This window comes from Platichthys flesus, chromosome 4 (genome assembly GCF_949316205.1).
Source record: "Platichthys flesus chromosome 4, fPlaFle2.1, whole genome shotgun sequence".
In the NCBI taxonomy this organism is placed as follows: Eukaryota; Metazoa; Chordata; class Actinopteri; order Pleuronectiformes; family Pleuronectidae; genus Platichthys; species Platichthys flesus.
Window position 1 is genome coordinate 6,120,736 of NC_084948.1, and position 137,931 is coordinate 6,258,666.

The 137,931-nt window shown below is 41.9% G+C and overlaps 7 protein-coding genes across 8 annotated transcripts; 2 read left to right on the top strand and 5 right to left on the bottom strand.

The window, feature by feature from the left end:
* Positions 1 to 2,206: 2,206 nt before the first annotated feature.
* On the bottom strand, positions 2,207 to 7,130 carry LOC133952223 (integral membrane protein 2C-like). Its single transcript, XM_062386575.1, has 6 exons — positions 6,946 to 7,130; positions 4,878 to 5,021; positions 4,564 to 4,752; positions 3,961 to 4,071; positions 3,420 to 3,570; positions 2,207 to 3,279 (listed from the first exon to the last, which is right to left on the bottom strand). The coding sequence occupies exons 1-6, from the start codon at positions 7,033 to 7,035 to the stop codon at positions 3,188 to 3,190; spliced, it is 777 nt and encodes a 258-aa protein (XP_062242559.1). The 5' UTR covers positions 7,036 to 7,130; the 3' UTR covers positions 2,207 to 3,187.
* Positions 7,131 to 8,995: 1,865 nt separating this feature from the next.
* Positions 8,996 to 20,659, bottom strand: cab39 (calcium binding protein 39). 2 transcript variants are annotated; one of them, XM_062386120.1, is made up of 9 exons: positions 20,468 to 20,659; positions 16,306 to 16,461; positions 16,018 to 16,182; positions 15,019 to 15,137; positions 13,541 to 13,709; positions 12,358 to 12,417; positions 11,961 to 12,026; positions 11,353 to 11,496; positions 8,996 to 11,120 (listed from the first exon to the last, which is right to left on the bottom strand). In XM_062386120.1, the coding sequence occupies exons 2-9, from the start codon at positions 16,417 to 16,419 to the stop codon at positions 10,932 to 10,934; spliced, it is 1,026 nt and encodes a 341-aa protein (XP_062242104.1). In that variant the 5' UTR covers positions 16,420 to 16,461; positions 20,468 to 20,659; the 3' UTR covers positions 8,996 to 10,931. The 2 variants fall into 2 exon arrangements, with proteins under 2 accessions (XP_062242104.1, XP_062242105.1); XM_062386121.1 differs by lacking the exon at positions 20,468 to 20,659 and adding an exon at positions 17,840 to 17,923.
* Positions 20,660 to 25,815: 5,156 nt separating this feature from the next.
* On the top strand, positions 25,816 to 27,601 carry her8.2 (hairy-related 8.2). The gene is made up of 4 exons (XM_062386392.1): positions 25,816 to 26,056; positions 26,170 to 26,265; positions 26,348 to 26,426; positions 26,888 to 27,601. The coding sequence occupies exons 1-4, from the start codon at positions 25,994 to 25,996 to the stop codon at positions 27,253 to 27,255; spliced, it is 606 nt and encodes a 201-aa protein (XP_062242376.1). The 5' UTR covers positions 25,816 to 25,993; the 3' UTR covers positions 27,256 to 27,601.
* Positions 27,602 to 31,182: 3,581 nt separating this feature from the next.
* her13 (hairy-related 13) lies at positions 31,183 to 34,235 on the top strand. The gene is made up of 4 exons (XM_062386411.1): positions 31,183 to 31,466; positions 31,765 to 31,851; positions 31,963 to 32,044; positions 32,955 to 34,235. Exons 1-4 carry the CDS (start codon positions 31,380 to 31,382, stop codon positions 33,419 to 33,421), a joined length of 723 nt encoding a protein of 240 aa, XP_062242395.1. The 5' UTR covers positions 31,183 to 31,379; the 3' UTR covers positions 33,422 to 34,235.
* Positions 34,236 to 38,044: 3,809 nt separating this feature from the next.
* LOC133952120 (period circadian protein homolog 2-like) lies at positions 38,045 to 51,289 on the bottom strand. Its single transcript, XM_062386410.1, has 21 exons — positions 50,835 to 51,289; positions 49,687 to 49,779; positions 49,375 to 49,529; positions 48,969 to 49,090; positions 48,611 to 48,812; positions 47,696 to 47,747; positions 47,193 to 47,335; positions 46,322 to 46,400; positions 46,088 to 46,194; positions 45,768 to 45,921; positions 45,545 to 45,653; positions 45,169 to 45,436; positions 44,729 to 44,888; positions 44,508 to 44,644; positions 44,206 to 44,412; positions 43,833 to 44,078; positions 42,471 to 43,582; positions 42,112 to 42,331; positions 41,721 to 41,958; positions 41,361 to 41,511; positions 38,045 to 40,121 (listed from the first exon to the last, which is right to left on the bottom strand). The coding sequence occupies exons 1-21, from the start codon at positions 51,287 to 51,289 to the stop codon at positions 39,966 to 39,968; spliced, it is 4,566 nt and encodes a 1,521-aa protein (XP_062242394.1). The 3' UTR covers positions 38,045 to 39,965.
* An 11,846-nt stretch (positions 51,290 to 63,135) lies between these two features.
* pik3cb (phosphatidylinositol-4,5-bisphosphate 3-kinase, catalytic subunit beta) lies at positions 63,136 to 115,534 on the bottom strand. The gene is made up of 24 exons (XM_062385411.1): positions 115,255 to 115,534; positions 105,494 to 105,573; positions 91,251 to 91,446; positions 89,251 to 89,479; positions 86,878 to 87,107; positions 84,057 to 84,236; positions 82,966 to 83,133; positions 79,312 to 79,401; positions 78,276 to 78,530; positions 78,058 to 78,154; positions 77,790 to 77,920; positions 77,357 to 77,407; positions 76,263 to 76,451; positions 75,792 to 75,913; positions 75,377 to 75,520; positions 75,126 to 75,225; positions 73,586 to 73,782; positions 73,027 to 73,136; positions 72,765 to 72,843; positions 71,039 to 71,206; positions 70,818 to 70,941; positions 70,585 to 70,730; positions 66,753 to 66,885; positions 63,136 to 64,820 (listed from the first exon to the last, which is right to left on the bottom strand). The coding sequence occupies exons 3-24, from the start codon at positions 91,407 to 91,409 to the stop codon at positions 64,683 to 64,685; spliced, it is 3,240 nt and encodes a 1,079-aa protein (XP_062241395.1). The 5' UTR covers positions 91,410 to 91,446; positions 105,494 to 105,573; positions 115,255 to 115,534; the 3' UTR covers positions 63,136 to 64,682.
* Positions 115,535 to 127,238: 11,704 nt separating this feature from the next.
* foxl2a (forkhead box L2a) lies at positions 127,239 to 129,193 on the bottom strand. The gene has a single exon (XM_062385208.1). It carries the CDS (start codon positions 128,980 to 128,982, stop codon positions 128,062 to 128,064), a length of 921 nt encoding a protein of 306 aa, XP_062241192.1. The 5' UTR covers positions 128,983 to 129,193; the 3' UTR covers positions 127,239 to 128,061.
* Positions 129,194 to 137,931: the final 8,738 nt, after the last annotated feature.

Here is a 137,931-nt window from a genome sequence, read left to right on the forward strand (position 1 = left end):
GTTTTGCTTTTGCCCTTATTACAGCAAAAACTAAAAAGCAAAAGACCCCGGTGGTGGCACTCTTGACTTTGTCAGGACAGGGTTCAATTCCCTGCGGTGTCTTGCTTTTAAGAATGCTGTGCAATGGGGTGCAAAAAAAATGGTGTGTTAGAGAAGAACCCAATTTATTTGGGGGCCGATTCAGATCCAGGAAATTTATTTTCACGTTCTTTATTTAGAGAATATTCCCCGGAAATACTTCATTGATCTTGATGAGTTCAGAGAACTGATATCTATGAGTGTGTGAAATTTGTTGCAGGTTGATTTAGTTACATTTGACCAGAAGCCCTTTAAAAGCAGCCCTGTGATGCTGCTGCTGTTTGACATAGATAGGGAAAATTCCATCTTATTAGAACTAATTATCATTCTTCAATCTGTTTCTACTTAAATGAGATCCAGACCAGTGATGCCGGTAATGCGTTACTCTAATCTGACCAGTTTTTTCAGTAACAAGTAATCTAACGCGTTACTTTTTCCAAACCATTAATCAGATTAAAGTTACTTGTCCAAGTCACTGTGCGTTACTATTTTGTCATTAATAGTAAACAAGGGTACGGCGGTCGGCAGTAGCGACTCTGGACCCTTCTCTCGGATCACCTCAGCTACGGCGCCCGCTGGGGGAACCCTTCGTTCGCGCGGGGCCCCCTCCGGCGGTTTCTAATAAGGTTAGTGTTGGCAAAACCGGTTGTCATTTTTATGTTGAGGCTGGCGGGGGTGTTGTCGGCAGCTGCTGAATGTAACTACTAAAGTAACTTGTAATCTAACTTAGTTACTTTTAAAATAAGTAATCTGTAAAGTAACTAAGTAACTTTTACAAAGTAACTGTGGCAACACTGGAAATGGGCTAATCATCCACTAAACTTTTAGTACCTGTTAGTTTAAATACCTAATAACAAATGTATTTGTTACTATCAAAAAGAGCCAATTTGTCCATTTCCCACAGCTAAGTCTTTATGTTAAGCTGTCTCTGGCTGTAGCATCATATTTAGAGCACAGACATATTTCAAACTTCATCACATCTGATTTTCCCCAAGAAAATGTATTTAACAGTTTTCCCCAGAACTTTATACTTTATACTCTGCTTGAAACTGCCAAGTACCTGAATGACTGAGTCTTGTGTTATTGTGGTGCAATATACCTCAGAACAGAGCTGGTTTTATAAAACAAAAAATACTGCCAAATGTTTTGGGTGGGAAAAAAAGGAGAATCCTTATTTTTGCATCATCCTTTTTTCTGTGTCTTTTATTCTCTCAGATGGCAGATCTCCAGCTCTGAATCCCACCAGATTGAAGAGCATCTGAAAGGATCTAAATGAATTCATCTGCAGATTTGAAATGATCAAAGAGTTATCACTGCTAATGTGATTAGGGACTGAGGATTGGCAAATAGCCTCTCTCTCTGTCTGGCTTTTTATTATCCTCATGTGAAGGAATAAAAACTTTATTCTATACAATCCAGGTGAACGTTATGTCCGAAAGGAGAATAGGAATGAAGTGTGAACTTATCGAGTCCTACCCTATCTCTATATTTTGTCTTCAAAATGTATTTTCATACCCCATCAAGCTTTCAGCATTCAGAGCAAAAACTGAATAAGAAAACCCAAATGAAAAAAACATGATAGTCAGAATGAGACATAATCCAGCAACAGGACAACCTACGCATCCTGTTTCATCACACATTCATCAGATGCTATTTTTAAACATTCTTTTGAACATATTCAATGTGAAATCTCTTATCAGTTCCTTTTTAAAGTTATTACATAGATTCACTACTCTGACTGTGATACTGTGATATTTTGTGTCGATTCTCACTTACTGTTTTTTTTCAATAACCTGTTTCCCCTCAGATCGTGTCGATTGTCTCTCAATTGAAGCGACTTTGGTGTAATATTTTATTTGTTGATTTGTACATAATTTGAAAGTCAACCATACCAGTTTATTTATTCATTTTTCTTTTAATGAAACTTATCTCGGAGTTTCCCACGACTATTATCTCTTTTTTTTTCAGTTGAATGCAGATTGTGGTTTCTCTATGATTTATTTATTTTATTTTCTTATCCTATGGCTCTTTTGGATGAAGATTGGTTTTGAGTTTGTTTTGTAAGTATTTCTACACAGTAGGTTATGTATAAAAGTTTGGTGTAAATAAAGCATTTATGGACACTACACTTTTTCACTACTTTATTGCCAGACATATTTCCTTAACAGACAAAACATACAGATCAGAGTTGGATTTGTTTAACTAAGATATATTATAAGCTCCCTTTCAGTAGCAATGACTTTAGTCCAGTCTCTGACTCTGGACTAAGGCTTTAAACGTTGGTTTACAAAACATTAAACGTTTTTTCTCTTATATATCAACACGTGCAAAGGAAAACAAAGACAATATTGTAAAAATAATTCACAAATGCAGTGATAAGGAGCTTTTGAATTGCAAAAAAAGCACAATAATAACTGAAAAGCTAATGATAAACAAGAGCAAAATATAAATAATGGTCTATATCAGTTTTAATTGTGATAGAATATCACAAGTTAATTCAGCCTAATGCCCAGTGCAACTCTACCAATACTGAAGCTTTGAAGGAAGAAGAGAAAAAAGAAAGAAAGGAAGTAACAGGCACGAGAATTAAGATGCAAGCAACTAGTCATCAGCAGTTACATGTTTACATTACTGAGAGCAGGAGAGAAAAGAAGATAATTGAAATGTATGGAAAATGTCTGCTCAGGAAAGCATGCTTTGTGTCGATGTTAGAGAAACGAAAGAGACACAAATTATCCTCTAGAGCTCGAGGAAAAAAACAAACAACAGTCCCCCCCCCCCCCCAGGACAGTAACCATCGTAGAAATCCCAGAAGAGCAACAGGAGAGATCGTGAAATCATGAGTCATTATTGGCTTACGGACTTTGCTACATGGAAAATCCTGTGAGAGAACCACCAGGTAAGTATTGCATTACAGATAAGGGTACATATTACCTATGGGAAATTGAAGGGGGAAAAAATGAGGCATCATAATCAAAAAGAAAGAATCTTTAAAAAAAGAAAAGTAAAGTGCAACTCAGACATGATCTGATCCTAGAGAGAGTGCTACAGTGGCTGCGGTAGCGACTGGAGATGTGCCTTTTGGGCGGGGGGGGCATGGATTAACCGTTTACGCTTCATCGCAGATAACAGTCTCCACCACAAACGTGTTCTCAAAGTGACGGATGTGGTGGCAGTCTTTCACCTCGCGCTTGTTGATGCCTGGGAGGGAAACAGGGTGAGACACAGGAAGCGGATCAGCAATGTCACTTGGGTGCGAGATGAGCGTCAGATTTAATCACAAAACATTTACACAACAGTGCTCCTTTTTTAAATACTAAATTCCGTTGACTGCGACTTACGTCTACGCTTGACTCGGCGGCTCAGGCGGTACGTCTCCTTCCCGTTGCACAGGCGGTAAATGAAAGGTCCCAGCTGACGCATGTTGTGCACTTTGCCAGTCACCACCATGTCTTCATGGATGATGTAGGTCTGAGGCAAGTAGGTTCCCTTCTGTAAGAGATGTGGAATCATCATAACAAGCTCGCTGAGTTATTATTTTCCAACGCTGAAGGGCTGGATGGTCCAACAATTAGACAACACTGGGTGTTTACGGTCTGATCCCACCAGCACTCACACCAGCATCATTCTGCAGTGGAGTGGAATCGTAGTGATCAGCGGACATTTTGAGTTAATAGAGGACCAGAGAGTCCAGAAAGGGAAAAGATGTTGTACAGTAAGTTATTGGTCCACATTTATTGATTCCACCACATCCGTCACTTATGTATTTTGAATAAGCCGTGTAAGCCGTCTAGGCTAGCCAGTTGACTAGCCTAGAGAGATGGGGGGGGGGGGGGGAGACAAACACTACAGATAAAATCAAGAAAACATTGCAGTCGTTACCTTGACGTTAATAAGAAGCTCCCAAAGGTTGCGTGGAGGCATCACGATGGTGGTGTTGAGCTCAATAACGTAGCACTTGTCCAGAGCAATGTCGTGGTAGGCAGTCAGTCCCTAGAAAAACAAGGCAATTCATTAAAGGCAAACTCTAAATAACAGTGCTCAGGTTCAGCTTTTTTCCACCAACGTCTCAAATCCTGTGTTATTTTCTGCATCTGTGGAATTTTAATAATCTCAGCCATGCTAGCTGTGTCCTTGAGGATACAGCGGTCAGCTGGATGGCCTGCAAACATTTAGGTTTGGACTAAAATATTGACTTGATTACCATTAAGATAAGAATGAATCCTAGTGACTTTAGAGATCTAATAACCTTTCCTCTAGAAATTCATGTAATGTTTGGATATTGACTTTGGCAATTGAACATAAGAATAAAACTCAAGGCAGAAGTATTGTCTCAAAGAGTCTTTAGCATGCCTGTAGACAAAGGTTGTTTTATATTCAATTGTTCTGTTCGGATTCCTTTTCTTTTGCACTCTACTCCTCCCAGTTCAAATTGTAAATACCAAATGTGTGTGTCTGTGTGTGTGTGTGTGTGTGTGTCCTCACTCTGTTGAAGTCGTGGATTATTCCAGCAGGGTCACCGCCTCCAAAGTGAGGCACGGGCACAGTGATTTTCTCATAGTTGTCCGCCAAGTAGATGCCAACGTTCTCCTCCAGCTCCTGACGCCCACGCAGTGGTGCGTACATGGAGTCTTCATACAGCACCCGGCAGTGGAACAGGTTCTCCTCAGGGATCTGGATCACACACACACACACACACACACACACACTCATAGTAAGATTCAACACACCAGCTGGAACATTTCGGTGGCAAGAACATACAAATTAAGAATTGCAGTATGAGACAAATAAAGTCTTACATGAGGTATGAAGTAGTAGCGGTAGACATAAATAGAGGCGAGGACCAGACCGGCCATGAACACAACCAGGCCAAATGTCAGGCAGCACAGGCCGTTGAGGAGAGACTTCCTGGGACGCAGCGGCAGCACCAGCTCATCTTCATCCTGGGAAAACACACACACACACACACAAACTTCAAAAAGGGCACAGAAGAGGATTTCCAGGCAGCTTCCATCACTAATCATCACCATGACCTGAATTAACCGACTGTTAAAATAGAAGCTCGCGTAATTAGCGATGCCTCATTTCTAGCAGGAGTGAGTAGCACTGAGCCCGGCCCACGGAGCGCTTGATAATGAAAACTTGACCGAGACGATGGTGAGTAATCTTTCCAGACGCCTCCAGTCTCGCAGCCCATCTGCTGGAGCCACGCGCCCAACTGGTGCTGGCAGGGTGGCACTACACACTGATAGTAGTTCCTCACTCAGTGTGCGCTGCCATTGCCAACTATAATGACCAAGAAGGAAGTAGCTCGTGGCAGGTAAGACGTTTTCTGGATAAAATGGGCTCTTGATGGGAAAAATAACAATAGGCCTATTTCACAGCAGATATCTTGATAGTAGAGAAGACTCAAGTGTGCCTGATAGTGCATTGAAAGTAATTAATTACGTTATTCACTCGTGCTGTCTGCTGTGAGACAATCCTAATGTGGATTGCCGTCAATGGAAATGACGGCAATCCAGTGTGTAGAAGGAAATGACAATCCCTGCGTTCCCTTTGTTTTCAGCGTTTGCAGCATGTTTGGGTATGTGCAGGTTTACATGCTTCAGCTCAGTGTGTCCTGGAAGCATTTGGAGAACAGAGGGCGCGTTAAGCACACGGCGACAACTGTGCAAACTCTGTTCTTTGTGTTCTCACTCCTCACTGAGACTGTTAAGGCTCTTTCACGCCAGCTGAGAGCGTGTCACACCAAGAGGCCTGTCCCTGTCCAGTGCAGTGCTTTTGGACTAACAGAAAACACACACACACACACGCACACACGCACACGCACACGCACGATGTCCTGTCTCATTATGGTGCAGCCTCTTTGGGACTCATGCATGTAGAGAAAAAAACATTGGGCTTGTATAATCTACTTTACAAATAACCAGTCTGCATAATGACAACTTGTTCTTTTTTATTACAAAAATATTTTTTCGGTGAAAATGCTCAAAATCCTGCCACCTGTGTTAAATGTATGATTCCCTTTATTTACATTGTGTTATTGCTACATACTGAGATACCAGTCCTACCATAACAAACCAGTCTATTCTCTTATCTTACCATTTGACAGATGTGGTATTTGGATTTTATTCCAAAGGGTTTTCTATTCTTTATTTCGATGGAAGGGCCCAGGCCTTTGACACTTCGGAAAGCACCCACAGACACTCTGATGACACTCCAGTCAAGTCAGCATTGTGCTGCTCAGTGCATTTAGATGAACAGATCTCAAAGTCGCACACACACACAAACACACACACTGTCACTGTAGCCATATACTTTTTCAGCAATCTCACTAGACACACGCGCACACGTTTCATTATGGTGCAGCAGCATCTCCAGGGCTGAGGTCATGCAGGGACAGCAAAGTTGAGGACCCAACTGCTCTGCTGGATTCAGAGCTGTGGAAAAAACAACAACCATGCATGTGCTCCAAGCCACAGAGACCCATCTGCCATTTTGTCAGCTGGAGCTTGTGCGTTTCCTGCAGCTACCTCACATCATTAGGGTTTTTCAGACTGGAGCTGGGAAGCTGTTAATCTAAAACCCGTTAGCGGTCATGTCGCCTATAAAACATGACCCAGCACGGAGCCTTTGTGTTGTTGCAGTGCTGCTGAACAAAGAGCGTGCACGTCGGGATCAACTTGCACGAGTGACGCAGTGGAGGAGAAGCGTCACAGCAAAGACATGTTGTGTTGTCGGGAGGGATGCAGTGAGAACACGGCCGCTCGGGTCCCATGTGTGCAGGTGCAGCCCCGCATCACATCACATTACATAACTATCACACATTTCACGAGCACGGTGCGTGAGAGCGATGCGTTCACTCACCATCTGATGAGGGAGGAGGATTTCGGTCTTGTCGCCATCTTCCTTCTCTTCTTTCTGTCCCGAGACGGACTGGAAGCTGATCTTCACCATGGCTGTCTGTGTCTGTGTGTGTCTGTGTGTGCAGGTGTCTCCCCCCCTCCTCTATGTTCACTGTATCCGGGCCACTTCTCTGAAACTCCTCCCCTCACCTCCTCGTCGGCAGTAAGGGCAAACTCAAATCGTGGCGGCGGTAGCTCGTAGAGTTACAACAGAGACTGCGCAGATATGTAAAGGCTGGATTTGATGCAGCTGCCTCTGTTGCCACATACGTGTACGCAGCGTCTCAAGCATCCATGCCCCGGGAACAAGTAAGTAAAGTTCACAAACCAGTCAAAATAACCCTGAACGACTCACAAACAGGGGCAGCTGGCTCCAAACAATGTGGCAACTTACAGCTGCCCCAAAACATTGTGGCAAGAGATGCAGTCGCCTCCAAACAAAGGTGGGAGCTGCTGCTGCTGCAGGTGCCCTACTGCAGCCTGGCAGCAGAGTGAGTTAAAGCTGACAGTACATTTCATTTAGCTGATTATTTTGCCCAAAGCGACTTACAATAAGTGCATTTAACCATGATGGTACAAACCAAGAACAAGAATCAAGAAAGTACAATTTTCTTCAAGAAAGCCAAACTACAAAGTGCCACATTAAAGTGTAGTTCAATGACACAAAACATAGGCAAAGCATTAACAGCGTTTAAGCAGAATTGGTCCAAATATGTCAAATAAATCCGCCATATAAACAAGCATGTTTCGAAATGCAAGTGGAGAAATGCAAATCCATTATTCTTGGTGCTCAGAGCAGCAACACGCTGGCAAACTGGTCAAATTCATAAACTATGTATAATCTAAGGGAATATGTCCCAAACAGCGGTAGTTGCCCTCAGACAGGGGCAGCATTGGCCACTGACAGCTGCCACAAATCGCAGCAACTGACTTTACATATCAGTGGCAGTTTCTGTTTCCACCGGAAGTGCTTCTACCAGCTGCCGCTGCCACGATTTGAGCTTGCTGTCTCTCCTCGTCGGGCCTCCCTCTGTCTCCTCCTCTAAAGTGGAGCTGCTCCTCTGTCTGTTTTTCTCTTTACCCAACGGAAGCGACTTTTTTTCCCCCCATCTACCCTTAAAGGACCAGTAAGGGGATGAAGTCCATTCAAAAAAAATATTCTAAAGATGATCAATAACAATAAATATTGTAGCCTTGTAAACAGGAATCTAAAGGACCTGGTTAGTGAAGGAAAACATCAAGCTTGTTTAGACTGATGGAATTGAAATGCGGCTATAATTGATTGATCAATTTAGTTTATTAGACTACACAAAAACTGTTCTTTTCACAAAGAATTCGTTATAAAAACAAAACGTTCACAAAAAATGTCTAAAAGAGAAAAACAAATGTGTGTACCTAAAAGGTGTAGGCTGAAGGATAAGCTTTTAACCAGCTTCAAACTGGGAAGACATCAACCGGCAAACCTATAAGGTCCCAAAATTACTTCTATCAAATGTTTCCACCTTTATAAATAATAAAGATTACTCCTCTCTTTTGTATTTGTTTATCTTGTTTAAACAAAAAATGTAAACATGAAAAGTGAGATACACATTTGTATCATAATGTTTACTCATGTTTACCCCTTTTACAGGAAAGCATCTGTTTTTAAATGTATATGTCTATACCCTTATTTTCTTCAACCTGCCTGTTCCCCAGCTTATATTGGCTCAATGGGGATTAGTCCCACCTCTGTACGACGTCATTTACACCATGTTTTTAGCCAAAATAGGTTTTGGATTTGGCTGCAACAGTTTACCTCCGAGACTCCCAAAGTGTTTTGTTGAGTCAATCACTTCACCCACCCCGCCATCGGTTTACTGGTGCATTTTCATTTTTGGGTGAACTATCCCTTTAACTTTATTCTTTTTGTTTTACCATCATCTGAATGGTACTATAATACTCCAAGCTGATACACATACCAGAATATTACCATTTGACCCATGTGTGATTTCTGCATACAGGAAGACAACAACCAAGTTTGCAGTTTTATTCGAAATGTTTTTTTTCTTTATTTTGATTGTAGGGCCCAGGCCTTTGACACCCAAACACTCTATGCTGAAACTCCAGTCAAAGTCAGCATACAGCCATGTAGCCGAGATTTCAATTTGACATTTCAATGTTGCTAAATATTTTGGGGGAAAAAACAATTCCAGTACAACGTCTTTAGTACAGCATCATGCACAGCCAGTGGAGGATCATGCATTTTCAATGTGCATCTGTGGTCTATCTGTGGTCGAGCTGTTGTCTGCACGCAGATGGTATGGATTCTCTTAATCGAATGTATAAATATGAAACGTTATATTGACCATGTTGTTCACTGCAAATGAACAAATCTATGGTTTCATCAGTTTTGCTCAGCACCATGAGAACAATCCAACATGCCCAATGGACTCTGCTACCCACAATGCTTTACATTCATTATTGTACTGGAATTATAAACCCTGTGAAGAGAAACAGCTCAAACATGAGGAGAAAGGGAAAAAAAGAATAATGAGCCAAGTTGTTAATTTCCAGATGATCTCACCCTTGAAGCGCACTCGCTGTGGGACCACAAGATGCTCCCAGGCCACCAGCCGAGTGATGAGAAAGAAGGGGAGGGGGAAAAGTTAATGAAATTGAGGCGGGGAAGCAGGGGGTACCCAGTCCTCAATTCCAGTTAGATGATGTTGATCGCTCAGCTCCTCACAAAGTGCACAAACACACAGGCTTTTATTTTTCAGTTAATACTTCCCCTCCCTCCCCTCTGCAGCAGTCGGGAGACACACTCAAAAGTGTAAAGTAAAACGAGGATTAACAGATCCAGAGCTAACACCATGACATTCCTCTGCTGTACAAATTGTTAATATCCTATAGGTTAGCTAAATGTTATGTACAAAGAAACCCACCAGCAACCATTTCAGCAGTAAGATGAAATGCAAAAACAATGTCACTCGTTTTTTGTTTCTATTAGGGTTTAGAAAGTAATTTGATTACAATTAACCAAAAACGTGACGCTTAAGGTAATATATATATATATAATATATATTCATATGACACGGTTAAACCAAATCTACAAAGCAAAAAAAAAAAAAGGCATATGTACATGTTCACCCTGTCCCACAAAACGATAGGGACCCAACTCTCGGGCTTTGCCAAACCTTTCATCCCTCCCTTCTTTCCTCATGTGCTTCAAGTGCTGTGTCGGGACAAAGCACACAGGAGGAGAACGGTTCTGGGTGATGGCATCTGAGAGCTCGTCCCCACACAAATACGGTAAAATTAACCACTGTCGCTTTATTGGATGAAGGCATAGATGCAAACTGTGGCGGTTGCTGTGGTGCGTGTGCATTTCCGAGTCTGTGGCACTGAACGTGGGAGTCAAACTGGGCAGGCCGTCACAGAGCCGACGCCGGGTACAGCCAGGGATCGGTCACATTTCAAGGCATGCAACAAAACACACCAGTCTTCAACTTGCTCGTACCATTTCCATCTCAAGGTTTCAGCCAATATTCTTGCAGTATATGCATTTGATGCATATATGTGCGTGTAAACTGTGTGTGTGTCTACCAGGAAGTCTGTTTTAATTCAAATGCACGGACATATTCTCTCACTAGGTTTGATGGACTGTTGTGGCGTTTTAATATACTTTATATGTCTCAATGTGCAAGAAAGCAGCAGCATCTATTATTTTCTCTAAATTCTTTTGAAGGAAAAAGACTGAAAAAAATACACTAATGTTCTCTGACGAGCAGAGGAGCTGATGAGTTGATATGGATATGTTTGCATTTTGTTGGGTTTTCACTTGTTTCCTCAGTTTTTGTTCAGAAACCAGTTGAGCAGCTGCTGAAGGTTCCGTTAAGCAGACGTTGTCTGGGTGTTTTTCCAGACGTAGTCCAGGTGGCTCCTCCCCCAGCCACCTCTGCGCTCTCCTCAGGCCTCCTGGGGAGCAGGCCTCTTGAGGTCCCTGATCTGTTTGACCAAGTATGTCTTTTCATCATTGAACTGTTCGTCCTCTGTTCTGTCGTTCTGGAACTTGCTGAGAAACTCGATGAGTTTGGTCTGGTTCTTCAGCAGGATGTCCAGGATGGGCTGCGTCTTGTTGGGGTTGGCCACAAACACCTGGTAGAGGAGGAAGCGGGTGAAGATATTAATATATGAAGATAATGATTGACTGATGTCAGTCCTTACTAATGTTTATTTATTTTATTTATCAGTTTGCAGAATGCTGAATGCACTACACGCGTCATGAGTCATGAGCCTGTTAGCTCGTCTGAGTGGTTTTTTGAGACCAGTTTTCCTCTGAGCCCTTGAAGATGACAGACATACACCTTAAACCATGCTTTGTTTTTACCTTAAAAACATGAAATGCCTCAAACTGGATGTTGCGGCTTTTGTACCGAAGCAGATTCATCATTAGTTTGAGATTCTCTGGCTTGCTGATGTATTTCGTCATTATGGTGAAATTGTGCCGGTCGAGAAGCAGCTCCCCGAGTAACTAGATCATTTCAGAGTAAGAAGAAATGTATTAATATTTATTCAACAAAACTTAAACATCACAAAATATAGATTTAAATAGAAAATGACTAGTAACTTGAGGGTAGATTTCAATTCGGTAATAACTGTTGGCTGTGGGGAATCTTGTTTCTCTACATCTAGAAATTGATTGTGGTTTCAGAGCTAAAAACCCTTGCTGAACTAATATTGAATAATATCCACACAAATCTGAAACTATGCAGTCAATGTACAGTCAAAATCACAAGTGAAGAAAACACTAGATAATTTAGGGGTTTAAAAAGACATGTAAAACATTGTTTAGGTCCACCACTAGATGGCGGTCATAACGAGAATAAGAAACTGTAGAGAAACACAACCCCTGACTAGACTTCATCTTTAATAAGCTCTGAGCAGAATTGCACTATGAAATGAGACCTGTTCAGTGGCATGAGTCACGGTCCTTACCTTGAGGGACTGCCTTTTAGTCACGTAGTTTTCTGAGTGGAGTAACTTCTCATATTCACTAAAGAACTACACACAGAGAGAGAAGATGAGTAAGAGGGAGATTGTCATCCACATGCACCAAATAGTGGTTTCACCTGCATCAGTGTTTGTATCAACTCAATGGCACAGAAATTAAATTAAATTTTACTTTAGAAATTCTTGGTTTATATACCTTTTTGGGAAACAATCATCTCAAACATAGTGATTTAAACAGCTAGTACATATTAAAGTGTTAAGACTGATTAATAATGTATGTTCACTGTGATAAACTGCATTTGTTGTGCAATTGATTTCCCAAAAAGACAGTTCACATTTGATCTCATAATAGATAGTGGCTTTCAGTTCAGTGCAGACTTACTCTGTCATAATGCTTCTCCAGAAACTCTGCACTCAGTAGCTTGTGTCTTGTGAGGAGGTCCTGGAAATAGACAGTGCAGACTGTTAGAGATAAATATGGACAAATGGTGATGACTCAGCTTGATCCCAAATCTCTTGCTTTTAGGAAAAAGCACTAACAACATACTCAAACACATGCAGACATCATCCTTAAGAATACATTGCTGTTTTATTAAAAAAATACACAACAGAAAACCCCTGAAAGCTTGTTTTTTTAAATTGAAGTTTTGTTTAATTCATAGAAACATGTGCTGCTGAGGTGGTGTCCGTGTTTCACACAGACCACCTGCTGTGGGCAGCCTCACTGTTGTGGTGCGCTTGAAATTGTGTCAGTGTCTCATGTTAAATATTAAATCTGTAGTGGCCTCAGTCTCTCACTTGTTTTGTTTTTTAACTATTGTTTCATGTCTTAAATAGCAGCTCTCTCTCTCTCTCTAGCATTGCAAGCTCATTCTTTCTCATAGACATGTTGACATGTCTGTGTCGAGTCTATATTAAATGCCTTATAAGATCCAGAACTCAGTCTTTGACGCTAAATCCTCTGTCCTGTTTTACTCTACCGCAAAAGGGAGCAAACATTTTCAGCTTCATACAGCTGCTGTATCAGATTCAACCAAATGGCATGAATATATTAGTTTTGTTACCAGCACTCTGCATTATCAGTTTCAAATCTTACATTTAATCAGAAATTAAAAGTCAAACAGATTTTCAAGGTTTTCACAGCTGAAGCTGTGACCTTTCATTTGGAAAATCAGAGGCAGATTGATGAGCGCTTAAATGATTTACTCAGGTCTGTAAATCATAACACAAAACTATGCATACACGCCCCTTTCATTGCATCAGCTGCAAATCCAAAGTCCCAAAGTGTATACATCAGTGTGTCTTTCTAATTACAATATCAGCATGAGCATCAGCAGCATCTATCTGCAACGCATTGCTTTCTGTTGGAGCTGTCAAGTTATACACAGTGTTTAAAAGTGTTTAGATGGGTGACACTTATAGATTTATAGACAGACAGACAAAGTATCAAGTCTAGGAAGTTGGGATTCTGAATATAGATGTCATATCTGCTGTGCACTGCCAGTATGAAAGTTACATTTGAAATGATGTTGTTGGTTTCTTTTGCAAAGGAGTAAGCAACTTACTTTAAAAGTGGCAAATGCGTCTGAGGCGATGTCGAACGTGGACATTTCCACGTATATGAAGAAGTCGTAGAACTGCTCTGACCCCAGTGTGATTTTAGCCAGCGGTTCATGTCTGATGCACTCCCTCAACATGATACCGCAGTTTAGGGCAATCTCTGGAGACTCATACCTGGATCAAACAGAAACATGGGACAAAGGTTTATCATCTGATAATAGCATAGGCTAGTGCACAGACACAATCGGTTAATGAGGTGTAAAATGGTCTAAAATAACAATTGTGCTAATGAGGTCAGAAATGAAAAACTAATAACTTTGTAAATAAGAGGCGTGAGTTTCCATTACACATGGTTTTGCACATGGTGTGTGACCCCTTTTGGAACACGGCATTGTTAGAAACGTTTAAATCGGGTCCATTTCATGTATTTAAACACAAAATTATATAATGAAATATACAAATCATGTAAAGTTGTGTGAACCCAAGAACATGTCTTCATGTGTTTTGGATCAATCCTCACTCTTCCCCATGCATGCCGAAGTGTCCTTGTGCGAGATACTGAACCCTTAAAAATGGCCCCTCATAGATGTTGAATGCACTAAATGTAAGTCGCTTTGGATAAAAGCATCTGCCAAATGTCATGTAATGTAATGTAATACAATGTAATGTAATGAGCTGCAGGTTCATCTTAAACAGGACTTAACAGAAAAGACAATGGCAGGGTTGTTAGTTGCAGATGTCACATATTAAAAACATCTGAAAAATGTCTTAACCAAAGTTATTGTACAAAAAAGACTTTCTGCATAGTGTGTTTCTCCATATAAAGTGGATTGGATTCATTTTTTAAACATTCAAATATAAATCTAGTTATAAAAGGGTCAAATCCTTGGTAGAGCGTTTGCTTGTGCACATTCCTGGGCAACTGCTATCATCTATCAGTTTTGTTTGCTTTCACTATTGCTTCATGGAGAAAGAGGATTCCTGGAGCACAGGAACTGATAAAAATGGTCAATAACATCAGAGGAAGCTGGACAGACACAGCTTCTACCAAAATATAATGATACTTGATTCATACATTTGAGCCATTTTTATTTGGCTTTTGAAAAGAGTTTCCTCTTTGTACAGGAAGTTGCTCTGACTTTTCAATAACATGGTTTGTGGTCCAGGTATTACTCATGATGTGCAGACATATATTTGTTAACACACTCACATTGTGGGTACTTATCTTCCGTATGGGGACATGAGGTAAATCATTGAATTGTAAGTTGAAGATATGCTTTAAGTTAATGTTAGGGTTAGGTTTAGTTTGAGGAAGTAGTAATATGGTTGAGGTTAGAGTCAGTCTCCAGGAATTCTATTTATCCGGAGGTTATGTCTGGAAGCGGCTTGTGGGTCCGTGTGTGCTTGTGTGCTTTTGTGTTTGTGCATGCATACGTATGTATGGTGTGTGTGAGTGTGTGTGTGTACATGCGTGGGTCCTTACCCTTTAAGCAACATAAACAGGATATTCTGCTGAGTGCAGAGATACTCGACCGTCGGCGTGCGAGTGCCAATCTGACGCCTCAGGATGTTGTTGAAGATCTGAGCCACATCTTTCTTACTCTGGAAGTGACAGATCAAATAGATATTATCAAATTCTTGAAACCGTTCTAAACTGTATGTATACAATATTTAACACAAAAGATTTTAACACACTTCCAAGCTGACAATGCAACCAGGTAGAGGGAAAAGTCCAGATTTTGCTCAAAGTGAAAGCCAAGGTGTTTGTGAAGTATCAGGTATATGAAACTAGCTGGTAAATGTTAATGTGGAATCTGTAGACCTGTTATTTCTTTGCTGTTGCAATGAAACCTTTTAGCTTTTATTCAAGTTATTTCCGAATTCAACATACATCAAATAAGTGCAGTTTTTAATATCCATTGAGTTATGCTTCTCTATTGCACTCATCATTTTTCTTTTAAACTGGGAGGGAGGATGAGATCACACAACAAAGTGAGTCATGCTGTGACAGGGTGAGTCAGGGAAGTCTGCTGCAGCAGTTACCACACAGCACCGCTCTGACATATTGCAGGGAGACATGAGTTTATATCAACATAGTTATGTCTGTCACGTACGTCCAAATGTCATCACATTACATTTTTGACACATCCTTTTCTCTCAAGTGCTTTAGATTAAATCAAACAACTTCACTGAACCCTCATTGTAATAAATCTGTGACACTGTGGCTCCACATTCAATCACTCGCAGTCATTCAAAATTATTCTCCTCCTTTTTCTTCTACTCCTACAAAGGACACCCCCCACCCCCAGGCAAAATCTCATGATAATGTCCGTATAAGTCCAACAGTGCCACAGTGGGGGTGTTGATGACGTTTGTGAAGTCTGTGTTGTTGTGAACGAGTCTGACTGCAGAACTTCTGCTGTGTTATTGATATATGAAGACATTCGCCGCACTTCATTTTGGAAAACGCGTCAAGTCTCACCTCAAAGTCAATGAGCCGCAGGTCTGCTACCAATGTGCTGAGTAAGCCACTGTTGTAGAGCTCCTGGGCGAGCTGGGCCACTGCTTCTGTCTGGGGCTCTTTCTCATTCGTCCCATAGAGGATCTCCTTCATGGCCACCAGACTCTTTGACACCTCCTCCGTGATCTGAATACATGAATATGTAAGTAGACATAAACATACTATAAAGCAGTTATCACATGATTTCAAGCTTAACAAAGCTCCCACAAAAATAATTAAGAACAAATAAAATTGTGAGTTCCATCGTACCTTCTCCGCCTTTTTGTCAGAGATGTCGGGCTTCTCGAGCACCGCCATGTTGTCCTTAAGGCTCTTGATGATGTCCGCCGGTGACTTGTGGGACTTGCCAAAGGGGAAAGGCATGGTGGAGAGTTACCTCGAGCAACAAGACAGCGGACTGTCCACCTGAGGAACAAAATGTAAAACTGGATCAAAGCCCTGTTGATATTACAGTACTGGATACTGACTTTCCAGATGCTATCTATCCAAAACTGCACCCAAGCCAGTTGCTATAACAAGTGGATGATCTAGTCAGATTCAGTGAAGAAGGTGATGACAAATAAACATGTATCGCCTGTGACTCAGGTGATTTAGGAGTCACATAACAACAAGTCCATGCAAGTCTGGACAAAAACTGACTGAATAGATCTTGAAAATAATACTTACAGATACGTGTGGAGCTTCAACCAAGAACGACTGCTTGTCACTCAATGCTCATGTGGTAAGACAAATAAGCAATAAAGCACTACAGAACTTCATCGTCTCCTGCAATATGTTATTTTTACTTTAGCACCAGTGCTGTCGTTCACTCTTCTGTGTTACTCAGACAAATGTATTTCTTTTGTCGTAGTTTGATATTAAAATTACTAGATGATTTCTGGCCTCAGTGCAGAATATCAATAACAGCATCAGGCGATAGAGAGAGAAGCAGGTGGTCTGCTAGAGTGGCCAAGTCCAGTTTCAACAATTCAAGTCCATCTTTTAGAGCAAATGCAACTGCTGCTCTGGTATGTTCACTTGGAGCAAATATAGGTATAGGTGATGAAAACCAAAACTAGCACCTGCTGTGAAACAAAGTAGAAAGCCCTGATGCCAAACTGTAAGTTAAGCATTAAAGACAAACCGAACTAATAACATTTCCCAACATAAAAATGTCTCAACAGTACAAACAAAGCTGAGAAAAGGAAGTATTTTTATTAATGTCATATCTAGATCGGACCTTTATGCTTCATTGGGCAGAGGTGCAATGTTTTGAATCTTCTGGTTATTGTTAGTAAATGATTAATCATGCTGAGTTTGCCATAACATAGACGTACTTTCACAACATATCCTCAGAACTGTGTTTGACCCACTCTCTGTACAGCAACGGACATATAAGTCAACACATTACAAAACACACTGTAAACCCTTCTCTAGAAAACTACCATAGAAATATCATGAGCGATACAAGACACACGTGACAACAGGGTTACTTAACAAGGACCCTTATCTACTCAAGTGACTGACCCACCCAACCACCCAGCACACACTGTGGGGCACCTGCACACACTGTGGGGCAAAAGCCAAGTATTCTTAACATATAAGTAGGAAAATGTGGGAACAAACATCAATAGAATTAAATCCCACTCTCATGATCATTTCTACTAAAAATTTATTTGCATTAACTATGCAACACTGTAGGACATTCATTGCCAGTGTGATTTTTAGGTTTGACAAAAAACATGAACACAAGTCACGTAGAGGAACACATTAAACGGCACTGGTTTAAAAGCATGAAACCAACCTGTTGTCCTGTCAGGCTCCTCTCTAAACACTCAACGTGCCAGCAATTGCAGCTCTCCTCTCCGGGCTTGGCAGAGAGTCCACATTTCAAAAGTAACACTGAGGCCAGGAATAAAAACCAAGCAGCACCAAAGTGGGAGGAGTACTTCACCATTCATGATGTGTCAGGAGTGACTGGCCTGAAATACTTCAACCCGGCCCGTGAAGGAAGAGTAAAGTCAAGCGCCTGAGTGGTGCTTGCTTACAAGTGTATTAATGCAGACACACCTCAACATTGCCAGGTGGCTAAATCCCTCTTTTGCACAGGCTAATTCTTGTTAATGTAGCCAGCAGGCAGCAGGAGAGCCTCTCTGCTCATGACCCTCTTCAGTATCGGTGACGCACAGAGGGAGGTCACACATATGGCAGGTTCACAATCAGCTGATCACTGTTCACTCACATTGACTCCTTTACTAGGAGGGCTGGAGTAATGTCAGGACAACTCATGTCGGAGGTGCTGGGGCCCTGACTTTGTCAAAAACTCTGAGCTAGCACAGCTCTGCAGACGAAAACAGAGTCCAAACCGTAATCCAAATCCAAATACTGTCTTCAGGGGGAAGAAATGCAGTCCTGTTAGAAAAACCAGACTTTACACATGCACGATTACATCAGAAGAGAGTACAGTTTCCTCGCAGGAAACCAGTAGAACAGTGTCAGGAGACAGCGTCACTTCCAGCCTTCAGTCCACACAGCAGCAGATGCTCTGCAATGATCTGACAGCTAGCTGACCACCACTAGGAGTAGCTAATGCTAGTCCACATATCTGGCTCACTTATTTACATGTGTCACTAAGCTATCTCTGAAACACTTATATCTGATATTTAAAAACAAAAATAATTACACAACTTAACGCAGACCTATAATACTGCCCTGTGAGCAGCTGGTCAACATGAAGCTGACAGGGAGCACCACCCATCTGTGTACTCTCCATGTTTGTGATGGTATACCTACGTGCCTGCCACCCTTCACCTGTAACCAAACATAATATGCACTACTGATCGGGAAGGGTTCACGTGTACTGGGAAGGTGGTAACATTTGTGGATAAACTTCCTTTAGCACTCAGGAAATGCACTTTTTACAGCACTGCAAGAGTGTCAGAAGTAGAGGGAAAATACGGCTGAGTAAAAGAAAAGAAATACAAATTGTATATTAACAATTGTACGGTATATGAGGAGGAATTGCAAAGGTCCGGAAATATAGCCATTTCATTCTATCTTTATGTATATTTAATACAGACAGATGGACAGTCTGAGAGAATGTGTGTCACAATATCAATTTGGTTAGGAAAGAGGAAACTTCCCCATAGTCACCACCATTAGGTATGATATGAAGTAATTGCAACAACAAAAAACACCTGAAGGGAGGAAAGAGACTGGGCATAATGGAACGGGTAACATGTTTTGGAAGACTGCATGTCCAGTCTCGTAGAAATAACCAAGTATTAAAGATGACTTGGATCTTGATCGTGTGTCATGACTCATGAGTAACTGTTGAATTACACATTCTAAAGGGTGGGGGCGACCTGTGGCACATTAGTCTCAAACATTGTCAAATTATTCTGAGAAACGTTCGCATTAAAAGGGAAATTATGCGATCGCTCTGAATGCCCAACTCGGAGCAATGAATCATTTCGGTAACACGTACAGAATAGTAAAAGGCATTCCTTTCCACTGATGAGACACTTTTCACTTTGCAAAATCTCGTAGAAAGATCTAACGATCCCGTAAACCATCCACATGTTGCGAGTTTCAGGTGGAATCTGAGGTCAGTTTTGTGGGTCGAGCTCCACGGGGGCACAGTTTGTGTTGGGGATAAGAACCTTGTCACGACACCTGCCACTTTAACCCTGGTGCCCTGGATGTGCGCGTCACGAAGCATCTCGCGTTGTGTGTGGCAGGTGAACTGCGTGCGAGCAAGATTACGTTTTTCCCCCGATTCTCTTTAAATGCGTGTGAATCACACAAACACAAAATAAAGTTCAATTCCCGTTCAGGTCCCAATGACTCTTGATTCGTGATGGGGGTAGAGAGTGAGCGCAGGTCAGAGGAGGGCTGAGGGCACGGTGCACGGATACCCGACATGTAAAGAGCAGCTGCCGCAATCCGCTGCAAAATGAACGTAGCGGTAAACACTGCTATCCACTTCACAACAGAGCTACTGGTTCTCCCCTCACACCGTGTGTGTGGAGGACAGACACAAGGCCTCAGCGGGCCTGGTGCTAACAGACCGTCTGCAGCTTCCTTTCGAGCAGCTAACACCGGAGGGAGGGAGCCTCTGACAGCCCGTTTGGTAACGTGCTGCAGCTAACGTTAGCTAGCTGTCTTAGCATAACGTTAGCTAGCTGTCTTAGCATAACGTTAGCCAGGCCTGACAGGGGCTGCTCGCTAGCCTGTACTATGAGCCCACGCTTGACTTTAGCAGATCATCAGCTAGTTCAGCTCCAACCTCTGTGTTCGCTGAGAGCTGTCCTGTCGGCTAACGCTAGCGAGGGCAGCTAACTGGCTAACTTCCACACAGCCGTTTTGGGGCTAATGAAACCTTACATGCGTGCAGATATTTATACGTAGCATCATGTATACAATAGAGTACCTTGTAAACGGCGTTCTCACTCGTTTCCCCCGATTTGTCAGGACAGCAGGAGGCAAGTCCGGGGCTCCTTGGAACAAGAAGCGCTTTGTTTTCCTCGCTCGTCGCCTCCCCTTGTTTGTACTATAGTTAATTGTGCGGCCCCCGTTTCCTAATTCTCTCTGTGAGTGCGACCGCTAACGCTAACAGCGCAGCGCTGTTCACTGACTGCAACTGCGTTTACCGCCCCCTGCGGCCGTCTGGCGTCATGGCAACAGCGCTGTTCCAATGCGCGGGGATGGCAGGTGGTCGAAGGAGGGCGCGTTCACGCCTCGGGCACGAATAACTGGATATACGATGTGAGCATGTATTCTATAATGTAATGTGTGTGTGGAGAGCACCGGGGGAAAATACCTTAAAAAATACACAACATAACTTATCAATTACATATATATCAGAATCAGGTTTAATTGGCCAAGTAAGTTGTACAAACAGGAATTTGACATGGTGAAGTGGCTGTCAATGTTCTTACCCTAATACACATAACAACACAAAACAAAACAAACGTGTGATGGTCTAAGAAAAAGAAAGAAATTATATATATATATATATACTTGCGCATTGTCATGGTTTTAATTTTAATATAAAAATAAATAATTGTTACAATGACTGAAGAGGCAGTTGTTTTTTAAAATATGCCCCCTTGAGTTCCTTAAATATTTCAAATCTTACTCAGCTTGTAAAATTGAAGAGGGACACTTTTTTACACCCAATAGCACTCTAACCTGTGTTTTTCGCCTGAGCTACTATAATATGTAATTTAACACTCACTGGGATTATAATCTGCACAGAGTACTTGTATTTTTAACATACTTTGACGTCTGTTAAGTCTTTGTGTATTCTTGCAGAAGTAGAGGGATGCTGGTTGCACAGCTGCCTTTTTGTTTCCAGGGGCTGCATGTGAGGCTGGGGCAGAGGCTGTTCCTGAGATGTCAGGTAAATGATCAAGCTGGAGCTGGCTGACAGAAACCACAGGTAATAGGTTAGAGTTCAATTTACAGACTGTGGCTGGAAGCAGAAGCTGTGGATTCCTGCCCCAGACGAGTAGAGCAGTGTTTGGGGATGCAGCTGCATGTGAGATGTTGCAAGTGATGGGTGGTTAAAACTGCTGAGGCTGGATGCTGACTGTTATGGATAAAGAACTGGGCTATTAATAGAAAGCAGGACAAAAAGTACAGCAAAAATCTCCACAAGACAAGACAACAACCAAACAAGCTAAATTGACCGTTGACTCTTTATCAAGATATTAGTAATGGAAATTAAAGCAAGAAGTAGGCTCAGTCCAAAACTCCTCTTTGGGAAGCAACCAATTCAGTTTCTTCCTGTCCTATCAGGGGCCTTTCAAAATAGGGTGTTATAGTGATCGGTTATACATTTCCAGGTCTTCTTTCATAACATAAAAAAACATTTAGGAGATTAAAAGGTCATGGAACATAAAATATTTTCAATTCAGTTCACCATATAATGAGGTGATGCATAGTCTTACAATCCTAGTGATGCTTTATAGATCAGATTGTTGGTAACTTTACAATATGTATCCATTCCCCCATTTTTCATTCTACTTTGTTTCAAAGACACTGAATGTAAATGTATGTTGTACTTGCACCTGGATGCTGAGCTGACGCTGCTTAAGCTGAAGCAGATGCAATGAGCATCACATGCTGACGGACATTTTGTACACAACGAAGCCCATATGTTGGTGTTCGCCAGACAAAGAAGCAGAACGACATCTTACGTTGTAAGAGATATGTCCACTTGGTAAAATGACTCATAGTTTTAATTAAAGTCTGTTCAATTGTCTATTGCCAGCAAGTTAATAAATTAAACAAAGTAACAGAATTTTTGCCTTGTACTGCATTGATACATCACTTATAATCTGATTCTGCTTGAAACATCCTTGTGAAAATACTTTCAATAGGGCTGTAATATATTTGATATCCCTGTGATGAATGTTTTGAAGAGACAACAGAATGACTTTTAAGTATGACATCCAGCAGGGATTGTACTGCTCTATAAACTTTGTTTGTTTTGTTGGTTTGATAATTCACTGTAATTAATATATCTGTAATTAATAAAGGTGAAGAGATTAATGGTGTGTAAGACTGAATTTTTTTTGAAAGAGGGGATGTGCTTTATCATCCACTCATTTCTGCCAGGCAATATCCTCCCCAGTCATGCTATTCTCCTACTGGCCACAAGAGGTCCCTAGACTGTCTGTCTCTATATCCATCAGCTGACTTGTTTTCTTTCTCCATCACCTAAGCTTCATTCCTTAACGCTGACCTGAACCCACTGCCTGCATCACCCAAATAACTATCTACGGAGGTAGTAGAGAGAGGACCTTCACTAACACCAGGAAAACAATCAGCGCAGGGGAGAGCTGTTAGCTGATTGATCCTCAGGTTTTAAAGGGAGCAGCAGAGCTGCCTCAAACGGGGCCAATCAGGACCAAGAACACAGGGGAAACACTAGTGCTGAGCTAGTCCCATTAAGTTGAAGTTTGTTCATGTGTGTGGTGTTTCAATTAAGAATGCTGAAAAGCAACCAAACCGTCTCTGGCTGTGTATGGGAGAGCCCTGTGGCATGGTCAACTGCCACACTATCCATGAGTCATTTCCACCAGATCACCTGTGTTTGAGCGTCTCGTCTTTACACACAGTTTAACTTCACAGGAATGAAAACTAAACAAGTTGAGGAAGAACTTCTATAAAGGAGACTGTTGATGACTTTTTGACCGTGCATCTTCACACATTGCTGTATATCCCACTATAGGTTATGTATATAGTGTATATCACATATACTATTTGCACAGGAGAATAGTACCTGTCTAAATTCCCTTTCCTCTCTAAGCAGTCACCAAGGTGAGGTTATAGATAAAGGACCAACCAACAGAACATTGTAGTGTCTATGCTTAGGGACTTTCATGTCTAACTCCGATGCCTCAGACAGAGAGACAACTTCAACTCTCACCGACTTTAACTCTTTTGAACATTTTACCAGTGTCAAGACGTGCATCAAGTCTACATTCAAATCTTCTGTATAAGACATCAGCCGCTGCCTGAGTCCTCCTTTTTGTTTTGACTACTTGTCTTGTCTGTCTGTGATATTTTGGCCAGATTTTCTCACTCTGATGATGTAGCAACTATTCAAGATACAGTCAGGAAACTTATTAACAGTTGTAGTTAAGATGAAAACATGTTGATAGTGATGTTGACAGCTGGTGTCTCTCGTTTTTATTATGAATTATTAAATACTGTGATATAAACACTACAGCAGTTACATCAGCACCACAGTGTGGGAGACCCTCCATGGAACAAGAAGGTGGAGTACAGGCCATGTTGGCAGCTCTGCAGTACAGCCCAGGTAGAGTGACAGCAGGTAAGATGTGTCTGCTTATATCTGTGTGTGAGTTCAGAGTCGTTCACTGTTTGCAAGCAAATATCCAGCATGATGACAGAGGGCTTTGATAGTGTCAGGTCTTTCGAGCCCTGACACAAGAGACCACTGTTATCATTTGCCAGCCTTGACCTTGTATCAGAATTGTTGTTGGATTTGAAAACCTATGAGCTGGAGTTCAGAGCCAACACAAAAATAACTTTATATTCACTGACTGTACCTCTTACTGTTTAGATAATAAATGTGTACCTACACTTACACAAGGATTACTGTATAAACATGCTTCATTTAAATTCAATGAACTGAATGTAATTACCTTCATTATCAACAGTCTAATCAAATCTGTTTAATAATAAACAATTACTAAGCTTTGGTTTGTATTTGCTTTAATATATCTTCTCTGGACAGTGGCGTTTATCAGTGCTGCTGTAAACAAGTTGTCAGCTCAACAAGCTTGTAAATCGAGCTTTGGTCCAGAGTGAAATATCTCATAACCCTCTGATGGATTGCAACAAAATTTAGTACATTCATTCATGGTTCCCTGCAGATGTATCCTTATGACTTTTGAGATGTACAAACTTTTCTTTCAGTGCCACCATGAAGTGTGATTTTAAGGGGAATGTCTGAACAACAATTGGATGGATTGACTTAAGATGTGGGACAGACATTCTTGTCCCCTGCAGGATGAACCGTGTCTGTGTATTGACTGCTCTTGTCATCACTCTGACTCCCTCTTGCTGCTTGAAACAAGTTCAAGTCACTGATAATCACCAGATTAGTTAGTTCATGTATATGTGAACTAACTCGTTTGTGTGAATGAGCCTTCTCATTGGCTGATGAAGGATTAAAACGTATCGATAACTACAAACCCTAAAGTGAAACAGGGAACAAATCCCATGGCAATATCAAAAAGAGGATGTTGACATTGAAACTTGAAAGGTAACACAGGGTTTCTCAACTCTCCAGATAACCCTGGTTATTCCAGCACCTGAAATGATCATTTGGCTGTGATCTGATTGGTTGCTGTGGTGGAGCTGGTCATCCACTGGTCACCTGCCAAGGCCTCAGCGTCCTCCTCCTCCTGTCCGTCCTCTCTGGAGGTTACTACTCTCTTCATGCTGATTAGGTTCGGATGAATGGGGGCCTTTGTTCGGACGCGGTTCCCACGACCCGGCATTCGCCTGGCAGTCGCGTGGCTCTTAAACGCCCCCCCCCCCACCTCCACCCCCACCCAAACTTTAAGGGAACTAAAATAAATAGGGATGGGGGGGATGGGGGCATCTGGTCAATCTGACATCTGCTCACCAACAGTTAACACAAACGAGTGTGATTAAATTGTGTGTGTGTGTATGTGTGTGTGTGTATGTGTGTGCGTGTGCTTGTGTGTGTGCATGTGCGTGTGTGTTTTTGTGTGCGTGTGTGTGTTTGTGTGTGCGTGTGTGTGTGTGCACCAGAGTGGCAAAAACAAGAGACATGTGTGTTGTGTCACCATCAGTTTGACTCTCCAGCTGCAGTAGCTGTTTTGCCACCATCTACATGCTATTGATGGAAATCAGTGTACCGTTAGAGATGACAGGCCACAGGTATAAGAGTGTTGTTATTATGGTCAGATTTGTCCTCGGGTGATTTGTCAGTCTATTGTGTCGTCCCCTGAGCTTTGAGGGGATGGGTCTGGGCTTTTTCGCAGGTCGTGTAAAGTTGCTGCTGAAAAGAATGAGCGACGGGCTCCCCGGTGTAAAGCCCGGTAACTGCACACTCTTGTTCATCCCTGGGAGTGGAGGAAGCTGCCGTCTTTTCCTCGGGTGGTGGGTGGAGAGGGGGTGGCGCATGGTTTCAGGCTGGACATCTGTCGCTTTAGAGCGGTTTTTTTTTCTAGGCCGGGTCTCTCGGTTATTGAATGGGGCCAGTGACCTGTCAGTCTTGACTGATGGGACCCCGTGTGTGGGAAAATCCCACAGCCAAAGAGTTGCGGCATTCACATGCTAATGTTGCCCTATAAATACGAGGGCCGTGGCGCGCCGAGGGCCCTAGAGACGCGCTCAGATTAACGGGAGAAGACACAGGAGCGGACAGACACCAGAGGGAAGCAAGAGCATGACTGCTTCATCCATGGCGCACAACATGGGGAAACATCCCGTCGCCAAGGCGGAGAGAAAGGTATTTTACGCACGGATGTACCATGGGCTGGTTTTACATAGGTCCACACACGCCTCATGCCTTCCAGCGTGGAGCCCCAACCCTTAACCGACTGCACCTCTTTACCTCCACAGCTCAGGAAGCCGCTCATTGAGAGGAAACGGCGGGAGAGGATCAACACTTGTTTGGACCAGCTGAAAGACACTGTGATCGGAGCGTTCAGACTTGATGTGAGTACTCCCTCACCTCCTCTCCATCTGTGCGTAAACACGCGACGCTGAATCGTGTTGACCGCTGCTTGTATCTCAACAGCAATCCAAGCTGGAGAAAGCCGACATCCTGGAGATGACAGTGAAACATCTGCAGGACATCCAGAGCATTAAACTCAGCGGTGAGGGACATCGTCTCATACAACCTGTGCACTTGACTTTATGCATCACAGTGGTTAAGTTGGTTCTAATGCATGAAAACTTCTAGCGGTCATGTTTGTTTTCCTGTCTGATGTCCTGTGATCCAATGGGGCGACATTCTGTGGATTCCTTTTTACGTCATCTTTGACCTAGTTGACATTGGCCAGAAGGGGGCAGCAGCAGCATACATAGGGCCAGATACCACAGCACCCCCTTCAAATGTGTATACAATAAACTGAGATGTGATTTTAAAGGAAAGTTATAATCTGGACAGATTGTTTTTAATAGTTGAACGACTTTGTGATGGTGACTGTGAAGAATTTTGTATTGCTGAGCAGCTTCCTTCGAGGAGATGACAGTAGTTCACCATGGTTACTTGATAAAGTTGTTCATCACCAGGGGGTGCTATTACTTCAACTCCAATTCCCTTCTTCCCCTGCAGATTCCTCATCAGGCCTGGCGGCCCAGCAGAAATACAGCACGGGCTACATCCAGTGCATGCATGAGGTCCACAACATGCTGCTCACGTGTGACTGGATGGACAAGACTCTGGGCTCCCGCCTGCTCAACCACCTCCTCAAGTCCCTGCCCAGGTCCTCCGACGAGCATCACCTCACCCAGTCCACGCGCAGACACAGCGTCCCCCCTCCAGCCACCCAAGTTATCCCCGGGACACCCCTCAGAGGGGAGTGCCTGTCTGGGAGGCAGCTCCAGAGAGAGGGGCCCAACTGCCATGTAGCTGGACATCAGGAAAGGGCCGCAATGCACAGCTCCCACCTGGGGATGCTGGAGATGTGGAGGCCCTGGTGAATGGGTGAATTAATGATCTTGGTTCTCCATTTTCTTAGACCATCCTCTGTTATGTATCTTATAGATATGGTGCTCAGAAGACAAACCTGTGGGACAGTTTGGTTCCAGTGATTATTATTGTAGGTGTGCTTTAATGATCCTTTTCTCAGTACTTCTCTTCAGAAGTCGACTTCTTGTAGCCTGCATTATAGAAGGCTCTTATTAATCTTTCATGTATTTATTGTATTAACAGCTTTATTTATTTGATGTTATAAGGCATGACTTTGCTTCTTAGACCACTTGCTTGCTGTTGCATAGATTTGTATGTCTTCCTCCACTACTGTAAAATTAACCTAAACATTATAATAATAAAACTTATTTGACATTTTATTCAGATTTGATAGTATGCCATATTTTATGTTTGACCTTTTTGTTATAGTGGCCATTGAGATAGCATAACAACAACATAGCTTGGTTTCACATTGAGACCCCCCCCCCCCCCCCCCCCGTTTGGCGTTCAGGTTAATTACTCATAGTTTCATTAAACTATAGATAATTGGCAAATGAGGCCTGTAAAATTATTCAGTAGAGATTAGAACAACAATCATACAAGTGAAATAATGAAACTAAACATTGTGAAAGGTGGTTAACATTTGAAAACTTTATTAGAGCTGAACTAATCAATATCTTTAGAAATGTCATGTGCTGGCTGTGAAACGGGACATTCTCTAGACAGAGTCAATTGCAATTCTAAAGCTCAATCCGTCTTTTAGCCTCTTTTAGCTCATTGTTTCAGTGTAAACAATGAGCTAAAAGAGGTCTGACCACATTTCCAGCAGCAGCAGTTTTCATTAGATAAAGTCAGACACTGATTATCTGCCCAGCGACAAGTGTCAAGTGAAGAGACATCTACAAAGAACAAGCTAGTTGCAAATAGGCCTCCTGCATTTTAGCTCTGTTGGAGTTTCGCTGTGGGACCATTGCTGCTATCAAACATGCACTGATGACCCTTCTAATGCGCAACAGACACAAAATGAGTAAAACAAAACGAAAACAAATATCTCTCGCTGAAAAGTGGTGACACATACACGTAGAAAACACATATAAAGATGTCAAGAGAGGTGGAGGTGATGACCTGTGTGTTTGGTAAAGAGAATCCTCAGGGCCAATTCTCAGGTCATGTCTGAAAAGGGCTTAAGACATGAAACAAAGCTTAAAGGATCCATGGGCCTTATTTCACAGAGTCATAAAAGCTATTACAAATAACATTATGGCTCGGTTCTACTGTAAACAATGATAGTGAGCCCTCGCCATTGCTTTCCCTGCTGTGATGTGTACAATTTCTATAATGAAAAAGGCTCACTGGATTTGTCAGGTGGCCAGAAACCCTGTTATTCCATGCTAGCGAGCAAGTTAGCTACAACCTCATCAGGTGATAACATTGGCAGCTTTGATCTAAAGGTCAATGCAACATCATCAATCAGTTTCTACTAACGTGTTTTATCTAGTAAGGAAATTACAGTTGTGTTTCTCAAAGCTATTTCCACGTTTTGAAATGCCACAGTAGGAACAGCACAGGTGTTTGATAAAATAACAATGGCTGATTTCCAGTTACAGCTCCTGGGACATTGGGACAAAGAAATCTTCATTGTTTGAGGTTGTTGAATGAAAAGGTGACTAAAACCTGGACAAAATGCCAAGTTGTCTGCATGGCTTGATGCCAGTGGAGATAATCTAAGTTTGAAATGGGATATGATGAACTCACCCTTCAACATTTATCAGGATGGTTTATTAATATTAAACAAATGAATTAGGCCTACAAATTGATGTTTTTAGGCTGCCCTAAAAATGAACAATGAGTGCAAGCAACTATATTGTACAATGTTTTTCTTTACGTGCAAGGTCGAAACACAAGAAACAAGGACTCCGGCCTATAATTGCATCATTTGACGTCTGGAATAGTATAGAAAAAGTAGAAGATTGAAAAAAGATCAACAATATAAGGACAGACAATAATCAAAACTAGCAACAATGACAGAAAGGAAAGTTATTAAAGCCATGGATCCCATGAGTTTTGACAGGGGGGCTTGGAGCATCAGTCATCTCCATCTGTGAGCAACACCACCAACTGTCTGGTCAGAGATATGGTGTTTATGCTTTTATACAGTTGTGATTCATCATTTAGCTTAAGTTAAGCAGAAAGGTAGAAACGTGCATCTGGTCAATCCTTCTGCTATTCGTGCCGTTATGATTGTTCGCCACATGGCGCCAGGCGGCGGGTCTGAAGTGGGGAGGGAGAGGGGGCGCCTGGTCCCTCGGCTCGCTCAGCAACAAAAGCGAGTCGAGACAGCTGCTCTCTCCGCGGTCCACATCATTAAAGCTCTGCTACACGGATACAGGGGGGCGAGGTGCCAAAGCCCCTCTACTTCAAAGGTCTGACACTCTTCCTTCATTTGGGCTGCTTTAGTTTAGATAGTGGGGCTCCTGCGGACACCGCGCGTAAAAAGAGCACCTGTTGATACACCATTATACCTGGAAGGTGGCACAGATGCCTGCGTGCTCCCTTTTCCGAGCAGACAGAGCTGCTCCATTGTGAAGCCTATTTGCATGATAATAGCCTGTACAGAGCGTGTTCAATAACGAGGGCAGAGGGCTGAGCTCCCCCATTACACATAAACAAGTAGACATTGTGCGCAAGCAGCACATCCAACCATACCAATGGTGATATCAGAGGTCAGCATCATTCCACTCTACAGAGTCAGAGTGTAATCAAATCATAACAGCCCAATACATGATGTCACATTACAATAAAGACCTCATGTGAGGCCTGTCCGGGTATTGTTATCAGCACGCAGAATAAACTCGCTGCAGAGCCGGCAACGTGTGAATGCAGTTGCGCACGAATCAGAAATCACACAAAAAAACACGGGGAGAACAAACGGGGCGCAGGCAGCCCAACACCTGTCGCTTTCTTTGGAGAAGGGCCCTTAATTCCCCCGGCTGATTCAGTTTGGAACCGAGGGGCCGCCAGGAGCAGCAGAGGCGGCAGCTGCCAACTGACGGCATCGCGTTACATCCGCCGGTCGAACAGACCAGTCTGCTGCTCAGGACCAGAGACAAAGGCAGGCAACGAAAAGTGTGGGTCGGTCAGGGAAGAGTTAGGACCGGCTCTTAGTATAGGTGTATATTCATATTCGTATATACGAGCGTAAAAACTCAGAAAGGAGTTCAAGCTAAATGTTAAACACTTCTTCGGATAATAACACCACAGTTCTACCAAAGCCAAAGAGTGTTGCCTTTATGGGTCTGAACTCTCTGCAGAGATGTAAACACACTCGTGGTGCAGCTACACAAAACTGAAACAGCTTCATGTGGAATGTGATGCTGGGCTCAGAGGTTTGCTCAGGTTTCCCAGATGGACAAGTGCAAGCCACGTGTTGGTGGCCACCACACATGACTCACACCTTTCATGCTGTTGTGCATTGCACCACATTTAAGTGTCGATTAACTGACTGAAAACATGTGATCGAAGGGGCCTCAACACTGTTGTGTTTGGAATGTGTGTGTTTTTTTAAGCCCTGTGTCAAGTGATGATGGTATTCGGTTTCTTTTGTAAGTTATCTATTGTATCTTTATACTGATATAGCCTGAAATACTGAAGTGACCGACTTGTACAACCCTGTGCAGACATCCATCTGATATTCTGCTTGGGAATGATATGGAGTTTTGTGCTTCTAAGGGGAGGAGGTCCACACAGTTCATTAGTGGCAGCAGAGAGGGATAGGGGTGGGGGGGGGAAGCCGCTAACCCAACAAAGTGTGTGAAGCAGCAGCAGCAGCTCTGCGAGGCGCACACCGGGCCTGACCGCAGACAAAAGGGGAGCGCGCTCATTGGCTCCGGCCGTGTGCGCTCTGTTGTCCCCCAGCCAGAGCAGCTCAGCCCCCATTCACATGCAAATCAGCCCTTATAAATACTAACAACAGCCACTCAGCGCCAGCAGCACGTCTCAATAGGATTGCATAATAAACACGGGACGCCTCGCCTCGCCTGCGAGTTGTTGATTTTGTTCTCTTCCTGGAACCGGCTGTGTTCGCCAGCTGCCTCTTCACTGGAGGCGAGTCGACAGAAGCGGCGATCCGACCAACATGGCCCCCTCGGCTCGGCCCAGCAACACGGCACCAGACATGGAAGAGGACGAGCCCTACTATGGGATCCACAAAGCGGACCGAAAGGTTGGTCCACACGGGGAGATAACGCATAAACACACAGGAGAGTGACGCACTTGTCACGCCAGTTTCCCGTCGCATCTGTGCCCAGGATTACGCATCTCGCATCACCTGCAGACTGCAGAGTTGTATGCCAGGAGTTTGTTCAGGAGAAACACAGACGAGTAGCCCGATCCCACATACATGGTGGATTTAAAACCTCATTTCACTCGTAAAGCACCTTCCACGCACAGATCGGCCCCGAGATCCTGTCACTGAAATGTGGTGTCCTCTTACTAAAATGCGATCTCTTGTGTTCCTGCAGGTCAGGAAGCCTCTGGTGGAGAGGAAGAGGCGAGCTCGCATCAACGAGAGTTTGCAGGAGCTGCGGACTTTGCTGGCGGACACAGACGTGAGTGCGGAGCGCACACTGCGCCGGCCGCAGGCTGCATCACCTGTGCATGTGTGGAGGTAGAGCCGCTAGATTCTGTTTCTAAAGCTTCTCTGCTCGTCTTTGCCACAGCTTCACTCTAAAATGGAGAACGCAGAGGTGCTGGAGATGACGGTGAAGAAGGTGGAGGACATCTTGAAGAACCGGAGCCAGGGTCTGGACCTATTTTCCCCTTTATACACTGACTCTAGTTATCAATTGAGATCAGATAAACATGCAGTCAGTAAATCTTAAAGAAGTTTATGTTCATGATGTTGGAGAATGACCAACACTAACTCGTATTCAGACCCCTAACAACTAGAGTGTACATCATCTATACCCTGCAAACCTCAGTGATCTGTCCTCTGTGTGATCAGGGACATGTAGCATTGGATGTAACAGCTCATATACTGCTTATTATTATGATGGATAATCCCTTATTTTCAACCAAGTAACTACATTATTTAACTGCTTAAAATGCTTTCATAGACAATTTGAGGTTTCAAAAGATGATAACCAGCCTCATTAGATGGTAGATGTGGATATTTTATAATGTTACATTACCCTGCTTTAAGGATAATGGGGGTATAAATACTTAGAACCTAAGAGGACAAAGTATTAATCAAATCCATCCTTTGTGGAAAAACAATCTGAAACTGAGATGGTGAAAGTCTACTAGTTGTTAAATCACAAATGCAGTGTTCTCACCTGGACTGACTACAAAGATAATAACATCTTGGGATCAATGGTACAAAAAGTTAAATTAAAAGTAAAAGTAACTACTGTTCATGCTTACTTAACATTTCATTGCTGCAGTATTTATATTTCAATGCATCCTATTTTATCGGTTGATGGATGTGTTTTGTATGAAACTCTGTAAGAAATAGATGAAAAGCAACATCAGCTGACAAATGAATGTGGTGGTGTTATAAAGTGTAATGTTTCCCTCTGAAATAAAGTGGAACACTCGCACGAAATGGAAATACCTCTGTGAAAGGCAATACCTTCAGATTTGGACCATAACCACAAGCTGTGCGGGTCCTGTCATGTTTATTCATTTCCCAACTGTCTCTCTCCTCCCACAGAAACAGACTCGCTGAACCACGAAGCCAGTGAGAGGTTTGCAGCCGGCTACATCCAGTGCATGCACGAGGTCCACATGTTTGTGTCCAGCTGTCCCGGGATAGATGCCACGGTGGCGGCGGAGCTTCTCAACCACCTCCTGGAGTGCATGCCCCTGAACGAGGACCACCTCCAGGACGTGCTGGCAGATCTGATCACAGACACCCCCGGGGGCCACGGCAGCACTTGGCACGGAGGCGACGAGACGTTCTGCTCGAGTCTGGCCTCGCCCGGAGGACGGAGTCTCTCCACCTGCTCGTCCTCAGCCCTCTCCCCGGCACCGTCCACCACGTCCAGCGAGGACCTGTGCTCCGACTTGGACGACACAGACAGCGAGCACAACCAGAGCTCCACGGAGAGCATGGAGAGCAGGGAGGTCCTCGGCATGCCCGCCATGACATACCCTCAGTCTATGTGGAGACCCTGGTAGAGGGCAGGAGGGGAGACATGTTGCAGCAGGGGATGAGGGACATCCACTGGACCCTCCTGCTGACATAAGGGGAAATTCCACCTCATACAAACTTTTTTGGTGGCATACCCTGCATCCATGAACTCCTTGACCCCTGCAGGTAGCTGGTCACATGCATGGATTTTCAATAATCCAATCTGTTCAATAGGAGACCTTACAGTTCTGACAGCAGCCTAGGTTCACCCAAAATGGAATAAATCCGTGGATCGCTCTGCATTTAAGGAGCAACCTGGACTGTGGCTTTTCTTTTCAACCGATTGAAGCGAGATGACGGGCTTTCCCCTGAATTCTGGGAAATGTAGGAAACAACTTAGTGAAGTGTAAAAGTAGAAGTAGACAACAGTGCCTCGGATATCACAGAAGAACGTGTAAACCGGAGTGTTAGAAGGTGGAGTCTTCCTTTCTCTCATCGGAGGGGCCCTTCCTCTCAATGGAAGTGACACCCAGCTTTGAGTCGTCTGTTGTGACACCCCCCTTCACGTGAAGACTCTCTCCCCCCCCCATCAACACACTTATAACCCAACAAAGGACAGAAAACGAACAGTTCCGGATGTTCACACTTTTTTTTTTGTCAATAACTCTGTGTACATAGGATTTTGTATGAGGAGTGAAGCTCTTTTAGAAGATTGCCTCTGATTAATTAATTAATATAAAATATTTCTATTGTATTTCCGACCTGTAGTTTACTGGACGGTTGTAGCCTCCTACAGAATGACCACTTTATGTTGTAATGATGTTTAGAACAGCTGTAGCCTGTATATTGTCTTGAGTTTTCAAAATAAAATAATGTAACTGAAATGAATTGTGTGTGATATTAGTCGATGAGTGGACCAAATATCTTCAGGAGAAGAGTGGGTAAAAGTTCAATTCAGGAAGAAATGTGGAATAAAATATTGTCAGAATGTTTTATTTATCACATGTATATTTCCCTAGGCTAAAACTTGTATAGTCTGTTATAAATATATCTACACCTTTTATCTCACAACTCAATATTATGAAGAAAAAAAGCTGCAATTTGTCTTATTCTAGTATATGTTTGTGTTCCATTTGGTCTCACAGTCCCAGGACACTTTGGTGCCACATAGTAAACTCTCCTTTTTGACTTGCTCAACATTAAAATCAATAGTCACACAGAAAATCAAAAACATGTCCTCACACTGTGCTTGCTTCTTCTTGGAGCTGCGGGGCCCTCACACCGCGAGGACGCACCGTGCGTAAAAGCGCACTGCACATGAAAGGGTCACACCTCTGAAGAGCCGTCCCTCACACCAACCCTCTTAACAAAGGTCTGTTAGATCCTGTCTGGACTGCGAGGGCCAGCCGTCACCCCACAGAGAGGCAGCGGCGGCGGGGGCGACACAACCTCTCATGTCGGCCACAAACCCAGATCACGAAGGTCTGAGCGCTTTCCACCCACGCAAGTATCTGTTGTTTGTCCTTATCCATGAAAAGGCCACGTCTAATATCTGGAAATACCAGGTGATTCGGGTGTCCTGAACGTGACAGGCCCAGGGGGGTGGGGGTGGAGGTGGAGGGCTCGGGTGTGAACGTCGGAGGAAACGCATTGAAATGGGAGCGGACGGACGAGACGCGGTGATCAAAGCCTTGACAGACATTTGACAGAGGAGCGTCAAAAGGCTGCCGAGTTGAAAAGACACTAAAAAGAGGATCCAAGCAGGGTCAGGTTCTTCAAAGAGAAAAGACACACACACACACACTCTCTCTCTCTCTCTCTCTCTCTCTCTCTCTCTCTCTCTCTCTCTCTCTCTCTCTCTCTCTCTCTCTCTCTAATACACTGCCTTCAGAGAATGATGGCAATTCAACATTTAACTTTAAACTAAGAGTAAAATACTACACCAGAATCAGAATTATTTTATTTGCCAACTATGTTTGCACATACAGGAAACTGCTTACATTATCATCAAGGCACTTTAGGTCACGGCCTGACAATAGCCTAGAGAAAACACACAGTTCCTTCCAGAACCAGACTGGGCGGACATCTGCTTCGACTGGTTTGGGTGAGAGGGGAGAAATGAAGGAGGAGAGGTGGGTGGAAAAGAGGGGAGAGAAGAGAGAGAGCAGGAACAATTGAGTAAAGTTTTAAATCTCTGTCAGGTTGATTGTGAAAAACAAAATTCCTGGTCCGCCCCCTGGTCTGGATCCACATCAAAATATATTAGGTTCTCTCCAGACTCTTTCGGCATCCTTCCACCAAATGTTGTGATAATCTGTCCAGTAGTTTTTGTGTGATCTGGTTACAAACGTACAAACTCAAAAACAAGCGCAGATGAACAAATGGTTGAAATGAGTTTGGAGCAGTTTTCCTCCAATCAGATGTGACCAAGTATGATCCACATACACTATTCACTGAGTGATGTGTCTCTTCTGCCTCAGAGTGGATGTCGAAGAAATATGAGAGGACGCTGTTTTTTTAAAGACCTTTGGCGAAATTTCATTACAGTCACACTCCATTCTGTCGGAACAAACTAACACAAGTGAAGTTATTATTTCCTGCAAACTCAAATAAAATCTTCATCTGACTCTTGTTAGGATTTCAATATTTAAGCTATATTCTCTGTCTGACTCAACTCTAAATGAATAAAGATAGAAGCAGTTTGAGCCAGATATAAGGCCTTCACATAAATGATTAATAATAACCTTTTCCTTCCTACTGTTTAATCTTAAAATTAGAATTTGTAAGCGCCAGAAATGTGTTTCGTTGATTTGGTGAAATTGTTCTGAATGTCTGTGCAAACAGAACATTGTTTCGATATAGCAAGAACACAATAATCTTTTCTCCAATTGTCAACACCATTGGCCCACATGCCATCAGCTGTGTCAAGGCCTTGGGAGTGGCTCCTTGACACTTCCTTATTCCAATACCAAGAGGATGGCCTACGCCTGCGCACTTTCGAGGAGGAAGAACCAAGATCTACTGTTATAAAATAGACAGGCGCCGGCTGTTTGAGGCGTTCTGATGGGTCTCGTGTTCTGATGCGACATGTTGGATGCCCATTGCTTTGCTGATTGATACCTTTCATTGCTTCCTAAATAAATACTTGATTGAACAAACCGAGTTCGGCACATCTTCTCATATTTAGGATAAACCAACACGCCTAACACTCTACACTCTGAAAATATTGTCAAATATTGCGTATCATTGGAAATAAGGCCAAAACTCTCAGACATATACAGTGAAATGCATGTTTTTGGTAGGTTATATAGATAAAAAATATTATGTGATATAAATAAAGAGTGAATGACTGTGGGAATACTTCCCCTAATCAAAGGGTGAGTCTGTTAACTGAAAATGACAGATGATAGGCTGAGCGCTATTTTAGTTAAAGGTGGTGCTGGGGGCTAGGGTGGGGGTGGGGGTGTTAAACACACAAATGAGGGAGGACCTTTGTGCCCAAATGTATCAGCTGTGAGTTTGTGACCATGCATATGATTTCTGAGGTTAGAGGTCGGAGAGATAAAACAGTTGGCGTGAGGGAGACTCAACGGCGGAGGCGAGCATATGGCGCTGAAACAGATCCCCCGGGAGAGCCCTGCCATCCTCTGGTGCTTCTCAACTGTCTTTGACTGTGAGGGAACAATCACTCTGTAGCAGCAGCTCTCAGAGGCTCCCTGCACACACACACCACTCACTAGACCTTATCCCACCCAGCACACCTTCATTTCAATTCTCACTCTGTCACAACTAAACAAGCGTTGGACTCACATCGATCTAAACGACAGGCTCATTATTTTCTTTGTAAGAAAGGGTCTGTAATTTGAAGTGTGACCACCACTTTTATACATAAATGGCAGATTACTACAGTGGAGAACAAGGCCAGCAAGTTGAGGAGAAAATAACCCTGATGAGTCATTTGATCTACGGACGAAAAACAACACAAAGGCTTGACTACACACACAGGCTCTGCTGAGTGCAGCTTGTATTCACCATAAAAGATCCTGTGGGTTATTATGGAAAGAGCTCAGTCAGTAAATGTTTGGCTCCACTCAGATGGAGGATAGAAAAATATTGATCACATCAATATGTATATATATATATGTGTGTGTTTGAAGGTGACAATAAGAGGCATACATATAGTGTATGCAAATATATAGAATCGCTATATGGTATACAATAATATGCAGAATTTGCTAAATTATATAAAATAAGAGTTTACTTAATTAAAAAATCAATTGAAGACACATCTCTTTAAACAGGTCTTTGAGTTATTTTAGTGAATCAGTTTTTATGCACTTTGCTTTATTCACACTATATTGATTTCCTGTTTGAACATTTTATATGAGCTTGTACATCTCTGATTTCAACTGCATATGGCCCTGAGGTGAACTTTGTGACTCTATAAATAAATCAATGTCCTATATAAATAAACTTGACCTACTTTGCTTTAACGAGCAGAAAGTTATGTCTTGTTTTTTATTTTTGCTTCACTTTTTTCTTCAGAAAGAAAATAAGAATGAAGCAAGAATTAACTTGATGAGGGTCCATGTGGACTCTTTAGGCTTCAGTTCAGACTCAGTTGGGGTCACGACAGATGAGTCACACTGGTTATTCATATTTCTGTAGTTTTTATTACAACATTGTTTCCACGTGTCAAACAACACATTTTAACTACAAAAGTTTAATAAACCACAGATTCCTACAGCGACAATGACACCAATTTATAAGACCATACACGATTTTCTGCTTACAGTAACATGACCTGGGATTTGTTAGAGGTTGGGTACATCCCCAAGACAAGATAAAAAAGAATTGCGCAATACAAAAAAAAGTTCTGAAAGTGAACAGGAAATCATATAAAAAATAAAATAAAAAAGAAGAAACAAACTAACCCAACGAGATAATCTTGGGCCAGTCTGTGTTACATTCAAAGGCCTTGCCCTGACTGTTTCTCTCCCTGAGCACCAGTTCGTTCGCAGTTCTCACACTGTTCGTTCTCACTACTAACTGTTGGATGGAGAGCGGCCAGCGCTGGTGCTGTGGGTAAGCCTGGTTTCTACAGAAGCTCACTGATGCCAACATGGTCCCCCTTGTGTGCTACAAGCATGAAGCTGTGTCCCACCACAAAACCCATGTCAGAGCATTCAAGAAGCTGTACTATGGCACCTGCAGAGACTTATGACTGGGAGTCCTCATGGTGGCCCTTGAACTATGCCAGTATAGTAGAAAAAATAAGTTTTTTCAGTGCGGAGATGAAGTCCAATCCACAGAAACTAATCTAAAAAGGTGCAGTTGGAGGCAACGTAACTTTGCATAATGAATAAATCCCTAAAATGCTAATGATTTGTTCAAAAATGACATTTTGTAGTAGAGCTGCACCATACAGACAGTCCAAGAATATGTATTACATTATTTATGTGTGTGTATATTATATATATAGATAGATATTTCTATCTATAAAATGGAAACAGGCTGTTTCACTTAGATACAAAGTGGAGGTGAAAAGAAAATGGATCTTAGAAAAAATAAACATTTCTGGAGCTTTGTACTTGATTGGCAGCCTTAAGTCTCTACATCCTGTCGGTCCTGTTGTGCATCATCGACATTATGACTTAGATAGTTATTAATGCAACAAAGAGCTTCTTAGGCTGTGATGATGCCCACCTCTTCAGGCTGTTTTAAGGTCTGCAGTGGTCCACAACACTTTGAGTTTTTTTCTGTCCTGTGAGCTCCAGTTTTTAGTTAGACTGAAGTGACTTTAAATATCCATTGTGTTCATTCTTAACACATGTATACTGTGCTCGTGAGTACCATCTTTCAGCTGAGTGGATTTGGCTTGAGCATAAAAATGAATAAGATTTGATTTAAGATCAGATTTGCACTAGGTGTCAGATTGTCATCATTGAGTTTACACTCGTTGTAAACTGCTGCTGAGTCAAGTGCAAGCACCGCTGAGTGCCTGGATATTACATCATCCAATGATTACCACAGCTAGTATACTGATTCCTGATGTGAAAACAGTAGGCACGGTGGGAACACCTTGAAATTGTTGTGAAACTATTTTTTTCAGAATAACCTTTCTAATTCATATATATTTCTAATTTAGGATATTTATATTTAAAATAGGTTCACTGTCTATCAACCTAGACATTTCTTCTGATAATAACTCTTCATTTTGCTGTAAAGCTCAGCCTCTGACTGCGAGGATTCACTATAAAAATTGCAGAGGTTAAAAGGTCTCCAGCCACACACCCTGGACCATTTCAGAGTGTTGGTGTGTATGCTGAACAAAGTACTATAAAGCACTACTGCCCCCTGTATGGGTGAACAAAAAACTGCACCCCAATAGCAACCCCATGTAAAGTAGTACAAACACAGTCATACACAGAAAATAGCATATCCACATGTTCTGCATGTTTGCTTGTCTCTATGTTTCTGTGAGGAGAGGCACATCTCACACGATATGTGTGAGTTTGTGCATCATGAGGGTCCAGGGCTAGTCAAGTCTTTTTGTGTCCCCCTGCTGGCGACATGAGGATAAACGTCTGTTCAGGAGCCGGAGTCTGGTCGAGGTTGAGAATCCTTTGACTGGTTCTGTTTGTTCTGACACCCTCGGCTCAGCTGCTCGCTCAGCTCTTCCATGTCCATGTCCCGCATGTCCTCCTCGATGGGCGTCCTTACTGTGTCCTCACAGTACATACACTCCTAAATAAATAAACAAAACCAATAATAAGTCTCTCAGAGCTTCTCATGTATTTGAACATTCAAAACATTCCTGCCTGTACACTGTGACATGTTTGCCCTTGATAGGAACAGTTGCTGTGGACTAAATTATTAATATGGACTAAATGTTTGGCAATCTGTCCAATATTGAGCGAAAGCGCTGTTATCGACGGCCACACAATCCCCTAGGGCATATGTCCGTGTTATTGTTATTTCAATTGTCTGCCAGTGAAACAAGAGAAGAAATCCTACAGCACTTTATCCAGAAGAGAATTGCTGTTCTGAAAGCAGAGAGAACTTCTGCAAACAGATAAAGGCTAAAGTTGTTAACTCAGTCCTTGCATCAGTGATATTAGTACTTTGATGCAGACAAACGTCCTGTGGGGTTATGCTGCAGTGTCTTTGTGGGTGCAGGAGTTAACATTGTTGCTCAATACTGGACTGAATCCACTTACCTTTGTCCCTATTAATCAAAGTCTGTGTCACAGGTTATAGACATAGACGGTCACTGTCAGTCACGGTCACTCATAATCTATACTGTAATGCTTTTGTTAAAGGTCCAGTGGGTAAGATTTAGATGAAAGGGATCTATTGGCAGGAATTGTATATAAAAGAAACCCAGTGATGTTTGTGCAAGTGTGTTTCATCTAAATTGTCCAAATTATAATTTCTTAACCCTAGAATGAGCCCTTTATATTGAAATACTTTATATTAACATCAGAAGCGGGTCCTCTCTATGGAGGTCGCCATGTGTTTTTACAGTAGCCCAGACTGGTCAACCTAAACACCTTTCGAGTTTTGATGACAACTGAAGGCTACAGCAGGTTCCCTCTAGTTTTTGGAAGGAGGGTTGAGGTGATTCAGCTGCAATATGCAACTTCACCACTAGGCGTCACTAGCTTCTACACACGAAACCTTTACAAACAAACTACATTGCAACATCTGAGTCTATTCAATAACTAGTCATAAGAACTGGAAAATATCTTCGGACGCAGCTACAGGTAACCAAACAGTATGGCTCTGTCCAAAGGGGAAGCAAAATCTACCGATTAACCTCTCACGTTAACATGTTAAATGTCATAAACCAATATGATATTATACATTTTATCTTATCTAAGATTTTAAGTTTTGAACATTTTATACCTAATGTGAGGGACTCTTCAACCACAAAACACAGGTGTGGTAGAACCGTGATGGAGTAAATGTGTGTGTGGCTCTCACCTTAACATTGACAGCAGCAGGCAGACCTCCCCTCCTCATCCAGGGGTGTTCCTCCAGCAGCTCTCGTCGCTGGTCTGAGGAGAAATGGGGCTGGTTCTTCTGCATCTGCCTCAGTCTCTCCTTGTCTTCCCGTAGAACTTTCTGAATGTCCCTGTTCATCAGAAAAACACATACACTTCCATTTAGACACATTCAATAAGTGTTCATCACATGCCTAAACCTGTCTGTGGTAATGCTGGTTGCAGTTGTTATTCTGAAGCTGATAAGATGAACGCTTCTGGAGATATGGAAGCAACAAACAGGTATTTCTGGAATTATTAGATGGATGCAAAATAAAAGTGAACTCCAGTCAGGACTCACCTCGATGGCATCTGATATGACATCATGACCTTGTCGTCAGCATTAGCCATAAGCAGCCAGAGGGGCTCCTGGAGAATGTATTTGATTAGATGCTCTCCTTCCCCTTGCGTAGAGACTTTGGCCTGCGACTGACACACTTCAGAGCCTTCTTTGCTCCTAGCCTTGTGTTTGGCCTTTGTCTTTGGGTCGTTTTCCAGGGAGTCAACACTGCCAAAGTATTTGCTGGTGTGGCTGCTCCCTGTACACAGTTTAAAAGTGGCAGGAAAAGGGTTAAAACTGTTTTAAGAACAGGTTTTTATTGGCATTGCTAAAGTAACTACCAAACAGAAACTAGTAATATCATGACAATGTAGAAATAAAGTAATGCTTATGTCCGCTAATGTCTGCTGACCTGTTCTGCTGCCAGAGGCTCCACTCGCTGAGGTACCACAGCCGTTGCAGCCCAACCCCGATCCTGATCCCGATCCAGAGCCCGACCGCGATCCTGATCCTGACCCCATGGATTCAGACGTGGCGGAGTGAGAGTCCTCCCCGTCCTGCAGCAGGATGTCCAGCAGGTCGCAGGATGAGGAGTTACCCTCACTGCGAGCCTCATCTTCTGGAGACTCCACCTGAGACAAAAGGACGAAAACCATCAGATAAAGTCTATGACAGGCTTTAAGAGGAAATGCTGCTGTGTGTATGAGAGACTGGAGCCTGTTCAAGTTCTGATATTAAATCAAAGTTCATTCGGTTAGTTGTGTCTCTCACCTTTTGATGGTTTTCAGTCTTAGCTGTGCAGCAGTTCTTCTCCCCTACTGCCCCGGCTCCTGATGCTGCTGCTGTGCTGCTGCCCTGGCATCCAGCAGAGGCCAATGTGCTGTCCTGATGTTCCATTGACCGCTGCCCCTCCTCCATGCTCAGCAGATTGAGCTGCAGAGGTGTGCTACACCGTGACTCAAACAGCGGTGGTGAAGCTGCTGGCTCCCGGTTCCCAAAGACAGGGGTGGAGGAGCGTGATGCCGCCACTTCTTGAGACTCCATGGCTGGGACTTTCGAGGGCTCTGGACCTAGGCTGTAGGAGAAAGGCTGCGCTGGATAAGGGGTTTGAGGGACAAACTGAGTCTGCACGGGGAAAGAAGGATGGGCAGCGAAGGGCAGCTGTGCAGGGTAGGACCTCTGAGGGGCCTGGAAAGGCTGATGGGTAGTGTAGGCGGTCTGAGCGGCTTGGAATGGCTGCTGGGGGGTAAAGGCAGTGTGCACAGGGAATGGCTGTTGGTTAGCGAAGGGGGGTTGTGTTTGCATGGTGTATGCTGTCTGCGGGGGGTGAAAGGGCTGCTGGGTAGTATACAGATGTTGCGTTTGGGACTGCTCAAGAAAAAACGCTGGACTGGGAGCAGCGCCCAGCTGCCCTATTGGTCCTATTGGTCCTATTGGTCCTATTGGTCCTATTGGTCCTATTTGCGGAAAGAGGTAATTTGGCAGAACCAGAGCCACGACTGGTGTAACAATAGGAGTGGGGAATGGAGCGGCTGTGGGCGGGGCTTGATTGCTCTGCCTCTCTCCAAAGCCTGTGGAAAGTGAGGGGTCAAGATGAGGGGGCTGAGCGGGGGCTGCAGATGCAGGGGAGTAGAGCGGGTATGCAGGCACCATGGCAGGGTAGGAGACGCTGAAAGCTGACTGAGAGGCCTCCGACAGCGACCACGAGGTCTGGTTGAGTCCCTGGAGAGGGGGCCTGGGTCTGCGGTTAGACGTGGCGCTGTCTGACGAATCAGGATGCTTCATTCGTGGCTTCTTTGACTTCCTGCTGCGGTTGCCCTTCTTAGCGTTGGTCTCAGGTCTGGTGGTGCCATGTTTGACAGCCCCTCGAAGTCCAGAGGATTCTGTTGTGACATATGGAGAAGTCATGTAGTGTAGCACTGTGAGAATCACTCAATAATTGATAAATAAATACTGTGGACAGAACTGTTATATAAAATAAAATAACATTTTGCTTATTAACTTGTTATATAATATGATAGTAAAGGGAGGTTTTGTGGCAATTAACAATCACTCTTGTGCAAATGCTGTCCTTGGACACTGTCCCTTAATTATTGAGCAAAATCCATTGTAGTTAAATGAAACCTTGCATACCTTCAGCGTTGGCTTGGCCTCTTTGCATGTGCAGATATTTGGAACAGTCCTTCTGGAAGCTCCTGACGTTGCAGAGTTCTCTGCAGCGGTTCAGGAAGGTCTGCTCTTCTTTCTGTGTGTGTGCTGCCAGCACCTGCTTGGTCAGTCCCAGCCTCTTGTAGGTTTCCTTTTCATGGCTTAGAGGAGACACCATGCTGACGGGCAGAGCTTGAGGCGCTGGGCTCTCTGCCACATCCTCGATTATCTCTGTAGAAAGAATTAGAGCCATTAACATCTGTCGAAGAGAGCTTATTATTGAAACAATTGGATTGAACACGATTTCAGGTTTGTGTTCTACATGACTTTCTAAACTGGATTGGATATAGAAGCTCACCAGACTCTGGCTGAGGCTTCTTGTCTCCCACATGAACAATGGTGCTACTGTAGCTGCACTGTGAGGTGATGGACACCACACTCTCAGCCTTGCTGGGCAGAGTGAGGGGGGCCAGGGGGCCTCCCACTACTGCAGCAGCCCCAGATTGAGGCTTTTTAGGTGCCTTCATGTTTGACAGGCCTGGCTGGGTGTCCATCATCAAAGGACCTGGAGGGATAAAGACAGAGATCATCTGTTAGCCCCGTAACAAAGTTATTAAATTAAAACTCCTATCACTACATAAGGTGCACACATCCATATACCTGTGTTTGTATCCTGAGCCATTTGCATGGCCTCCTCTGAGCCCTTCTTGCCATCATCTGAGTTGGAGGAGGTGGTGTTCAAGGAGAACTCGTACTTCCTCTTCACAGTGATTGGGATGTTACAACTCTCCAGGTATCTGAGGGAGACATACATGGGAGTTAACAAACACACTAGTGATCGTTAAACCAACATCTGTCATGTATCACAAGCAGGTCTTTACCTGATGACACTGTCGAGGCAGCTGATCTGCTGGTAGGAGCAAACGCTCTGGTCCTTGCAGGTGAAGTCCTCCGTGGCGGCTGCAGTACTGTCTCTGACCTGCAGTTGGGGCGCAGAGTCCTTCACACGCACTGGTGGACTCTTCTGAGCTGCTGCAGTTGCTGTAGTGAAAGAGGGAGATAAAGAGAGATACAGAGAGGCATGAGAAAATGTCAACATTGATTAATTAATTAACTTTTCATCATCTTTGATGTTATTTGTTTTAGACACTGATGAACTGAACTGAAATATAATGAAATAAATCTGTCACATTACCCCCCCCCCCCCCCCCCCCCCCCCCGAAGTTTTGAAAACAGTTCGGGTGTTCAAGTTTTTTGAGATTCATAAATTTTAACTGGATATTGTGATCAGAATGGAAAACGTGTGGTGAAATGAACTCACCATCAGTGGTTTTCTTCTGCTCATGTTTGCCTGGCAGTAATGAGGGAGAGTGCAAGCAGACCTGGGAATCATGGTTCTTCTTCATGTGGACCCCTTTACAAATCTCCTGGAATGTCCTGGGCGGCTTGGCCTTGCCCGTCTCCTCCGCTGCGACCCCCTGGGTCATGTTCCCGCTGCTCTCACTGGACGAGCTGATGCTCACGAGCTGCTCGTGAGAAGCGTTGCTGCCGTGGCTACCATAACCGCTGGAGCCTGTATTGTGGACCGGCTGAGGAGAGAAAAGATGTTACAGAAAATGACAGAGCTTGAATGATAACATGTATTTCAGGGGGGAATTTATTAGATTTGCTGTGTGTGTCTGTGTGTGGATATGTACCTGGAGCAGCAGCCTGTGGATCTGTTCACCAATTTCCTGGATGTCCGAGTCCATGATCTTCCCTCCGTGGAAATCAGGCACTGCAAAAACGTCTTCGTTCACAGGACCCCTAAAAACACACAGACACCTATGTCATCTGGTTTGTTGTAACTGGAATATATTCCAACACATCACAACGGATGCCAGTTACCTGTAACTACAACATCACACCATGCACACTCACATCCGGACTTTGTGCCTGCCAATGACGAAGGACACCTTGCGGCTCCAGGGGTTGACGAAGCTGGACCAGCTGGTGTCTAAGGTGATGTACTCGCCATTGCGTGCACAGAAGCGGATGGAGGAGTGGTCGAAGGGCTGACCAGCACACTGAAGAACTGCAACGGAATGTGTGTGTGAGGATCAGGGTGCAGAGCATCATAGACCAAGCTGTTTTTTACTTGCTAAAATATGTCAGATGTCAAATCATTTAAATAACTACTGAACTGAACTTTAGAAAACAGACTCTAATGAGAAGATCAAGTGAATGAAAGAGGTTCTTACTCTTGCGGTGAACAGCCAGCATTAAGGGTCGATCACTAGGGTGCAGATTGAGCAGCAGAGAGGTCCCGATCAGGTCCTGAGGGAGGTAACCCAACAGAGGAACAGCCCTGAGGGGGAAACAACCATAATTACTCTTTCTGACAAAGTAGGAAACTGCCCTTAGATTCACACAATACATGACAGTATAGCAGTACAGTACTTCTGTAGGAATGATAGCACGTTCAACCCACTGACCTCTCATCCACATCCTGGAACACACAGTTAGGCGTGTGTGTGGTGGTGAAGATGCGCTTGTCAGGGGGGATTCTGGGAGCTGTGGAGAGAAAGAGAGAGAGAGTTTTTATTATTCATTCACACATTTTCTACTGAAATTATTTCCCCTAAACCGCATTACTCTGTGTTGTCATGCAGGAGAGGCTGGATTGGGAATGGGGATTACAAAAGGCATGCTTGATTTAATCATATGTATTTTTGTTGTCAAACTGACCACAATAATTAAAAAAAATTTTGTAACTCGTTGCTAGGAGGTTTTTGTATTGACTTAACTTTTAATGGCACGTAAATCAAGATTAGCTTCACTATCATCGGTCTGTTTATCAAACATATTACCATAGGGGGCAAAATTGAATAGAAATGTGCAACATCAACCCATTAATATAATCAAAGTAGCTCATTTGAAAAATTTACACTAAATATGTTTCTATTGAAATGAGCGGTGTGATTTATTCATAATTTGATCCCAGGATTAAAATTCACTATTAGAACTTAGTATCATATTACTTTGATACAATATTGCTGCAAATACTCGATATCAAATCAATAATATCTTTGCCCACCATGATTTGTTTCTCATGAATAATTTGTAGCACCAATTTTGAATTATGCAGAGTTTCCAGGATATTCCTATTATTGTTTTTAGAGGTAAACACAGCCATTGAGTCCAGTTTTGTATTTTCAGTAGATGACTCGTTTGTCACACACCAGCGACACAGCAAATTTAGTAATGTGCCATAATATGTATTACATGAGACATAATTATTAGTGCATGTCAAAATGTCCAATCCATATGTGCGTGACAGCGTGTGTTTGTGGTTGTGGGACTCGCCTTCATATCCAGAGTGCACCCTTTCAGCCAGCAGGAGGCAGCAGAACTGTTCCTCAGCCAGCTCAGCGTCCTGGACTTTCATGAGGTAGGGAGTCATACGGAATGGATAATACTGAAGATCCCCTTCACGCTCCTTACCACCACTGAAACACATAACACCCACAGTATTATAAAACAATTCACTATTCGTCCAGATTTGTACCAGTCTGCCTAAAAATTGACAATTTCACTTTGTTGCTTCAAATGGCCTTATTAAAGTAAGCTTATTATGTCGTTCTTAAATTAATCCTAGTTTCAGTTGCTCTTTAACTCTTATTAAATATATTTTATAGTCATAGATCAAGTATATGATGACGATGGATCCTGCCGAAATATTATGCATTGAAGCTGTTTGTTGTTTAGCTCCAGTTCAAAAGCTCACAGCTGCTGACTTCCTCCCTGCTCACTGACCTCCTGCTACGACTCAGAGGAAACTATGGATCAGAGAAGCTGCTGTTACTGACCTGATGCGGCAGAAGAAGGACTTCTCCTGCATGCACTCCGTGGGAGACGACTCTAAATAAGGGACAGGGAACAAAGTGGGATGAGTGCATCACCCAATGCATGGACGAACTCATACTCCACACAGTTATGCCAGTCAAGCTTGAAGACCACTAGGGAGAAAGCACTATAAATAACTTTCTATTTAAACAGGAAGCTGCTGAGTTATCACTTAGACAACTGCTGTTAAAGTGAGATGACACAATCAACTATAGCACAAGTGGTTAAGTCTAGTGGATTAAAAGGGCATTAAAAGGAAGAGTGACTGATTACCTGTCCAGCTTAAAACGTGAAAAAGTATCTATCAATATTCACTTGAGGATTCAAACAATGAATTCCAGGAGGTATGGCGTCCCTTTCTAAATTCACTCTAGACTGTAAATACTCGACTTGAATATAGTACACTTATCACTACTAGTCAATTGGTGTGGCGGGAAGATATCAGCATGTTCAGTTTACTGGCAGTTTTCTATGTTGTTTTTCACAGTCCAGACATTTAACAGGGAGCCTCTAATATGAAGCTTCTCAGAAGTCTGAGTTATCTCACAGCTTATGGGCTGGTTTGCATTTGATTTACGCAATTGCACCAAATTTAGCCCTTACCAAAAATGTGGTAGGTGTCTGAGAAGGTGTGAGGTCGATAATATGCGATTAGGCATGTTAATGAAATATGTGACATGCGTGTATGAGCATGTGTGTGCATGGGGGGGGGGGGGGGGGGGGGGTGTTACATGAGGAAAAATAGCACCCGTGTATATTGAGGTGTTGTGGGTGTTACACGTGTCCCTCGAGGGAGATGGAAATCTAATAGATACATTCACAACGTCTGGTACTGTGTTGCTCCAGACGTTATATGATTTTAGTTTGGAGTCTGGTACCTGTTCCAGTGCACATACTCCACGAGGGCAACCGATAGGGCGTGGTGAAGCTGTAGAACACGCTGACGTCCTGTGGCGTTAGGAACTCCACAAACTTGGCATTGTTGAACCGTTCCCGCTTGCAGTTCAAAATGGACGCCGCCTGGTCTGAGATGTAAACAATCTTTCCCGTGATGAGTGAGACGGCAACTGCAAATATATCCTACAGGGGAAAAAGTCGGAATCAAAACCAATCTGTTAAGTGTCTTTTCATTTCAGGATGACCCAGATAACTTTTCTGTTTGGGTCAAGTAAATAATTACTTTATATCATAAGCCAATTTTTGCATTGCCCTCAAGTGGAGATTAGAGCTACTTACAGTGTTTTTCATGGTGTATTCAGATGTGATGCGGTTGATTTCCTCAATGGTGTAGGATGATACATCAAACCCTGATGGCTGGCTGTCGTTGATCATCAGCATCTGGTAGTATTCCTCATTGGCTGCAAAACAAAAGTAGACATGGATCAATGCAAAAATCAATTCACATTGTATGTGGCGAGTAGGCTGCTTGCATCTCAATATTATACAAGACTTTAATGCTACATCCACATTCAGAAATCGGGGAACATGATTCTGAATGGATGCCCCTGATTGGTCAAAATCCCTCAAAATATTTATTAAATTAAAGAAAAAGATCATAATAGTGCATTCGTCAATCAATCACCAACACTGATCATGTGAATAAGTGTGCGATCATGTGCATGAAAAGAGAGGTGTCTCTTACCTTTCACCTGTTTGACACATCGCAGCGCATACTTGAGCGTGTTGATGGTGCTGGACTTGCCCTTGCTCCTTTTCTCCGATTGCAAGTGCATCTTTAGCGCCTTGAGGGTCTTGAAAAGCTCCTTCTGAGTCTTAGCCTTGGCCGACTGTTCGCTGCTGCAGGGCATACATGAGACAGATACACGTGTATCAAAATGACAAGGTCTCATTAGCACTTTCACACTCTGGAGTGTGATGACGAGGAGGGGGAGCTAATATATTGGGTATGCTAATTGTGCGCGTACGGTCGGGGCAATGTGAGAGGTGTACAAACCTGCAGCCGCTGGTTGACGGGTTGTCCTGCTCGGAGCTCAACAGACTGAAGGCGTTGGAGCTGCTAGGCGGCGACGGGCTGTGAGAGTTTGAGCTGGAACCAGAAACAACAGGTCATGTTATTTAAGACGGTGTACAGAGTGACCCTTCAACAGAGCATTATGAAAGTAACGCTAGATTTCCCGAAAAACAACACATTAGACTACACATATCAAGTGAGTCAAGGACCTGGTGTTATAGAGTGTGCTATAAAAATACCATCTGTTTTCTCTGAATGAATTAGTCCACACAAATATGGAGAGTAGCTAACATGGAATAAATAACTGGGCCCAACACTTTTTTCCTGTAAATGAAATCTGGAACAAGGATGACGGCTAAGGAAAAAAAAAAAGTGCATTTAACAGCTGACTTTGGTGGACACACGTTTCATACATATAACTATTGATAATGCAGGGCAGGTCATCGATTATCTGATACAAATGTTGTAATCAAGCAATTAAATATACTCACAACATAACAAAACCTCATTAAATAGTTCTTAAATTCCTTGTTTGTGGTTTCAATGAAGTAATGATTCTATATTGATATTTGAGCTTCATTTTTGTGTCTACATCATACTGGACTGTATTTTGGTTGAGATAACATTAGTACTTGGTTGTGTAAAAGTAATTGTGCTGTTTTCTTCAAACAAAAGGGGTGAAAACATTAGTTAAACTGATAACATGGGGACGTGCTTTTTAAAGCCTGATATCTCTGAATTGCTTTGGGTTAAAAACGTATTAAAAAAGCCGATTTTGTTTCAAAATCATTCTCTCCTCATCTACACAAGGTTTTATTTGAGTATCTGTTGATAAATCAGTAAATATCTTTGTTTTCACTTTGGAATGTGATTACAATTCACTCTACATGAAAATGGGCCAAGAGTAATTGTGTTTTTGTTGACTGTCTCGTACTGAGGAATACAACTCCCACTGCTCCTCTCATTCTGACAGTCACTGTAACTGCATAACAACAGTGACTCAGACAAACATAACTTAGAAAAAATGGGGCCTTCAATTACATTTAATGAACCCTACTTCAGTGACGGAGATTGTCTGCTCCCCCTTTGTGATGGGTAAGTACTTTGCTTACTACAAGATGTGTCCTCACCTCTTGTTGCTTGCTGACGACTCATGGAGGGCTGAATCCTTGCTATTGCCACTAGAGCTGCCCACAGATTCATTGCCATGGGAATCATTGCCGTGCGATTCATTACCGTGGGATTCTGTCCCGCTCCCACTTGAGCCGCTGCCACCCATCTCTACATCCTCGTGTAAGGTCGGGCGCGCCCGCTTCCTATCGTCGTGAGGGGAGCCTGCCGAGGCCGGGTGCTCATGGCTGCTGTCGCTCCCCTCGGAGGACAAACCCAGCTGTGGTTCCAGCTGGACCCCATCCCGCCGCCCACAACCCTCGTTGTAACTGTTGGCCATATGGTGAAGTTGGCTAATGGAGCCGCAGGGAGAGCCTGATTCTTCCTCTATGTGAAAGCTGACCCGTTCCCGGTTCCGCTTAAGACTGTCCAGGGTTGAATACAGGTAGTGCTTTGGATCACTGTCCTCAGACATGGGATGGAGCAATGGGCAAATGAGTGGCGATCAGGTCACCTTCAACCTGGAAATGCTACGAAGAGTGTGGCACTGGGACGTAGATAGACTTGATGCCTCTGAAGGTTAGATGCAGTCTGAAGGAGGAAAATAAAACAGACACAGGGGAAATATTACTTTGACAAACTGTTAAAAATAAAGTGGACTTCTGTAAATGGAAGATTAAGAGTTGTTTCTAAAGTTAGACACAATCAATGGGCATTAAATGAAATCATCAAGTATGATTAAGTTTGACCACACTCAGTCAGTGCAGCCTTTCGTGTCAGCCTTTTTTTTAAGACCGACATGGAGCAGCACAGATAAAGCGCTCTTGTTGTTGCACACACATACACACACAGTAACAGCACAGTTAAAAAGGCAGCTGTTTGCCCTTTCTGTGTGGATTGAAGCCCTGGTCCAGTTAAATTTCTCTTTTTCACAAGGTCTGCGGAAGCGGAAATAGCTCACAAACAAAACCATTGACTTTCAATCATGACTCATATGAATGCTGGAGAGACAATATGCTTGAAATCATTTGTGCTATTCAAGCCGTCTCTTTTCCCTGCAGCCGATACCACTCCCACTCATCACTAATGAACTAATAGAAACAAAAAGACAGCTCTGCCTCTGCATCACAAATTACAATATTATCATGCATGCAGAGGATGCAGGTCCCACAGAAGCAGCTGATAAACAGACGTGTTGCTGCATTGTTTATGTTCACTTAAGTCTCAATCAAGCAAACGTATCCCTATGTCACACAGTGCAGTGCCCCTGAATCAAGAAGGAATATCAACAAATGTGACATTTACCATGAACCATCTGAATGTAATAAGTAATTACATGAGCCAACTTACACAAAGCCTGACAACTGAATTTCACTGGTGACATCTGTGTAATAAATTAGCCTGATAAAAACACAAGAGGAAAGCAGAGTAGTTCCACAGTAAACAAAAGTAGTTCAGCCTATTTACACCATAGTTTACACCACTTTACTTAAACTGCAGCAGTCCACTGAGCACAAGGTGACCCCCCTCTGGGCCCAAGCATCGCATAACTCTTTGAAGATGATTTTAAACTACAATTACAACGAAAGGTTTGGTATAATTGCTGGAAAGCTAACACAGAACAGCGCAGTGTTCTTTAGCATCTTCGTACATAGAGCGATTTTCAACAGTTTTTCATGACTGTGTGTTGATGTCAGAAAAATGAGGGAGGCAACATAATGAGAAAGAAGACATTCTTCAAATAAGAGTAAATATTCAATTTGGTTAGTGATCCCCTTTTTTGACATCTGCCATTTTTTTTATTTGTTCGAGTGTGACATTTTAGACATACCGAGACATAGAATTACGTAAATTTAAGAACAGCTGGAAAAACATAAGTGCCCTACAACTTTAAACTGGCGAATTATATCCATTTCAGCCCTGACTGGAAACACTGGCAACAGGGACGGGAGCTGAATCTAAAATATTTCACTGTTCTTGGTTGCAGCTCCTATTATAAGTGTGTACATTCAGTAAGATGTCTATTATGCACTCTTTCCATAGCTGCTTTACATAACTTCTATATATTTAATATACGCTTCTGGCTCCTTTAAAGAGCCACAAATAAAATGACCAGCAGACTTTCCAGACACAACTCATCCGCTGCCACCTTAGAAAATGACCCACTCTGGAATTTAGCAGAAGCTGGAGCCAAGTTCTCAAAGTCGACTTTCTATTGGCTGCTGCAAGGGGCCAACCAGGACCAACAACAGGTTACCATAATGTCAGCCAACCAAGGGGCGTTATCGTTGAGAGCATGTTATATCATTTGATTTGATCAGACATACATGCATAATTTAGAAATAGGACAAAACAAAAAACAACGAAAATATGAAGTCTAACTTCATGATAGAGAACATATCACTCAAATCACATTATTATTAACAATAACAATATATAAGGCCAAGATACTTATTACTCAGTCAGTTTACAGGAAACAGTATGTGGTCCAAGCAGCAGGGGGATGAGGCCTTGAACAGCCAACCATAAATGCTTCACAATATGATAAAACTAGGTAAACACAGTGGAAACGCTGCCACTCAAAATATAACAAGGGCGAAAAATGGAGAGGTTTGTTTTCGTGTTGGCATCATTTTAGTTAAAGAACTGTGACCTCAAAACTTATGCAAGCAGCCAGAATATTGATCTGTTCCATTCCATTCAGGTTCCCTTTCCACACAAGCAAAAAATGATTGCGGGCAACGCCAGCATGCAACCCTCAGAAACAGAACAGCAGAGTAACATAATGAAAAAGAACTCCAGCTTAGGCGCTTATACTACCAACACACTAGCACAGATCTGAGGTATTATGCAGGCGCTGCTGCTCCACTCACATGGAGATGGAGCAGTGGCAGCCTTGTTTCATAAAACCACACGTTTTCACCTGGAACCAGCGAATGAGAGGAGCATTGAAATGAAATCTGACACTGAAATTACACAAGATTCCCCCATGTGAAGTCTACAAGACTGTTTGTGTATTGAGAGGGGCTAGCTAGGGGTACAGCGGCTCCTCCAACCACAGGGTCGCCGGTTCGATCCTCAGTCTGAACCCCTCAATTGTCCCTCATAGATGTAGAAAGAACTTTTTTTTAAGTCGCTTTGAATGAAATTGACACACTTGTCAGTAGTTGCCATTACACTACACCTGTCAATATGTTCATTAATTGTAATGTTGTCATATGGGGGGTGCAAATAAAGTGGTCAAAACCAGCTTCAAGTCTCCCAGTGGTTATCTAATGAAGCTCAACCAGCGACATACAGATCAGTTATTTAACATCACAACACTGGATGAATGCGTTGACCTAGAATCCACAGGTTAGTGAGAGTGTGTGTGTGTGAGTGTGTGTGAACAGGACGCCACTGCGCGGAGCTAGAAATAAAACCTATCAACCGATTCGGACACTTAATATCCGCTGAATGACATTTGTCGAAAATGTGTCTAATTCAGTTAAACACATCAATTTGTGTTAATGGGAAGATAACTCCCCTCACACATCGAGCTGCCATTGACCTGCTATCCAGACACCGCACACACGTTGACCTGCATCCACCGCACGGTACACTGACACAGTTCTGTATACGAGGAGGCAGCGCGGAGGAGACCCGCAACGAACCGGCGACATGTTCCCCGCGGAGGAGCCGCAGCACTCGGGGACATTGTCCTCCCACAGGTGTGGAGAGAAACGGTGAAGGAGACATTATTTAGAAAGATAAGCAGAAAAAGACAGCCGTCGTATGCGCAGGCTTCAGCTATGCAACTTGTTGTCTTGCTTGTTTCGCTCGAACCAGCGGCTGGAAGATAAGACGCACCCACCTGCGCTGCGGAGGTTAGGGTCGTCTCTCCGGTGGAGCTCGGTGTCCGGTAAGCGTGAAGCGGTTCGACGGGTGACACGCTCGGTTTCACATGAACTGTCCCCCGATGGGAGCCGCGCTGACACAGTGGCCGCAGGACCCGCCCTGCCTCTCTCCTGCTCTGCCCCGCCTGCCAATCACAGAGCTCACCTCGCGACCTCAATTCGGGCTCCTTCCCCGATTGGCCGCGAGCTAAGGGTCTCCATGGCGAACTTGACGGCATCGCGGCGGCGCTCGTTCATTGGTCCGTAGCCCTGTCCGTCGCTTTACATAAACAAGGCAGTGGCTGCACGTGGAACCCCAGGTTATGTGAATGGTGCCGCGAGACTGGGAATTATTGCGAATCCAAAACAACGTGTCTAATGTTGAAATTACATAAATGCGGAAAAAAAGAAGGTTGCAGACATGAGACGAGCAGGGATCGACAGCCATGATCGGCATTACTTATAAAAGCTTCTCATCAGCTCTCATGAACGCGATGCAAACATTTACTGCTGTAGAAAGAAGAAGTCGACCCAGCAAGTTGCGGAGTTGTCCCGTAGTGACATTTATTACACATATGTCAGTTCTAACATACATGACTGCTGCACAGCTGCAGAGGGAGAGTATGAATGAACAGGCGGGTTCTCTCCATGGTCACATGCTCCGCACGCTGCCCCTTTTCTCCGGGAAGAATAAGAAATGGAACTTCTCTTGGATTCGCTATTCAAGAGAAAATAGATAAATGATACAGTCACCGCTGATTTAGAGGCATTAAAAAGAGGACACAAGCGATGCTGTAACCTGTCCCTCTCTCTATCTTGCGTCATCGGGCGACACATGTGAGGATGATGAGGGTTTTTGATAAACGACTGAAGCCTCTGTTCATCAGCCTGTGGTGAGGAATGAACTTGCACGTCATTGAGAGACAGCAGATTTCACAATTTTTTTTTCTTCCACAAAACCATCTGCTCGAGCCAAGACCGTCCCTCTCCAGAAGAGCTCGGTGCAGGAATCTGGACTGCGCCCCCCCCTCCTGAGGTGGCTCTCCAGTGAACACAGCCTGCTGTCTGCCTCACTGACCTCCCGCCAACCAAGCCACTCACATAGCCAGCACTGCATGAGTCCTATGATCTCACACCTACAGCTTGATCCTTAACCCTAGAACAATAATCAATCAATCAACACTGACTAAGAATTAGTTACACCATCGCTAACGTCGGGTACATTTTACCGATTTAATATACCCGATAAAAAATACTTCTCATCAAAATATATATTAATGTACAACAACACATGGCAATTTGATGTACTCTTCTTTTAGTTTCTCCGATATAACATATCATAAAACGAAAAAATATATCATGGGGGGACCCTATAAAAAGGCTCTAAATTATTGAAAAATTAGGGAGAGAAACCCTATAACACCCGACGTTAGTGTTCTAGGGTTAATGAGGAGCTATTTTTGTCCTCATCTATCCTGGCGTGATTCCTTTGTGTTTTCCTGACGCTTCCTATGACGCAAACCTCCCGGGGGAGAGGTGGACACTTGCCCTGCAGGTGGGTGGAATCCACTCAACAATAATGAATCATGATGTGAACAACTTTGCCTGTAAAGCCCAGGGGTCTGATTTATAACCGTTGCCTACGCATAAAACGGGGCCTGAAATGTGCGTATGCCACTTCTCAGGCAAACGTTGGGATTTATAAAAACAAACTTGACGGGAGAATTTGCGTATTTCCACGCAAACTCTGACCCATGCGTACAAACGTTTTGGAGACGGGAAAGTGGCGACGCAGAATTGAGGTGGTGAACTGAAGCCAGATTATTGATTCACTTTATCATTTACATTAAAACCAACAGCTCAGTTTTGCTCGCGCAACATATCTGTTCCACACGAGCCTTTTAATAAAAAAATATATTCACTGCAGTGAACGTGACTGAGCCATCAGGCGCGCATAGCGACCCAGCGAGCAGAGCTCACAGCGCTCAGAGCGCACAGGAGATCACTTACAAGAAATGAAGAAACTTTCCAAATAATATCCCAGAGTGGAGGCAAGGATCCACTGATTTTTAGGGAATCGGTCCGTTGCTCTAAATCAGGGGTGGGCAATTAATTTTCACGAGGGGCCATATGAGAAACATGGACAGTTGTGGAGGGCCGGACCAATAAGCTGAACTCAATTCTACTCATATTAATTTGATAAGCTTCTACAGCTAAGAGTAAATGTTATGGTTAGGCAATGAAAAAGTGAGGCAGGCAAAGTGATAACGCCAACATTATATCACACTTTAATCAACATTTACAAGAACAGTTGTGAACAAAATATGCAATTTTTTTGCAGTATTCCATAGATCAGCTTTAAATTAACTGTATACAAAGTGTTATTACTATCGGCATATAGTCTAATCATCCCATTTGCTGTTTTTTTCTTATTTTTCTTGTTAAGTGAGAGAAATCTAGTCTGTTTTGGGCATGAACAAGTGCACTGAAATCAGGTTGAACATCTGAGGTAGATATGCGAAGGAGAGCTGACAGGTGATCATCAGTGAGAGAGGATCTGGAAGTAGATCCAAAGAGAACCAACATCTTCTGAGCATGCCTCCTGAACTCTTGGATGTCCTTGCCTTTCTTTTCACAAAACACTCTTCTCTCAGGTCCCATACTGTTTTAAGCACTTTGCCCAGACTGAGCCAGCTGACAGCTGCGTGGTAGCCTCTGTCCCCATGTTCAGTCTCATGAAAAGTGCAACAAACTGTCTGTGATTCAATGCTTTTGCCCTGATAACTAATTTAGTAACAACATCAGTAACGTGATTCATTTTTAGCACTGACTTACACAACACCTCCTGATGTACAGGGTTCATACACATTTTGATCAATGGATTTCCATGACTTTTCCATGACTTTCAATAACTTTAAATCAACTTTTCATGATAGCATCGCCTTCTTTGCCGTGGAACGCCCTCTCCGGGCCTCTCCGGGGCTCCACGGAGAGCTTTTCGTGCAGCTCTGATTTTTGTAACTACACGTGGGCATGGCGGAGAGCCCACAGATAGCCCTTGGCTGTGATTGGTCCGCTAACGCCAGCATTTCGGGACGACATCATTTCCGGACCTCAAACTTCCTGTTTCATTCCCTAAATCACAATAAACCTAAATCACAAATACGACTCTATGATTAATGTGACAAGTGTGTCCAGCTGACGGTGGCTGGTTAGAGCACGTACGGCATGTGTGTACGGTCATATACGGTTATAACGAACTTTCATAACCGGGCTAGCCACCATGCTAACTGCGGTGGCAACAGCGCAAAAACCCGCTCAATTTAATCCCACGGCTCTTATGCCACTGTTTCTCAAACACGTCAGGTTAGAAGCAAACACTTGGTAGTAGTTAGTATCGGGTATCCGTGCTGACTGTGTGTGGAAGCTGTGGGGAAGCTAGCTGCCTCCGCGTAGCTTCAAGCTGTTCCAGCTGTTGAATTAGCAACGCAGTTCGAAAACAAGACCGGGGAACTAATGCGCTAAGAAACGATAACATAAGCATTATGACCCGAAGGGGGTCACTTTATTTTATTGATTTTCCATCGTACACTGTGTGTGTGAAAAGCCGGGAGCAGGTAAATAATGAACGTGGACTTCTTCTGGGAATTCATGAGGTAGGCTTCTCTAAGCTCGTCTTCCGTTGCGCCACATACTGTTCTGGCGCCCAATTGTTTTCAGGAACGAGAAATATAAATCAAAAATTGTCCGTCCGTCCGTAACGGACTCGGAGAAGCATATATTGGCCTTTACTTTTACATTTTTGGATTTTAGATACTGGATGATTTAACATGCTTTAAAACCTATTGTTAGAGAATAACAGTTGCTTGTTTCCATGTGATGTCCCGAGGCTGCCCCCTGCTGGCTGCTGGGTTCCTCTGCTGCTCTTGTTTGGTTTGTGCAGCTTGTGATAAACTAAAGTTGTCCATAAAAGAAAATCGTTATTATCCTTCAAGGGCAATTTGATGTACAACCAGCAACCAGTGCACAACAAAAATAAATCAATATATGTAAATAAAACACAATATAAAAACCCTATAGACTAAGTAGCAGGGGAAAATTAACTTTTAATAAATTAATTGATAAGTCGAGCAATAGAAAATTACCCGTCAACTATTTAGATATTCTAGAAACATTTCTTTCTACTTTTATTTTCCCATTGTGTTTCTAATTAATAGTAATGTTAGTGACATTTCCTAGATAAATGTGTGGAGGTTTTATTACCTCTGCTAAGGAGTTTATGTTTTCATCTCTGATTTGTCAGTCAACAGGTTTATGTAATAAACTACTGGACCAATAACCATAAAACTTGTTTTATGGTTCAGAGACGAACATATATGGCTCTTATGAGCTCTACTGAGTGCCAGTCTAGTAAATGAATCTGGAATCTTCTCCCAAAATACCTTTCCCCACCACAGGGTTTAAAGTGTAAAGCTAATGAGGTGTTTTATAAAGATATGATCGAAAACATCAGAACAAGTGAATCCACTTTATTTCAGCATGAACAGAAAAAAAGAAGAGAGTTTTATTTCACCGTTAGCAACAGGACAACCTACTGGATTTTTCCTCTCATATGATGAAGGTTACTACATCTCCTCAGTAACTAATAAAGCTTTGTTCAGTTACACACACAAAGGGATAAAAGAACTGGGCTTAATGAAAATGCAAGAGAATTCAAAACCAACACAAATTAGTCCTCCTTAAGTTTTACTCAACCTGCGTCCCTGAAATTCAAGTACATGTCCCTTCTGTATTTCCAAAAACACTTTTAGCATTTTGACACAAAACACTGGCATGACAATGAATTAAACATGGGCACAGGGGTTTAACAGGCAGTCCATGCCCAACATACTATATTGCCATCTTTCTGCAGCACGAACCTGAGAAATGAGAATGCATAACACATCAGTATCATTACTTAGGTTTCCATGGCTGTGACCAAACAGCTGCACTCCAGCTGTTGTCCTGAATGAGCTTTGCTAATGAAAGAATACTGCATAGTCACATGCAGTCTGGGTTGAGAGCACATCATCCTGGTTTAAATGTTACTATAAACACATCTCCTTTGGTACTCTGTGTGCAACAAGCATACTGTGTCAGGGTGAAAATGAAAATGAATTACACTGCATACAGTACAAGCGACACAAAAGTTTTGTACTAACGGGAGAAAACTTCCTTCAAGTCCTACACAACACAATATGAATGTGTTCACAGTTGTAGCGATGGTGGATACTTGTGTATTCAAAACACATGAGCTGTTAAAGACCTACCTCGTACATTACTAACCGCCAAGTCGATAAACTAAAGGTACATTCGAATAATTTAGATAAACCATTAATATTAGAAGAAGAGAATTTCCTTCTCAAACTGAGAAACTGTCACTGTTTACACCTTAATCCTAATATAGCTTAAAAACCCAAAGCAAAGAATTAAATCATTTCAACATGCATCAGTAGACATTCAATTATCTGAAATAGTTTTCATAAAACATGCACTTTTCAAAGTGTAGGTGTGCTATGTCTTGAAAAACAGCTTCGGATACCTATCACTTGTCTGTGCATATGTACTAACTTTCTGGAGGCCAAGTATGAATTATGAAATGTGAGAATGGATTTAAAAAAAAGAACTGAACGGGATGCATGACAGTTTGCGTGTGTATGTTGGGGGATGCCAATTTGAAATCTCGCCTAGGGCGCCAACATTGCATGAAATTGCATCTTGCAATGTTAAATAATTTGGATGGAATCCGCTCCAAAGTGAATGGGCTCCTGCTGAGGGCAATAAAAACCTTCTTGGTGGAGGTAAAAAAATATCTTGTAGTTTTTTGATTTTGTAGTTGAGCAATTACTTTATTTTATTATCTTTGTAAACATCCTTAAGATGCGGTTGTAAAAAGGTTCCTACCCTAGTTTCCTGTAGCATACCAGGCTGTTTCACCTGGCTGTTATATATATATTATATCAGTGAGTACACAAATGATTCAGCTGGAAGTGTACGACTGCTTTTATTTCTTTTCTTGTAAAAGAATAAATCCACAACCCTGGTGTGTGTCTAACATCACAACACTAAGCAGAATGGGAGCAGAAGCAGTCTGCTACAAGTTCAGTGATCTTCAGCGGCCGCCTCTGAATCCAACACTGCACCTCTGGGATGTGGTGGAGCAGAATGTGCAGCTGCCAAAGCTGCAGTAATGATGTGATGCAATCATGCCATCATGGAGCAGAATCTCAAAGACACCTTTTCTACAACTTGTGGAATCGATGCAAAGAAGAACTGAGTCTATTTTGAGAGGAAAGGGAGGAACCAGTGTTTTCATATACTCACACATCATTGTAACCATTTTCTCCACTGCTCTCACATTCATTCTTTGATTCCAGAGGAGTTTTCACTGTGACATTATCTATCTCCTGCTTACGTGTTCATGTGAGGATAACTGCCACTGTATGTGCTCCATATGAACCCCCCTTCTCCCAGATTTCCGAGTTACATAACCACAGCCAACAACAGCAAGTGATTCACACTGAGCAGGGACTGTGACTTCAAGTAAAAGAGAATCAACAAATAGGGATCCCTAAAGACTTCGGTAGCTATTTTCCCTGCAGAGTGAAAAGAAACACATTTCATGAGTCATACAAACAACAGTAAAAACCCACTTCAGATGATTACCAGCCTGCACACAATGCCGTGGGACCACCTCAATATCCTTTCATCTGGACCTGAGATAGGAGCTCACCACAGGCAAGGATGACTAACCTATCTTTAATCTTCACCTTCACCCTAATCTAAACATAATGTTACCCTTACCTAAACCTTACCCTTACCCTAACCTTAACCCTTAAAAACCTTTAAAACCTTAAAAACAAAAATCTTATAGGATTTGGGGACATGAGGAAGTCAATTTCTCCTAGTTTCACTTTGTGAACAGATTTAGGTCCCCCAACATGAAATTGAAAATGGCCTAATGCCACATCATTCTGTAAAATGTCAGAGTATGAAAAAAGAAAACAAGTATAAAAAGTAGTGGTGACATGTTTGTGTAGTGGTCAGTGGTCAGTTCTTGGTTTGAATCCAAGGATCTTTCTGCAAACGTTTTCTCTCAGCGTCCAAAGACAGGCAGAATGGGATTAGAGTAATCGCTGACTTTGGACCATAGCTGTGATTTTGTCCCTGCGATACAACGATGACCTGTCCAGGGTCTTCTTCACCCTTTGTCCAATGTCAGCTGGTTGCATTCTCTGGAGTATTGACTAGTCAACTGGCGATCCTTGTAAGTGGTATAGATACTGAATGGGCAGATGACGGAAAGTATATTTACTCCAATATTGATTTTAAGGACAAATTTAAGGTCCTTGACTTGAGTATTTTTATTTTTGCTTGCTACATTTCAGACAGAAATTCTGAACTAAAGGATTAAATTAGCTTCACCTTGACAAAACACAACAGTAAAATGCTACTTACACATTATTGCAGCAGTAATCATAATAATCAAGTAATATATTAATTAATTAGTACTAAGACACTCGCAGTGGCCAAAGTTATTATCACTTTTACTTTCAATACTTCCCTGTTTGCATGTTCCCCTCGTGTCTATGTTGGTTTTCCCCAGGTACTCAGTCCTGGTACTCAGTCTTCCTCCCTCAGACTGGGATTAGGTTCATTAGAGACTCTAAATTGACAGTAGGTGTGGATACCAGAATGAATGTTTGTTTTGTCTGTAACTTGTTCAATGTCATCTGGGATTGGCTGCATGACCCCATTACCCTCACGGTAAGTGGTATAGCTAATGGAGGGATACAGTACATACATGGAACACAGAAAGCTTATTCCTCAAGACTGTGTGGTATGGGAGGAGAAGAATCTGTAGAAACATGTCCTAAATTGATTTTGCAGTTGCTCTGGTCTCTTGAAGAGTAAGGATTTTGGAAACCGGAGCTCCCCCAGTCACGGTGAGAAACTATATCTTATGCTCTTGCTTAAATTGAACATGATCACATGAAGTTTTCTCTGTAGAAATGAGTGTCCTGTAACTGAGCCACTGACTCTAACTAGGACTTTGCAGCCTGAGACAACTGGACAGAAAGTTGTTTGACACTGAAATCAGATGTAACCTTGTGTTACCTCACGATTCCATCCTTAAGCCTTACCTTTGTTCAACTTCACAGAAAAAAAGGATTTATAGTTAACACTCAGCTGGTTTCCTCAAGGACGATATGAACAGGTACAACGTTCCTGTGTTCCTGTGGTGCAAGCATGCAAAAATAGGTCTGAATGTTCTTCTGGACAGGAACCAATCGCTATTCATCACAGTGCTCAAATCAGAGACACAATCTGTGAAGCTGCCCCGAGTTGGCCGAGGTCACACAGCCCACATCTCTGGCAATAAATAGAGCACAGGCGGAACAGCAGCCAAGTGGAAAATAACTTTAATAAAACTCCTATGAAAACAAAAACCAGCAAAACAATAAAAGCCTGTATATTTGACAATATCCAGTGTCTGAGACATTTGAAGGCAAGTGGTGCGAAACACAACGGCATCACACATAAACCAACAGACAAAACCAGTACAGGCTCAGGTCTGTGCCCAAGGTTTTATATAATAGGATATGGTTCATATACTCGGATATTGCACGAAAATCAAACACCGTACGTCGGAACGGGGAAGTAGTTTTGCATTGCAGTGTAATGTCCCTACTGAGACCCCCCCCCCCCGGCCTACACTTGCTCGTATAAAAACAAATACACTTAAAAAGAGAGCGGCACATGTTTGCACATTCAATTCTGAAGCAGATCATTAAAAACATAGTATAAACCTTACAAATGCATTTTCTTTTTTGTTTTGGTCCTACCACGTTAAAAGCATCAGTTATTTCTCAGTAAGTTTATTCATCATGGTTTGGGCGGGCGCTTTAAAAGGCTGACATACTTATACACTTAATGTTGAGTGGGGAAGCGACAACTCACAGGGGATCACGCTTTGTCCAATAATTCTCTGATATGAAGACATTTGAAATGAACAATGCAAATTGTCATTTCAAAATAAAAGATACTTAAAATACAACCGAAATATACGTCTTTCTAAAAACATTCCAGTGTTCAGTGGACCAAATGGCTCAAGGGTGTCTTTTTCTCTAATAAATCCTTCTCTTTTATAATAATTTTTCCCTCACACCTTTAATTTTTGTGGGCTTCTGAAATAGTCTGACATATAGAAGCCTGGTGATATTCTTAAATGGCAAAAGAAACAGAAGAATTCATAAAGAAAATACAATCTTCCCGCAGTTTTGAGGCACACTTTGAGACAGCGAAACTGTTAAGATGCACTTCCTGTGGGCGTTGGGCACATTCTTTTTAAGACGTGGGGTTGTTGTGTCGATTTTTTTGGGACTTTTGACATCTCTGCTATACTTAATGCAGTCCAGGGGCCCATTCAGAGTCCATGCATGCAGAGTCTCAAATCAGCCACCAAAGTTTCACCAAATTCGGCCGCTCCGAAATGTGTTTTTTATCGCCAGCCCGCTGCATAGGGACTGGTTCAGGTTTAGTGTGGGCAGAGTGGGTGCTTCAGTTCCCTTCCTTTGGCTGTGTGCTCCAACAGCTGTTGTCCCTGTGCAAAATGAGCAGCGACGTTACCCACCATGATTCCACAGAAATGTCACAAGACCATGAATTTGGATTTTTCCGGACGCACCAGGCCGGTGTGAGTGATTCCAGGTGAGGGGGGGTGCAGAGATTGAGGGTATGTGCAGTCTGGGAGAGTAGGTTAACCCTGCATGTACGGTACATTGGGGCGATCTGCTCATGTTTGGGACACTCTGCTAGATTCCCTTCTTTAAATATAGGTGGATGTGCCACTGTCTCCTCTGTCACATTTCCTCTCCCTCACACTCACACACTGTGTCTTCACTGAGTCCTCTTGGCCCCAAAACCCCGGTACTTTCAGGGGCCATAGCTGCTCTAGGACCGGTTGTCTTTCGCCACGTTGTGGGCCATCCAGTTGACTTTGGTTGTCCAGCTCTCTCTCAGGGCCTCGTCAAACTTCTGGCGAAACTGCTTCAGTGCCTCATCGTCTGTTTTACCTAGAGCCAGTGAATCCTGAGGAGGGAGGAATTGTAGGAGAGAGGGAGGATTAGTCAGGAGGATGGAGAAGACATGAGGAAGTTGATGATTAGTTTTTTTCATATGGATATTTATAAAGCAACTCTCAAACAACATAATCTCTTATATATACATACATGTATTAAAGAGTCTGACTAATATAGAGTTTTGGGGGCTGATGCTGATATTAGGGAGTTAGAACAATTTTCAATACTTAGCTGATATACATTAGCAAAAATTCCTGAGATGCATTTATCAAACCCTTGTGACAAAGAAATGTAATTGATTTTAGAGTTTATCCATAATGAATAGAATAAAACATATATAAACATAAATACACATCTTTTCTTCACTGTTTAATGAGTAAAATAATGTTTTAATTAATTAATTGGTGCATATTTACAAATATATATAAATAAATAGATCACTGCTCAGTGATGAAAACTGGAATGGTCAGAGAAGTTACTCATCAAAGATACACAATTATGTAAATTGATTTGCTATATGTTGGCTTGGTTAAAACAGTGACATTTATTTGTGACTTTGATTGATGATGAACTATTGGACTGGTCAAATTGGGAAGGTTGTGTAGTCCTGGTTCTTGTTAACAGGATATAAACTGGTGTTATGGAAGCTATGTGAATCGGTGTTTGCTGTAGGATCAAATTTGAGCAGTTTCTTGGCAAATAAAGGAGCGTTGAATGGACTCGAAATACATTTTGTTTGAGGTGGAGCCACAGATGTACAGACATCTTTATCTGGATTTATTTAAAAGTGAAGAAAACTTAGAAATGTGATGATTTTCAAGCAACTTCTGGAGTTGCAAGACATTTCTTGAGGCTGATTTAGGGATATTTTTGTTATGGTTGTTAGGGGTGTCGTCATTCATCTGCACACCCTCATTCACTGCTACATTTTTAGTGTTGGCTTGTTGTGTATTCGTGAGAGTAAAACATGTTGACATATGCTAAAAACACTTATGGTTCTTGCCCTCTGGACACTCAGACATTCTCAGAGAGTCCACTAGATGTTTGTCTTATTTACTCTTTACCTTTTGGGGACGACCTTTGACCTAGGGAATCGTCTCTGACCAACTAATGGATGGGTTCAGAAGGAATGTTCTTGACCAGTGTGTCTTCATGTTCGGACACAAAAACGTGCCCTTATTTAGTCAGAAATCCCATGTGGGATGTGTTTTACCTGAAGTCATGGGTGGAACCAAACTCCCTATATATGTGTGCTTTCATCCCCTGCAAGTCAGACTTTCACTATTGGCTGTGTGTTTCCGGGTATCTAAATGCCCGTCCCGACCTGTAATTTCTTGTAATAAACTTTGTTACACTGAAACTACTGGGTCCTCGGAATCCTTCCTTCATCATCAACAACTTCTACAACATCATTGACCTCTCGGCTGCATTAAATATACGATAGGCTTACAAAAGAAGTCAGTAATGCCAAAAAGAACAGAAACAAAGGAGAGGATTCTCATCTAACCTAAAGCGTTTTTAGGTTCTTCAATGCATTTAGTAAGTGCACTTCCCTTCTGTGCATCTTGTCTCTAAGCAGAACATGGACAAATTGTTCACATGCCCCCTCTCTACCTCCACTGAAAATTAAGTCGTCAGTTGTGTCCCATAAAGTCTATAGCTGTGTCTTAGGAAGTGGAGCCGGTTGTCCATCCAGCCAGAATGCTGGTGGTTTGATCCCGACTCCTCCAAGTATGCTTGGGAAACACTAATGCCCCAAAAGGCTGTGATTGATGTGTGACAGAGAAATGGTTGCACATATATGCACTGTATGAATGTGTGTGTGAATGGTTGAGTGGCAAAACATTTCTGTAAAATGTGTGTGTGAGTGAGTGAGTGAGTGAGTGAGTGAGTGAGTGAGTGAGTGAGTGAGTGAGTGAGTGAGTGCATATGTGTGCTGTACCTTTAAGTACTGGATGTCTTTGACTGAGGTGAGCTCAGGCAGTCCAGCAGTCAACATGAGTGCAAACAGAGTGATGAATAGGTTCCCGTTCTTCCTCAAGATTAGATAGGCCTCCTCACAGTACTGACGGAAACTGCAGAACAGAAACAGAAACACACACATACCATTAGTAAGATTTGACATTCACAGATAATAAACATGTATACACATACCTCTGTTGACTGTGACCGTACCCCAGGGGGCTGAGGTCAGAGGTGACACTTTTGTATCAACAAATCAGCTTATCAAGAAGAAAAAAAAGATTTCCTTGTTTCCAAATTTCCCCTGACTCACTGCACCCTGTCTCTGTGTCAGTGAGATGGTGCGTTCAGTTCCTGTTTACAGGCTCGGGAATTTCATTCTGTGCAAGATTGCCTAATGTCTTTCTTTATGATAACTTCTTTTATAACCTATTATTTAGGATGTCAGTGATATAGGAGAAACTTAAAACCAAATGAGCTGAAAAATGGATCTTCAGCTACAAAGGCTGTTTGTGGCTTGAATGTGCTGCAGGTCTTCAAGTCAGAAGTTATGTCTCCACCAGGGTAATTCCACTTCCATCAAAACCTTTTGTGTACGCGTTTACTGCCTGGTGCACAATGTACCATTTACTGAACCAACATATGCCACATTTGCTGAAACAGTAACTCACCAACACTGCTTCTCTGACACATAAACAATTTTGAGTATAGATTATTTTCTTGCTCTCACTCACAGAGTATCAGTAAGACAGAGAGCCTCCAGAAACCATGCTGTGAAGGTTCTGAGGTGTTGGGACCACTTGGCAGTTTAAATGTCCAAGGAGCAGCGTGATGATTATACATAATCCATTAAGTCAATGTGATTCCAAAGGTAATGACCTAAAGAAGTTCTTAAGCCATCACCAGATCTCCTCCAGTTCAGTGTGTAACAGCCTGGGTAATGTTTACAGTGGATCGGAACTTCTCTACAACACATCGGTGAGATCATTTAGATTAACTACAGAAAGTACTGATGCTGTGCAGGACCTGCCTCCACAAGTTTACACTCCTGTGATACCTTTATGGATGTAGGTCATTACAACACACATTATTGCAGGTATCTCAACTTTCCCCAAAGGAATTGTCCACTTGGTAAACAGTGTGCGCTCCAGCTGTGTGTTGCTATATGATACCACAGCAGCGGAGACACATGTTGAGGGTTGAATTTATGTGATTTACCTAAACTACCAACTCTAAATTCTAAAACAACTGACCCCTGTGTGTGAAGCATTCCCTCCTTTTAATAAACTGCAGCTTATTTCTCTTCTTAAATACAATGTTCATCAGTGGCTGAGCTTCCTCTGCCACCTGCTGGTGAAAGAGGGTGCTGCACTGAGATCAATTTAGCCTTTTTTTTATGTCAATGGAGCAGTGCCCATTCTAAACCTTATCAGGCTGGAATGGGCTGCTCTCTCGTCCTGTGTTGATAGTGTAAATGGACAAACAGTCAGTGATGCAGAGTTCCATTCATCCAGTTTATCTGCACTAAAGATTTCATATTCAATGCTTTGCTTAAAATGAAACTGAATTTGCTTTATTACCGTTCACATGAGGTTTATATATAAATAGAAATGATTCACTAAACTAGTGTTATTTTTTCATACATTGGATGTCGGCTATTTCAGGTCTGTTAAGCAATCAGCACAATTTTTTCGCCTATCTCCAAGACAAAAATAAAAAGCTCTGTACAGTGCCTTGCATAAGTATACACCCCCCTTGTACTTTTCTACATTTTGTCATGGTATAACCACAGATTAACATTTATTTCATCGTGATTTTATGTAATGGACCAAAACAAATTAGTCCATCTTTTGGAAGTGGGGGAAAATATTAAATGGATTTCAAAATTATTTACAAATAAAAATCTGAAAAGTGTTGAGTGCATATGTATTCACCCAATTCAAAACAATCTGGTGCGACCAATTGCCTTCACAAGTCACATTTGCAAGTCACATACTTAGTAAATAGGGTCCACATGTCTGCAATTTAATCTCAGTATAAATACACCTGTTCTGTGAAGGACTCAGAGTTTGTTATAGATAATTTCTGAACAAACAGCATCATGAAGACCAAGGAGCTCACCAAACAGGTCAGGGATAAAGTTGTGGAGAAGTATGAAGCAGGGTTAGGTTATAAAAAAATATCCAGAGCTTTGAACATCTCACGGAGCACCATAAAATCCATCATCAGAAAATGGTAAGAATATGGCACAACCGCAAACCTACCAAGACAAGGCCGTCCACCCAAACTGAAGAGTCGGACAAGGAGAAAATTTATCATAGGAGCAACCAAGAGGCTCATTGTTACTCTGGAGGAGTTGCAGAGATCCACAGCTGAGGTGGGAGAATCTGTCTACAGGACGACAACTATTAGTAGTCTACTCCACAAATCTGGCCTTTATGGAAGGAGGGTGGCAAGAAGAAAGCCGTTGTTGAAAGTGAACCATAATAAATCCCATTTGGAGTTTGCCACGTGGGAGTCACAGCCAGCTTGTGGAAGAAGGTGCTCTGGTCAGATGAGACCAAAATTGAACTTTTTGGCCTCAATGCAAAACGCTATGTGTGGCGGAATCCCAACACTGCCCATCGCCCTGAGCACACCATCCCAACAGTGAAACATGGTGGTGGTAGCATCATGCTGTGGGGATGTTTTTCTTCAACAGCTACAGGCAAACTGGTCAGAACTGAGGGTAAGATGGATGGAGCTAAATACAGGGAAATCCTTGAAGAAAATCTGATGCAGTCTGCAAAAGATTTGAGACTGGGACGGAGGTTCATCTTCCAGCAGGACAATGACCCTAAACATACAGCCAGAGCTACAAAGGAATGGTTTGGATCAAAGCTTGTTCATGTCTTAAAATGGTCCAGCCAAGGCACAGACCTAAATCCAATTGAGAATCTAAGAATTGAAAATTGAGGTTCACAGACAGTCGCCATCCAATCTGACTGAGCTTCAGCTTTTTTGCCAAGAAGAATGGACAAACCTTTCCATCTCTAGATGTGCAAAGCTGGTAGAGACATACACCAAAAGACTTGCAGCTGTAATTGCAGCGAAAAGGGGTTCTACCAAGTATTGAGTCAGGGGGGTGAATACTTATGCACCTAACAGACGACAACTTTTTGTTCTCATTATTGTTTGTGTCACAATAAAATATATTTTGCACCTCCAAAGTACTATGCATGTTGTGTTGATCAAATGGGAAAAAGTTTATTTAAGTCTATTTGAATTCCAGTTAGTAACAGTACATAATGGAGAAAAGTCCAAGGGGGGTGAATACTTATGCAAGACACTGTAGTGCCGCTCAGTAAAAGCAAACATTGACAAACATAAATGGATTCTGTAAATGTTTTTGCCAGGATGTAGAGATCTGCACCTGTGTCTCCTGTGACTCTTTGATCTATTACTGCACTACATCAAGTTCCATCTATGGTTTGTACACTAAACCCGAAATGGCAAATAAACATCACCATATGCTCGCACAGATAAATGACCTCTACTCGTACGACATGAGCTACATTCTTGTCCTGGTTACCATGTTCTCGACAGCACAAAGACTGTCCTCATTGAGTAGACAAAATATTACACAAGTTATCAACAGCTGTCAAAATAATGCGAAACCGTTCCGCAACTCCACCACCGATGATCCTACGGTTGAATGAGCACTTCTTTAACACGGTTTCAACACACACTGAAACCTAAACTGAAAGTAGGATTTACTGCCTTAGTCTTTGGCAGAGGCTGAACATTAAAAAGACAGACACAGTTAAACAAACCTGGCAAACTTCTCTGTGTATCCCGTCTTCCCCTGCTGTATGACGTGGATGAAGTCGTGTGTGAGGATGAATGGTACGCGCTCCCTCTTGATGCCAAACTTGGACTTGAAGTTGCCCAGGATGTGGCCGAAGTCTATGTGGAAGAGCTGACAGACAAGAGAGCCCGTCAGTGAACACTGTGGAAGCTGGAAAACCAACAGAGCCTGTATCGTTTACACAGATAAATGTCTGACCTGTCCAGTGCTGCGGACCATGATGTTGTCACTGTGACGGTCTCCGATGCCCAGAACATAGGTGGCTACACAGTAGCCTGCACAGGACAGAGTGAACTCCTCAATGGCCCGTTCCAGAGCATCACTGTTGATACACAACATACATGTTGGATACACATGAGCAGATTTTCACAGACTTCAGTCAGTGCAGTTCCTAAGAGCTTCAGTCATCAGCATCTTACCCAGAGTTTCTCTCCTTGAGCCAGTTGAGCAGAGCGTCCTTGTTGAAGGCGGCAGCCGCTGCCACGTTGCTGCTGGTCAGCTGGATGTTGGCGATGGTGTCTGCTGAAGAAACGACCTCGATCAGCCCTGCCCGATCACCTGTCGCTAGGCAACCGTACGGTACAATTCTACATATGCACAGGGAAAAGAAGCAAAGAGCACATAAATACATTGTTACTTCTTTAAGTCATGTTTCACAATTATTGCTGCAGTTTCGATTGCTGACATTTCCTGAGGAAAATATGTATACAGCCTGGTCAATAAAGGCAAATCAAATCACACATTTATTGCAAATGCAATTTTGTTTACACCTGAAACACTGCATAAACTGTATTTATGGTTATAACTATTAAATGTAGTTGTGACAAACAACTACTGAATGAAAACTGTTCCATTCCAAAAGCCATTGAAGGTAGGGACAATAAATTATCCGCTGATAAAGGGAAACATGTTCCTTCTCATTATTCTGATAATGAAAATTGAAAGGTTCAGTGTGAAAGATTTAGCTGAAAGGAATGTATTTACAGAAATGTTGTGTGAACATCTAAATGGTACAAATAGTAATTTTCTATACCTTAGAATGGGCCTTTTAAATTTAAATACTTTATATTAACATTAGGAGTTGGTCCGCTCTACGGAGGCCGCAAGTTTTTTTTAACTGCAGTCCAAACTGGACAAAACACCTTTTGAGTTTTTATGACATCTTAAGGCTACCACAGGTTCTCTTCAATGTTTGGAAGGGTAGGGAAAGGGCTATTCGGCTGCAATGTGCAACTTCACCACTAGATGTCCCTAAATTCTACACACTGAACCTTTAAACTGATAGAGCCGATCATTTATATCATGTTGCTATGCCAGCGGGTGACACACAATTTCATACTGGAGAAACACATGATCTACAGAACATATAACATTTTCTGCTTTGCTCACTTCAACTGACTTGCTTTCACTTTTGTCTCCACAAGATGGCACCAGCTGTTCATTCAGCAGGCTGCAAGATTGCGTGACCTGGATTAAATTTCCTCACAAAAGTTCAAAGTAATTTCTAGATTTCATTTGCAGTCTGACACAGGTTTAATGGAAACCAAATGCCTTTAAGCCATTTTTGACCCAGCTTGATGTGATGTGATGATGGCGCTGATTTCCAAGTAGCTAAAGAACTAAAACGACTGCAGGTGGACAACAAAGCTTAGATTCGGGAGGTAAAATACATCAGCAAGACATCACCGAACAAACCTGCATCCAACGCCCCATAGTGATTTTGTCTTAATCTTAATGTCCCCTCACTGCGTTCAAGCTCTGAGCCCAGGTCCCTGTAACCTGAAACACAGTTCTGGAGCTCAACTGTCAAAACAGACCCTGAAGTGCTCAGCTCCAGATGTGTCAGTGTATGACGAAGAGAGAAAAGGGGTTTCCAAACGTGTGGATCTGATTAGGATGTAATGAAGATATTGTGTGTGTGTGTGTGTGTGTGTGTGTGTGTGTGTGTGTGTGTGTGTGTGTGTGTGTGTGTGTGTGGACATCTTGGGTGTAAAAAGGGTTAGAGGTCAAACTAGCATGGGGTAATTTAGTGTCTCCCCCCCCTTCGCTGCACCCCACCAGAGCTTCCCCTTCCCTACAGAGAGCAGGAACAAACAGCTCGACAAGGTCTGTCGGTTAAACACACACACAAGCACAAAAACTCACCTGAGGTCCAGATTTGCCTCCTTCCACAGCAAATCCATCAGCCTCAGAATCTGGAGAGTCAACATGTCCTGCCTTAGATCTAAAAAAAGGAAAGTGAGTGTGATATAAAAGTTGTTAATTTTAAAAGGGAAACATTTACTCAGAAGATGGAAAGTGATTTCAGATCATGACCCCACAGTATAGTTTGCCCTCCTCCTCCCACTTCTTCTTTGTACCTTACTTCCCAAAGCTTCCTCTGTCCCCCCCTCTATGATCCCCCTACCGTCTCCGTTCTTGAAGATGATTCCCAGGGTGTCTCCCCCCATCAGCTTGTTGTTGTAAACAAGCCAGAGCGGCTTCATCTTAGAGTCCATGTACCGACACCTCTCCACGCTGATGAAAGAGTTAAATAGGGACAGGGAATGAGGCCATATACATGAGAACAAGGGCTTGTCCACACTACCGCTGATAATCTTAAAATGGATTTTTTCCCTCCATTAAAAAAAAAATCTCTGTCCACATGACCTCAATTTAACAAAAGTGAGATTATTTAGGAGGCTTTTCTATTGTCTTTTAGTATGGGTATATCTGCATCTGTTTCGTCAACAGTGGACATGAGAGAAGTAAGCTGTGATGAGATTATTCCCAAAAGGCTCTGTTTAACATGTAGATGCAGAAACACAGAACCTGTTTTGAAAATCTGAAATTTGTAAGGTATTTGTAAAAAAAATTCAGAGACTTAAAATGATGATGGCCAAAATCGACAAAGTTCAGCAAAATATCTGCATTACTGTGGTCAGGACATGTAACTCTCATACTCCGCAACATCAGAGTTGTCTTACTTAATGCCAGACAGCAGGACACTGGGGTTTAGAGGCGAGTGCAGGTCGGACAGAGTCTCTGAGTAGCCACTCTGCCTTAGACAAGTCATCATGGCCTCCTTGGTCAACATGGCCTCCTTGGTCTTACTCCGGGCATTTTTGGTGGTTCCCAGCTTTATCAGCTCATTGACTGACTTTAGTTTACTCAGGGCTTCCACCTGGTGGAGTCAAAAGATGCAGCATGTTAAGGTTGGAACAATATTTTCCTCCACCAATGAGGTTAAAGTGATAGTTCAACCAGAAATGGAAATTCACTCACCCCTATGCCAATGGAGGGGTGGGTGAAGTGTTTGAGTCCACAAAACACTTCTGGAGTGTAGCAGCTCCAGAAGTTTGAAGACATGAGACATAGTGACCCATCTTTAGACATATTAACACAGCTTGCCTCCATACTGCTTTTATGGTATAATCAAAGTGTCTGCAAGCCCAGACATTCAAATTCGATTTGAAACAAGGTATTTCCATCGTGTTTTAAGACTAAAAGTCCACCAGAAGTGGCTAAGCTAAGGAATATTAGCATTTAGGGTGGCCCCTGAATGCAGCCGACATTTATGCTTAAAACAAACGCCGTTTAGAGTTTATTTTAAAGTATGGAGGCATGTTATGTTTTTTTTTTGTTTTGATTTTCTTCTGAAGATATCTCATTAATTCTCCAATTGTATTGGATTTGGCTGCAACAGTTTATCCCTGAAACTGCAGAAGTGTTTTGTGGACTCAAACACTTCACCCAGCCCCCAATCAGCATAGTGGTGAGCACATAATTAGTGCATTTTCATTTCTGATTAAAGTATAAATTTAAGCTTTCATTTTGTTTTTCTGTTGGTTAGCAAGATTATGCAAAAAACTATTGGACAGATTAGCACGAAACTTGTTGGAAAGATGCGGTATGGGCAAGGGAAGAAAGGTGCTTTTACATTTCATTTAATTTCCCCGAATATAATTTATGGATCTTGTTTAAGGGACTAATAGTTATAAGTGTGTGAAATTTGTTTGGCTTCAATCTAGTGAAGTTAAATGTGCTTTCCATAAGGGGACAGCTGGGCTTTGGTGGAGGTTTGAACTCTACTCAACGCCCTTCTAGATCACTTGTGGTAATTAATTGTCCCTGTTTATACCATATTATTGAGTTCATTCTCCTTAAACGTGCTATATAAGCATTGCAATCCCAACCCACTGTGCAGGCTCTTCAAAACAGGAAATGGAGAGAATTACTGCTCTGATGAGGAAATAGGAGGAAGTGTCCAGAGTAGTGACCGTCAAAACTAAAGGTTAACGGTCAATGGGGTTGCGTTGGTGTCCCTGCGAATGGTTAAAAATACCATAAATAAAGCCCTGACACAGATAACAATAGACCTCAGTTATTCTGACATCACAGTAAGGGCTACAAGTTTCGTCAACGTCTGAGGCGGAGCTATTGAAATAAAGAATGAGATATGATACAGAAACATGTGTGAGATCATGTGTGAATAAATCTAAAAGAGAATGTGTGTGTGAGATATACCTGTTTCTTTAGAACCTCAATGTGAGGGATGCTGCCTCGGCAGTAGGCTTCCAGGATGAGGGCAAACTGGATTGAAACAGCTGGCATGTGGATCTCTGACCTGTAGAGTGCAGCAGAGAGACAACAGTCTCAGAAATTAAACCTCTCAAGACTCGGCTGTTGCTGTTGATGAAGGTCACATCTTTTACTTTCCAATGCACAAACGTGTTCGCACACTCACACACGCAAACACACACAGAGTCTATACAAACCGCAGGTGCCAGAAGAGGAAGTGTCCGATCTTGCGGTTCCCCTGTGCACGCTGCAGCAGGAAATGGGTGAGGGCGCAGTCATAGTAAGGCTCATAGCGCAACACCTGCACCAACTGCAGGAGGTACTGTGACAGCTCCTCCTCGCTGAGGGCACAGAGAGTAGGGTCAGAGAAGCTGTTTGATTGTGTAAGGTAGCGCTCTAGCTTCAACATTCTATTTTATTTCAAAGTCTTTAGGTAAATTGTAAAGGATTACGTGCCTGTGTGCTCTTCAGGAAGAGACAACACATAGCACGCTACTGACAGTCATTCATGGATATATGCAGCACACGATTTGAATGCAGGAGCTTGAATATGAGAGGAAGAAAAACACTGTATTGTATAAAATCTGTGTGCGGGAGGATGCACATATTTACCTCATATCACGCAGACAGCCCACAGCATATTCTCTGACATACTGGTCAGGGTAGTTAAAGTCCAGAAGCTCCAGGGCGTCCCTGGGACTCAGTTTGGGCCAAATCTGAAGAAGTGCCTGCAGCTGAAACAGAGATTTTGATATTCTTCAGTTTTAAAGCCGATAATAAAAAAATGTATGGTGTTTTATTTAAATAATAATTTCTATCAATATAAAATGTTTAAATGCTTTATAAACATCCTATTCTCAATAGTGGAGACAAAATCCTCATGTTAATTTGGCAAAAAACGACAATAAACGTTGTGACAATATAAAATTTGTAGAACTAAAACTGGTACAGGCAATATTATTTCCAGGCTGTTTACAAATATTTATTATATTTAAAGATATATTTTTAATATGAGATACTTTGAGTGGGAAAGAGATGAATTTACTTCACTTAGGTGGACAAACAGTGAACACACTGGCTAACCTGGGCCATGTCCTCGTGTTTGCTCCACTTGACAGAGAGCAGCAGCTTGGGAAGCGACTGAGGGAAATTCTCGTGGCAGTCATGGCGTAGTGTCCAGATTAAATCCTTCTCGTTCTCACACAGCTGGGAGAGCGGGTCACGCTCCATGATCTCCTTCAGTTCTATGTGGAACTTCTTGCCCCCCCGACTCTGTGACAGAGGGATGATGGGAGGAGTAGTGGTTGGTTGTGGGGTTTGAGAAGGAGAGGATTATAAAGATGTGGTGGAGAGAAGAGTTGATAGGAGGGTAGATGAAGATAAATTGGAAGAAGAAACCAAATGTGGAAGGTGAGTAAGACAAAGATGAGTAGCAGCAGTGACTGAGAGCAACCACAAGATGGCAGGAGTGTATCAAAGTGTCCTGACATTTCTAATCAAATGACTTTTGAATTAAATTCTACAAGTCTTTAACCAACAGGACTGACACTGAGATGTCTCTGTTTAAAACAAGTCATATGTGAATCGATTAGAAGTAAACATGAAATGAAAACAAACTCACATGCCCTTAAATGCAAACTTTCTTTAGAAAGGAAAAACATTAGCAGAGCTGAGTGAATCTGTTCATACAGTAACAAATCACCTAGACTAACTTGAAGTGAGTGATAATCCTAGTTTCCCACATACACCTCACATTAAAAGTGCTGCGTTCAGGCATGCCCGCTACATAACAGGATTACATAACAGGCTGCAACACACCCAGGAGTATGTTTTTTTAAAAGGTTGAGGGGCGGATAGACAGGAAAACATACAAGTAACCTGATTAGAGCCTCCAGTTTTGATTTGTACTGAACTTGTTTTTTGCTGCTACACCGTGCCAAAAATCACAACACCGGGGTTTCTTAAGAAACTAGCACCCTGCGTTTGTTTGAGAGGCTTTACTTGCATGAGCGCGTCACAGTGTGAGCAGTGGCTGTTTGATGATGGTGCAGGCTTATTTGTTCCAGGACAACCGGTCACAAATATGCCATCATGTTTTCACCCTGTCTGCACTTGTATGTGCTCTCAATGCATGAAGACTTTCAGGCACGCCCACATGCTTATCCCCTTACACTCACCATGGGTGCACAGTCACTTGCTCGGACTATCTCTGCAGCTTTTTCCAGTATCTGTAAAAAAAAAAGAAAGGAAAAAGCAAGGGGAACACCGTATCAGTACAAACACACACACAGATACAACACTGACAGCTTCAGTGCATTAATTAGGCAGAGGAGGTCCTGATCCTCTCATGCAAACAGCCACCACTTTATCATAATCACTAAGTACTGTTATGAGGAGCACTACGCCACCATGATGGCAATGTCACCTGCAGTCAAGTCCCAAACATCCCATCCACTTGTTTATGGTCAGTGTTGTACAATCACATAGCAGTAACTTGGTCACGTGTCTTAATATTCAAGCTTACTGGGATTTTTCATTGGTCTAACCGCAAGTAAAAATATGTCTATGAGAATGAGCTGAACCAAGCTCTGTGAGTGACGGCTGTCTGACCTTGTCGAAGGGAGGGAAGATAATAGGGTGCGACGAGTAGTCTGGGAAGTGGATGAACAGTGCTGTGGCGTTCTCAGTGTACGGATTGGTCTGAATGGTTCCAATGGGGTTCAGCATTTCTTCAAGTTCATCTGGGCAAGGCAAAAACAAACAGACACACACTTGTTTGTTGCGATTTTACAGCAGGGTGCAAATCACTGGATAAACTAATTTAGATTTTATAATATTTGTGGACATAAAATTACATAAAGGGTGGGTGGGTTTATACCAGGAAAGGAAGACCAGCAGTGCAGGTTGATATCTCCGGTCTTCAGTTGGCCTTTGTAGTCAAACACCATGGTATTGACCCAAGCTATAGGGTAGTGCTAGATGCCAGAGAGAGAGAACAGAGTGATATTATATATATCTATATCATGAATCAATGATCCTGTGAAGATGATGTATTTGTGGAAACACTGTCGGTCGGAGTGCGAGCCTGTCACTTACCACTTTCCCTGCCTTGCGGATGGTCTGGTACTTGTTAGTGTGAGGGTTTTTGGTGGACTTCTTATTCTTGACCTTGTCCATGACGGCATAGATGGCGAAGCAGAGGCGGGTCATGCGGGGCAGATCGCAGACGGAGATTTCAAACTCCAGGGTGCTTTCTTTCCACATGTGGTCCGAGCGCCCGCTGCTCTCACCGCTCACCGCCGGCTTGCACAGGAGCTCTGTGCCGTGGAAAAGCCCCGCCCTCACCTGGACCTGAGTGAAGAGGAGGGGAAGGTGTGTGTGTGTGGAAGGGCAGCAAGGGTATAGCATCCTTGTTTTTATAATCTTGCATTAAATTGAATATTCTTTTACAAACTATCCTGTTTCAGCTTTTTCAGACAGAAGCGTTTATTGAGAAATACATTTGGGTGTCAGTTGAACCATAGGATTACATTGTAGCCAGCAGAGGTGCTACTGGACCAATTCAAGAAACCAGTCATTTACACACACACATACATTTCGGAATATGCCTTTAAGCTATTGTTTTTGAGTCACAGCAGCATGTAATAAAACTAATAAGCTGCCTTAAGCCTTAAGTCTGTACATCTCCTCAAATTTTCCAGAGGGTCTGTTTGGCTGAAGTAAATGTCCGAGTCAGCTGCTCTGGATCAAGCCCCTGGTAAAATGTTGAGAAGTCAGTGAGCTCATGTGAGAATACAGCAGGAAAATTCACAGTGAGTGAAGGGGCGCATTGATGATGTTTCTAGTAAGCGATGGTAGCAAAACTGGAAGAATGCCAATTTCTCAGGATTATAGAAGTGTCATACACGTAGAAGACGCTGACTATCTCCTGTAGGCTGAGAGGCAAAATACAGGACAATTCTTTGATCAAATTCTCCAGAGTTCATGTCTTAAAATAGCTATAATTTGAAACAGTTTTTACACTGCCTAACTCAATGTACGCCATCATGGGTTATTACCGTCAGTGGGAACTGTGCTTGCATTAACAGGAACATAAATGACTCTTTCATGAAAGTGGACAGAGCGGGTTTACCTTGGCCGTCTCCTCTGCGTTCACCTTACAGGCATTCACAAGGACTATCTTAAACGGGCTCGACACGTCCCACACACACGTCTGTACTTGCTGAAGAGAGAAAGTGAGAGGAGAAAGAGACTTGCAGTGAGTGAGCAGTAAGAGCATAATGCAGTGTAACACGCATGTAAACAGACGCTGCTTCTATACACACGTTTGTACATCTATCTTAGTGAGGACACATTAAACGTGGGCTAGAAGGAAGGACCAACCAAAATGTTCTTACTCTGTATGTTGTGGGTTCCAAATAGTCCTCACAAATACACACACACACACACACACACACACACACACACACACACACACACACACACACACACACACACACACACACACACACACACACACACACACACACACACACACACACACACACACACACACACACACACACACACACACACACACACACACACACACACACACACACAAATGTGGGGGAGGTCAGGCGGGTCATTCTGATGTCAAGCCAAGTGGATTTGCAAGCGTCAGCAGTCAGCAGGACAAACAGCATCACATGACGTCTAGAGGCTATGAACATGACTAACTAACACACTTCTCCCACCTCTCTCTAGTGGTGGATGTGTGTGTGTGTGCGCTGATGCGTTTAAACCCTCATGCGAGTGTGGGTAATTTGACTCTCGATATGATGCTATTTTTGTGTCCGCAAACACAACAGCTTCAGGTACTGTACCATCACAATAACACTTGCTTCCCTCTTTTTCCTTCTCTTGCTTTTTTTAGAGCAACTATCAGTCAGCATTCCTGCAACACAACATCCAGTAACAGGTTCCTTTGTTAAAAATAAATCTTTCTTCCTGTCACAGTCAACTAAACATTTACAGTAATCTTCTTACTTTCTGACCAGTCTGCTTCTTTCCACTTCCTCAACTCGACAGGTTTATTCATAAATAACACTTTCAGTTACAAGTACTTTAAAAAATGTCTAAGCAATAACGCGAGACAAAATAAACAAAACCCTCTTTCTACTCTTATTTTTTTTCCTTTTCTACTGTATGTAGTCCTCTATTTCAAGTTGTTTGTACATGTATTGTCATTTCTTCCTTGTTTTGTAGTGTATTTGTGTATTTATGTTCTCCTAAAATTCAATAAAATTTTAATTGCAAAGAAAAAGAAGATACACTATCAGCTACGTTTAGAGAGCTTCTTGAAAAAAGGACAACAAATTAGTCGTCCTGTTTTCCTCGTGATATTTATAAAGGAGTGAATCTAACAACAGAGGCTCTTTCATCTCTGTGTCTAAACACCAAACTTGGAACGAAACCAACAGAGGATGTCAGTGAGGCTCTGTCCTGACTTTAAAATCTTCTAATCAGGTCTATTAGAAAAGTCAGACCAGAGAAGCCACTGAAATTATGCCGTTATTGGTGAAACATGATCTTGTTCCATATTTACAGTTCGACACCCATTTGATTTTGAGCGAGCTGTAAACATGAGCGATATTCACCAGAGGAAAAACAGTGTCACATTTGTCTCGCCAGGAGGAGACGAGGGTTGAAAACAGGAAAAACATGCAATGAGATATTTCTGTGTTGATGAAAACACGACTCCTTGAGTTTGCAGGGCACATGGTTTGGATTATGGTTCCAGTCGAAAAGACTAAAACTGTCAGACATTTTGTTATTGCCTACAGGGTACAACATATAACACATGATCACGACATCCATGGTTCAATCTGCAGAGACACGTAGCCTCTCTCTTCACCCTCTCCCCCCACATTTACTGCTTCCCTCTGCACTGACGTTTATATAAACGCAATAACACCAAACAAAATTTCGACAAATAGTAATTCAAGAATCCATCTTCTTAAATGTAAGCAGAGAATGTAAAGATGGACGAGATGAACTGTACTCCGGAAGTGAAGACAAAACATCTCATTCGCCCCTGGTGGCTGGCTGAATAAAAGTTGATAAACCCTTCCTCATCCATGTTGAACATGCTGAACACATTTAGGTACATGTCAAATCCATCTTTCTGAAAGAGATCTTTCTGTCATCGTAGAAATCTCTTAGTGGTGGAATGGACCACGGTTGAGCCGTGATCTGTACAGATCAACCCCATTGGCTCTGAACGCAAATGGATCGTGGGTTTTATTGCAGTTTACATATTAGTGTAAAATACAGTTTTACCGTCGCTATGTGGATGGTAACTTTATGGACAATAACACAAGTGCGCGAGATGGCGAGACCAAGTGACTATGAGGCAAATAGCACAGAAAGCTCTACAATAAATTGACACGCAAAATGCTTAAAGAACTAATTTTAAGATATATTGTTATTTGGAGAAGAGTAAAATTGTCTGGTTCATTATGAAACTATGATCCTAAAAATGATGGATTCGTGGTCATTTTTTCATTAAGTGTAGTTTAATTAGTTACTAAAAATGTGGTGAAATGTCATGATTGACAGCTGAGAATGACTTCCAATTGGTTTAGCTCTTATATCGGTGGGACCTTGTAACCTTGGAAACGTTCATATCCAGCATTTTTTGACTAAATTCCTGGATAGAAGGAGGAAGTGCAGAAGCGTTGTTCATATTTTGAGTATGAACATCAGTCTTTGATGATTTCTTGTCTTCTGGAATAGAGAAGTTTTGGAATATTGGTTTGAAAAATCATGATACATTAAGACATAACCAGGGACAATTTCAAAGACAAACTGAAAGATTAATCAAGAAAATAATTAGCTGATTACTTAATAATAAAAAATCACTAGTATCAACCTAGAAAATATTTAAATTGTTTTCAGGAAACCATGGGTACTACTATTGGACGGAAGGTTAAATCTAATTTAAAATGAAAAAGAGTGGATTTGTAATTTTTTTTTACAAAATCCTTAAATCATCATAGATTATGAAAAACAATTAACATTTAGTTCATCTATACATCATATTGTCCAGTGAGTTTATATGTTTTAATCAAAACATTTGGAAGTGAGGTAAAATTGAAGGTTCATTTTACTATTCACCAACAAACACTTCAAGCATAATGTGGGGTAAGTAAGACCAAGTTATGACACTTGTCATAACTTTTCAAATTACAAGTGTAATAGGTTTCATATGATGGCTCCCACCTGTAATATTTTCAGACTATCCAAACCACACATGACCATGGTACGTTGCATTGGCCAATTAAAACCGCAGGGGAGTCGCTAACGAAGGCCAAAGAAAGTCCACCTGACATTTAAAACGTGGACGCACACATCGAGGGGTGTTTTCACCGTGCACCTGGCAGCAGCAGTGAGGGGGTGGTTTCCGAACACTGCCTCATAAAACGACAGGTGGCAGGTCCCCATGTACATGTTTACTTGGTAAACCTCCACAGCTGCCTCATTCAGGGCAGGTGTATCAAACTGTGGAGCTTTTACTATATTGGTTACACAAGAATAGAACTCAGTAAACACTTGCAGATATTGAGTGATCCCTGATCAAATTTGCAGGCATGAGATAGATATATGAGTGACCAACAATAATTAGACCAGGCTAAAAATAGTATGTGAGGAGAATTAACAATTTAGTTACATGTCACATCAGTTGACTTGCATACTTGTATATCCCCGATCATCTCAGAACAACATGAGATGTTTCTGAACTCACCGTGGGAACCCTTCTCTTGGGAGGTAGTGGTAAAGGTGGGTTGGAGGACTTGCGGCAAACCACAGCTCCGATGGTGGAGATTTCCTTTTCAAACATGGCATTGATGGTGCTGGTGTGGACCAGGGTGAGGTGGGGCGACTCCTTGGCCTGCATGCACGTGCGGATATACTGCGAACAAGACAGGACAGGCATGCTTTTTAGCCAAGTGCATCTGTTAGCCTGTGCTAATGCAAAAAGCTGGATGTTGTTCATCCCCGAATAATGCCTGATTTAAATGTCAACTAGGCCCAATCTTGCTATGTTAAAGACAATGAACACAAGTCCTGGATTTTCCCTGACCCACACCACATGATCCTAAGTTTCTTTGTTATCCATTTAGTAGTCTTTGTTTAATGCTGCTAAATAAAAGACAGACAAAACAAAAAATCCAGATGAAACTATGACCTCCTTGGTGGTGTTAAAACTCTCATTGGTTACAAAGACATTTTTGTATGCTTACATTAAATTGTCCATATATTTAGATCAGGGGTCTTCAACGTTTTTCAGGCCAAGGACCCCACAACTAGGCAAGAGATGGAGCAGGGACCCCCTACTATATATATATATACAGTATAAAATTGTGTTTTATATTAAACTGGGCCTAGTGCCTTGTATAAACGTAGCTAGCCTGTTATTGTGCAATCAATACTAAGCTTATCAAATATTACAAGGGTTCATTTATTCATGTTTTTAATTTAAACATGTGCAAGGTACAGGGTGGCCATGCCACTGCCATTTATAAACATACATCTTGCATACAACACTGAGCTATTAAAGTAATTCACAGATTCATGTTTTTATTTTAAACATGCATGTAGAAGAGACAGTGAATCCTCAAGCCATCTGTGGATGGCACACATACGCCCACATTAGTGAGATGTCAGACCCTGATGTAGCACACAACTTATCTAACCTTGGACGGATGGAGGTTGTCCGGCAGAGGGTCATATCAGCCTCACAATATGTTGGATGCATGTAAATGTGTATTTAAAGATATTTCAATTTGTGGGAAAAAAATTGACAAGACACTAGTCTTCTGTGTAGCCACTGACCTTGTACTGAATCAGTGGGTGGTTTCCACAGAGGAACTCCTGACACTGGCTGAGCCTCAGTACATACTGACTCTTCCATGCCTCCTCCTCAGGGCCATGGGTTGTCAGCCACTTCTTCACTGCCAGCTCCATCAGCTCTGTAGTGGTGCAGGATGATGGCACCTTCAGGCTGGCTGAGTCCTGCAAGACACGAAAGGAAAACAGAGACTGTGAGATTGAGTAAAGTAACATTCTTATTTTATTTTTCAATTTTTGTGTTTACAATGTGACTCTAACCTTTGAAATAATAACTAACAGATATGTGGTTTAGTCAAATCATGACTTATATATGTCACAAAAGCAGACGGGGAAAAAATGAGAGAACGTACAGGGCTGAGTAAAAAATATAATCATTTGGATATGTGTACATTCATGGCTGAATGAAGTTCAGAGTGAAATGTGTAAAATATGATTCCCTCACTCACAACCACAGCCAGGCCGAATGTTCTGAAAGCCATACACATACTGACTGCTTTATGATATTTATAGCACAGCACTGACCTGATACCTGAGAGGGAATTCTAATTTCCCGCATGTCTAATACAAATGTCATCCATTAATAATTAACATCTAAAAAGGTCATGGCTACAATATTTTGGAACTACAGAACCAATAACTTTGTGCTATCCACACAGAGACCCAGCATTTTACAACATGTCTCTGATCTGAGGGGGAAATTATTTTCAGATTGCAATGCAGTGAGTTAACCCACCGATTAGGCCTGATGATGTCAGTGAGAAGGTTCACACTGAAACCCTGTCATATTCACTTGACAACAATAAACCAAAGCACCACGCTTCCTGTCTGTAATGAGCCTCATTGTGTCTGACCTCTCAAACAAGACTTCCTGGCAACGTCCACCTGAGCACAGCGGCACAGATGGCCCGCTCTTGTCTGTGTGCGTTTGTGTGTCCATGATGTTCATCAAAACTGATATACAAGAGTCTGGAGGGACATGACTATCTGTTTTATGATGAAATACTACCATCTCTCAAACAAGCAAAGAAACAAATAGAAGATGACAGAGAGTACAGAGTACAAGAAGAAGAAAGGTTCATTTTAATCAGTGCTACGGTCCCTTGAGCTCTCATGCTGATGTGTCTGTGTGTGTGTCTGTGTCTGTGTGTCAGGGATAATGGCATAATTTCACTGATGGTTTTGACCCACTTGCTTTAGTCACATGATGAGCTGTCCGGGCTCCGTCATGTGACTTTGAATCTGCCAACTGTGAGCAGCAGAACAGCCCAAGCTGATGAGCTATGGAAATGTGCTGCCCTGATGGAGTCACCTGGTCACCTTCTGTTACTCTAACAAGATGGTTTCGTTTGCTATAGTGATGCAGTCAGTCACATGGTTAGACAGAGCTCATCACGTATGCACAGATGTTGTACAGATCTATGGATTTCTTATCTTACAAGCATGGCTGCATTGCACTTTAAACAGTTATACCTAATAATAAGAGTAATTATAATAATGATTTAACATAACAAACATAATACAGGACTATATTTAATTAATTAGTTTGTACGTATCATTTAAATGTATAAACATTTGTAAATGCAGTTGAAAGAATGTGTAATATTTACACATTAACAAAATGCACAACTCGTCCAATAGACGTTCATATAACATTTTCCCTTCCTGATAACTGGACTTTGCATATTGGTGGATAAAAAAGTCCCATTGACTCTAGCGCATTAAAAAAACGAAAAGGTCATGTATTGTAACAGCTACATGCTACTAACCCTGCATGGAAGTAATGACTGCTTTAATTGTTGTATGACCTGACTAGGGTTAAACTATTTGAAAAACAAATACATACAGAGACCGAATGCCATAGAACCTCTGAACAGAAACAAATCCTCTCTTCCCCTTGCCTTGGTGAACTCCTCATGCTGTTTCATGTGATGCATCTTCAAAAGCCTTATGATGTTGCAACTGGCAACACTGGCTGCAATAGTTGTTATACTTGTGGGATTTTCCAGTGTGAAATGCTGCCAAATTGTTGACATTCTAGATAGCTCTGGCTAACACTACACTACCAGACATCGCTTCTTCTTCACTGCTCCAAAACGGTTCTTACCAACGGCAATACTGGTTTGTAGCTAAAAGTGTTTTCTGGGGAAAGTAAATAGAATTTCTTTATCTGCATGAAGCTAATATACTTTTAAGACGTGGTATCAGATCTGTTTGTAGACATTTTCAGTTCCAGCATTGTAGCAAGTGTAAGAGGCATTTCCAATCAAGGGTTTCAGTATCACAACCTCTCTAAAAATCAGTCTACCCAAAATACCAACAAGCTTTAATAAAAAATGTAACTGTATGAAATACTATGTACTCCTGCGTCCCCATAAGACTTGTTTGGTCATAGTTCTCTAAACAGGCAGTAGACAGGTATTTTTAGATGACCTTCTCAATACATTACATGGTACAAAATAAAACAAACTAATAAAGCTTCATGCGGACAGGATTGCTTACTGGTTTGGTTGTGAAGAGTCAGGACAAAGACAACATTGTTGTGATATTATTTTGGTAACTTCCTTTGATAACGGCAGAGAATTTTTTTTTGTTAATTTAATCAAAAATAAAGAGGGTATATGCAATTCCATCTTTCTCGTCTGTTGTCAAATGGGGACCACTCAATTACTCGACCTAATGCTGCAGACACATTGGTCTGTTACATTAATGACTTTGTTACTGGGATATGTCTTTCACTTAACACAGATACACTCGCTCTGCAACTGTTGTCATCATCTTTCAGACTTGTGTCGCAGACTCTCACCTGAGACTGAGAGAAGTGGATAGTGACTTTCAGGTCGGCTGAGCGGTCACTGAGTCCATCGGTGACGGGCATCGCGGCCGCAGGCTCCAGCTGTGGGGAGAAGCAGGCCTGCAGCCACTCTGTGCTCGTCATGGTCTGGACTCGCTGCATCCTCTCCTCGCTCAAGCGGAACATCTTACTGCGAAAGTCCTTCACCTCCTGGTCGTTGATAGCGTCGAGTTCGTGGAGACCTAGTAGAGGTTAGTTAAGGTCACCGTTACATAACTTCCATAAAATATATCAGTATTTAATTAAAGAGGACAGATGAGATTACAGCAATATCTTTGCTTTTTAATAATGTTCTATGAGAATATAAAAAAAACAGTGATTCTGCCTTAGGAAACAATCAATTAATCAGTGTTTTTTTTATTTGAACTCATGAAGCTTGTATAGCTCAAAACGCACTGCAAGTAAGAAAATACTATATAGACTGCACATGCTTTAACATTGACGTAAAATACGTTTAAACCCTTACAAATCATGATATAAGACATATAGGCCTCGCAGTAATGAATGTATTGAAGGTTCACATTTTGCAGTCTCTCATTGGATTAAAGTAGAGACTCTTAATATTGACACTGGTGCCAAATGCCAGAGGTATGATTCCTTTTATCAGAGGGTTGCTTCCCAATGCTCTCTTGGAAACGAAAACAATATGTTGACATTTAAAACCATTTAACACTCATATGACCCATAGCTTTCAAAGTGGGGCTCTGGACAACATTAGTAGCATTGTGTGAGTGTGCAAGTTGTTTTTTGTAACTGTTTCTGAAGGGGCGGGGGAACAATTGGCTTTGTGACTGTGCAATAGTTTGTTACTGTGCACGGCACAAGGTTGGTGCATGTGTGTGTGTGTATGTGTGGGACTATCCAGACGTGCTTGTGGAGATCCTTTGGAAACACCACTCTCCTCTGACAAAAGCTTTTCTAAAGATCACGTCAGACCAAAGTGGAGCCAGAGGGGAGCATATCAATATCGTCTGAGTCGCTTTCTATTAAACTCAAAGACCCTTCGCTCCCTCTTTATCTTTCTTCCTCTGAAGACGTCTGTTGTGACCAAAGCCCCTCCAGAATTCTGCATGTCTGTCAGAGGAGGTTTCAACCACCGCCCCATCTCTATTTCCTGCACAGATTGCTTTATGTGCTCTGAATGTTTCCAAAATGTGTGTGAATCCATAGCTCAATATTGTGAACACCTCCATTGTAGAGTGATACTGCTGCTCTGTCAATGTGCTGCAAGACACACAAGCCACTTTGTGAATCTTGAAAAGAAAAGTTTGTAACTCCAAACATGGCGGTTGCATCACACATATTCCACCCCCGCATCCAATAAGCAAATTATCTGCTGTATAATCAGAAACACAAGAAGCCAATCACATAACTGCAATGACACAAGTGAATTATTTACTTCTTTGATGTTAGTGAACAGGAGGAAATAGTGCTTTACAATTGTTTTTGTATCTGCTTGTGTACAAACAATAAACATTTATAAAGTGCGCATGGACCACACTTCATTCAAATATACATACGCTGATAGGGCTACAACAAAACATTATTTTCATTATTGATTACTCAGCAGAATGATCATTTTTGACCCATTAACCAATAATTTTGTCTGTAGAAAGTTCAACATCATTTAAATGAATATATATTTATTTGATTGAAATTCAAAAGCATACATATTAACATTAAAATCTTCACATTTGAGAAGCTGAAGTCAGCAAATGTTCAATGAATGTCAAAAATTATGAATTATGAATTATTTAATAGAGCAGGGAAAATTACTGATCAATCTATCGATTACTCAATGAATCATATTGTTGAAGCTCTATTGGCTACTAGAGTCTAACTAATAAGCTTGACTGTGTTACTCTTTCTTTCCACTTGCATGAATAAATATCATTGGGTCTGAGCTTCAACACGTTTATTCACATCAGAGTCATGATCGATCTTCTCTGCTCCTCGAAAAGGCAGAATCTTCACCAGAGATAATTCAAGGTGACAAGTGATGGAAGACATGTCAGAAACATGTCTGCTCGTTCATCAGACATCTGATTGAAGCCAGCTGCAGACGGGCCTCAGGTCTGATGGCTCGGGTGAATATGCTGAGTAGGAGAGCTACTTAGTGTCCTGGAGGAGATGCTTAAGGATCGTTGTGCGCAGGAAGGAGTTACATTCCCACTTACCTACTCTTGAGTGCTTTTCTTTATTAGGAATGTCAAAGAGGGACTGTAAATGACTGAGTCATAGAGGGAGTAATGTATGTGAGAGCTTGCATGATGATCTCAAACCTATAAATGAAGGAAAAAAATTCTTAGAAGTACGGTGCCACACCTTTGCTAATGAGCACGCCGATTTTGGAGTCCAGCAGACGCTCTGCTCGGCCGCAGTTGCGTGTCACCAGCTTGAGCACCGGCAGGAAGGGGCGGACATCGCATAGCCGGCGAGTTTCGTCCTCCAGTTCCTCGTGCACAGCTGCCTGGTTGACACACTCGAACATGTGGCTCTCCATCTCGCCCAGGCCGGCGAAGAGCGGCAACGTCTGAGCCTGTTTCCATAATAGCTGGAGAGTCAAAAGAAGAAATTAAGTACTGCAGTACCACAAAACCTCAGGTTTCCATTAGACCAAATCAAATAAATTCTACTTATAATGAGCAGCCAGGAATAACTCCATAACTTGTATTTTTTTCATACATGGCATGTCAGCTATGCTATGACAGCTATCTTCAACAATCCTCAGAGCCATGTTGTCAACTAAAAGCTCTGTAATTTCATAAAGCTTAAAAAGTCAAAGTCTAGGAGTTATCCTAGAAACTGATCTGAGTTGATATACTTTGAGATATGCGTTCCACAGACAGACGTATGTCGAAGAAGGTAGATTTCCCAGTCTGGGAGATATTGCTAAAAACTATATTAAAACAAAACGTTTCAAATGAGTTGATATTGATATTTATCTCTATAAAAGTCAGATTATTATTCATTTTAAGTTTGAAGACACATGAGTGGTCTCATGAGTGAAGTTATCAATACATATTTAAACTTTTCTTATTTTCCTTTTGATGAAAGTTATATTGCAATAATTACTGTTATTGTTTTATCTGCTTGCCCTACTTTAAACAAGCAAGAAAATCAAGTAGTATAATGCAATATATTAATAAAACGGTATGCTTAATGGTCACAGTCAAACATGAATCATAGCAACATGACACAGCTTCTTGGTTAGCCGATCAGGATGTGAATAATACGTCCAGCAGCCAATCCTGGCATGATTCATGCGTCTGTGCCTCCACAGCATGATCACTGGGTCGGGTGTCAAATTGCACGCGTGTTGTTGTCTGAGGCTATGGAGCTGTGCTGTAGCATAAACTGGAACAGGATGCAGTTACCCTCACAACGAATACCTTCTTCTCCAGGAGCACTCATGATTTCATGTTATGTTCAAAAATTCTCTCCACAAACCACATGAGAAATGCATAAAAGATTTAATCATTCATTGCATAATCTTCTTGGAAATTGATTATTTTATAAAATAATTGTCATGGTGTAATTTTTATACATATTCAATTTCCATTTTTTTTTTTACAAGCCATGACAAGTTAACAAGCCAAAAAGATACAAAGGGGAAATAAATCATATTCACAAAACATTTCTAAACTGGTTGCTTTCTTAGAAATCGGAGTCATTCATAAGCCAGCTTTTTTTATTCTTTACTGTAAGATCGCAGATAAAGAGTCTTTGGCTCTTCCTATTTTATCTTCGCTTTCATTTCACAGAAAAGGCTCAAAAGGAGTCTGTTTCCCTCCCGCTCGCTCACTCACTTCTGTTGGTGCTTCCCTCAGGGAATCAATGAATATCGCTCATGTGTCCATGCCAACAGACATCTCTTAGACATGAATGCCAACCAACACACACTTTAGTGTTATTCTCTTAATAACTTCTCAAAGCCATCCACTTTACATTATTGGCTGTAGTAATGCATGATGTCACAAGGTATTTGCATGCTGACAAACAAAAAACACCTAACTTACCTCAAAAGCCATCTCGGTCAAAACAGGCATTAGATAACGTCTAAGTGGTTACCTGTGTGGCTGTGCGTGTGTGTGTGTGCGTGTGTGTGTGTGTGTCTTCCTATCATTTACATTTGTATAGGCTGCAGACTGTGACTATACAGGCCTAGAGGCATACAAGGACAATAATGGAGCTTCAGGACAGTGAGTATATAAATTAAATTAATGTGTTGGGTCGACCTCTCAGCAGACACATATCTCTTTAAGTAGTTGGAAATCTCATTGTAGGGATGCCATCATGCTCTAAACACATCCAATGTCACTCACCAGTTTGATGTGCTGAATAGTGGCCTCATGTGGAACATCCATTTGGATGTAGATACCAGTGGGCAGCAGAAAGTCCACAGAGATATGGGCCGGAGGGTGTCCGGCCAGGGGCGAGTGGGCCGCCCATATGTCCAGGAGGTCTGTCATGGCAGGAGGCATGGCAAGGGGCACAGCACACCACCTCAACCATAAGGACCTGGACGGACAGAAGAGAGACGACAAACTAACATCAGGCTTGATTGTATTAATCAACTTTATCTCTTTTTAGATACTTTACGCTCCATTTATGCAGATATAATAGCTCTTAATAGGTCATTCTGTTAATTGAAAGGTGCGGACATGGGACAAGCAGCCTTTAAAACCTCATTACAGGGAGGAAATGACCACTGAGGTTAGAGAGCTGGCCAAACAACTAGAGAACTAACAAAAATAATATTTTGAGGTCATCCACCTTCTTCACATTCAGTGAATTCTCTGAACATAAAAACAAACACATCTCATGTGAGCATGTTACAATCCAATGTTGACATCACTTTACTGGAAACCTTGCAACTTGGTGTTGGATTCCAGTCACCGTTCAGCTATCATGAGGATAATTTGAGACTGGTTTAAACAAGGCAGAGAGCTGCACATGCACAAGTCCAAGACGTCAAACATAAGAACAGATCAAATCATAGAGGAGAGATGCGTAGCTTGAAGAAAGAAGTTTGAAAAGCAGAACATTTAGTGGCTTCTTTCCAAGAAATAAAGAAATGTGAAACTTTGGCTTTGTGGATGGCAGATAGTCATGATGTGGAGAGGAACATTGTGATTGCCACGACACCACAGTGCATCTGCAGATACTTAATCTGATCTCCTTCTTTATTCTGTAGTGTTTTTCTGGGTTGTTTGTCTTTTCTCTTGTTGAGGGTTAAGGGTCGGATGTTGCACCCTTCTAAGACGTATGAGAGAATTTGTGAATATGGGTTATTCAAATCAAATTTGATTGATTTATTTCATTGATGATTTCATTGATTTCAAAATGAAAAAACAATCATTATCTACTGCAGAGACTCCAAAAGTGTTTCGTGACACTTCCATCGGCCTTCTGGTGAGTAGATAATGAGTGCATTTTAATTTATCATCTATCCCTTTAAGTCAAACTTTAAAAAGGAAGTTTTATTAAATGGCTTTAACTTTGCCATTACTAATTTCTTTCATCCTTTTCTTTTGCCATTACTTTTAAAATATGATGTAAAATTGTCTTCTTCTTTGTTCGGTTTGATGGCGGGTGACAACCGATGTTAAGTAGCATTACCACCATCTACTGTGTTCTTCTTCTTCTTTGCTCGGCCCCTACTAGTAGAGGGCTCTCTTGAAAGGCCATGTATTATTTATCAGCTGTCTTTGATTTTAAACGTGTTCATTTCTTGACTTTTAAGTTTTGTATTCCTTCTTATATCTGTCCTCTTTGTGAAGCACTTTGTAAAATCTGCTTTGACAGGTACTATATAATAAAGTTATTATTATTATTATTATTGTCATTTATGAGTTTCTAGTTATAAACCCTGAAGGTCATGGTTCAAAATATGAAGCCGGAGCTTAATTTAACAATACGATAAGTCAAAGGTGTCAAAACGCTAGGTCTCATTTTTTGGAGCTGAAGAAACACTTGTGGTTGTACATATTGGCGGTTCTTCTCCCACAAACTATCGATGAGGATTACTGACAACGGTGTGCGGACAGACACAAACTGACAGCAGACAAGTTTAATTTAGGCCTGTTGAAAAGTTAGTTAGCTTTAGACGATGTGACGAACCAACAAGTCGTTTAAATGTTTTCTGACCGGCCACAGCAACTCTCAACACCGAGTAAAAAGTCTCACTGTGTCCCTGTGGGGGCAGCGCTGTACTGTGGAAGGCCACTGGCTTTTACTTGGATGAGGCCCAGTGCTAAGAAGAATGCCCACTAAGCAAACAGAACAAAAGGTCAGCCTGCCCTCCCTTCATCTGACAATCTGCTCCTCCCTGGCACCAAAAACAGACAGAGAAGGAAGTATATGTATCACACTTGATGAATATGTAGGCATGAACGTTCACATAAATACATATGATCCAGTCATGTACACACACACAGCAAAACCCAGAGCACTACCAAGGTCATTGATTAAAAAAGGACCAGGGAAGTAAACCACCTGCCTGACTCACTCAGTTTCTCTGTGTGTGTTCAAAAACACAGACTGGAAAAGGCCAATGAGAAATGCAGAAGGCCCAAATCAATACATATCAGCGCATTGTAATGTCACACTGCAAACATCCACTCCAAAGAATAGCAGATATAAGGCAGACAACAAGAAAACACACATACATGCAGGCTGCATGTTGAGTGCAGGGAATTCCACAGAGCTGCAGTAAGTGGCTTATCAGCTGGTGGTGGTTGGTGTAAAACAGCCCACAGCCTGGTTTCCATTAGGACTCGTTCCTCAACCACAGATGCACAGTCACACCACTTCCACCTGCCTTTTTCTCATTACCTTGTCCTCAAGTGGACTAGACCATTAACTCTTCCACCAGGCCAAATGTCCATCTCCATTTCGTCCCGATCAGCCCATTAAAAAAGACGGGCCTGATTGCCTCTAATGGTCTTTCCTCTCCAAGTTAAGTGCTACAGCTACCAGCAGATGAGCCTCTGTTATGCCACGTGCCTAAGGATGGACGCATATCTGCGGTGCATTTGGAGCCACAATCTCAGTCACTTAACATTATCAGCCATGCAAATGGAAAACAATGCTGTGCGTTTCCGGGTGTTGTTCAAACTGTAGATTGCAGTCTGAGCTTCTCTTAAAGGGGACTGTGGAGTTACTGAATGTGAAAATAGCATTTAAACCCACACAATAAGATAAAGGAATGTTAATATTTTAAACTAACACAGCTGATGTACCTTCACATCTGAAGGTACATCTGATACATTGAACCAGACTGTACAACTCAGAGCACAAAAAAATAAATGCATCCCTCCCTTTGAAACACTTCATAAATTTATGATGTCTCCAGCTCTGATCAGCAGTGATGATAATACAACACCTGGATGGACACACTAATTTTCTCCCCCTTTCTCAGAGTCAACAGACACTGTAGACACCTGCCCAAGACAGTGCTGTTAAACCTGTGCTAACAATGCTAGCAATGATAACTAGCTGCCATGCAGGCCCACCAAGAGTATGAATGGTAAATGGACTGTATTTATATAGCACTCAGAGCTCTTTACAGTGTCGTCTCTATGGCCATTCACTCACAAATCGACGGCGCTTCAATATGCAGTGCACAGCCCCAAAAGAGAAGTTGATCAATTAAAGTGAAGCATCTCACACAGAGGCTAAGATACTTATTTACTTGTGCTTCTGGTTGTTTTATAGCCCATACCTTGAGAAGAACAAAGGAGGCCTGAGTTGCTTTGTTTTGGTCAGAGATGTGTGCATTAATGATAAAGATGTTGTTGTTTAAGAACTTTTCAGGAAATGATTGAAAGACTCCTGGGTCTGTCCCTTTAACTGGATCCACACACAAATCTATGGACTCTTCCCAGGCCCACACTCCTTCCCTCCCATAAGTGTACTGCAAATCAGTTCAGTAGTTTTGGTGTGATCCTGCTGACAGATACACAAACAAGTAAACAATAAAGAATACAGGACAATGCTTTAAACACTGACACACACATGTCTGGGCGGAATCAGGAAAGTGCACACAAGGAGCCATTCAGATCGACAGTTAAAAGTGCAGACAATGAAGAGTTTTCACAAAATCACAAAAGGTGCACAGTTACGCACATGAAAAGGAAACATGACACCCGGCATGTCTGTCTGATGCACTGACAACACCGGGTGGTCAGGGATGAATGAACAAGTGCATGTGCATGCACAAGTATGCATTTAAACCCTCGTCTCAATAATTATAGGCTTCAAGAACGTGTTTTCACACAGGACAGGTTGGATAGTGTCTCACCCCTATGTCCTCACCCTGCTGTGATGCCGACACATTGGGCCTCTCTACCTCTTTGTCTCACTTACACACACACACACACATAAACACAGGTGAGCAAGGTTATTGAGGATTTGGTGGCAGACAGCCAAAGGGTCTGCTGTGATGTCGAGTTTCAGCGGAAGGATCAGAGGCGAGCGAGAGGGTTTGCCAGATCAGGGAGAAAGAGAGAGTTTCATGTGACAACAAACAGAAGAGCCTGAAGGGATCTGTCGCGTTAGTAAACAATGTGTAACTATGTAGCCTTCGTCCCACAGCTTAAGGTGCAAAGCTATGATCCAAGTTATACATGTCCTTGGTCAAGGCAGATCTTGCATTTATGTAACAGTCACAAACACAACTTATTTCAGTGCAGGAGATTCACCACTATCTAAACTTTGCTTGTGCTTGTTTCCTTTCACAAACTCAAATACAGCTGCCTGGAATCAAAAGAGGAACTATCATTATTTACAATCTTTTAATCTGGATGGCTGATCAAATGTGTGCAAATGCAGCAGAAAAAGGGTGTGTCTGGATGAAAAGGAGAGCTGATCAGAGGGACGCACAACACAGACAAGCTGGGTGGATTTTATGAGACTGCCATTGATTGTCAGAACCTGAAAATAATAACAACCTCCCACTTAGAGGTCCACTGTGATCAAGCCAGCCATGAAAAACCGACTGTATTATCTCAGATAATACAGTATGAAGCAAATAGCTGCTTGTAATGGGAGAAGTTCCTCTGAAACGATGACAGTGACATGCTGTGAGGGCTTTCATGCCCAGATGTATTGATGGTTATTTAAACACTAGTGTTACTCAGCACTCTCTTTCTAAAGCTCCCTCTGTCTGACAGTAAGAGCCTGTGAGGCTCTCCACAATGGAGTGTGTGTCCACGTGTCTGTGTGTGACTGATTGAAAAAGAACAGTTAACATAAATGGTGTGTGTGTGTGTGTGTGTGTGTAAGTAAAACGCCATGTCTGGTGATTAAGAGTCCTGTGACACATTTCCCCCCCCACTGCTCTACAAATAAAGTTGACAAAGAGGATCTAAGACCTCTTTACCTCTCCACTACAACCACAGTAATCCTGTAAATGAGTATATGTAGAAGTGCATACAGCAGATGCTTCGTCTGCCGGACTGAGGAAATTGAATATATTTGAGTGTTGGTTCACTTTCAGCCTCTAACCACAAAGGGCACAGACCGAAACACAGAGCTTACCAAGCCATAATACACCAAAGCTGAACACATCATGAACTTGAATCCAGAAACAGAAGACCATTCATAAACGAAATGCTCTGAAACCAGTGATTACTAAATAAAAAATAACAACCACACGTATTAAAGATGAGCCTGAGTAACTCCCACAGAGCAATGTAAACTGTATGTGGTAGATAGTGAAACGTCCGTGTGGCTTAGTGCACAATACACTTCATGTGTTGAAATATTAAAGTGTACTGGCCTGTGGGTTCACAGAAAAGCTGTTGGTGTTTTTCTGGCCAGTGTGTGGATAAACAGTCAGCTGTGTGTGAGTCACAAATTGAGCAGGACCAACACTTACTATATTTAGGTGTGGATGTAGACAGTAGACACATTCAGGTGTTACAGTGGTTGTGACTCAGTAGATACAGAGGGTCATCCACCAAAAATAGTTTCAGTGGTTTGATCCCCAGCACGTCCTGCCTACTTTCTGAAATGCCCCTGTCAAGTTACTGAACCCCAAGTGGTGCCTGACGACTGTGCTGACAGTGTTAAAGTAATGTGTGATGGGAAAAGCACCACGTGTAGAAGAGATGTATGAATGTTTGTCCTCCCAATGATTTTCCTATCTTTTCCAGCATCATACAACTATTTATAACGTCAGTGCCTCCATTCCTCCACAGCGATCAGTTCCTTCGGATGTTATAAATGAAATCATCCTCTTTAAGCTGTATCCTTCAGGGAAATAAGAAGCATCATTCTTGGAAATAGAATTGAGGAAGTGCCTTGAAACCAATTTCCGTGTTAAACCTCACCGTCAATTCTCACAGGCCCTGAAGATAAAATGATCTGCATACGTGCAGCATCTGAGAGGAAACATGAATTATGCAATTGATTTGGAGCCTCTGTGTGTGTGTGTGTGTGTGTGTGTGTGTGTGTGTGTGTGTGTGTGTGTGTGTGGAAGCATGTGTGTGGGTGGGTCTATCTGTGTTTGTAAGGTTCACAAGCGTGAACCAACCACATCCGTAGCACAGCTAACAGTGCTACATCCCAAAAACCACCCCCGAATGACACGGTGACAGACACCCCCTTCTAAGACAGGATGCAATGACAGCAGCCAGGAAGTGAGTGACTAACAACAACCGGAGCAAAAGTCCAGACCAGTCATTCATAAAAAAAGCTGATGAACGCCAAATCAGAGGCTGAGCTGTTATTTTTATTCTTCAAGAGATTCAACAATTTACTGTGCTCTTCAACATCAGCTTAGCTAGAGCAGAGGAAGAAAAAATGTCTTTGCGTGGATCATATATGCAACAATGTTTGCTTATGTACATTATAGACAACAAACAGAATCAATTGCGTATGACTATCTCTGGTGGTAAAGGTTTTTTAACTACATTTTGACTATTTTAACAGAAAAGGGTTAAAAACATCTCCATTAAATGATAAAAACAGAAACTGTAGGATAACCTAGAATTAAACAGTAACATGCCTGTGTGCATCAAGGACCAACAGACCCCTCAAATTAAAACAAGCCTTACAGCTGAGGCCACACAGCAGTACAGTCTGTAGATGAAGATAAAAACATAACCTCAGCAGAGGTAAAAACAGATATCTGCAGTTCCTGTTCCTGTCAGTACTAGCTGTGTCAGACACAAACACAGAAACAGTCTTACTATGCCGAGCACAGTCCATGGGCAGGCTGCTAATCTAATGACTTTCAGTTAACAAGCCTGATCTGTTTTGAATGAATAAACAGGAAATATTAGATACATTAAACATGTTAATGAATAACTAGTAAAGAGTGGGGGAGCAAGAGGCTCACTTCACCTTTAAATGCACAATGTGCCTTTTCATGAACGTTCAGAACTACCTGTCCTTTTCCTCCAGGAATATTATTTGTTCTCCTGACTGAGCTCAAGTCGCGGTTCTGCACATCTCTCTAGTATGTCAGTCCCGTCCAGTCCCAGCAGAGGTATGACTCAATCAGCCATCCTTTCCATCAACCTCACTCTTAATAGGTAGATGTCAGATGAGGTCAGTTCCCACGGCATTGCTGTGACATCACAATAAAGACTTCACGGTGGACAGACATTTTGCCGGACAGACATTTTGACTTGTCACAGCAGGAAATACTCTGTAATGGATTATGACATAATGGTGTTTTCGCTGAGTTGTTTTGTTTTGCTGAGCAGGAATAAACATCTTCCTGCATTACAGTGAAGGCTATAATTCACCTCAATCACAGAAACTTGTCTCATGGTTATTAATCCAGCGTGACACTAATCATATCCAATCCATTACCTATAGTTACATCATGAGCCAGAAAATACAACAAGGCAGGTAAGAAGGTAAGAGGAACAGGAAAAGATCACGTTAGATTTGAGAAATGAATAATCCCTCCAAAGATACTCACTTATGGCACACAGACTGTCTCAATACACATCCTTCCCTACTGACACTTGCTGATTGGAGTGAATGAGTCTGTTCCAGATGACAATCAAGGCAAACCTGCAGTAGGATTGTTTTCTAATAACGGAAAAAAGTTGAGTTTGAAAAGCTGGAAACTTTTCAATATCAAAGGTCGCTATTTGTGGCTCCATAGTGTAAGGAGTGGGATCAACAACATATTCTCAAACACAAATGGTGGTCAAGGAAGGAGGACATATCATCTGCGACAACTCTGGTTTAATTTTCATGTAGTGTGAAAATGGGGGCAAACAAAAGAAAGTAAAATATAAATGTAATGTATTTGTTGCTTTTCCCGAACCTCAATGGCTTGAAGCCCTGTCTGTTTTTTTCTCAGTGGTATTTGTGCCTCTAATGGCCGATGGAAAAAAAACTGCACTAACGTCACATCACAAACTGGGGTGCGGGGAGAACATGTTTGCAAAATCCTTTCAAAACCCATTGAAATACAGAAAAAACGCCATCATTCACCACTTTCAAAGAGAACAAGACAGCATTCATTTGACTAAATCAGCTGTCTTGCAACTCCCTTCTCTCGGGCTAAACCAATTGAACCCAAGGATATTACATAATCATCTTCCCATGTCGAAAACATGATCTCACAAGTTCCACTTTCAAGCAGTATCAGTTTGAACGTGCCTAGAACACACTGTCCACACTGAGCTGTTTCATGCATTAGCACATGACGGCTCGAGCAAGTGTGGGTGGTAATAAGAGAGAAGTGTCACAGTCGTCTCCACTAGAGGCAGGTCATATAAGATAAAATCTGCAATCATGTTATACACTCTCAGTTTATTTCTTTATTACAACTAACTAAAACTAATGTAGTCTAATAAAACAGTCCCACAACAAACCCTCCCTTCATAGTTGTTATAATGGTCAGTCAGTGGTTTTTGAAACGTTAAAGAAGTTTAGAGCTAAACTAACAGATGTTGTTATTTTGTCAACTTCAATTCCAACAACGGAGGGAAGTGAAATAACAGAACTATGACTTTATACATCAGAACTCACAAACAAATCCAAGAGAAAATTTACCTGTGAGCCATTATTTAACTGTTACCAGGCTAATAATTGACAAAGTTTGCCTCAAGGTTGCAAGAGACCATACTGGGAATGTAATTCAACGAAGACAAAGTGTGCGCTTTTCCTTGAGGAAGACGTAGACTGATGAAAATTACAGTAAGATACAAAGGGCAGGTAAAACTAGTCGCATAAGGAAAGTAAAAACACCCTGTTGAGAGAGGAATATAATTTATGTTTGTCAATTGTGATGCAGATAGTACAGTTCTATAATGCAGACTATCAGTTCATCTTATTAGCTTTCATCTCTGTCTGTGTGTGAGGAGGAGGATGTGGTTTTGGTAGTGGTGGCGGAAATCAGATGTACAAGTGCGATTTTCCCACAGAGTCTGAATTCACCACAGACACAGAACGAGTCAGGCAAAGCACACAGGCTGCACATAGAGATGATAGATATAGATGATTAATCCCAAAGGAAATTTAGGCATCCAGTATTTTAAAATACACATAACGGGCAGGAAGAGCAGTTCACATATATGGGAGATAAGTGAAGGTTAAATTAAAAGGCTGTGCAAATGTTTTAGAAATTATCAGCAATATATACAAAAATCCCAAATAAAAACATATTTTGCATAGGTGAAAGTGTGTTTCTAATGAGGCTGGGTAAAGGGAAATTGTCAATTGTTATGTCAATTGTTATGTTTGTCAATAATTAAACTAACCCAAGATGCTGAACCCCGAATGGCCCCCCATAGAATAACTAAGTGCTGCGAATAGAGGCACTGTATGAATGTGTTTGTGAATGGGTGAATGTAGAAGTGTACTGTAAAGCGCTGTGAGTGGTCATCAAGATAAGAAAAGCGCTACATAAATATAACGTCATTTGCCATTAAAGTGAATAAAAAGCCCAATCTAAACCAAATGTATTGTGCACAGGAGCTGATACAGCAAGAAACAAGACATGGGTTGGTGTAGTGGGGTTGTCTATGCATGAGTCAACTCTCAGACTTTTCACACCTCCCTCAGAGATGAGAAGGAAAACGAGGGTTGAAGGGAGGAGGGGTTAAATGACTGGAGAGGGAATCAGTCATGAAGACGGGGTGGATGTCTGAGAGCATTAAAGAAAAGAGAACGGGGGAAGAAATGTGACACAGAGGATATAGTACCATAGGTGAGGTATGAGTGTCCGGTCACATCAGAAGAGGAGAGGAACGAGTGATCAACAAAGAGCCAAAGAGAGAGGTAAGAGGAAGACTGAGTTGGAAAGGCAACGTGTGACACAATGTGTGACTGTAGTGGGAGGGCACAACTGGGCCGGGTGTCCACAATAAGCCTCTGTTTTTGCCAGCCCGTCTATGCTTGCATGTGTGTGTGTGCGTGCCAGTGAGGACAGTCCCGTGCCCTGCACAAACACTGCCCTTGTGCTGTCCTTGCCCCCATCAACCCTCACAACCAAACCAGCCCCTCCCTCCCTGAAACAGCTCTCTTTAAAAAACACACACACACACACACACACTAAACAATTGCACTCACATGTTTTACTGCATTTTAGTAAACACCAACACACAGGTCACAAGGTTCAGGAGCTAATAGCGTGTAAATATGCTGCTTTCTTTAGTCAGAGCACCACTGCATTAATTATCAATACTGTAGTCAAATATAGGACAGCTACACATGCGAGCAGTGAGACATCGTCAACACCCAAACATAGCTGACCTTACCTTTGAGGCTATATGCAAACTCTAACCACAACCACATATCATTATTCAAAGCAAGCTCCGATACACCCATGCAACAAACACAAGGAAGCCTACGCATGTTCCAAGTTTGCATTGCCAATCTAATTCTGTGAAACAGGAAATAAAGAAATTCGATGCAAGCATATCCACCCACAGCCTGCGTATCAACAGCAGTTGATACGCAGGCTGAGTAGTGGAAGTGGCCGGTATGGTTCTTCCTGTTTTGACGTATAGTAGGATGGCGCACTAGCAACGGCTTTATGAGGATGACATAATGATTAGCCTTTGTTCCATTTGACAGAGCGTCTTAAAAAAAAAAAAAGGACAGGGGATCTCTCCTAGGAAACTCTGACAAAGAGGAAACAATAAACGGCTATAATTAGACAGTCAACTTTCTTGTTTTCTTAAGGTCAATGTTTCAATTGTTCTAATCCAAATATTTTTTAATGGTATTTATTAACCTTAGTTATAATTGTTTATTAGTTTGCCTCTGTGTTGTTGCTCTTTTCTGTCTCTGTAATTCCACTCGATGCCTTTGTAAACGAGGGTCAACCTTCAATTATATTTAGAGTAAAGTACATCAATGGGCAGAACAACAAACATAACTTAAGCTTGATTAAACATTTTTTTTTAAACATAAATAACCACATCTCCTGCGTTGTTTATTCTGATAATAACAGGATTCATATTGGCATACAAAGACACAGATCCCTATATGTATCGGCAGATTTTTATAGGGGAGTGATAACTAGGTCGGGCTCTTTTCTTAAATCTCACGTCTCTCCCTCCCCAAACCCCTTGCAAATTATATTTCACATTTTGAAAATCCCTCAACAAATTAGTTCTGCTCTTTTCATCATAAATAGATGTACTGAGGCAACTTTGGCTTTATTTTAACCACAGAGTCCATTATGAATACTCGTGCATAGAAAAACCAATTACAGCCAAGAACAGAGCTGAGAGGTTGTTTGAGGTCACGGTCAGATGCACGGTTCTTTTCTGCAATGATGTTCTTCATATAGGGGAAGCTCGATAACAGATTTCGATAGATAGATAATCCAGCCTGACAAGAACAGACCCACGGCATCCAGAGGAGTGCAGCCACTGATAGTATTGCAAAACTGGAAAGAAACAGACATCAATAACACGGAGCTGTCGTGAATATAGCCAGGGCAGCTCCTACACACACTGCTGATTTTTCTGTCTTTTGCCTCCCAGTATCTTGCCACACCACCATGTATCTCTCCCAAAAACAAAGGGGCCACACATTGGCACCGAATGACACGTTGTAACACTCGCACAAGCCTCGAAATTAGTTATTTCTTGGCTCCGGCTGTAATCTCGCTATAGAGGTGACTGGGTTGCTTGGAACACTTAGCTGCGGTTCTAATGTCCCTCTATCTATCCGTCTGTCTGTCTGTCTCGACTATGCACACTGCCTTGCCAAGACATCTATTCCTGTTAATATAGCACAAACACAGACACACAAGCCAGTGTTGTCAGGCATAAGAATCAAATAAACATACAGACAGACTAATACAGCTGTTGTTTTTGCAGGCAGGAAATATAATACATGCATGTAAACTGCCTTTCATTATCCTCCATCTATAATTAGTTAGCTTTAACAGTGCATGTGCTATTGTCCAGCTTGGCTAGTCTAATTATAAACAACCTCTGTGATCCCTTGGGTGGCAGGGTCACTGCCATAAGAATAATGCCACCCAAGCAAACATACCCCTGAGAATTGAAGGGCAGGGCTTCCTAGGATTGTTTGAGTGAAAGGGTTTCAAAAAAGTGCTTGGTGTTGATAGTTAACGCAAGAAGGAAATTATCAGGAGGTCATTTCTGGAGGAAAACAAAAAACAAAGTAGCCATTACTCATTTGTCCTATGACTATGACAAGCAGCTATGTGATGACTTTGCCGATGATGAAAACATCACGGCTGTGACTGTGGGAAGATCATGATAGAGACAGAACACAGCATGAGTAATTGGATCATTTTTCCATTTCCATTTTTCCACGTTTGAGTGGCGGGCGGAGGAGGGTATACACAGGTGAAATGCATCTGCACGGATTATAGGTGGGTATTTATTGGCCACCGGCGCTGATTGATGGCAGGAAACATGGTTATTATGCTGATAGATGTCAAAGCTGCGCCCGTTCTGCCACATTTAGAAAGTGTGAGGAAGAGGAGGAGGAGGAGTAGGAGGAAGGATGTTAAGACAGTGTTTACTCCGCTAGCTTTTGCAGCTGGCCTACATGCCATCACGGTGAAGAGGAGCAGCAGAGCAGAACCTGAACCTTTTAAGCCAACCTGCTCTACCACATTATATATGGTCCAAAGTATAAGGTGAGCTAAAGATTTAAGAACGCCAATATCTGATACCCATTCATCCAGAGAAAATTGCAATTTTCTTTTCCTGCCAATCTTAATTAAACTCCATATATCGGTATATGAACAAACCTCGCAAAAGATGCACATTTTGCAAATAATTTTGTAAAATTTACACATTATAACTATTTGTCTTCCAACTGCATGTTTGTCATGTGACAATTTTGGTCCAACAATGAGTGATCACCCCTGCAGTAATAGTATGGTAAGTTTCAGCATCTATAATAAACCTATAAAGTGCAGACTCCACCGGGCACATGCAAACCAGCAGTGTGGGAGTATTTTCATTATTCCCACCTCCACTATTTCCAGTATTGATTAATCATTTAATTATTTTCTTCATAACTGCCAAAAACTAAGGGAAAATTGTCATAACAGTTTCCTAACATCCACATTAATTTAGGATTAAGCTTTTTTGTTAAACAGTATAATTATAGTATTCAGTTTATTTAAAAAAAGCTAAGAAAATGTAATGATCATCAGGCTTATTTCAGTTTAACACAAGGACTCGGGACAGAGCAAAAAAAGACAAACTGTAACGAACAAGCGTCTCTTCACTAAATAAGCTGTAGACTAATTTACTGCATTTCGAAAAACTGGGTCAGTAGTACTGAGTCTGCCGCAGTTCAGTGCTTGGATTATCTGTTCTAAAAAAGGGGGTTGCTGATCAGCGATCACACAGCGAGGGAAAAGGACATCTTTACAGATCCTCAGTGCATGAGCTTTGCTATTGGACATCATTCGACAAAAAACAATGAACAGAAGTGACATGCCAATGAGTATATATAGCTGCTAAATACATATTATTATTTCCTCCAAAAACTCTTGCCTTAAGAGTCCAAAGTTAGCTGAAGTTGGCACAGGGTGCACAACTGACAAGTGTAGACTTGAACCAAGACAACTACAAGTGACACTTAAGGAATCAGCTTTTCCTTTCAACACAGAGCTGTTGTGCTATTGACAAAAAAAAGAAAACCCAGCAAATGAGCTCTGACGTGAAAATGAAGCATGTTGGCTGACTTCAACACATTCCCCGCCTGTCAGGACGAGGCCTAGTCAGATTCCAGTGAAGTCAGTGATCCATTCCTCCCACGATCACAGAGCAACACACACATGCACTGCGGCATCACAGGTAAGAGATAATTTGATCAAGCATACACACAGAATTACATACAGACATAACACCAAAAAAGTTGACACGCAGATACAGCTACAGTATACTTGTTAGGACTTTGCATTGACTTCCATCCATTGTGAACAGCCAAACTTATATCTCATCTCTAACCTTAAACATGACCAATTCATAACAACTCTAACCTTAACCTAAGCACAATTTACACCTTACACCTGGAAAATGTCCTAATGAGGATACAAAAACAAGTACTCACATACACATGCACACAGACAGAAGCATAGAGGATTTACCTGCTCTTTCCTTAAGTCTCTTATTTCCTGTGCCTCTGCTCCTCACTGGGGGTGAATGGATTGCTTCTGGGACACTGCATCTGATGGACAAAAGGACAGAACAAACTGACAGTTAAGGGGAGGAGGGAAAAAACCCACAAGCCAGTAGATGTCTGGGAGCTATTTAAATAAGCATGTGCGTGTTCATACTGTATGTAAAAAAGTAGATTAGAAAGTTATTCATTAAGTTTGGGAGAAAGTAAACAGATGTCGAATGAAGCAAAAGTAGATTTGTTTCGCCAGATTTGAATTGCTCTGTAAGTGAGCCTTTGTCTGCAATACTGTGTCACCTGACGTAACCTCACACACACACTCAAAGGGGCCCCGGCTTCACCGACATCTGAGATAAGACAACAGAAAGCACGGAGCGCTCCAAGTGCCCCCTGTGACCCCTCCGACTGTCCTTACCTCTCACTTCTCCTTTCTATGATACCTAATCACTTCCCTTTCACTCAAGGTCACAGCAGAGACAATATTAGAAAACACTGACAAGGCAGTTTGCCCGAACAAGAATAAACTTTAAATCGCTTTTAGAAACACAAAAAAAAAACAGCAGAAAGCAACACTATGAGTGAACAAACAATTGATTCAGTGTGTGATTCATCCTTTCCATTTTTAGTCATCTTACCAATGCAGATACTGATGATAAAGATGTCCCATAGACTGGAATGTAGAGTACAACACCATTATCAGAGGGGCAAATGTCTTAAACAGTTGTTTACTAAGTGACTAAACCTTGTGCTCACCTTTGTGCTGATCTGCCATGTTTGTCACTGTTATTTTTATCTGGGTGAAAATAATATACTTTGAAGTTGTGGTATTGGATTGGAACATAGATTAAGATCCTAACTGATAACCGAGCCGGTCTTTCTTGCAGTATCATCTCCATCTATCTCCACGCTGAGCTTGTGGACTGCAACAAAGAGGACTGGACCCTGGACCTGCTGTATGCTAACTTTAAAGAGGTATTTCACATATTTGAATTTGTATCTTATGCAATTCTAAATAACTAATTTGCCTGTAGCGATCACTTACATTTTCTGATAATCAAAAGCAGGCATTAATGACATAGTGTAAGTGTGACTGCCTGAGTCAATGAAAGTGAATAAAAGAGAAACACTGTGTGCCAGCTTGAAACATCAAGAGTAAACAGGAAGCAAAGGGCATCATATCTGTGCAGATCAAGTGCCCAAGGCTGCTTCCCTGCCATGACCATCTGCCTACAATTCAAATGGCTAAACTATGGAATCCAACAAGGGGACTTTGTGTTATTCCAGAAAAATACAGAATACTGCTGGCAAAAACACACACTGTCACCATGCACACTGATGACACCACACAAACTCTGAGGCCAGTGCACTTCCTGTTTTTGCCCTCAGTGGTTAAGATTGTCTATCTTGTTTACCAGGGTTGGACACACAGAGGTTCACAAAAACAAATGTGGTTTGAGTCATAGATGCTTAAAGCACAGAAGCAATCATTACATTACATTACGTTACGTTTTCAGCAGGGCCATGGATTCATTCATAGGAACAGGTGAGACTCTGGGCTTCCAAAGAAAAATAGGTAATGGTTGTCTTCACACAGTCGCTCCAGGAAGTGAGCTGTTGATAACAATGATAAACTCACAGGCCAGAGACAGTCAATGTTTGAACTCCCTGACTGTATTTTGCTTAAAGTGTCACATGATCCACACCAGAGTGTGTTTGTGTGGTTGTAACAGTGATGTTAGGAGAAATTGAGAGAGGAAGACAGACAGAGGGTTCAGTATGGAGTGGTTAAGTGATGACGTTTTTGCTCGAGGGCCAACCCCAAAATTAGCTCTGCGTCAGTTCTCTGGAAAGAAATAAAAACTCCAGAGTAACGTCAACGGCTTTTTCAGCTTGTTTTTGGCTTGATGCTGAAAATAATCTGTTTAATCACTGATCATAAAAAACATGGCCACAGAGTCAGTACCATTGTACAGATCTCCTAGGGATTCTGAAGCCTGACAATCAGGCCTATTGCTCAACATCACTTTTGTGCCCTTCAAGAACAGGACTGTCCACATTTCAAAGAATTCTTCTCTTTCCGCCTTAATTCAACTATAAATACTTTTTTTTTCTGCGTCCCAGAAGAAACATTGAAAAGAAAGACTCTGATTCAATGTAACAAAAACCTCTGAAGTTGGTGGGGACTCTGCTGACTTCAATATATATATAATAAAATAACATTCCTACAAGACTTTTGACACTCGAAGCATTTCAGTATTGACCAGCCGACACCAAAATATATCATCAGTGTATTGCCTTGGCCAATAAAGTTTTCACTGCCGTTATTCTGTAAACAGGATTATGCAAAAACTACTGAGCAGATTTCCTTGAAACTTTGGAAAGGAAAACAGAACCCACGTAATGTTTTTGTGCATCTGGACAAAAGGGGGCTGATCCAAGAATTGTTAAACTTTCTCTAACATTGAGAAATTAGAAGTGCGTTCTTCACAGATTTGCATGTTCAGGGGACTGACATCTGAGTGTTATGTGGTGCAGCTTGATTGAATTTGAGAGGACTGTTGGGCCTTGGCGGTTTATGCGCGCTCAGTGTGATTCTTGTTTGTTATGCTCCATTATTTTGACATAACTATGGTAGGTTAACAAATGAAAAAAAGTATAGCAGTAAAAAGTTAAAGCTACAATTTGACAGAGATCTTAACGATTCGCATTTTAAAACCTTTAAAACTATGAAACTGTTAATGTATAAGACAATATGATTTACTGACACGGCATTAAGTGACAGTTCGGAGGCGTTAATGACAACTACTGTTTGAATCATTTTGTGACAAAACCACATTTGTGAATTTAATGAATTTAGTTACATTGCCATACGTTGTTGTTAAAGCAACTTCAGCCATTCACTAAGTCACTTCTGAGGGATTACAGACCTCTGCCACCAGTCAAGTTGAGGTTTACATCCATGTCTGTCCCGACTAATGTGATATTATGTAGCAATGACTCAGAAGAATTTTAATGAACAGGTATGAGTGTGGAATTTGATTATTTAGAAGTTTTAAATGATGGCCCAAAGCATGTACAGAAAGGTCAGTGATCCTTGACCACTTAATTCAAACCACTTTGTCCTTGAACCAAAGTGAAGGTTTGTGTTCAATTTGAAGAAACTGTACCTGAGGTATTGAGTTCAATATATGTTGTATGTAGACCTAAAGACCTAAAAACAAACATAACAACTCAGGTTATGGGATTTTCTCAACTTCAGATCCTCCCCTAAAATAGCTGACAATCTTATAATTGTATTTTTCGACTTTCATATCTGTCTTTACACACTCACACACAAACACACCCTTCCTCTCCTCCACCCATCCTCTGTTAGAAGAATGAGAGGAATGCACAATCCTAAAACTGTGGGCTTCATCACCAGCAAAGTCTCTCACTCTCGTTTACCTTGGGGCAAATCCCCTCACGTGAAATTACTCACACACACCCACACCCAAATACAAAACTAGTTTTTATTGCATGGGTCCTGTGTGTCAATCACTGGGAAGAATATACTCATTTCCTTACTGTTCTCAAATATCTTAATACAAACATCCTTAAGTTCATTCTGACCTTCAGGCCGCACAGTCCAGTGAAAGTTCCTTTTGTAAACAGGTAGTTTTTCAGGCCCTGGAGCGTTGCATAATAAACCGAATCTCCTGGAGGGCACTCCCTGTACTAACAATACAATTTTTCCTTTCTGGGCCTGTAATTACTAAACCCTGGAGTTAAGTCACTGAAAACCACGGAGAAACACTTTCACTGTGATAAATAACTTATCTCCACTATGTCCTGATTTATTCTTATACCATTTTGGCATAAATAAGTAGTATAAAGTATAGGCTGCCCAGAAAAGTGAGACATCAACTTAAAATATTATCCTATGCACTGGAAAAATGTGTTTGTGGGGAGGGGATAAATCCCATCCAGTAAAGGCGATTTAGTTAATGCCCTCAAACCATGCAGAAGGAATGCGGGAGGAATGCATCAGAACACACGTTCCACATACTCCCAAACCAAGAGCAGTCTGAAGGGCCATTACATTGGACCATACGTCATCGGTGCCTCACCGTAAACAAAAGAGCGCTGTCAGTCCATTTCTAAAAACATCACACACCCGGTCATTAACACAGTGTGATGTTTATGACCCTCCATCACAGTGGAGCTTGCGAAACACACCCACAGTTGTGCCTACTGTCATTACATTGTAAAATTTAGAGGTTGATGAAAATATCAAGTCTTTCAACCGCTGTAGGTGTTTGTTGTGTACGTGTCAACCCATGACCTTAACACACTCCTTCATCTTGTTCCCCCTCTCTTTCACTACTTGTTTCTATCTCTATTTATAGCCACTAGCGTGAGGCTGAACTTAGGTGGGTGGATGGAGTGTGTGTGTGTGTGTGGGTGTATTCTCAAAAGTTCCCCTCAGACACTGTAAATCAGTTACCTTCCAGCTGCCTGACTGAGCAAAGGTCCATCTCAGACCGGGGAATAGCTCGGATCACTCAGAAGACAAACCGGCACAACACACGCATACGCGCCAGGACAACCACGAGACTAAACTGTCCCACAGTAATTACACCACAGACAGTCCCCATGACTAGGCTGGCTGCGATCAGTCATATGTCGCAAACATGAGCAAGGGCAAACAGAGGTGAGAGAGAGTAATAAAGAGACATGTGTGTGACGCGACATGTCTGTGTGGCATCAGCAGTAGAAGACAGGGACCTGTACTTGGAGGAACTGTTACCTTAGAGACATGAAGCTGAGGTTTTGTCTTCTCAGTTTGCAGAGTGGATGCTGGAGCCTCAAGGGTATGTAGCACAACCCAACACTATCAAAGTATCTGAGGCTGCCGCAGTTACCATATCAAAGGGTTGTCCCAGCCAGAAGACGCTAAACCACCATGGTAGTCACAGGTGACATACCAGAGAGGCTTTGGTTTCATGTAATGTTTGTTTTTTATTTGATATTTTACAAATCTAAATGAAGGAGTCACTACAACTTTGTTTATTTATTAGCCAGAGGCGGTTGCACAGACAAGTCTGAACTTTGCTAACTTTACTGGCCTGCGATGGCGTTTGAAAGGGATAGTTCTTCTAAAAAAATCAATAGTCCCCTATTATCTAGATAAATCCAATACAATTGAAGTAAATGGTGACCAATTCTTCAAATGTGAAAAATAACCGAGGAAAAAATAGTCTCCAAAAAAAGTCTCCATACTGCTCCTGTGGTGTCGCCCAAGTGTCCCTAAGCCAGACATTCAAATTCGACTCCAATTAGCCCAAATGGCCTCTGTTATCGTCTTCCTTCACTCGGGCCCATGACAAATAAAACAAGCATTATATCAATATGTACTGGACTTTTGTGATAGTGCAACTGAATACAATTACATAGCAATAATTATTGTTATCGCTTATCGACTCTAGCGAGTGCAACGAATCCACTAAACATGAAACCATTGTAAAATGTGCAACTCCATCCTGGAATAAAACACAATTACGAAGGCCAGACACTCTCAGAAGAAGCATTCAGTAGCTGAGGAAAGATCCAAATCCTGTAACAGTCAGTTCATGACTTCACCAAATGCCCTGCCCTGACAAAAAGATGGCTGCGCATCACAAATCTATTGGAGAATTCCATTGACAAAGATATGAGATGTTAAGTCAATGGAGAAGGATTCAGAGAATCTCAGGGAGTAAAAGGGAAGCTGCACAAAGCCACCTGAACAGCCAGATGACAGAGAGCTGCAGCGAGCAGCAGGTGGGTCTGCTGAATGAAACTCATTGGCCTCCTTCATCAATGTTAAATGATCATCTACGGCTTTAGGTTATAATATGTGCAGCTATGGTAGACGTACTGTAGTTTTTCATTTTCATTTGAGGGGAGGGTGTCCAACACAAAAATGAAAGAGGATAGTAAATATGGGCTGTACTTTTCTAGTCAAGTAGACTACTCCGACTGCTTTACACTAGAAGCCATTCACCCATTCCCTAACACTGATGTGACAACCATCAAGGTCAATTCAGGGCTCAATATTTCGACCGAAGACAGTGTGAGACGTGAGGTGCAGGGGATCCATCCACCCACATTATTATAGTTTTTGACTCAGCAGGGCTATGACAGTGAGTGTGTTCTCAGGCAGAGTTATACAAACTAATTTACAGTCTTTTCATGCACTGCTGGTCTGCACAACCCCCAGAAAGACGATTCAAGTACAGGGAATGAAATGTGCAATTTATTCTTTTAGTCTCACTTTTTTGTCAGCAATATTGCATGTCAACATAGCCACAGTAACTAACATGTTTCATCAAAGATGTCATTAACCGGATCAATAGGGTTTCAGTGGGAACTCTCAGTTCTGTTAACACAATTTGTCCGACTTAAGAAGGTGAGGGTGTGTTTGCAGGTACAAGAAGAAGATTCACTCATGTTAATGGAAGGTGAGCTAAAGGATGCTGTCAAGCCCAAGGTTTGTTGCGGCACTTAAACTTTAGAGTAAATATGATTCCACGGAGAGACAACAAAAGACGAACCTGGATTGATCTGTCCAAAAATCCAAGAGTCTCCCTACCCTGCCTAGTGCCCCTGAGCAAGGCACCTTACTCCCCCAACATCTGCTCCCCGAGCGCCGTACATGGTCGCTCACTGCTCTGTGTGTCCTGCACCAGATGGGTCAAAAGCTGAGATTAAATTTCCCTACCTGCATTCATCTTAATCTTAATAAAATAGGTTTCTAATCTGTATTGGGTCTATTTGACTTATTTCATTGTGTTCCTGCTCCAATTGTGTTCCGCAATTGAATTTAGGGAGCTTTTTAATTCATTTGTAGACTTCTTTAATACACTCTCTGTGAAGCACATGTCATTTTAGATCCATCTCTCATGTATCCCCCACTGTGTCTTCCCTGCATTCCTTGGCAGGTCGCGGCATGCTGAGCAGCAAAGTGGAGAATTCCAAAAGGCTGCTCTGCTTCCACAGGCACAGCCATTTCTTGCCATAGCAAATAGCATTTTATGTTGGTGTTATAAAAGGTAGTAAGGCGCAATTTGCACTTAGTTAAAGGGAATACTGAACACACCATTTTGCTCGGTCAGCCATAGAGGATGAGACTGTGGGGTTTGACCACACATGGGTTCGAGTCTTATTAGGTAGTAGGACAGAGTGTTGACATGTGTCATAATCAGACTTTACTCGTCAACATCAAACAGGGATATCGATGGAATATTCAATTAGCAAGTCATGCAAATTAATATCATCAAAATAATGTCTTATTCAGAATAATAGTCGTAATATTGCTGTTTATCATAATGTAGCCGTGTCTAAGAGCTTTTCCCACACTCTTCACCCAGAATGGAAGGAAACACTGTCTATGTTGAAAGTCAGCATGTTCTCCTCCTGGTGATTTGAACTCCAAAATGGTGGAACGAAGCCAAAACAATGAAAAAATATCACTGTCCAAATACATAATGACAGTGCTGCGTGTTTGGTTTAACCACGCCGCAATATGCAGTTACAACTCGATGTTTTGATATGTTTTACTCCAAGACTTGATATAACCGAGTACGCTGCAAAATGCTACACCAATAAATTGTGTTATTCTTTTCATATGTGACACCAAACATGCTGCCATCGTGTAAAGTAAAGCTGGCTGTGTTAGCCACATGGCTCCTTGCCCTTATCCTAACCTCAGAGTTTCACCACGCAGCACTTTACTCCAGCTGAAGATGTCCACATTTCTCTGCCTGCCCCCTCCCCCCCCCAACACCCTACAACAGTCAGGTAACTGAATTTTAAACCACTTCTAAGAAGCCCCTCGCAGGAAATTACGTCACCAAAAAACCTGTTCGTGATGTCGGACATGGACGTCACCAATGTTGCAAAACCTTTTTGTCCCCTTTTGTTTTAGGGGGAGCACTTAGTCACTTGCTTTCATTTGTGCTCAGCTTCTCAGTAGAGACCAGGGCTTTGGAATAAAAGGCTGTATTGTTGGCGGATGTCTGCAAAGTGACGTCAGTAAGCCTTATCAGTGTTTTCTAATGTTACCTCAGAGGAGGGCTGACAGCACACCCCACCCAGCGTAGGGCTTCCAGGACCGTTGCTGACACCATGCAAAACTAAAATAGTAGCGAATATTGGTTTATTCTCTTGATAAATGACTATTCTCATTTGTAACATGTGGCTGTGTAACATGAGGAATGGGTGGCTCTAAGATTCTCTGCAAAGATTCAAGTAATCATTAACTGTGAGGTAGAAATTTGTCTGCACGTCATTGAGATTCTTTTAATGACAAACCTCTGGGAAATTAAAAAAACTGAACAATTATCTAATGTTTAAGAGAAAAGAGAAATGTCAGCTTGAATGTCACACGACAGAAAATACTCCTTTGACCATTTGGCCCAAGGCTATAAAACAGGAGTGGGCGATAGGATGAAATCCTCTGTAATGCTGCTGTTTATGTAATCTGATACTGTGATTAAATCTTCTACGCATAAAACTGAGAGTCTGCTCATAGTTGAAATGCCAGAAAGAATCTCTATTTTTTGTAAATTCTACAAATGTAGAATATGTTGCATACACACCTGTAGTCAAAGCTGCATCATACAGGTACGTATGGTGTCAAGCTCACTTTGCACATTAACGTTCAGCATGATGGTTCCTGACAAATATTGTGCCCAAACAAATTAGGGATTAGTTGTTGCTTTATAAAGATTTCATCAATATGCAATTGGGTCCCACTGCATCAGGGAGGGCATGAAACCAGACAGCTCCACTCTACTGAGCCTCCGTCACCTCTGGCATTTCTGCATGAAATAAAAACTTAAGGATATGATTAGGACAGAAAAGCTAAGAACATGAATCAACTCCAAAGTTTCACATCCTCTTTTTTTCTCTGGCACCGTTGTCTGTCTATTTCTCAACAATAAAAGAGACACAGCTTGTGTGTGTCTGAGTGTGTGTGTTGTGTGTGTACCAGTGGGAACCAGGGATCAACGGTCAGTGAGGATCTCTATGCCAAAATGAGAGAGTAGGTGCCGTCAACTTTTTACAAGACATTCAATGTAAAAAATACAAAATCTTGCATTGCTGTGTAATCAAAACTACAAACAAGTGTAAGTCGAAAGGGTTAGATCAGCTTCTCTCCCTGTTGTCAGAATAAGAAAATGTAGGGGGGGGGGGGGGGGTGGACAACGGGGCTGAGCTGTAATCAGAGAGGAATGCTACATTCTGTTGAGAAAACAAATGACTTTGTTGTTGTCTCACTTTGGGACTGAATCCAACAAACACTGACTCTTTAACACAACTACAGGACCTCATGATGTGTTCAGGTTTGCGTTTGAACCCAGGAGAAACATTCAATGTTCAGAAAAGTGCCATTAAAATGTAAAAACCGCGGTCACTGTCGCCCCCCACCAAAGGTAACCTTGGTTTTAGCTTAAACGCTATAAACTGTAAAACAATCCAGCCATGTTTCTTCTTATCGGAATCGAGCCTGGCTGGGGAACTACTTTAATGGTTGAATGACACGCGGATGCTTTGGATTCACTGAAGTTTTTAAGATGTTTTCTCAGGAGAAAGGTTACGCGTTCTTTATGGCCATCCCGAGGGACGAGACATTAAATAAGAAGATTTTTTTAAAAGCAGTTTGGTGCGGGACCGGCCAGGTGAAAGGTTGAACGACTGCGGACTTACCTTGAGTCTCTCTCCGGTGGGAGCTCGGTGAAGGAGGCGCCAGGAGAAGAGGCAGCTGGAAGTTACAGTCACAGGTCTTCTGGTGTGTTCCCGTGTGTGTGTGCCCGTTGTGTCTGTGTGTGTGTGTGAGGAGCCTCAGCTGGGCTCTGCCTCGGTGTGTGTGCTGAGGACACAGCTCACAGGTGGAGAGGAGCGGTGCTGCTTCCTGTTTGTTTCAGGAGCTGAGCTGAGCCTCCTCCTCCGCCTCCTCCTTCTCCGCCGCCGATGACACCGCTGCTGCTGCAGCCGCTGCTCCTCCGCTGGATTCTCCCTCCGCCACCACCGGCAAGTCTGAAACAGAACATCCGCCAGCCCTGTTCAAAATAAAAGACCCCTGAGAATCACAAATGAGCCCGTGTGAGATTCAATCTGCAGCTTTTTTGTTTAATGACAACATTTTAAATGAGGTTGATTCAAAGATAGTCATTATTATCATACTCAACAAACATTTATAACAGCAATAACACGAATAACAACAACAGAGCAATTTAAGCACAATGAAAGGCTAATAAATAAAATAGTGTTTTCAGATAACTTTTGAGAAACTCTATCAAGGGAGGGGGGGGGGGATAGGGTGATGGGACGGAGAGAGTTTGAGAGATATAGAGCAGCGATGGAGGAGGTCCTGTCCCAAAAACACATGGTCCTCGATCTTGGGACAGACAGCAGTCTCTGGTCAGATGATGTCAATGTTCTTACAGTCTGGTACAGGAGCTCTGAGATGCAGGATGGGATGAGACCATTTAATGCTGTGTGCACAAACATAAAATCAATCCTGTAGCTGATAGGCAACCCGTTAAGAGAGGCGAGAATGGCTGTGATATGTTTCCTCCTTTTTGACCTGGTCGAATCATTAACCCAATCAATATAACACTGTTAGGGGGTCAGAACAAACAGATTTAAATTGATATTGTCATCAATACACTTTTTTAAAATTCGGTAACTGTCTCACTGTCCAATTGTACTGCTGTTCAGAAAATACAAACAAGCATAGAAGCTGAGATTGGCATGTTGCATATCTCCACCAAGCTCCAACGATTCAACTCAAATGAATCTGCACCAACTTGCACACACTCATAAATAGCAGTTCCCTTTATTTCATCAAGATCTATGAAATATTCTATGACAAATGACAGGGAAATGTTGAAAAATGCGATGCATAATAATAAAGAACGTGAAAAAAGATATATCCTAGATTCACCCCTTGATCTGGATCCGCACCAAAACTTCATTGTTCTTCCTTGGATCACCCCTCTACAAAATAATCATGAAAACTGGTGGAGTAGTTTTTGTGTAATCCATGCAATCAGACAAACAAATAAAACAACACTTCCTTGGAGGTCGTAACACATGCAGTCCTAAATCCAAAATAATAATCTAGACACCAAAATCTCAAAATAGTATGTGCAAATACAGTATAGCATGGTTGAAGGCCTTTAACATCCATGCTGCAATATATATATATATTTTTCTGACAATATTTCTAAAGAGTGATGCTTGCTGCAATCCACATAAATCCTACTGTATATGATTGTACAAGATAAATACTAAAACCTACTTCACAGAATGTATATGGGAGGTGGTTGTTTATAGTCGTTTTAGGAACATGGTGAATGCATTGAATGATGTATTTTGTTGGCTCTTGTGTCTTTTATGAGCACTTTAACTGTTCAAACAAATCACTCTATCTATATAAAATGTTGCGTAACCTGACGACTGAAAACGAGTGCAGCTTTTATTGTGAAGGCTAAACGTCCTATTCCTGTGGTGTTCTTCTGAAGCTAATTTGCACCTCACGGGTTGTTACAGGCGAGTTTTCAAACAACATCATAGAACCTCTGGGAAATGACTTCACCCGGTAAAAAAAAACATTTTCTACCATCTATCAAGGAAATACTGCAGTATCATGTTAAAATGACCGACGACTATATACACGAATATATATATATATATTTATATATATTTATATATATATATATATAGATACGTCTCATTATCCCGTTTTAACCATCTATGTAGCCTTTCATCACAAAGATGAGACGTCCTTATGAAGCAGAGCCATGTTTGATTGTCTTATCTTTATGAAATGTACTGTTGCGTAATAGGCCTCTAGTTTTAAATGATAAGCGTTGCTGACCCCTGGCGATCAAATAGTGTTACTACTTATTCATCTTCAATGCATTCATCAGAATCAGCTTAGATAGATAGACCATGTATGCGAACACATGCAAGGAATATAAAGTATGACTATAAATATATTTGCAAAAGTATGTACCGTATATATATGAATATGAAAAATTGTCACAGGATACTCTATACACATGAGGTAGATGGAATATGTTTATATATATAATTTAGAATATAATGTTGCTATTGCACACGGATTGTTCCTGACCCTGCAGGATTAAGTGTTCATCAAATGACGGCCAGCGGAAAGAAGCTTTTTATGTTGTCTGGTAGTTTTGGCCTTCAGTGCTCTGTAGCGCCCACCAGAGGGGAGGAGTTGGAACTAGTTGTGTCCAGGGTGTGATGGGTGTGCAGTGATGTTTCCTGCCCTTTACTGACTCATACCGGTGTGTAGGAATCACACTATGCAACTAGTAGACTACACACTGGTACATCCGTTAAAAACTATGTCCAATAATATTAGTATAATTGTATTATATCAAATGAATACAAGAATACTACAACTACTACTACAACTACTGCTTCTTCTACTGCTACTCCTTCCTTACATTACATTACACTACATATCAATTAGCTGACGCTTTTATCCAACACGACTTACAATAGGTGCATTCAACCATGAGGGTACAAACTCAGAACAACAAAAATGAAGTAAGTACAATTTGCTTTAAGAAAGCCAAATTACAGGGTGCTATATGTAAGTTTCATATAAATGCTACTAAATGTATATAGTTGTATTTTGATTTTAAATATTTTTTATTTCAAGGTGTAGTCAGAAGATATGTGTCTTTAGTCTGCGGCGGGAGATGTGTAGACTTTCTGGGGTAGGTTAAAGACCAGTTGAGCTGTTGCCTCCTGAATGAGCTACAGAGGTCAGATGGCATTAGCATGTAGAGCTGCCAGGAGGGAGTTAGAATAGTCTAGGTAGTCAGGTTCTGGACCAGAGCCTGGACCAGAACCTGCACCGCCTTCTGAGTGAGAAGGGGACGTACTCTCCTGATGTTGTGAAGCATGTATCTACAGGAACGGGTTGTTGCAGTAATGTCGGCAGTCAGGGAGAGTTGACTGTTGAGTGTCACACCCAGGTTCCTATAGCAGTCTTCATGAGGGCTATCACAGAGATTTCAAAGGTAATCGTCAGGTCATGGGTGGATGAGCCTTTCCTTGGAAGGAAACGTAGTTCAGTCCTAGGTTGATTTTCAGGATATATCCACTGAGAGATGTCAGTCAGACAGGCCGAGATCCGTGCTGCTACCTGTGTTTCAGATCGGGGATAAGAGAAGATTGTTGGGTGTCATCAGCGTAGCTGTGGTTGGAACTGCTACTACTACTACTACTACTACTACTACTACTTATATCACTACTACTATCATTAATACTAATACTTATACTAATACTAATACTAATACTTATACTAATACTACTACTTCTACTACTACTACTACTAATAATAATAATAATAATAAAATAATAATAATGATAGTAAGATTCTAAATAAATTAAGAAATACTTGAAAAATGCATTTCTATTTTATATAGTATTTTGGGTAATTTGCACATCTTGTTCCCTGTGAGACGACCTGGATTGAACATTATGTATTTTTAATTTGTTTTATTTGTCTAACCATGCAAAGATTATCTTAACTTCTCCCAGAGTATTGAAACCCAAATCGATCAGAGGACCTGACAGTCACAGTGAATGCATTGTGTTAGGACAGTGGCTCATTTGTATTCAGGTATCATAAAAACAACGTCCTGAAACATGGAATTCAGTCATTTAAATTTTACTCTGATTTCCACCTGTTCTTAATCGACTTAAGCCAAAGTTGCCAAAGTGCTTAACCATTGTGGGACCTGTTTGGTTTCTCTTTACATTTTAAAGCCTTGTTATGATTTGTAGCTTAAAATTGAACTGAATAACCTCTTATTTTTATTCATTCACTTTTTGACATGGATTTTGTGAAGGACTTCGTAACCTTGTTTAGATAATTTCTATATAAATTAAATTATTAATATAATAAAATTATATATTCATGTGACGTTTCATAACATCTCCCCTGATAAGGGCCTCTTCTCTTTGTATGACACCAATTTACACACTATGTTTTTACTGTATCTAGTCTCATTATTTGTTTTTGCCATGGTTAAAATGAAACCATGCAGGTGATTAATACACCAAGAGAAATATCTTCAAGTTATGAGTCAGCTTGTGGTTGTATGGTTGTTGGAGATGAATGGCTTTATGTCAGTCGCTCACACTGACACAAGATACAATGTCATTTCTCTATAATAATAATTCCTTATTATTGAAATCTACACATGATAAAATAAACTGTTCAAGGTCCATCTTACCTTCATAGAAACAAATGATTCTGGTCATTGTTCACATCTATATCTATTGTTGGTACATTAGGGTTATTTATCACGACATACGCACAACTCATCTGTTTCTTTTAGAAAATACCACATAATTTCCAGAACAAAAAATTTCATTTGGAAACGAAAAAAATGAACACATTTTATTTTGATGTTGGAGTTTAATGTGATGTAGAATAGTTTTAATGGTAGGCTATCTTTGAAAGTAAGGACTAACTTGCAACTGCTAGTCTTTGTCACGCCACATGGGAGCAGCCAAGGTCCACACAGCACAGGCTTTATTAAGTGTGAGCATGTCTCAAGGCAGAACCAACATTTCCTCTGTCAGACTGAACCCATTTAGTGACTTCTGCAGACAATATTCCCGATGGGACTGTTTTCAATGAAAGCTGAGTGATGGTATTCAGTGTCATCTCTGCCACATTTCCCGGTTACACTGCCATGTTTGCAGCCGGCCCCGTAGAAGTTCTACAGGACGACCAAAATCACACCGTGATCACTATCAATTATAACAAGTTTAGTCAAAGATATTAACATTGAAACCATCTCCTCAGGCTATAAGTATGTGCGGTGCACTCCATGATATGGAAGCAATCTAATGTGTCATATGCCTGACCTGCTGGTGGGCAGGGGTCAAGGGCAGCAGAGTTCCTCCCCTCATAACATTCTCATTGTCTGAAATTTGCTAAACATAAGCTGAGCTCAAAGGGAAGCAGGCCGTGCAGTGTAATCCTGGGTCCAGCATGCTTCCATTACTGCTGCTCTTATTCGATTAAATGTACTCTAACTTGATCCAAACCCACACTGTGCATAATCTCATCACGGGTGATAGCCGTGTAATAAAAAGCACATTTAACTTGAAAGGATACCTTATGTGAATGCGTATAATTATGGATATCAAAATATAATCATTTGCTTAATTGTGAGGCCTTGCCAAGAGCTATGTAATTACTTGAAAAGAAATATGGCTGAAATTGGATCCCACTGTGTGAAATGTGACCTGGCATTGGGTTTGGCGTGGACAAGGAGGCGGGGCGACGGTCAGGCCTAAGGCCAACTTCCTGTTTTGATGTGTATATTATAGCCAATGTGCAGAGAATAACTTTAAAAGCTTTGTCTTTAAATACAATGATATAATTTTAAGTCATATTTAATAACAGCTTAATAACTTTCTGCCTTATCACTTAATTTAAGATGTATATGTTTGTGAAGAACCTCTCATTTAACACATATTTTAATATGGCTGCACTGCACATGTTATGAAATCTAAAGAACTCCTGCTAGAGCAAATGAAAAGGTATTTTTGAATTGTTTTGCTTGTGAAATAAACTCAGTTTTTGGCATGCACATCTGAGTGAGCTTGTATTTCTATATTATCTGATAGTTGGCTGGTGTATATGTGATTTGCAGTGATTATATGTCTCCCAGAGGTCCCACCCTACATGGAGCGGTACCGGTTTATTCCACAGCCTTACAGTATCAGGAGAACAGGTGCTGGCCCTTAATGATCCCTGTGGGAGTTTGGTTTCATCTTTGATTAATTGGAATGTTAACAGAAGAAGAGTTATCCTAATAGCTTCTTGTTGCCAGCCCTGCGGAAGTGTTTAGGGGTGGGTGGGTGGGGAGGGGGCAAAGAGAGGAAAGGGGTTTAAAAATAGACTCCATCAGGGCACGATGGGAAAAGAGTTGCCATTTAAATCCCGACAAAGCCATTTGCAGCTGATAATTAAGAGGACGGAAACACTTTATCGCACTTCCCTTATACAGTGTGAGTCGACCAGTTCCACCAGAAATAAGTCACATCAGACAAATGCTGGTTAATTGTGTTTCTTATTGTCTGCAGAGTCAAACAGGTCAGCTGGAACATAACCAGCTATATTACTGGGAAGTGATGTCTCGGAATGAGTTTCTGGTTTTGCTTTAAACCTGATCCAGGGACTAGCACATTAGAGGCCATTGCTCTAACCTGAAAAGCCCCCCCCCCCTACCATGCTGGTGTAACTTAAGATATAAGTGTTAGGCTGCAGTTTCCTGTAAACTAGTTTAAAAAGCAATAGTATTTTTCCGTCTTGAGCTGAACCCTGTGATCTATCCACGATATTCAAACTTTACAAATCATCTCCTAATAAATTCATTCAGATCTTTAGGAGTTGACATAGGATGTGAAGCAAGCTATTAAAAGTAATTATTGTACAGTTTCAAACGATGAGGATCAAATAGGGCATTTATTATTTAATTAAAACGTTAGAAAATAAATGAATAGTTTAATTTAAAAAGAATGTCCAATCCATAAATACAACTGAGTGCCACCTCCTTTTCTGATTGTGGACCCCCCCTCATTCGGAGAGGCTGGTTAGTGATGTGACATTTGAGTGGCCCTCTGGTGTGTGGAGGCGAACAGGAGGTCAGCGGCTGATGGTTTTTCCCTGTGAATAGATGACAGTCCGTCTTTCCCTTGAATAGATGATGACATTCGGCTGTATTTATAGATGCGGTATTTCTAGACATTTGTTGAACCTGGAGCTCCAGTTAACAAAACCCCGTCTATAAACGGGGGCAGCGTATCAACACACTCCATTGTAATTATTTTGGCGTATTAAGGAATTATTGCATGTGCTGTATTGTTTCGCGGGGTCGTGATTAAGATAGAAATCAGCAGCCGCAGAGATCATCACGTAGATCACCGTGACACGATGCTTACATTGGAGATTCACCAGAGGACGCGCAGAGAAAATAAACAGCCCTGGATTGAGAAACAACACAGATACACGTCGAGCGACAGAATACGACTTCTAGATCTGCTCCAACGAGAGAACGACAAAAAACTCATACTGATTTGAACAATTGCCGGATTTTCTGAGAATCAAATCTTTGCATATTTTCCTGTTTGGACCAAATGTATACCAAACAGTGGTGACCCCGCACTCTCCTTTTCAATGGGCTCGGGGTGATGTGCGCCGCTTCTTGGTGGAAACTGCTGCTGCTCGGTCTCAAACACGATCGAGAATGCCAGGAATTCAATTGTGTGCAGGCATTTGGGAAACTGGCAACCTGTGTGTGACTTGACCGGCAGGGTCGCATCGCCGGTGCCCCGTCGAGCGTGCAAGCTGTCACACACCGGAACCACTGCAGGTATACGCTCCTCTGTGCGCCTTGCTCCTACAGTGAGTGAGTTGACCTCGTTTGTCTTGATGATTTTAATCTGTCATCTCTGCGAAGAAAGCCGGGGCACAATCGTAGTTATTCAGTGCGCGCTATAGGCGGAAAAGACGCACGAAAACAAAAGGGCGCATTGCCAAACCCTTTTCACCTCGCGCAGAAATAATGGAAGTTTAAAATAAACATCTATTCATCACCTGCAGCTGTAAGAACGTGGGCCATTCAGATCCAGCCTTAAGCAGAGACACTCACTTTTTAAACTTGTTATTGACTTTTACGCACCAACAGGGCCTGTTTTGTGCAATATAATGTTAATAAGGGCTTTCTATTTGTGTTTAGGTGTTCATTTTTGTTGAGGAATAGACTTACTCTCACTAATGGCGCCAGCTGAGTCATGCAGCCATGAAACTTTAATATGTAATTATAATATAATAATGAAACGACCTGGCAGAGGTAAGATTAATTACAGTATTTTTAAATATCTAGGCAAAAAATTATAATGACTGAGACTGATCAGTAAATTAATTCCTTCAGTTGTAAATATTCTAAATCGTATTTGTTTCACGAACAAAACAAAATGCGTATCGAGGCTGAGGCAGATCAGCAGACATTATAATCAGGTTAAAAAAAGAAAAACCTGCAATATAGTGAGGCGGGCCTGTTGGAGTCATGAACCTCGGCTGGCCTTATCTCTCTCAGCCCCTGTCACACCGGTCACATCCTGTATGCAGGCCCATTGTTCCCGGCTGAACTGACAACCTCAGTGCGCTGAATGCGCACCTGCCACGACGCACAGATACGTTCACCAATTCGACAGAGAAAAGTGTGTGTGTATGTGTGTGTTTGTGCGTGAGTGTGTGTTTGTGTGTGTTTGTGTGTGTGTGTGTGCGTGTGTTTGTGTGTGTGTGTGTGTGAGAGAGAGAGAGAGAGAGAGAGAGAGAGAGAGAGAGAGAGAGAGAGAGAGAGAGAGAGAGCGAGAGTTGTTTGAGCTGCACAGGTAATAGTTGGGTTGATAAATGATCTATCGGCGAACTCTCCAAATACTCAGGCGTAAAAAGTATGATGAATTCAAAATGCCACAATCAAGATACCTAGGATAACAGCTGTGTTATTTGGGTAAATTTTAATAAATTATAAATTGTATGAAACACTTTATGTGTTTTTTTCTCCTTCAAAAAAAATCTAAGACCACTTTTAAATTAGAGTAGGGTCTTTAAATGAATTAGATCCGTCCCTGCCCATAATTTATGTAAAGGTTGGTTACACACGATTCCTTGTAAAACACTTGTATTTATTATTTTTAGAAGCGTGTTTAGAATACACTTGCCTTTCAAACGTGCCCTTATCTCCGTATTGTTTACAAAACATTAATGTGAGGAAGCAGAGAATGTACACAGCTACATTTCAGGCTCGCCCCGACGGTCCCTGCGCACAGGAGCCAGGACGGCCAAGTGTCAGTGTTGTTGCTCCTACTGGGACCTCGGCCGTCTGTGGATCGGTCCCGGAGCTGGTGGCGTTTTCCCTCTTGTGTTCCTGTTTATTAGTTTCATTCTGCAGAAGACCACGGACAGATCTGGTTCGTGCTCGTAGTTCGTCGTTACCGAATGTGCCTCTTTATTATCTCTGAGAAGAATAAGCTGAAGTACCCGGACTTTCCGTGTTGGCAGCGTGGTTATGGTTTCATGCTAAATTTGTGTTCAAATGTTGAAGTGAAAACATTCTCTCCCTAATCGTTCCTGCAATGCATCTTCTATTTAATGGTTAAAATGAATATCCTCTCATGCGCCTCAGTCTGACCACAGAAATATAAATTGCATTATGTGGACTGAAAAATTTAGGATTTATTTGATATTATTTAAAAAGTGGAACGAGCCATTCGATGGTGCAGGCTTGCAAGGATGTTGTGCAAAAATGTATTTTGGGCAACTACTTTTAATGTGTTTTTAGATTTGATACAAGTGGGCCAATTGTATTTCACAATAAAAGCACGGTTAATTAATGAGCTATTATTTATATGTTTATATTTATGAGAGTTTTTAATTTCTTTACAGTAAATATTTGTTTGTCTCTTTTTGCACGGGTTGCATTCATGAGGTAATCATTTGAGTTTAGGTTGTTAACTTAAAAATCTGAATGAGCCGTAACTGACACAAATCGAGAAACCTTCCAAATTATGTTTTTTGTCCCTTCACCAATCACAACATCCACTCACGATAATAATAGTAAATGAAGCCACATACTGATAACAGCAGTTGACTTAAGAAAATCACGTCATTAATATACCTCTACCATATAGCAACGGTTAATGCTGACTTTTATTTTTTTGGGTCAAATCACATCGAAATGGTGTGTGGGTTATTCTTCTGATATCACAGATGAGTGTGTGTTTGGCAGTGGAGCAGAGGGTGGATCAAGATTGATGAGTGAATGCACCTCCAGGCGATAGAGAGTCATACATGGGCTTCATTGTAAACTCATGCGCCAAGTAAGCGTAATGTTGGAAGGGTGGCTCCATAAATCTGAATTATAATGGCCCATTAAATGTAAAAGCATTAGTCGGTCAATGGTCAGTTTTTAAGAACAAAGATTCGGTCTGTAGCTGTTATGAGTTGTCAAAACAACCTATTTCCCGCAGGGACACAGTGAAAACCAATATATCGATCGGCGTTGATCATATTGATGGTGATGTGGGGCTGGGACCAGTCGCCCTCACTCGCCAACATGTCTCTTTTATGTCGTGTGTGTCTGGGTAGGTCCTCAGGACCACAGGAAAGTCTCGGCGTAATTCACCGGTGAGACCGTTACACTGCTGAGGAGGAGCCGTGCGTCTGTCTGACTTTTATACTTTAATCCTGCGGAGAAGATCCCCTGTCATCAATACTTCAACAAGTTTCGTTCTGATAGCCCAGGCAGCGAGGAGTGAAAACCAGATGGCACCAATAGATCGATCGACTCACGCAGCATGGAGTGAGTGGATGAATCGATGTATGAATGAATTCCTCTTCCCGTCTGATGCCACTGAGTGCAGCCTCAGTCTTAAGAGACTTTGCGCGGCCGATATTTTGGTTACACGTCCTGTCTTTGTTGGCCTTATTTCCTACATGGTCCTGTGGCCTGTTATTTAGTCCACGAGTTAACTGCATTAACACTCGTGTCTTCCTGTCTCGTTGGCAGAGCTCAGGTAACATTCACGAGCAGAGGGGAAAAGACCAAAACAATCAAATTCAGTATTATTGTTATTATCATTACCGTTGTAATATTTATTGTTATATTGTAGGCTAATAAAAGTATTATTACAAAGTGTTGTCCCTGCTGCTGTTGGTTTCCTATTAGAGTGAGAATATAAAGTACAAAAATACGTTTATATCCTACTTTAAGTGAATACTAATTATCACATAATGGTCACATTATATTGAAAATGGAAAACATTTCATTTGATAAGGTATTTTTTCGACTTCGTTGAAAGAATGAAACAACTTTCCTCCAGTCTCGATGCTTTGTCATTGTCTACTGACACAAGATGCTTTGTGAATTATATTCTATACAAATTACCTTGAAAATTTTCCGATTAATATAGGAGACATCGTCTACTAAGGGAATCTGAATGATGCAAATATGTATTTGATAGAGCAGCTGAGCAGTAACAGCCACAAGACAAAGATCATAACTTATTAAAAAGACTTTAGTCCAACAGATATCAGTCACTGTGTTTAGACACATATTACCAAATTGTTATTATTATTATTATTATTAGTGGTAGTAGTAGAAGTAGTAATAGTAACTATATAAATATTTGTATTACTGCACGTGTGGAATTTTCTATTTAACGGATCTATTATTGCAACGGTTGAGCCTTAATTAATTTAAATAAATTAAGATAAATAACAAGCAACCTAATAAATATTGTATGTAAATATTTCAACAGTCACTGAGTTTGAATTTTACGAAGTTAACAGTGGAATAAACGCAGAGCCAAACATCTACCAAGGCACAATGGTTGCAGATGATTAGATCCCTCTAAACAAACTGTACCAATTCACTTAACTGTATGTTAACAAATAAAATAGTGTTTTTATGCTGCGTGACCTTCACAATATTTTTATGAAGGTTTTTAAATGCTTTTTACAGCCGATTGCTGTTTGTCAACAGTGGTTCTCAGAGCCTATACAGCATAAAACAGATTAGTTCATGACCACTGTGTTACTTTAAGAAATACAAGTTTATTAAGAAATTCACAAATCTAGAAAAGAGGGAAAAGTGCTATTAAAATGAAACATGGCCTCAACATGAAGGAGACAAAAATAGAGCTAATCACATTTATAAAAAAAAAAATCATAATAATTAAAACGATGATCAAACCCTGGCAATGGCTGGCGTCATATTGGAAATCATATCATACATACACGTGGGATCAGGAAATAAGGAAAACCCTAATTGTATTTTGGGCAGTCTGGTGGATTTCTAACAACACTTTCGCCTTTTTTTTTTATACTACACAAGATTCACAGCCATGACAGGAGGTGTAATTTCACCACGCGGGTCTCACCTCGCTCGGTGCGTGTTGGCTGAAAGGCCAAACAGCTCTGATTCAATGACACGTTAAAGCACTGACTTAATTTGGGCACCTTGTTTTCAAGTTTCATTTGGCAATAGTTTGGATAAGCCGTGCGTAAGGCTGCAGGGAAATAATTACGCACAGGCCCTCGACACGCAGCTGAGCCGGCGTCAGCAATGTCTATCCCCGTCAAAGTTTTTCAGAGGCACAATTTAGACTACAAGTTATGACCATCAGTCCAAGTGTAAAACAGGCGCCCCAAATGGCTCCCAGAGGCTGTGCTACCTGTGTCCGGGTGACTTCTTTACCTCCCGTTTCCATCTGATCAAAGTTTCGCATACGTCCTCATCGCCAATGTCAGCTGGACCCAAACAGCTCGTCAGAATGGTCTCTTCAAAGAAAAATACTCTCGGTTCTGTTTTGAAATCACAGGAAATCTCCTCTCACTCTCAGTGCCCTCGTTGTTACGCAGACCGCTTTTATTGGTAAACTTTAAATATCAATCCTCGTGTGTAACGCCGAGTGTTTGGTCTCGTGTTCCCAGTAAGAGCAGTGCATCATGGAGAGCTCCGCGGGCTGGCGGGAGCAGGCGAACTGGAGGCCCGCTCCGTTGCTGGAGGAGACCGGGGGCTGCGCCGCGTTGGCCGGGCTCAGCTGCTGCGCATGGTGGGGATGCGCCGGGTGGTGATGGTGACCCATGCCGTTGTAAGAGTTCACCATGCTGGGCAGCGCCATGCTCTGCACCCGGGCGTAAGGGTTATACGAGGAAGGGGGTGACAGCCCCTTGACGTTCACGGGACTCACGTTGCCACCGGCCATCTGACAGGACGTGTAGGACATCGGGGTGGGTGGCTGGCCGAGCGACCAGGAGTTGTTCATGAAGCTCGACTGCAGGTACTTGGGTGGGGACAGGTAGCCGTAGCCGTCCCCTCCGAACAACGACTTCCCCGGCTGGAAGTGCGTCGGCGGAGGTCTGAACGGCCGCTTCATTCTGCGGCGTCTCCTGTAGTTTCCCTTCTCGAACATGTCCTCACAGGCCGGGTCGAGAGTCCAGTAGTTCCCCTTCCTCTCCCCGCCGCCCTCCCGCGGAACCTTAATGAAGCATTCGTTGAGACTGAGGTTGTGTCTGATACTGTTCTGCCAACCTTTCTTATTTTTCTCATAGAAGGGGAACTTGCTGATGATATACTGGTAGATACCAGACAGAGTCAGGCGCTTCTCGGTGCTCTCCCGGATGGCCATGGCGATGAGCGCGACGTACGAGTACGGTGGCTTCTGGGAAGGGTCCGGCTTCTCCGACACCTTTTCCTGGACCGGTTCCTCTTTGGGCCGCTCTTTCTCCTTGCTCGCGTTGGTGTCGTGGATCATCAAAGCCATTGCGTCATCTTCCGAGTTCTGGTAAGTGGCCATCATTGCGCGCACCAAAACAAAACAAGTCCGGTCCTGATGCCGACAAACACAACGTCAACTGGCGCTTTACAGCCTCGGCTGGTACAGATGCTGCTGCTGCAGGAGCTCAGGGCGCACCGAGGACTGGAGGTTGTTTCCACGGAGCGCGCAGAGAAATCTTTATTTTGCAGCTCAGTATGATGCACCAGGCCCACTCCTCCCCTTAACGAGGATTTTGCTTAACTGGTTTCTAATGCAGTCGAGACCCAAGTTGTGGTTAGTGAGAGAGTAAGCCCAGCCCTTTCCTCTTCTCTCAGGTCCACTGACAGGCTGCCTCTGCCCCAATGCTTTCCCTGCGGAGCGACGTAGTGCTCCGTGATTTGTGCGTATCCGAGATCCGCCTCCGGTCGTTACAGTTGTATGAAAAAGTAATCAGCTTCCCCTCTCAGGCGTCTTAATCACAGCCAGTAAACATGGTTTTGCATTTAGAGACAAATAATGAAAAAACGTCATGAACGTGCCATTTAAAAAAATTGCAAGAATTAGTTACACATACCTTTCTTTATGTTCTATGTTTTCCCTATTACAGACATTTTATGAAACGGATCAAACATTTTGTTATGTTATTTTATTTTTGGATTAGCGAGAAAGAAAGAAAGAAAGAAAGAAAGAAAGAAAGAAAGAAAAAAAAGAGAGAGAAAGAAAGAATGAAAGAGAGAGAGAAAGAAAGAGAGAAAGAAAGAGAGAAAGAAAGAAAGAAAGAAAGAAAGAAAGAAAGAAAGAAAAAAAAGAGAGAGAAAGAAAGAATGTAAGAGAGAGAGAAAGAAAGAGAGAAAGAAAGAGAGAAAGAAAGAGAGAAATGAATAGAAAGAATGAAAGAAAGGATGAAAGATAGAAAGATAGAAAGAGAGAAAGAAATGGCTGATAAAATGTGTGCATTTTTAATAATTCAAGAATGATCATAATTTTAGGCATAGTAAGATAAAATATTTCAAATATGACATATTTTCCAGCTTGGACAAACAACTTCTCCAATAAAGCCAAGCTGCAGCCAAATGAATATATCTCACTCTGCTGTGCCAGATGGAGGCTCTCACATCCCAACCTCGGTGCAAAGACGTGCACATTTGCAAACGGCTGCATGTCCACAGCTCTTATAAGAAAGTCTGGATGGACAGTGCGGCTTAATTAGCTCACATTGAGAGGGAAGTGCACGGAGTGGTGTGCATTTCTCCGGCCACCCATGCGGCTCCCCTCGGCTTTCTTGCCCTGGGAGTGTATTTCCGTGCTCTGGGAGTCTGTGCAGGTGGAGCAGCATTGGCATGTGTGTCATCACCCTGCAGCCTGCAGTCTGCAGCCATGGCCGCTGCAGCAGCTGAGCCGCGCCGACAGCCAACCATCTCTCAACGTGCAATTACCACCGCCTCGCAGTGTCAAGCGTCACGGCGCACTGTTGTTCCTTGTTCCGATGTCCCGTTCACATGTTTAAGACGAGGAACATTTCCACATAATCTCAACAACGCCATTATGCCATTGCTCTGCACGTATTTGGATTAAGGTTGAAACATTACATCATTCACCGTGTTAATTAATTCTGCTCACAGACATCCCAAGGTTGTTATCAGTCTGCAGATAAGTGAAATCATTTAAAAGTGCTTTTGGGTTAGGGTTAGGGTTACCCACAATACCTGAACAATAAAAATATATATTGCCTTATTTTGTTGTATTTGTGACAGAGTGGAAAATGTGACTACAAATAAGGTTTCCGTTCACCAAACGTCTTATTTCTTATATGTTAAACTTGTTTTTTCTCAACCGCCCATTTACATGAACGACACTTATCATAGGAGATATAGAGCAGTGGTTTGAAATATTAAATAAAAACCGCAGACTGGCTCACTTTGTTTTAGAAGCGGTATGTGTTTGGTTGTACCTCTTGATTTCAGAAGTTGTTTAGACTTCCTTTATTGTGCCACAGAAAGTCTGTGGTCTTCTCCTCTTCTCTGGTTCTGCAATCAAGTACAAGTACAAGTAGAGGTGTCACTCGAAAAAGACATTTTAGTGAAGACCTGACAAATTGAGGGAAACTCATTTTGTAAAATGATAAATATAAAATTAGACTCAATAAAAAGGAAAAGCCATCCAAAATATGTTAAAATTAAAATAGAAAATAAAAGTATTTCCTGTAAGCTACAGTGGTATAAATAACTGTTTTAGACATCATTGAAAAGCTTGTATTTTGCAATGATGCTATTTTTTATTGCAAAAAAATCCCTTGGTGAGACCCGTACCTCACTTTAAATAACATTTTAGCTCTTTATCTATGATGGTGAAGCAGAATTCTTCTTAATGTGCCAACGTAAATGTGGCTTATTGTGTGAGGTTATTCCAAAGTATGAACATTTTTACAAGGGCTATAAGAATCGTATTAACTATTGTGTTAAAAAAACACTTTCATAGTAAAAAAATTGAAACTTTACTAATTAGCTTCGCACCATTGTAAACGGTTTATTCTGGCTCACTGTCTCCAGGTAAAGCTGTTGCTCTCAGTTTTTTTTATACTGTTATTATTATTTACTTCCTGTTTTACCTGTGTCGGGGTCGGAGCAGCCGCTGCAGTCACGCGCCTCCACGTCACAACAAAGCTGTAAACTAGCGCGTCAACAATCCGTAAAGAAAACATGGCGCTGAAACCCGAGCAGGCTCACAGGTTCACTGAGGCGCTCCGGAATGTTGGTGATCTAGTCTGTTTTCCTCTGATCAGCGATAAACAAACAACTACATAAACTAGCAAATAAAACAGAGATAATCAATACAAATAATACAATGAAAAAAATAAGCTATAGTGCAAACTACGCAACCTATATGTGCTTAATTGCTCTGTGTGATATGGGTCCATACTATTCGATGGGCTTAAAGAAAATGTTGACACGATTTAGGCAATTTCTTGTTTCTTTATATTATTTATCTTTATTGTTATTTGTTTTTATTTTCACCATTAACAAATCTGCATTGACCCTTTTTTGCGTTTGAGGAACATTAAAAAACAAACACACACACTACCGCCTAACCACAGCCCAGATGTCAGGGTAAATAGAAAGGAGATTATTCGGAGCGCATGATTCCGTTTTATTTTCTATTCATTAGACTTTGATTTTATTATAAGAGGGAATACACACCGTGGTGAGCGCTGTCAAAACGAATTGTTAATGATGAAGAAGATTTGGTGTGCTCGCAGGAGAAGAGTGAGACACTCCGGTTACTATCACAGGAGGAGAAGAGTCCCTCTTAGTGTTTTCCTCTTAGATAAATACACATCCTCCGAAAGTCTTTCTCAAGTTATCGCTTGATCCCTCTCGAATAAATGAAACACATTACTCGAAAATCAAGACAAGCCTCACCACACACTCTGACTCGCAGCTATTGAAACATAATGGAAATGAATGGAAATTAATTTGCATGAAACATGTCACCTAAAGGCAGTGTTCACTTGGCACAGGCCTGATGTGTGTGTTATTCGAGTCGTTTACAAGTTGTGGGCACAATGCAGCAAATCATCCAAACCCTCATTAAGAGCACGGCTGGGAGAAATATAATATTTTCTCACAGTAATTAGGTCTGCAGCAAAGCACAGATTTATAGCCATATTTTCTACAATAAATAGACCTAAATATATATAAATAACAAAGCCCTAATACTGTATCTTTGATTTGAAAAGCAGGCCCACTAGTGTATTTTAAATGCGTGGTGTGCGTGCCCCGGGCCTAATAAACTCTAGACCATCATTGTAACGGCTCCTAATGTAATTTGAAAGAGTGGAATTCCTGTCCTCGTGCACTTCCTGCCCTCTCGGGGTCCGGGACTAGGATGTTTATGATAGCGCGTGCGGGTGGAATGCGGCGGACGGATCCACCGGGTCAGTCGGGACCGGAGAACAACCACCCGGGCTTCAGTCAGCATCTGACCATAAAGGACCAGGCACAGTGGAAACTCAATTTAACTTATTGCTATTATTTGTTATTACTATGTCAAAAGGGTTTTACATGTGGCATTTAATTATCACTACTATTAGCACTGTAGCACTGTATAGAAACAAGCAGTATTATATGTAAATAATAATAATAATAATTATATAATTAAAAAAAGGTTTATCACTGTAGTTAATAGCCAATATAATGAGTATGTTTTATTCAACTGCAATAATCCATAAAGATCATTGTAGTATTTTATTGCTAAGTTTTTCTGTTGCTTTCCTGCTTTCTTGCCTGATGAGTTTTATAGTTTTACTGGTTTACATTTGCAAAGAACCACTGCTGTGTAAAGATAACACAGAGATACACTTAATCCATTTTCTCTTTTGTCCTGATGTCCATTGGACAATGTATCATTTGAAATCATATGGTAAGAGGTTCCACTGACATGAAGGATTTGTGAATTATTATTGTGGATAATGAAGTGGAACTATCTTGAGATACTGAATGAATTTTTGATGGCTAAAATTAGCAAATGCCTTTGAATGGTCTGAATTAACTGTAGAGTTACTATCTCTGCTTAAGACTTTTATAAACCTGATGCTCTTTTTAATATTTTTTTCACTATAATGTCTATTTAGTCACCATGAATATAAACATGAGACGTTATGTCTTATTTAATGTCTGATAATCAAAACCATCATAAAGTATTTTATTTAGAGTAGGGCCCTGTGGTCTGTCTGCATGACAGGCGGCAGGCAGGGACACACATCTTTCACTGGTGGTCCCAGTTTGATCTAACTGGGTCGCTCTCTGGTTCGTTTGCATCCGTCTTGCCTGCACTATTAAACCCCAACAAGACGTTGCCTCTATTCAATGGAATCCTTATGAGGTGCGGGGCAGTGATGGGAGATGAGGGGAGGGTGGAGGGTTGTGGAAGGAATGGGTGAAGAGGAGGAAGAAGGAGGATTTACCCTCAGCCCTCATGCAGCGTCTCCAACTTGGCTCTTGTTCCTCTCCGAAAGAAGAGAGAGAGATAGAGCAAATAAACACTGACCACCAGACCCCCCCCATCTCCTTTACATCCCTGCACCCGCATGGATTAAGGCTCGCACAGGGATGAGGATGGGGAGGCGGGGGTACACACAGATGTAAACACATTTGCACACATGGTCTCACTTTTGAGGTGTGTGTTTACATGCATGTGCTGCCACAAGAGGAAAAAAACGTGTTTTTAAGGGGCACATGCTCAGCGGTCGGTGTATGAGGGACACTTGTACACTTGTACAGTCCATCGCCTCTCCTGCACACACTCAGATCATTGAGTGAGAGTGCACATCCTATCCAGATCTGCCCCTATACATCACTCCTTCATTAGTTGCCCTGTGGATGGTGATGTGTGTTTCTGGTGACCCCACGTGTTTACATTTCTTATCGGCTGCAGGAAGCCTATGGGAAGCTCAATGGCCTTCCACAGTAAGTCCTGTGACATGGACGAAAAGCAAAGAATCTCCGAATCAAGTTTCTGGAGTTGTTCAGATATTCTCACAGGAAACTCTTCTTCACTTCTGACGAATTCAAACAGTAAAGGAACTTGCATATTTCACATTGTTGGCAGGTTTTATCACAGATTTTTGCACAAAAACCCAAATTTAAGTCTTATTGGGCAAAATTATTGCTTAATGGAAATGTGGATATACTGGTTAACTCCAGAACGAGATGTTAAATGTAGAAGAAGAAGAAGAAGAAGAAGAAGAAGACTTATGAAAGGAGTATAGGGATGACATAAATGTAGTTTACAGAATGACTGAAAAGCACAAGTCAACGTAAAGATAGAGGTAAGGGGATGAAGGGCAGAGCAGAGGACAGCCACATTGTGTTCTTGTGAACATTTACTGAGAGGTGAAGCGCTGCAACCTCCTGCCAACAACATTCTCTTTGAGGTTCTTTCAATTTTGTACTGCTGCCAGGGCTTAAATGATTCACAGGAGCAGACGCACACGTGCACTGTATGTTCACGCAGAGGGAGAGCTGCAAACGAGAAAGATGAGGGGAAAAGAGAAAAAGAAGGTAAACCGGTGATGATACTAAAGCTCCACAAACTCAACACTAAGAGTGAAATGTTCCTCTCACAATATACAATATAAACTTCCACAAAAGTCACCCGCCGAACCTCCCCGCCCTCTGAAACAGCTCGACTATAGTCCACTGCCAAAAAGTCACACTTCACAATCCCCAAGTAACCTCAAACCCATTTCCACGTCTTCATCCCGGGCCGGGGATTAGATTTCAGCCCAAATCAAAACAAGTCACTTCGTTAGAGGTAATTACACAGGTAGCCTACCTCGCAGGGCAAACAAACATGGCTGCCAGCTGACACCCTGAAGACAGATCAAAGTGTGGGCTTGACAAGGAACGGTGGAGGAGAACACTCAAACAGCGGCTCGTTCGCCACTCACACACTCTCACCTTCTCTTACATGTGTCCGCCTGGCTGCGGGAAGTTGTCTAAGGGAGTGTGCTTGTGTGTGTGTGTGTGTGTGGCTGTATGTGTGTACACATCTCGCACCACCTTCTTCACGCACTTCCTCTGTATAGACTGGGGATTCAGCAGTTGAGAGATGGAGAGGAATCGGAGGTGAATGGAGTGACCTTTACAGTTGAGCTGCATTTGAGAACAGTGTGTGTTAATGGTGCAGAACAGCAGGGACGCTCTTGCCCGTGCTGTGCTAAGGGTGGTACTCCCTGCTTTGGTGGTCTGTGTGAGGAATGATATTCAGACCTGGTGGGCGTGTTGGCTGTCAATTTGGCTCTTTTCTATGACAAGTGAGTTTTAATAGCCACTTTAAAACTTGTTTCATGCACGTACTCCTAGTTTTTCATCACCTTAGTTTTGTTTTTGTCCTTGCGATGAAACTGATTAGGAGTGGTCAGGCCCTCGCTTGCAGATTATTTTCTCAAAAAATACAAGAAGTCCTCCATTTGTCTGTGTTGGTTTCTCTTTCTTACCCCGCATTCAGCCTCCCTTTGAACCACAGTGTTGTTAGGGCAACCAGGCAAGGTTGTTCCTCCCTCCTCTAACATGCCAGTCTTCCTTCGCACAATAGAGCGGAGTGCATGTGGGCTGCAGTGAATAAGGTAAGAGATGTTATCTCTTGGCCACATGGAAAGAAGAACAACGAGAAGCCAGGCAGGCAGTCGGAGCACCAGCTGGCCCTCAAGGTCTTTTTACCTGTTGCGCTCCGTCTCTCCCATCAGCCGTCCCTGTACTTCCTGTGCTGCTCCTTTATCTCTCTATCTCTTGATTACTAACCACGCTTAAGATATAACTCAGGGTCCATGCTCTGCTAATTTTGATTGGCGGAGGAAAAGCTGCTGTTAAGAGATGGCCGCCTTGCATAATGTGGTGCAACATGTACACCGACTCCTACAGAAAGCATTACTACAGACATAATGAAACAATGGAAACCTTCATTTGATCATGTTAGATTTGAGTTAGTCAAGAAAATATATGGTTCTGACTTTCGATACAGTAAATCACCACACGCAAGACAAACAATTTGGCAACTTAGTGTCAAAAATGGAGAGTGACCTGCAATCTGCCAGAGTTTTTCATTTTTCTTTCGGTCACCTTTTTTATGAGAACACTGAGAGATGATGTTTGGAGCCGGCTCTGTCAAATTCAAACAGACCCAGTGAGTACAGTTTGAAAATGAAACTTCGAAACCACACGCACCACTAAAACACACTGTGCTCGGCCAACAGAGCGTCACTCTGTTCTGGATCGACTTGCACACTGCACACCACACAAACCTCCCCAATTCCAGCTCTCCTGCCTCCGTCATGACCTCAATAACAAACAGGAAAACCAGGAAATGGAACACACACGCTCGAAGAGACAAAATCACTCATACTTTAGAAAAAAATCACACACACACACACACACATACTGCACACAGTGGCTGTGGTAACCTTGACGATGGTTAGAGTGGGTCTAGCTGAGCCAGGAGCAGAGGATGAGGGGAGAGTTTAGAATTACTGTTTCCAACTGGAACACAGCAGAAGCCCCTCTGGCTCCACGTGGACGACTCATAATCACCTAATTACTGCTCCAATAAATTAAAAGTGAAATATGGGTCAAACGTCAAAATTGCTCTATCATAGTTTGGTTTTCCTATGTTTAAATCTACAAAGGATGTTATGTTTTCACTTATGTCTGCAGTTTGTTTGTTGGTTTATTATTTAGCAGAATTATGTTGAATCTAACGTTTGCCATCAAACTTGGTGGAGGGATGAGGCCTTGGTAGATGATTCAGGGCCAGATCCAGGAATTCCATTCCATTGCCTTTAACTACGTTTTTACGAAAACATTTAATGTATGTTATCGGTACACTTTTTTTCTATTATAAGAAATAAACATTCATGCAGGATTGTTTGGCAGATTGATATGCACAGCGCCATTATTGTAATCCATATTTGTCTTGTAGTATATTTCAGTTGTGCATCGTACATGGGTCAGTTTGTTAAGTAAATTTTTCTTAGTTCATAAAAGGAATGAAAACATATATTCTAATTAATATTCTTATTTATGAAATAAACAGTAGGAACATGTGGATAAAATTAGATTGTAAAATTGTTTTCTAATTTTAATGTAATTCACCAGCCTCACTTTTATTAAATATTTTGGAAAAACATTTATAAATTATTTTTTTTTAATTTATCGTAATTTATGCAAATGTATTTAATAAGCTATATATAAAATGTACCTTGATCATAATTACTGGCACATGATTGAGGCTTCCTTTTTTATTTCAATCATATACAGGAAGTTGGCCTGTTGTCCTTATGTGGTGCTGTTATATTTAATTTTTTAGATGAGAAAAAGTGCAAGTTATAAATGCTTTGAACATGATTCTTGTTTTTAATCAATCCCTGTTTTAAACTAATAACTATTGTAATGTGATGTGTAATTGCAGTTTGTCTGTGGTGGCTGTCAGAATCAG

Excerpts from the sequence above, each read along its gene's own strand:
- foxl2a (XM_062385208.1), bottom strand. The coding sequence starts at position 128,982 with ATGATGGCCACTTACCAGAACTCGGAAGATGACGCAATGGCTTTGATG.
- cab39 (XM_062386120.1), bottom strand. The coding sequence starts at position 16,419 with ATGCCTTTCCCCTTTGGCAAGTCCCACAAGTCACCGGCGGACATCATC. Across the intron at positions 16,183-16,305 it reads CTGACAAAAAGGCGGAGAAG|ATCACGGAGGAGGTGTCAAA; the intron begins GTACGATGGAAC and ends TCATGTATTCAG. Across the intron at positions 12,027-12,357 it reads TGGAGAAGCATTATGACAGA|TTCTTTAGTGAATATGAGAA; the intron begins GTAAGTCTGCAC and ends CTCTGTGTGTAG.
- her8.2 (XM_062386392.1), top strand. The coding sequence starts at position 25,994 with ATGACTGCTTCATCCATGGCGCACAACATGGGGAAACATCCCGTCGCC. Across the intron at positions 26,057-26,169 it reads TCGCCAAGGCGGAGAGAAAG|CTCAGGAAGCCGCTCATTGA; the intron begins GTATTTTACGCA and ends TTACCTCCACAG. Across the intron at positions 26,427-26,887 it reads CCAGAGCATTAAACTCAGCG|ATTCCTCATCAGGCCTGGCG; the intron begins GTGAGGGACATC and ends CTTCCCCTGCAG.
- LOC133952120 (XM_062386410.1), bottom strand. The coding sequence starts at position 51,289 with ATGTCTGAGGACAGTGATCCAAAGCACTACCTGTATTCAACCCTGGAC. Across the intron at positions 45,922-46,087 it reads GCTGGCTGTTCACCGCAAGA|TTCTTCAGTGTGCTGGTCAG; the intron begins GTAAGAACCTCT and ends ATTCCGTTGCAG. Across the intron at positions 45,654-45,767 it reads GGCAGGCACAAAGTCCGGAT|GGGTCCTGTGAACGAAGACG; the intron begins GTGAGTGTGCAT and ends GTGTGTTTTTAG.
- her13 (XM_062386411.1), top strand. The coding sequence starts at position 31,380 with ATGGCCCCCTCGGCTCGGCCCAGCAACACGGCACCAGACATGGAAGAG. Across the intron at positions 31,852-31,962 it reads CTTTGCTGGCGGACACAGAC|CTTCACTCTAAAATGGAGAA; the intron begins GTGAGTGCGGAG and ends TCTTTGCCACAG. Across the intron at positions 32,045-32,954 it reads CTTGAAGAACCGGAGCCAGG|AAACAGACTCGCTGAACCAC; the intron begins GTCTGGACCTAT and ends CTCCTCCCACAG.
- LOC133952223 (XM_062386575.1), bottom strand. The coding sequence starts at position 7,035 with ATGGTGAAGATCAGCTTCCAGTCCGTCTCGGGACAGAAAGAAGAGAAG. Across the intron at positions 5,022-6,945 it reads TCCTCCTCCCTCATCAGATG|GATGAAGATGAGCTGGTGCT; the intron begins GTGAGTGAACGC and ends GTGTTTTCCCAG. Across the intron at positions 3,571-3,960 it reads AGCTTCTTATTAACGTCAAG|AAGGGAACCTACTTGCCTCA; the intron begins GTAACGACTGCA and ends CATCTCTTACAG.
- pik3cb (XM_062385411.1), bottom strand. The coding sequence starts at position 91,409 with ATGCCTCCTGCCATGACAGACCTCCTGGACATATGGGCGGCCCACTCG. Across the intron at positions 83,134-84,056 it reads ACCCACTGATTCAGTACAAG|TATATCCGCACGTGCATGCA; the intron begins GTCAGTGGCTAC and ends TCTTGTTCGCAG. Across the intron at positions 75,914-76,262 it reads AACACGAGGACATGGCCCAG|CTGCAGGCACTTCTTCAGAT; the intron begins GTTAGCCAGTGT and ends TCTCTGTTTCAG.